Consider the following 111079-nt stretch of genomic DNA (forward strand, 5'->3'; position numbering starts at 1 on the left):
GAAGTACACTGGGATAAGTTTTTCTTGCTCAGAGATGTCCTTTATTATAAAGATTCAGTGATTATAAAGTATATGGCTGTCTTTGATTTTTTTTTTTTTCCCCTTTTTTCCTTTTTTTTTTTTTTTTTTTTTTTCCATCAGTCAAACTTCTCGTCAAACATCGAGTCTTGTACTCTGTACACAGGTTAGCACTGTAGCCTCGTACCAATATACCACTAAACAACTTATTTCCGAATAAACGTTGAGACGCTTTTGGGGTTTTTTTGTTTTGTTTTTGAGAATGATCTAGATTAATAAGACTGGCTGACCCAGCTAAGGTTGAAGTATACATCAGTATACATCAGTCTCACCATGTCGTGCTGTTACTATAGGTATGAACTATGCATTTATTAACAGTAATAAGTCCAATCTGACTACATCAAACTGTAAATTCATCATCTATGCCTCACCTTGCTATTGTTAGCATGTGACTTTGGAAAAACCAACCTTGGTAGTTGGAATGTGACATGTACAGAAACACGGTGACCTAAACTGCAACTTGTGATGCCAAGCACTAATTATCGAAGTTCATTTTAAGGATGGAAACGCTCGCACCTAGATCGACCCTGGGTTCACGCATCTGCCTTCAAGGGACTCTTCATTTTACATGCAAGAGGAAGATGTTGGCTGTATGAGACCAGTAAAGTATACTGGCAGCATGAATCAGCTTATGAATAAAGATCAAACTAATATGAATGTTAGACCCTAGCCTGATGGCAGCAGAGCTGCTGCGAAGCAACAGTCTGCACAAGACACAGCACTCTGTAGTTTGTATTATATGAATGTGAGCTGTTGCACTTCTGCACAATCAACACCAAATATGTGGAGTCATAGTGACAGGTGCGCCAACAGATCCATAAATACTAATGTCTCCATCCTTTGCATGCTCCATATTTTATACAGTGTTTTACAGGCGACCTCCATCAGCCCCCAACAGTTAAACAAGCTGTAACGTTTCTAATGAGACATTATTCCTGGAGATCAATGTGAGCACTCGGCAGGTAACTCCAATAGGATGGACAAAGTATAAACACATGAATGGAAATCCCGGCAACAGTCTGACATCCCTGTGTTGGTGGTGATGTGGTTCCTGGGCTGTTTTTGTAACAATGTGAAATTTGTGACTTAACCTGGACGTGAAATAAATGATAATTACACTGTGGGTGTGTCTAGTGTACTGCGCACCCACAGCTGTCCTGAAGTAGGCTTGACATATCAACACGAAGTAACTCCAAACCTTAGTAAGCTAACCTAAATCTAACAGTAGTTCTGTTGCCTAAACCTGACCAAACTGTAACAAGAATATTGAAAAACTAATATAGTGACTGCTGTGAGCTTTTCTGTTTGTTTTTATAAGAAACGTCCCCACTGTTGTCTTTTGGAACTGACCAGGACATTGGTCAGTTCTAATTATGCTCCTGGAACAACATCAGTTCTGTTTATTATGGGGCTGAAACGGCACCAATACAGCAGAAGATGTAACGTATCATCTTTAACATTTCAACGTTAAGGGTCAATTACTAGAACTGTTTGGTTTTTGGTATCTACGTTCAAGGTGAGCATCTTTCTCCACTTACATCAAAAACACTTTCTTTTCTTGGGAGAATGTTCAAAAAACTGAGTTTAAAAGCAAACTCTTTGGCAAGTTTCCTGTATGTTCAGTATGAGCAGAGGAAGAGTGATGGAGCCTGATATGCTTCATGATGGCAGGTAAGGAACACAGCCTCCATTTCACTCCAGTGGACTGAAGAATATGAACAAGTGTCAGGAGGAAAGAAGAGTTATTCATGTAGGGATCTTGAACTTTGATCGGATGAAGCTAAATTCTACGTTCACATTTCCATGACAACTTTGATACTTCCTGCCATGTGGCTTCTGAGTTGTTCACATCCAAGTATTGAAAGTGTGTGACCGACTCTTACCTGCTATTTCTCATGCAGCGGTGGGTGGGAATTTCCCCCAAGGACAGCTCGTGCAAAATAAGGGAGGAGCAAACTTAAAGTTTCCATGACAGCCTTCCATCTAAATCATTCCCCCGGTCCACTGTGTACTCTGCAGTCTGTATGCTTTTTAAAAACATGTCCTCTGGGAAAGCTTTACTGTCAATGAGGCTGTTTGACAGTGAAAGTGACCCAGAGGACACCGTGTCAGAGACAGGATTGTGTTGAGGACCCTGATTTTGAGGAATTCTCCATCTGATGTGAATGAGAGTGTTGACCCTCCTGTTGTCAGCAGACGAAATCCCCTCCAAAAATGGAAAAATAATATGATCCATTTCCCAACTCCAACAGCAGGGTACACTGAGTGCTGCTAACATTATCAAAATGCTTCCAGGCCCACCAGATACAGTCAGCCATTTTGAGGACATCAAGTCATCGTTTGAGCTCTTCATGACACCATCGATTGAAAATATTGTACTTTGAATGACAAATTTAGAGGAATGTGTGTGTATGGGAACAGTTGGAAAGATTTGGATGTGACTGATGAAAGCTTGCATTGGCGTGCTCATTTTGGCAAAAGGTGAAGCAACAGTAATGCCTGTAATATGCACGTTCACACAGGCTGGTGAAGCCGCTGGAATAATGTCTTATTTGGTGAGGAATTGCTCAAAAGAAAGGTTACCATGTTGGGGACGGTGAGAAAGAACGAGCCCGAGCTTCCTTCTGAACTTCTTGATCTCGGGAACAGGAAGGTAACATTTACAGTGTTTCTGTTCACTGAAAGAGCATCTCTAGTCTCTTATTGGCCCAATAAAGGTGAAAATGTCCTGCTGCCAGTGTTGGGAAGGTTATTTTGAAAATGTATTCCACTACAGATTACAGATTACATGCCCCAAAATGTATTCTGTAACGTATTCCGTTACGTTACTCAATGAGAGTAACGTATTCTGAATACTTTGGAATACTTAATATATTATCATGCTGTTTACAACTACATGAATGTACTATTGCTGTGATTTATTACTGTTACTGAAGGTCCGCGGCTCCGAACCGTAGTAAAGGGACCTCTGGCTAATACGTCGGGTTCGTGTCGGGCTGGTAGCCGAAAACTAGCTTTACTTTGTTGTCTGGGTCAACTTTGCTTGCCAGAGACAGAGAGAGGCGTTGAAAGGCTGCTCCAACGGAACTTATTGTTTCGGAGGAAAACACGAACACAGTGTACAGTTGAGTCTTAATAGCTTACTTACAGCTGGGCTCGTCAGGCACTCTTCTTGGCTGCTGTGGTTATTATTATATTTACATGCTTCCAGCTCCCGTTTTTGCTCCGTGACAGCTCGGACTTTTCTTTCTTTCTCCCTCCCTCGCTCACAGACACATAACGGGTATGGTAGTCCATTCTCCCTGCAGCACGGACTACACTGCCCATCAGGCTACATGCTTTAGGGCCATGCCTGTAGCATTCTGCCTTTTAGCTTTGCACAACAACAACAACAAAAAGGCGCTCTCTCACCCAGGAAACACACAGTCGCAGAGAGCATCACCCTGTAACCATGGCAACCGTAACGCTGCCGCCTGGAACAACAGAACGTAGCTGTCAAACAAACCCAAACAGTCCTGACCCGCGACAATATGAAACAGGGAAGTACCGCCGTGTAATCCATTTATTTCAACAAAGTAACTGTATTCTGAATACCACCTAAAGTCCACCGTTATTGGACTCATCTCGGACGGGAATGAGTCTGCCTACAGGAGGGAGGGTGGACGTCTGGTGTCCTGGTGCAGCCACAACAACCTGGTGCTGAACGCCCAGAAGACAGTGGAGATTATTGTGGACTTCAGGACACACAGCCCCACTCGCCCCCATCATCCTGACTGACACCCCCATCACCTTTGTGGACTCATTCTGCTTCCTGGGTACCACCATCACCCAGGACCTCGAGTGGGAAGCCACCATCACCTCCGTCATAAAGAAAGCCCAGCAGAGGATGTACTTCCTGAGGCAGCTGAAGAAATTCAACCTGCCAACACAGACGATGATGCAATTCTACACCGCAATCATCGAGTCCATCCTCACCTCCTCCATCACCGTGTGGTACGCTGGAGCCACTATCAGGGACAAACTGAGACTGCAGCGTGTTGTGCGCTCTGCTGAGAAGGTGATTGGCTGCGGACTTCCATCTCTGCAGGACCTGTACACCTCCAGGACACTGGGGCGTGCAGCTCGGATCACAGCTGACCCTTCTCACCCTGGACACAGTCTGTTTGACCTGCTCCCCTCAGGCAGGAGGCTCCGGTCCATTCGCACCAGAACCGCTCGCCATAACAACAGTTTCTTCCCCTCTGCTGTTGGACTCATGAACAATAACCACATGACTGTTCCCACCACTAACACATGACCCTACACTGTGTTCACTGCATCATTCCATGTTTGCACTGATCACCACCTGCACTCATGTATATATCTATCTACTTAGCACTTTTAAGTTTTATTTTTATGTTTATTTAAGCGTTATCTGACAGTATGTTTGCACTAAGTACCGCAGCAATTTCCTAATGTTGTAAACCTGCTCAACATTTGGCAATAAAAGTAATTATTGAAGTTAACTCAGAAAGATGAGTTGGAGAAAAAGAGTCTAAATGAATATCAGTGGTACTAAAAGTAGCTGCAGATAATGTTACATCTGTGGGATGATTATAAGTCATTTTTTTCCTCTAATGATAAAAATGTTATTAGTGAAGAAGTTCATGAAAACAACTCTACATAAGGTGCTGGGAATTATTGAGACAACAGAGAGGGACTGTCAACCTGGCTACAGTGCTGAAGAGAAACCTGGGGCCCTTCATCTTCACATTATTGATGTGAGTGTATCAAACATTAATGATATTGTGAAATTATTAAGGACTGGAGCAGATAATTTAGTCATGAGGAGGATTTGCCCTGGAAAGCTGATGAGACCTCATGTTGAGAGAAGAGGATCCATCAAGTTTGCTGCAGTGATTTGTGCTTTTGAGGAATTACATATCAATGACCAGTCCACACAGATACAAAAACTTTGATCAGACATAAGGTTTGTCCACAAAATCTTCTAAGATTCAAACCAGAATAAATGCAAGAATTATTTACACACAATATGCGCAGTTCAGCTCTCACGATCCTGTGTGCACTTTGCATTCAAACCTGACTAAATGTGTTCATGTTCACACTGTTTGACATCCTCTCATTATCTTTTGTTTCAAAAAGGTTAAAGCGTGTCCATGACACACACACACACCACACGTGGGCTGGGTCACTCTACCCTGAAGCCACAAAAGTTCCAGCAAAAAAAAAAGGCCCCGGTGAGAAGGTCCTGAGTGGTGCTGAGTTTATGAGATGTGATGACTATGGTGTGAGAGAAAAGGTTATGTCATCACCAAAACCAGTAAAGTCACGTCCATGTGGTCATTAATGTGTCGTCCAGAGGAATCAGAGGAGGAGTGTATTCAAAAAAACTCCAAAGTGTCTGACACAAACACTCCTCTTCCCTGGTATTCAAACCATTTTCTGGAGGCAAATATGAAGAATGGAGAAGACAGGGTACAATTAAAACTGGCTTGGGTTTTATGTCATACACTTTGTTACTTCCTCTACTTCCTGATAATGGACAACATTACTGACCACATGGACGTGAACACTACTGGTTTTGCTGCGAGAACATCTGTTCTAGCTTTTCACCATCAGTCACACCATCTCAAAACCTGTCAGCACCACAGCACCTTCAGGGGCACCTCTTTTTTAATGGAACTTTGTGGCTTCAGGGTAGTTGGACCCAGCCCACGTGTGGCATGTGTGTGTGTGATGGGGACGCAAACTCTACCTTTTGTGAAACAAAAAGATAATGTCACATCAGTCAAACACACAGAACATAAACATGTCCAGCAGTCAGGTTTGAATGCAGTACTTACATATGCGCATTGTGTGTAAATGCTGCTCACACATTTATTCTGCATTTGCACGGCTCATGAGATTCTTGGAAAATTTATGTCTGACAAACCTCTTTGTATCTGCCTGTGGTTTGTACCACTGGATGTAATTCTTTGTCTGTATGCACAAATCATGGCTGCAGCTGTTGATGGATCATATCGTCAATACATTGAGGTCTCACTTTTGAGGCAAATTTCCTCTGACAAGTTTCTGAATTATCTTGTTAATTTTTTACATCCTATAACAAATGATACTGTATGCACTCCTGTCAATAATGTGGAAGATGATGACGAGGGGCCAACGGGCTGTGACCTTGTCCAGGTTGTCCACCCCTCCCTTTGTCTCATTAACGTCCAGCACCATGTGTGAGTTGTTTTCATGTCTTCCTCACTAATAACATTTTTGTGCATTGTTAGAGCAAAAGGCAGTGTTATAATCATCCCAATAGATGTAACATTATCTGCAGCTACTTTTAGTACCAAAATATATTCATTTAGACTCTTTTTCTCCAACTCAAATTCAGAATCAACTTCAGATAATTACTTTTATTGCCAAATGTTGAGCAGGTTTACAACATTAGGAAATTGCTGCGGTACTTAGTGCAAACATACTGTCAGATAACGCTTAAATAAACATAAAAATAAAACTTAAAAGTGCTAAGTAGATAGATATATACATGAGTGCAGGTGGTGATCAGTGCAAACATGGAATGATGCAGTGAACACAGTGTAGGGTCATGTGTTAGTGGTGGGAACAGTCATGTGGTTATTGTTCATGAGTCCAACAGCAGAGGGGAAGAAACTGTTGTTATGGCGAGCGGTTCTGGTGCGAATGGACCGGAGCCTCCTGCCTGAGGGGAGCAGGTCAAACAGACTGTGTCCAGGGTGAGAAGGGTCAGCTGTGATCCGAGCTGCACGCCCCAGTGTCCTGGAGGTGTACAGGTCCTGCAGAGATGGAAGTCCGCAGCCAATCACCTTCTCAGCAGAGCGCACAACACGCTGCAGTCTCAGTTTGTCCCTGATAGTGGCTCCAGCGTACCACACGGTGATGGAGGAGGTGAGGATGGACTCGATGATTGCGGTGTAGAATTGCATCATCGTCTGTGTTGGCAGGTTGAATTTCTTCAGCTGCCTCAGGAAGTACATCCTCTGCTGGGCTTTCTTTATGACGGAGGTGATGGTGGCTTCCCACTCGAGGTCCTGGGTGATGGTGGTACCCAGGAAGCAGAATGAGTCCACAAAGGTGATGGGGGTGTCAGTCAGGATGATGGGGGCGAGTGGGGCTGTGTGTCCTGAAGTCCACAATAATCTCCACTGTCTTCTGGGCGTTCAGCACCAGGTTGTTGTGGCTGCACCAGGACACCAGACGTCCACCCTCCCTCCTGTAGGCAGACTCATCAACGTGTCTTTTAGACCCCATTCCTACAAAACTGCTCAAAGAAGTCCTGCCATTAATTAATGCTTCAATCTTAAATATGATCAACCTCTCTCTAATAATCGGCTATGTACCACAGCAACAGGCCTCATTCATCCAAGCAGTTACCAGCTAACACTCGCGCACATTCATACTCTGATGGACACATCGGAGAGAACCTGGGGTCAGTATTTTGTCCAAGGACGGAGCCAAAATTCCCTTTTAACAGGAAGAACCTCTGGCAGAAGCAGGCTTTGGGAGAAGCAGCCATCTGCACCTCCTCCACCTCCTCCCTGCTCTTATCGCTGTCCCAGGTGAGATCTGGACTGTTGTCTGCATAATTAATGATGTGAGTTGTACTAAACTTTGCATCAGCACCTCTGAGGAGAACTGGTGCTTGGTAGAGACGTGGTAGATGCGTTATTTCCCAGAACCTTGAACAATGCTAACCTCCGTGCCACCATGAACTAGTTTTTCACTCTGAGACAGGATTTTTCTAATTTTAGAGATATTGTGCAAAAAGAAATCAGTCCTACATACAGTGGGATGCAAAAGTTTGGGCAACCTTGTTAATAGTCATTATTTCCCTGTATAAATCGTTGGTTGTTACAATAAAAAATATCAGTTAAATACATCATACAGGAGACACACTCAGTGATATTTGAGAAGTGAAATGAAGTTTATTGGATTTACAGAAAGTGTGCAATAATTGTTTAAACAAAATCAGGCAGGTGCCTAAATTTGGGCACCACAAAAAAAGAAATGAAATCAATATTTAGTAGATCCGCCTTTTGCAGAAATTACAGCCTCTAAACGCTTCCTGTAGCTTCCAATGAGAGTCTGGATTGTGGCTGAAGGTATTTTGGACCATTCCTCTTTACAAAACATCTCTAGTTCATTCAGGTTTGATGGCCTCCGAGCATGGACAGCTCTCTTTAACTCACACCACAGATTCTCAATAATATTCAGGTCTGGGACTGAGATGGCCGTTCCAGAACGTTGTACTTGTTCCTCTGCATGAATGCCTTAGTGGATTTTGAGCAGTGTTTCGGGTCGTTGTCTTGTTGAAAGATCCAGCCCCGGTGCAGCTTCAGCTTTGTCACTGATTCCTGGACATTGGTCTCCAGAATCTGCTGATACTGAGTGGACTCCATGTGTCCCTCAACTTTGACAAGATTCCCAGTCCCTGCACTGGCCACACAGCCCCAGAGCATGATGGAACCACCACCATATGTTACTGTAGGTAGCAGGTGTTTTTCTTGGAATGCTGTGTTCTTTTTCCTGCATGCATAACGCCCCTTGTTATGACCAAATAACTCAGTTTTATTTCATCAGTCCACAGCACCTTATTCCAGAATGAAGCTGGCTTGTCCAAATGTGCTTTAGCAAACCTCAAGCAGCTCTGTTTGTGCTGTGGGCGGAGACAAGGCTTCCTCTGCATCACTCTCGCATACAGCATCTCCTTGTGTAAAGTGCACCGAATGGTTGAACGATGCACAGTGACTCAGTCTGCTGCAAGATGATGTTGTAGGTCTTTGGTGCTGGTCTGTGGGTTGACTCTGAATGTTCTCACCATTCGTCGCTTCTGTCTATCCCAGATTTTTCTTGGTCTGCCACTTCGAGCCTTAACTTGAACTGAGCCTGTGGTCTTCCATTGTCTCAATATGTTCCTAACTGTGGAAACAGACAGCTTAAATCTCTGAGACAGCTTCCTGTGTCCTTCCCCTAAACCATGATGGTGAACAGTCTTTGTCTTCAGGTCATTTGAGAGTTGTTTTGAGACCCCATGTTGCTACTCTTCAGAGGAAATTAAAAGAGGAGGGAAACTTACAATTGACCCCCTTAAATACTCTTTCTCATTATTGGATTCACCTGTGTATGTAGGTCAGGGGTCACTGAGCTTACCAAGCCAATTTGAGTTCCAATAATTAGTTCTAAAGGTTTTGGAATCAATAAAATGACAACAGTGCCCAAATTTATGCACCTGCCTGATTTTGTTTAAACAATTATTGCACACTTTCTGTAAATCCAATAAACTTCATTTCACTTCTCAAATATCACTGTGTGTGTCTCCTATATGATATATTTAACTGACATTTTTCATTGTAACAACCAACGATTTATACAGGAAAATAATGACTATTAACAAGGTTGCCCAAACTTTTGCCTCCCACTGTATGATGATGGATGGTCAGGTGTGTGTATTACAGTGGTGTGCTAAGATGAAAGTGGATTTAGTGGATTATTAGTGTTTGCTTTGCAAAGACAATGAGGAGCAAAAAAATGTGCAAAGCACAATTAAAAATACTTTTTCTGAAAACAAAATGTAAATGGGAGCCAGGATCTGTGTGCACACTCAGTGATAACAACAGTTCAAGTCCTCGGTTTAAACAGTCACCCTCACACCGTTTCCTCTGCTGTGCTCTTAGCTGTTTAATGACCATTCAGCCTGTAAACGATTTCATGGCCACGTTCAGTGCATTAAAATGTTTGTAGAGTTGCTGTAATTAATGGAGCCATGAAGTCTGCTCTGTACCAGAAAACCCTGAAGGATGATATTCAGTCATCTGTTCTTATCAATTCGTTTCAGAAAACTTTATAGATCCCTACGGGAAATGATCTATCAGACATATCAGCGAGTCACCTTTGAATGGCTCAAAAAGACTTTAATCCAGTTGAGGTCCTTTGACATAACTCAGTGAAGTAGAGTACACCAGAATTCCTCCACAGAGACGTGAAACAAATGCCTGATTTATATTCTTGCTGCTGAGATATCAGGATTAGAGGGCAATGACTTTTTCACAAGCAGGTTTGTCTAGTTTTTTTTTTTTTTAATAAATAAAAAGGAGAGAAGACAAAGAGACACGACCACCTCCAGTGTCAACATTACAGATGCATCTATAATAAATAATAATATGATAATTCTATAATAATTCTTAGACCTGCCCAGTAAAGTCATTGTACCGCCTCAGCTGACTTCTACTGATATACTTCAAACAATTTAGCGATGAGAAGTGTAAACAAAGTGTAAACACTCATTTTAAAAACTCAGAGCTTCTGCAGACGTCATGGTAACCAGTGACTGAGAAGGCCGCTGAGCAGACGGACGTGTGCAGCACATTTTTATGGAGAGAAATACGTCTCAGAAGGATTGCAGCTGCGTATGATCCACAAGAGCAAACTCACATATATGGCAAAGGGCTGGGGTTAAATATGAGTATACTTCCTCCCAGTGTATGTGACTGAGTCAGAGCAGTTGAAGCAATATTGAAATGTATTATCTTTATGTTGTATACCATTTTTTCTCTTCTTTTCTTTGCTAAATGAACTTTGTATATTGTTTACATGATTGAAATAAATTAACAAACACTTTAACAACATTAACAACATTTGACAGCCTATAAAACTATTTTACAAACGTATGCTGCTTCCCAGTTCCATTGTGAAACTGGGACATCTGGGCTTCCACTGTGTAGCTGTGGTTTTTCCCCACAAATAAAACAGACATTTCTTTTCATTTCACAATGTCTTTCCAAACGGACATTGTGATTCACCAATAACAGACACTACACAGCTGTTACGTGCTGCATGTACATGGATGTACATGGATCACCCTCTGGAGTATAAGTTACCTAATCTCTGTATATTTTTAATATATATTTAATCCAAGTGATGTGGAATAAAAGTTAATCGTACTGTTCTTTAATAACTGCAGGCTTACATTAATAATCCTGAACATGTTATTGCAGGTTCTCAGTAATCTGAACATCTCACTGTGTAGCTAATGTGTCGCGTCTCTAACTGGTCCGAGCTGTTCTGTTTATTAAAACAAAAAAAGAAATGTGTGCTACCAGCCCCACCCCCCCGGTAGCACCCCTGGACAGGAGTAATAGAATAGCCCCGTACTTCCTGTGGTGAAGAAATGTGAGTCTCCACTGTTCTGTGTACCTGCTCCACCACCAGGTGAATAATGTGTCACAGTTTGTGTGGATTTGACTGCTGCCAGATTCCCGTCTGGTTGATACCAACTCATATTCCTGGAATTTAAATAGTGCTTCCTGTTGTTGATCATTTTTAGCTTTATTACCATGTCTGTCATGTAGTCATATGTACAGTTAGTTACATATTGAACAGGTGATGTAAGTATATATACACTGCTACTCATATTTAGCACAGTTTTGAGGTACTGTACTTGTATTTCTTTAATTTATATTTTCTGTTATTGCTTTTTCTTCCCACTTATATGGAAATACGTTTCATTGTGCTACATTTAAAAAATCTTCTAGCTGACATCATTAACATGTACACTGTAAACCTATAAAAGACGATACATTGTGCCTCCATCTCTCTGTGTGTGAATGAGTTCTTTCCTGTGGCCACTCCCACAGTCCAAACACATGTAATTTAGGTCAGTTTGGTGTTTCTAAACTGGCCCTATGTGTAACTGAGACAGTTTTTTATCTTTCTGTGTTAGCACTGCAGTAGATCAGCAGCCTGTCGGGGGTTCATCCCGTCTCTCACCTCGCAGCAGCTGGGATAGGCTACAGGATCACTGATGTCTGTGACGTGCTAGCAGCTTTACACACGAGGCATTTTTAAACTTCCTGTATTTTGTGTCCTTTAATACCTGTTTAAGGAAGTAAGAAGCACAGTAGACATCAACAGTTGGAACATAGTCATGAGGATTTTTTCTTTATTGTTTCTGAACGGACGAACAGAGGAGACGTAGTCCAAAACAGCACAGATGGAATTATGACACAGAGACAAAAATGCTTCATATTTTGGATGGATCGAAATAGGAAATCCATTTAAATAAAATGTTAAAACCAGTAATCCTTCCATCTTCACTTAACTACGTGTGATACAGTAAATATTTCTATGTCACAATAAAATTACAGCTGCTCCTCACTTTGGTTTCTCTTGTGTTTAAAAAATAAATGAATTCAAAAGTCATTCAGTGCAAATAATATTATACACGTCATTTACAGTTAAAGGATAATGTACTGCACAAAGAATTGCTGATAAGCCCCACCCCCAAGAACAGTATTTCCAGGAATCCCCCTTTCTGATAGGTCAAGGGATTCCTGGGAAAACTGGACCCCAGGAGAGAGGAGAAGAGGAAGGTACAATTTGTTCTCAGCTTGTTTCCAATTTAGTTTGTCCTTGAAATGGGACAAACCAGCATTCTTATAACTGGAATAAATTCAATTTAATAGTCCAGTCACCTAAAATCCACAACCATGCCTGCAGCTGCCTCCTTTCACAAGATCCAGGATTTTTTCCTGTTCCAGCAGCAGGTCTGTGGAGACCTACTGCTGGACTACGTGTCCTGGTGGTGGATATGTTTAAATTGGTATTTGCGCCCTCCGTCCCGAGCTACAGTGCTTCATCTCAGACTACCAACTGACCAGAGATGCAGCACTGCACCATGGGCCGCAGGGATGGAAGTAAACTGGAGAAAAACAGAGGGAACCAGTTTAGATATGAATAAAAAGAGTGGACTTCAGAACACATCATAGAAAAGAAATCACACTTTCACGATGCGTGTGTGTGTGTGTGTGTGTGTGTGTGTGTGTGTGTGTGTGTGTGTGTGTGTGACTGGCATGAAGTGCAGAGTTCAAACATTTTTGCAGGAATAAGCAAACAAGAGATGATTTGATTTCTTAGTAGACGGCACCATCCCAGTGTCCACGTGAAAGACATCTGCAACATACACAAGTAGAAACAGAAAATGCATGCGCTCTACAACGGCCGCCGTCTGCCTCAGTGAGGAGGAAATCAACTGGCTGCTCTCAAACATCGACTCTGCTGTGGCCTGGTCCATGTTTGTCTGCGACACGGGAACATGTCGTTGCTGTTTGGGCCAGTCTTAGAAAGCTGTTCATCTCTCCCACAGTTTTCGGTTTGGATGAGCGCTAAAACTCTTCCGAAGGCTCGGGACGGACCAGCACATTACTCCGGATCCATCTGAGAAAACTACTAAGCAATAATTATTCATAGAATTCCTTTTTCCAAAAACTGAAAACAGACGCTCTGTGCTCCGAGCTGTTCATCCATCAAAGGAAGGTGCAGCAGACGGAGAGACTTAAGGCAATGGGAGAAGCAGAGGCCGGGTGTTTTCCAGAAATGTTCTGACTCTGCTCAGCTGGAAACTCCCAGTCTGACCATATAAGGCCCGGGCAAGTCTCTTATTTTGAGGATCATGGAAAATGGGATCACCGCTTTGGATAAACATTCCCTCTTCCAGTCTGCGATCGCTCCCACTGATAGTATGTGACCCCCACCACCCCCACTACCCACCCCCCAACCTTCACCCGCACCTCCTCCTTCGGCAGCAACATTCCCTTTTCTAGTCACACCAGCAAAAGACTCACTTAAAAGGCAGCAAAGAGAGGAGGTCTTTATCTCACTCAGTCCTGCTCCGTCTGCGTTTGGGCTCAGCACGACCATATTAAGAAGAAAACCCAGCTGTTTGCCTTTCTGCCTTTCTCACACACAGTGTCTGGCTGTGTGTGAGAAAAGGCCACAGTCCCAGAGTGGCTCATATCTGAAGATACGTTCTCCAGAAATGGATTCACATGAAAACAACGTTGCAAAGACATTTTTTCCACGCACAGTTTGTGTGCGCTCACATGATCTATGAAGTCTGCACAGCAGTTTGCCCACATGTCCTCGGGGTTTCTAATAGAAAACAAAACCTGTGCAGCTCCCATGATTCAAATATATTTTGGTGCACTTTGCATTTAAATGACAGAAAATAAAGTTTCTCCTAATAAACTAGAAATACTGAACATTTCCTCTTGTCAGGAGGAGCGATGGTTTTTGCCATTTATCAGATGCATATCTGCAGTTTGCTATTGCTAAAAAAAAGCCTAATAATATCTGAATGTAACAGCATGATGACGTTACTATAAACAACATCTTTAAATCAGCGACCCAGTCTAAACTAATCCATGACATGTTAATAAAGCCTGTGACGGTTTAGCTGCTGCGAGTGGGAATCTGTGTGTGTGAGCGCGCATGTGTGTGTTTAGACAGAGTGTGATAACAGTCAGAGCCGTGTCTTATGCTAAGACAAACATTGCCAAATATGGTCTTCTTTCTCTTTCCCTTGGCTCCCTAAATCACACACAGGAAGCCCCTCTCTCCATCTATCACATCCTTACTCAAATACCCTCTCTCTCTCTCTCACACTGACAAGTGACACCTATGTTTGTGGAATTCATCTTTTTTCAAATCAAAGCTCCAGGACAGCCTCATGTATCCAATAAAATGATAAACAAAGTCACACAGTCTGCAAAAAGCAGCAGGAGCCATAAAAGTCGACATAAAAGAACTTAAATCATCATTACTACCAAAAATGGCAATGTGCATGTGAGCACTGAGGCTCACTGGATCCTGATCAGCTGACTGCTCCAGTTAACACAGTGTGGCCTTAATTAGGGAAGAATTAGAAAGGAAAAAAGCACTGAAAGAGTCTAACAGGGAAAAGCAAACATACAAACTAATCATCTTTCTTCAGCCTTTGACCCTGAGAATGAAAACAGGCTCCAAACACTGGCACAGAACCTGAACGAGAAGAAACAACCACCAAAACCACTTTGGACAAATATCAGCTAAAAATACTGTAGGATGTTAAATACTGTGTGAATATCTACAAGTATTTTATCTAAACTGTTGTGTGGGATTTGCAGTCTGAGTTAAATGACCTCATCCGACTTTGAAATTCCTGTTTTGTGTGCAGGCAGAGATGTTACAGCAGCTGATGCAGTAAAAGTACCACAGATATCTGAGGTGTACACGCTGCGATGAGCTGAGAATGGTTTTTACAGGTTAGGATCAAAAGACTTAAAGTGGTCACAACCTGCAATTAATAAAGTCAGTCTGCAGCTGTCAGTGTAAATAAGCAGATGAATGGGTTTTATTCTAGCAATAGTTCTCCTCTATTATGGCTGAGAATTTATTAAAAAGCCACAATGGAGGATTTTCCAAAAGCATCACCTTATAATGAAAGCATAAAGTAACTCTGAAGACGAATAAAGAGTGAAAAGTATCAAAAGTACAAAGTGGTGCCTCACAAACCGTCTAATAATTATGGGATGTATTGCTGCGTGGTAAACAGGTAACAAATGCAGAAAAGCATCAAAATCTGTGTGAACAGACAGTCTTCCCACTCCCACACCAGCAGCATCACCACTAACCCCCTCGTCTTCCATGTGAAAACTGTCCTGGGAATCTCTGCTCTGTGGTCCCACAGGGAACTTGTGTAAGAGTCTGAGTGTGTATAGGGGGTTATGTGAATGTCCTCCTAAAGCATTACCCTTAAGAATTTTGACTCCTTGGTAAATAAATACAGCATTTCCTCCCTCTCTCTCTCTGTGTACACTTTCTCACGTCCATCACGGACCTCAAAGGGACGGCAGCATCGTTTCTGTGCGCTGGTCTCAGCGAGCCCACGGTGCTGCTGCTGTGATTGTGCTTTACAAAGAAAACCAAACTGAATTCCAGTCAAACAAAGTTAGTCACAACCTGCAATTAATAAAGTCAGTCTGCAGCTGTCAGTGTAAATAAGCAGATGAATGGATTTTATTCTAGCAATAGTTCTCCTCTATTATGGCTGAGAATTTATTAAAAAGCCACAATGGAGGATTTTCCAAACGCATCATCTTATAATGAAAGCATAAAGTAACTCTGAGTGAAAGTAAATAGAACTTCATTAAATTTATGAATTTTTCTATAATGGATTTAATGAAACGTGCTCTCGGTGTTAGATCCTCTTTAGTCGAGGTTGTTCTCGTTTGGACTGCGTCATAAACTTCATCAACAGCTAAACCGTGACTGGGAATATATCAGGAATGCTCTTACCCAGGATGTTTCTTCCACATATTCTCCTTTTCCATCTTTTCTCACTTACCATAAAAAAGCAGCATCCTGAGGAAAAAGGCAGAAATTAAGTGCTTTGCATTCATGGGTATTTTGTTCCAGTGACCTTTTCTTTCATCAAACTGCTTTGTACAGCTACGCCTTCATGGGGATCACGAGGTGTGAGCTTGAATAAATGAATGATCAGATGTGTGTCAGAAAAAGCCACGCAAACATCGATTAAGGTTAGAGAAATGTGGCCTGGGAAAGCAAACGCTGTGCTGAGCCATCAGACAGATTTCAGATGATATGACAAACGTCCTGTAAGAGGTTTCTGCTTGGTGGCCCCTAAAAATCACCTGACCTCAGCTTGTGTGGAATAACAGTGGAGGAGCATTCATTCACATCTAGGAACAGAAATGTGCAGGTACAGTTACTGTGTGTCCTCCTGTTACGATAGCAGATACAGGGCTGCTGTAACACTCAGTCTAATGTTGCTAAGTGGTAAGAATGCAACAGTGTAACAAATAACTTCCTAAAGGCTGCAAAGAAAAAATGTGTTGACTTTTTAAAACAGTACGGAGTGTAACAGAAGACTTTCAGGTGCATCGCTACAAGATTACAGGCAGTTAAACATCGCTGTGACACCAACATGTCCCAGATCACAGTCCTAATTACATCGCCAACATCATACCTTACTCTCTGCGGCAGGTCGGCGAGCTGCGGCACCTCTGGACTGATGAGAGGACTCCACTGCTTTTTATCTTCACTCACCGGTTGCTTAGTGTTGCCTGGTGAAATGAATTCACTGCCCTTTACCTTGGTTGTCTCTTAGAAGACTCTCTTCTTTGGTAGTCTGCTGGTGATGAGATCACAAACGTATCTGGCTTCCTTTAAAATTCCCTAAAGTTACGTTTTTTTCACATTAAGTGGGAGTTCATGGCACGATTGCTCATCAGAATAGGTCGCCCTCTCCTCCCGGCGTCTCGCTCTTATGAAGCTGAGACAGTCCACTGTTACCTTGTATGGTTGTAAGAGGATGGGCCACACACCAGGAAATGCCCCCTTAAGATATTACTGATTGGATAATATTAGAGGAACCAAGGATCCTCAGCTAGGACCTGAGGAGATGGAGAGACAGAAGATAGCAGAGAAGACAGTGAGAAACAAAGGAGTGGAATGGGAAGTGGGAAAAACGGTGAGAAAGGAGAAGGAAGCTGAGAAACCAATGCAACTGGAAGAGAGAAGGGGGGGTGAAGCCAAAGAGAGGAGGGAAAACTGGGAAGCGTAAAAGGAAAAGCAGGAAGAAAGAAAGTGAAGTGAGGTTAAAAGCAAGGAGTTCATCTCCTCACTGTTACAGCTGAGTGCAGGAGGCTGAGACAGGCTGACTAACAACACTGCACCTCCCCCAACCAGCTACAACCAGGTCTTTGGAAAGTAACACAGTGACTGTAATTTACCTTTAATTCAAGCAGTTTACAAAAGTATTAGCTGTTTGGGAATCTTTGGACAATTAACTGACAATTTTTTAATTTTTATAAAGCACCAAATCACAACAACAGTCATTCCAAAGTACTTTACACTGTAAGGTAAAGACGAGGGAGCACTTTGGAGACGGTGGGGAGCTTCAGGCTGCAGCAGTATGGATAATCTGAAGCAGACCACTTGCACCATATGTATGGATCAAACTGTATTTATTCATCTAAATGTAAAGTTTGAGGTTCTTAAAAACACTGTGAGCACATCGGACCTGATCTACCATTTCCTAAAAAACTGTTGCCACTCAGAAACTAATTCAAACATTTTCTCCACTTGTGTCAAAAAAAAAATTCTCCATTAATTTTTTGTAGTTTTTTGAGGGGGACAAAAGAAAAGTGATGTGAACCTTGAGGCAGTGTTTGTGTGGGCTGGAGCAGCTCACTGTGTGAATCAGCACATAATGTAACTGTGATAATGTGATTGAATATCAATAATTATTTATTATTAATGTATAATTATTTGATCCAAACTGCATACACACAGATCCGAGCCTTACACACATTTGGTTGAAGTGCCTGTGAGAGAGTGAAGGAAGATAAACCACTTCAGACCATCCTGCCTGTCTGTTCCTTTGCTTGTGTCTTAATAAGGTAATGTTTAAAGACGATTCACTGTTTAAAGCAGCTGACAAGACGAGCCTCACACACACACACACACACACACACACACACACACACACACACACACACACACACACACACACACACACACACACACACACACACACACACACACACACACACACACACACACACAGTGAGAGAGGGAATGAATTAAATAATTCTTTAAAGGTTCGACGATGACTTTCAGTATTTCACATGGGCTGTAAGTTTCTTATACATGAACATCGTATTCAATCATGGAGACAACAGGAAGTCTCACATTTTATACTACACATTTTAACAATGTTCACGCTTAAGAAGAAAGACGTGTTCTAATCTTCTGTCCACATGTGGTCAGTATTAGGTACCAGAGGACTGACCAGCTTCAAGGCATTTTTAAGGAATCTGATGTTGTAACTGTAGTTATTTTACAGTGACGGGCCGACACACTGATGGTAGGAAGATAAACCGTCACGTCCTGTGCGTCTGTGCGTAGAACAAAACTCACTGCTTAAAGGCAAACCCTCAGAGTGTACAGCTGGACTTCATTTCATACTTTGACCTTATAGACTTTGTACCAAGTGAAGGTTTTAGCAGAAGGATGAAACAAACTGCAAGTGTTTTAAGAAGTCAGTACGTTGAGAGAATTTTAAAGAGAGGAGACAAATTCAGTCCCTACGCAGTGATGTTGGCTGCACAGGCTGTACGAGCGAGCAGCCTGAGCTCCGGCTGACATTCTGAGATGTATAAAAACTCTGCCATCTTTCCTACTTTGCATATTTATACATATAAATATATTTGTGACTTTAAAAAAACCACAATCCTTGGTCTGCAGTTAAATAATAAAAAAAACAACACCCACTTCTGAACAGATAAACTGATTGTTTAACAGATCAAGTTAATTCAAACTGAAAAGAACAAGAAGCAACATCTCTGAATTGAACTATGAATGAGTCCAGCAGCGTTGTGTCCTGCGTGAATCAACACAGGAATGTGAAAAGAAATGAAGCATATATATGTAAACTTTGAACCACAGCATCTAAAATGCTTCAGAAATGAGATAAAATAGAATGAAGCAGGTTTCAGAAACAAAAACTATTCAACTCAATTATTCTACGATCTGGAAATGTTTTCATTTAAATGAGTATATCTACTAATATGTTTGTTTTTGAGACTTGTTGCATTGTCTAACGACTTTTGCTTCTTTTTTGCGTTATTGTCACATATAATTATTTACAATCAAATCTGTCTTTTCCAATCTAAAGTTTGTTATAGTGTGTGTTCAAACGTGAGACTTAGACATTTTCTACTGTAGCCGTCCCAAACTACAGGTCCTGACTGACTGATGGTGAGAACAGGCCTTCATCTTTAGCAGTTTTTAACATAGTCGTGTTCAAATATTGATTTCAATGCACTGAAAGTGAGTCAACAGAAAATTTAAAAATATATCTTGAAAAGTATTTGCTACACAAAGATAACATTTCACAGCACTCATACAGTGGCTTGCAAAAGTATTTGGCCCCCTTGAACTTTCCCACATTTTGTCACATTACAGCCACAAACATGAATCAATGTTATTGGAATTCCAGGTGAAAGACCAACACAAAGTGGTGTACACGTGAGAAGTGGAACGAAAATCATACATGATTCCAAACATTTATTACAAATAAATAACTGCAAAGTGGGGTGTGCGTAATTATTCAGCCCCCTGAGTCAATACTTTGTAGAACCACCTTTTGCTGCAGTTACAGCTGCCAGTCTTTTAGGGTATGTCTCTACCAGCTTTGCACATCTACAGACTGAAATCCTTGCCCATTCTTCTTTGCAAAACAGCTCCAGCTCAGTCAGGTTAGATGGACAGCGTTTGTGAACAGCAGTTTTCAGATCTTGCCACAGATTCTGGATTGGATTTAGATCTGGACTTTGACTGGGCCATTCTAACACATGGATATGTTTTGTTTTAAACCATTCCATTGTTGCCCTGGCTTTATGTTTAGGGTCGTTGTCCTGCTGGAAGGTGAACCTCCGCCCCAGTCTCAAGTCTTTTGCAGACTCCAAGAGGTTGTCTTCCAACATTGCCCTGTATTTGGCTCCATCCATCTTCCCATCAACTCTGACCAGCTTCCCTGTCCCTGCTGAAGAGAAGCACCCCCAGAGCATGATGCTGCCACCACCATATGTGACAGTGGGGATGGTGTGTTCAGAGTGATGTGCAGTGTTAGTTTTCCGCCACACATAGCGTTTTGCATTTTGGTCTCATCTGACCAGAGCACCTTCTTCCACATGTTTGCTGTGTCCCCACATGGCTTGTGGCAAACTGCAAACGGGACTTCTTATGGTTTTCTGTTAACAATGGCTTTCTTCTTGCCACTCTTCCATAAAGGCCAACTTTGTGCAGTGCACGACTAATAGTTGTCCTATGGACAGATTCCCCCACCTGAGCTGTAGATCTCTGCAGCTCGTCCAGAGTCACCATGGGCCTCTTGGCTGCATTTCTGATCAGCGCTCTCCTTGTTTGGCCTGTGAGTTTAGGTGGACGGCCTTGTCTTGGTAGGTTTACAGTTGTGCCATACTCCTTCCATTTCTGAATGATGGCTTGAACAGTGCTCTGTGGGATGTTCAAGGCTTTGTAGCCCAAGCCTGCTTTAAATTTCTCAATAACTTTATCCCTGACCTGTCTGGTGTCTAAATCCAATCCAGAATCTGTGGCAAGATCTGAAAACTGCTGTTCACAAACGCTGTCCATCTAATCTGACTGAGCTGGAGCTGTTTTGCAAAGAAGAATGGGCAAGGATTTCAGTCTGTAGATGTGCAAAGCTGGTAGAGACATACCCTAAAAGACTGGCAGCTGGAACTGCAGCAAAAGGTGGTTCTACAAAGTATTGACTCAGGGGGCTGAATAATTACGCACACCCCACTTTGCAGTTATTTATTTGTAAAAAATGTTTGGAATCATGTATGATTTTCGTTCCACTTCTCACGTGTACACCACTTTGTATTGGTCTTTCACCTGGAATTCCAATAACATTGATTCATGTTTGTGGCTGTAATGTGACAAAATGTGGAAAAGTTCAAGGGGGGCGAATACTTTTGCAAGCCACTGTATGAGTAACAGTCTGAGATGGGCTGTATTATAAATGCAGTGACTTTAGGGATGTGGGCTGTGTTCATGTAATGTAACATTTTCGTCAAAAATACCCCAAATTTGTTCACTACCTAAAATCTATTCTTAATGCAGGCCTCCTGTCCTTTGTAATTGTTACCCCTTTTTCTCTTGTTTTTCTCTTGAAAACGACGGCCCTAATTCAGCAAAATTCCCTGGAAATTTAAGGAAAATGACACCAAAGGGCTGTTTTATTTATAAACAAAGACTCTGTATCAGTTTTTCAATGGGTCAGAATTACAAAAGTCGTCCTTGTACCTGATAAAAGACAAATGAGGAGGAAACATGGATAGTGACAGATCCAGTGTAAGGTACAGCATGCAGCCATCACGGCCTGGCCTGACCTGGAGCGAGTGTCCCTGTGCTGCAGAATCAGAGTCAGGATCGACGCTGTTCAATGTCACAAGAAGCCGAGAGCAGCGGGAGGTTGTGCAGGCTTGATGGAGGTGGGAGACACAGTCCCTGTGTTTACACTGACTAAAAGCAGCAGAGGAGTCACATTCACTAGAAAGATGGAAGACTCAATCTTGCTGTACTCTGACTTGTCAAAGCAGGAAGAGATTAGATTAGCGGAGCCAGAAATGGGATGAAATATACAGGTATACCTGCCATGTCTCCACAGCTGCCAGAGCTCTGGTTTGTGTTACCCACTGGCTTTTCTGTAACTTTATAACTAGAAACACAGTAAATATGGATATTTCACCAAGAATCATGATTCTGCATTTCATAAATGTATTTTAGTGGTAACTTGATCAGTTTCAGAAAGAAGTCAAAGAGCAGCCAGTCGTTATAGATACACTTTAGATTCAGTCAGAGACAGACGCCCAACAGTTCTCAGAAGACTGAACACCACAGCTGGAAAACAGTGTTAATACGTAATGTGTCACCACTGAACAAGAGACTGAAACGACTTGGTCTCTGAAACTCGAGTAGAAACGTGACAGCTCTGCACCAAAGATGTGGCCAGACTTACACGTCAAACCAAACCGGCTTATTTTTAGGTAGATATCATCAGGGTGGTGCGGGAGGTGATTAGGGCAACTGGTTCAAAATAAGTAAAAATAAAAATCTAGGATACACTGTTTCCCAAGTCAGCTGAAAGACACATCTTGCCAACACGTTGGCGTCTCCCCAGATGACCCGGAGGAGGTGGCTGGAAGAGGGAGGTCCTGGTTTTCTGTTTAGACTACTGCTCCTGCAGCCCAACACTGGATAAGAAGCAGACCGTGGAAAGGTGGATGGACAATGAAACAAACTTGTTTGGTGGTTAAATTAGTAAGTTAGTTCAAAGTTCACATGCAGCAAAGATGAACTGAACACAAACAGTCTGTACAGCAGAGGACGAGGGGAAGATGACTCACTGAACCACATCAGCACAGGGAGACGATGCTCGTTGTTTTATGTTTGGGGTTTTTGCTGCTTTGCCTCATCACTCTCACTGAGTAGATGAAAGCAGAGGACGGGGCTCTTATTGGTAACAAATTAAGCACAGGGCTGTATGTCACAGACAAACAGAAACAAAGAGACAGCAGAAAGACCACAAACACACCAAGGATCTGTGGAGCAGAGTCACAGGCTAGGAAAACAGAAGCGGCCCTACCGTACGAGGCCAGACGACCTTAATCCTTTAACAAAGACTCAGCTGTGGAGTCTCTGGACTCCACAGCTGAGTCCACGTTCAGTCCACGTTCAGCATCCACAAAGCAAAAGAATTATGAATGAACGACTGTATCTGCTGGGCCTGAGAACATCCACTGTTGTGCTGATTTAAGCTGAGTGGCACATTTTTGTTACACAACTTTTCACAACTCTTTGTCTGTGCCGAGTCACGTGCCGCAGGAGGATGCTAGGAGAGTCTGGAGGTAGACGGGCTGCTGTGGTAAGCCCTCTGGTTCTGACTGCTCAAAACAGAAATGATCAGCTGCAACAGAGCTGTTAGCTCCGAGTGTACAATGTGAATACGTCAGGTCAACATTAAAATATAGATTACAGAGCTATATATCTATATTCTCACTCAATCACACGGGCTGAGCGAGAAGGCGATGTGATATTGTAGCTCGCTGACATAAGAGCTTTCAGTTCAAAAGGCCTCGCATGCAAAGATGACTGACGGTCAACCATTAATAGTTGTTTTAAATATCCTTCAGCAACAAACAGCTCTGTGTTCTGATGAAACAAACTCCTGACAAACACTCCAGCACCCAGAGCGACACTCAGGAACGGTTCCTAACTGCAGTGTGACAGAAAACTCCAGTCGTGCAGACAATGCTGTCAGCGAAGGCAGAAGGACTCACGCCTTTATTTGGAACAAAATCAACAATGTTATATGTTAGACCCTTTTTTATTTACTCTAAGAATTAATGAGCTACCATACGTTCAGATTTGCCTTAAGTGTATGATAAAAAAGAGAAAACCAGCACGAGATATCGATCTTATCAAATCCCCCAAATAAACTCAAGATTAAAGGTATGTTCTTGTATTTTTTCAAAGAATTGAAAAAGAGTCAGCCTTCACTGCGAGCCAAATGAAACATCATCATCACCCTCTCCCCACTGTGTCCACGTGACCATTTCGCTGTCCAGTTCCAGCTCATTAGCGCCCCCTTGTGAGCAGCCTTAGACTCTGGTATTCCTCCGTAACGCTACTGAAGAGTCATTAAATATTATGTGCATGTCAGTGCTGACCTGCAGCTTTCAACAGGTAACCAACTTTCTCATTTTTTAATAAAACCAAGTGTTTTCAGTCAGAAGCTCGAGTGTCAAGGCTGACATCCTTCTGGTTCACAGTCTTTGGTTTCTAGATGTAGTCGTCATCCACGGGTTCGCCTGGAGTATCACAGTGATGAAGGAAGAGGACCACTACTCTCTGAAACACTCCTCTTTTGCTCTGTCGGCGCTCCGAGATCTCTTCCCCAATGGTCTCCATGCAGATGTCAGCTGACAGCTGTCCTTTACGCCGTGGGGCGTAGATGGTGGCTAACACACAACGTGACACAGGAGAGAGAAAACAGTTTACGTACGTATGAGTTTGAGTACATAGAGCAGTCACATGGAGTAACGTCTGACAGACTGATGGAACAGAATAGCTTTTTATTGTCACTGTTACAAGAACAGTGAAAGGCAGTTTGGCATCTCTCCATGTGTGTGAAGTACACAATAGCGTAAGTATTTACACAATAACAGACAAATTTACATTTACACAAGAAAGATATGTACAAGTTATACATACGCCTGCAAACATACACGCACATACATACATATATGTATTGATGCACTCACTGCTTTCATCATCTTCAAAGTCATAGCGGGAATAGCCGTTAGGATCCGCTGCTCTCAGAGTCCTGAGCCAAGGGAAATCTGTTATCATGCTGTAGGGCGCACCATCCACCAATCCTGAGAAGTGACATCACATACAAAGAGTTGATGGTGAGAACGTACACTACCAGTCAAACGTTTTAGAACAGCCCAGTTTGTCCAGTTATTTATTGCAGTTCAAGTCGTTCAAGTCCAATGAACATGTTGAACTGCCAGAGGTTTAAACAAAGGTAAGGTTACCAAAACTGTAAAATAAAGTATATTTCACAATTACACAAAAAGGCCTTTTTCAGGGAACACAACATGGGTTAACAATTTAAAATCTGTTCTGCAGCAACGGAGGCTGATCAGCCTGTTGATCAACAGCTGGATTACTTCCCCCTCTGTCTGCATAAAGCAGCGTTGAACACACTGTGGTACCATACCCCCGTGAGCATCAGTTGAACAGTACTGTACTGCAGAAAGTAGAGTGTTGCTACAAACATGGCAAGAAAAAGGATATTAACAATGGAAGGGACACACACCATCATAACACTTATAAATGTAGGTCTGTCCACAGAGAAATTACAAAGAAAGTCACGGTGTCAGTGAGCACAGTTTCCTTCAGCATCAAAGGCTCAGAAACAAACAGGAAGAGGTCTGCAGACCCAAAGACACGACTGAACCAGAGGACAAGTTTCTGAGAGTTAACAGCTTGTGCGATCGGCGGCTCACAGGACAACAGCTTCAAGCAGCTTAATAGTGGTCGTAGCAAGTCTCAGTTTCAGCTGTGAAGAGAAGACTTCAAGCTGCAGGTTTGACAGGACGAGTTGCAGCAAGAAAGCCAGACGTCAGAATAAGACAAAGAGGTTTGTCTGGGTCATGAAACACCGACACTGGACTACTGAAGACTGGAAGAAGGTTTTATGGACTGATGGATCAAAATATGAACTCTTCGGTTCATCACAGGATCTCGGGACTATGCTTTCATTTTAGAATACAATGAGACATAAAACGTTTGAGCGGTACTGTAACTGTAGCGTAACTCCTTTAGAGGTAAGCCACAAAGTGGGCCTTGCTTCACTTCAGTGTAGTAAATAGGTCACTACTATCATTTCAAACTAGGAAGAAATGTTTCTACAGGGTGAATTTTATCAGTGTGGCTGAAAAAGTAGAGCATGCAGACAGCTAATCTGAAGATCCATGAATGATCAGCTGGGTGAGGCAGTGAAAGCCATCCATCAGACTGTGTGTGGGTGTCCGTGAGTGACACGTTCTCTATGCAAAAATAAAAACTGCTGTATCTGTAAGTGTGAGTGGCCAGTAACAACAGATACACTACAGACTCGCCATCACTTTTCTCACAGTTTACATGAACATATAAACAAGATCAGAGATGATAGAACAGTGATGCTTTTCTTAATGTTAGAGCAGTACACCACCAGCCTTTCCTCCCATCTTAGCCGCGCCCAGAGTGAAAGTACACAGATCTGAAACTCTCACATGAATGACAAATCCTTTCTTTCATAATGCCACTGACTAAAAACAAAATCTCGATTCCCAGAGGAGGGAGAATATAAGCAAGCACTTATAATAATTTTCCATGATGAAAAAAAAAAATTCAACAAGAAATCTGACGTGAACACGTTACCCTCCAGTGTGTAGATGTCTCGACCCCATGGGTATTTGGGAAACTTTTTCACATCCTCTTCTGTCCTGGTGGCTTCTGGGAAGAACTCGTACTTTATTAGCTCTCTGTTAGAGACAAACACACATATATGATGCATTTATAACTTACAAGACAATCCTCAAGGTCAAACTGAAACATGGCTTTATAAAGTGCAGTGACTCTGTAATCAGTACAACAGTATAACTCCCTTATTAATGACCACTGTTTCATTTTGGTTTCATTTTGCTCTTTCTTGTTTGAAACTTCCACTTATTTACCAACTTGCTCATTAACGACCAGTCATGCTTGTTTTAATCACGTAAACACAGTATAGGCCACAGCCATCTGTGGTGGGGATGTGGTCTGCAGCTCCACTGCAGAGTGGTGGTAGTGCAGTAGGGTTCGGGGGCAGTGCCAGGAGGCTGGCAGCACACGTGGGAATGATTTGTGATCATTTCCTGCTATTTCAGTAGCAGCTGGACCCGGAGGAGAGAGCTGCGGCAGGAACAAGTCCTGCACAGAGCAAACTTGGAAAAAAGTTTAAAATAAAACATAGATAACACTGCAACACTGTATGTCTTGGGCCTTCATCTTACAGTGGTGTCAGGCCTGCAACCAGTACAGCCAGTAGAGGTAGTGGCCACAGTGCTGGTGGATCTAACCACCATGCACCGGGAGCAGACAGTGGTGGATCCAAATCAGCTTCAGTGGCTACGAGACCAGGCCGAGTGCAAACCTGACATAGTGGCCGGGCCCTTGGAGCAGCCACAGCTGGTCGGGGCTCTACGTCAGCTGGCTGTGGAGAAGCTGCCATGACTGCCAGCCTCTAACTCGCTCGCCACCATCTCCCCACAGGTTCCACCAACTAAAGGCAATGTCCTAACTCGCAGGGAGCCTCACAAATACTGAAGCAGAAGTGCTGGAGGTGTGGGCGGCTGGGACACCAGCACCAAGAGCCTGCTGATGGAGGTGGGACAGGTGCTCCACCAGCCCTTCAACACCTTCCACAGTCCAGGAGGGACGTACTGCGTGCAGGTAAGGTGCCAAGAGGGTATATGGGGGATGGAATTGGGCTGCACGCAGACCCTGGTTCAGCCAGGGCCATTGGTGGAGGCAGAGCAGGTGGAGGTTAGGTGCGTGCATGGGGACATACACAAATATCCCATAGTGCCACTACAAATAAATACAAGGGCAAAACGCAGTAAAGGCTGCAGCTCACGCCTGAAGCATCTCTTAATTCCAGGGACAGACTGGGATTGACAGATGGGCTTTAAAAACCTTTAGTGGAAGCTTGTGGGGACGGGGCTCGTAGTGTCTGAGCTGTGCTCAGTGGTGACATGAGGTCGTGCGACGCTGGCTTTGGGGAGGAGGAGATGGGAGGGCCTTCTCATGAGGCCCCGTCACCTCCAGTGATTAGCCACTGTTCTAAAACCTCTGAAGCAGGCAGGGCTCATAGCCAACCTGAGGAAGTGTGCAGTTGGACAGATGGAGGTACAGTATGGGGTACCACTTGGAAGACGGGTAGGTGCGCCTGTATCCCAAGACCAAGAAAAGAGGTGAGGCAGTTCTTGGGGCTGGACAGTTATCACTGCAGATTCATGCTGAACTTGTGCATGGAGCAGTGCCAGGTAGCATTTGTGCAGGTAAAGAAGGGGGGAACCCCCGCTCCACACACATAACTTTTGACTCCTTTTCATTCATGCGGATGGACGCCTCGAACAGAGGGCTGAGGGACATTTTGTCCCAGCAGGCAAGAGGGCTAGACCGCCCCACCCTGTCGTCTACATCAGACAGTAACTGTCTGAGAAAGAGGCCAGATAGAGCACGTTGGAGAAGGAGTGTCTGGCAAACCGGCAGGCAGTCATCTCTCTCCGTTATTACCTCCTTGGATGCCCGTTCACCCTCTTTTCAGACCATGTCCCGCTACAGCCCCATGAAGGATCCCAGCATCCAGATCACCCGGATCATTATCCAGCTGCTACTGACTGCTCGTACCTACTTCATCTACCTTCTGTACAAGAACACTTTCAGTTTTCTGAAGTTTGGTAGATAAAAGTAGCAAATTCAGTGCACAACACAAACCTGTTCATATGACACGTGAATATAACAGATCACTGGCCCTATAAGCAAATGTATTACTGAAGTCCGAAGCAGTTGTTATGCTGACAAAACACTGCCCATCAAAGGCCCCACACACAGACACATCCACACCGACACATCCACACCCACGCACAGACACATCCACACCCACCACACCGACACATCCACACCCACGCACAGACACATCCACACCCACGCACAGACACATCCACACCCACGCACAGACACATCCACGCCGACACATCCACCCACACCCCCACGCACACAGACACATCCACACCCACGCACAGACACATCCACACCGACACATCCACCCACACCCCCACGCACACAGACACATCCACACCCACACGCACACAGACACATCCACACCCACACGCACACAGACACATCCACCCACACGCACAGACACATCCACCCACACGCACATACACATCCACCCGCACCCAGACACACCCACACCCACACCCAGACACACCCACGCACATCCACACCCACGCACAGACACATCCACATCCACCCACGCATCCACCCACACACAGACACATCCACCCACCCACCCACAGACACACCCACACACACATAGACACATCCACCCACACCCACACAGCAGCCCACTGCTGTCTTGTGTAATGTTGCAGTGACACTACTCACTGGCTGATGTTGGCTATGGTGTCCATCCAACTGCGAATGCGAACTTTGTTGCGTATATTTGGCGGGTTGCTGAATTCGTGCACTATAGCAATGTGATAAGGATACGGCCCCTGGAACAGCTGGCGCTCCAATGCTACTGAGTCAATCTGACAACACGAGACAGACAGAATTACACTGTTTCAAATAGATTTATTAGTATCTGGAAAATGAGGCAAATATTTGAACATCTTTGGGTTGTTTAAAGTTATCGTGATGTTTGCAGATAGAACATGTCTGAGTCTGATAGCTTCTCTTTTATGTACCCAGTATGTTCCAGTAGTTTTCAACAATCACAGTTATATCTGCTGTCCTATCAACAGCTCTACAGGCACAACAATGAAAGGTCTGAAGAGTTGGGTGTCAAACTTACAGCCCATGGGCCACATTCGGCCAGCAGAATTTGTAAAATTAGGAGGCGGCTAAAGTGATCCCCATTTTTATTTGGATCCATTTCCCATTGTGGAGGACAAAAGGTTTCAAACTTCTCCAGGCCTTACACCTCACCTGTGCTCTCCCTGGTAATAGTAGTAGTAGGCTTTATGAAAAAATGTAATATTAGATAACACATGTTGTCCAATATGGACCTTTCTTTTATTTTTGCATACATTTCTGGCTTTCTTCTATTCTATAAAATAAACTACATGCAAAGTGTCTGTGAATGGCAGAGACGTGTGCATGTAGCACAGAGCCATGGCTCAGGGTCTGAATGATCGCAGGCCTGCATGAAGAATTCTTAACTTGTTTGATCTGCTGCTCACCACAAACAAGTACAAGCAGAAATCTGACTGCATCTCTATAGTTTTCCTACAGATACAAACCTCCCTCGTGGCCTTTCATACGACACAAAGTAATTAAGCAATTAACAAGTTTCTGTTTTTCACTTTCCACTATAGAATATTTCTGCTTTTTTACGACTACAGTAAAAAAGTGGATCTTTTTCTGTAATTTTCCAGCTTTATTTTTTACAGTTAAAGAGTTTCTGTGTTTGTTGAAGCTTCTTCTAAGCTCAAAGTAAGCTGTATGTGGCTCGCCATGTAATGTGAGTTTGACACCCCAGCCATAGCAAAAATGCTTTTTGTTGCAGTATTGTGACATTACAACATAGATCTCTTTATACACCACCAGTCAAGATTTCTACTGACCAAAGGTCACCAACCTGATGCATAGGACGCATGTAGATTATGCGATTCCTCTCAGGGGGCATTCTCAGGATCTGATCCAGGACTTGTTCCATGTCTAGCTTCTTACACTGAGCGTAGTCAAATCTGTTTACTATGGGGGCACTTTCTACTCTCAGGTGCTTTAACACACGGCATCTGGTAGCTGTAGAGAGTGGAAACACACAAAGACGTCGACCTTCTTAATTATTCAAGACCTTCTAACTCAGCATAACAACCGAAGATATGTTGCAGGCACTTTGGGGCGTTTGAAACACGACCATTTGATTTTAAAAAAGTACAGAAGTTAGTAATGACTTCTTGTATTTGCACAATCTGTCAAAAACTTAAAACATTCATCTCAGAGTGCAGCTAAAAAACTAGTTGATGTTGACTTGTTGTTCCTAGAGTATTTAAAAGTAGAATGGGAGGCAGAGCCTTCAGTTTTCAGGCCCCTCTTCTGTGGAACCAGCTTCCAGTTTGGATTCGGGAGACAGACACTATCTCTACTTTCAAGATCAGGCTTCAAACTTTCCTTTTTGCTAAAGCATATAGTTAGGGCTGGACCAGGTGACCCTAAATCAGGGGTGGGCAATCTCAGTCCACGAGGGCCGGTGTCCCTGCTGGTTTTAGATCTCACCGTGGGTCAACACACCTGAATCACATGATTAGTTCGTTACCAGGCCTCTGGAGAACTTCAGGACATGTTGAGGAGCTAATTTAGCCATTTAAATCAGCTGTGTTGGTTTGAGGACACATCTAAAACCTGCAGGACACCGGCCCTCAAGGACTGAGATTGCCCACCCCTGCCCTAAATCCTCCACACAATCGGTCTAGGCTCCTGGGTGCTTCACAGTACACCCAGGAGCCTGGTACACCACTCTGGATTTAATCATGAGTTATTATTAATCTCTGGCTCTCTTCCACTGCATGTTTTATCCTGTCTTCCTTCTCTCTCTACTTGTGACTCATTTACAGATAAATTAGTGACCTGTGGGAAATTTCTCAAACACAGAATGTAGGAACCTCAGGAGATTCAAGCTCATGTACAGCACAAACACTCAGAAAAGTAGCAATATTAACATCTAATGCAGTTCATTTTAAATGTTAAAAAGTAATTAAAGACTACAAGCACTCTGATAGCACACAGCTTATGTACTTTTTTAGTATTTGGCAAAACAAAACATTAATGTAAGTTAATATAAGTTATCAAATATCAGTTACCGTGAATGAACATCATTTTGGGGCAGTCTTTAAGGACCAAATCAGTGATTCCACAGTTGGTCAGAGTGATTCCCACCAGGTTCTTGCTCTTCAGAGACAAAATCTATACAAGCAAAACCATCTCAGTACATCTCTGATAAAACATACTGTAGAACCATTTTACCAAACTTTAACCAAAAAGGAACCAAAGACAAATACATCTGTGTGCTTTTCTTTGGATTACAGAGTAAAGTGTGCTCCATCAGTCACTGTGTTTGTGTCTGAGTGCACATGTACCTGCACATGGTCGTCCTCAGTGACAGGGTCTGAAGTGCTGGTTGATTTGTCAGCCATTCGTTTCCTCCTCACTGCCATTCGAGGCCTGGCTCTGGAAAGATCTACACAAAATAACAGAGTCCAAGGTTAAATGTACCTGCCTGTTAAACAGGCTGAAAAGACACTCTGCTGTGAGACGGTGAACTAGTACTTCAGATCTGTGTCATTAACATGGCAGTGATTTCTCTTTTACTCGTCACAGTGTGGTGAAAAGTGTAAGTATCTGGTCAGATGGAAAAACTCCACAAACGTGGAAGAGTGGACTTGTACAACATGAAAAGGCTGGATGGTTACACACTCCTGCAATAAAGAGGATGGATGCTGTATCACAAGGAAGCCGATCAGTTTGTGTCCTCTGCACAGAGCATGTTCTGAGGGTGCAGCAGCTGTGGCAGCTCATCCTGAAACAACAACTGTAATTGCCACATTTTTACTTTTTCATCCAAGTAGATTTTCCACTTTTTTCTCAAAACAGTATTCAGACTTTTTTTTCTTGAAATGCTCAATAATATTTTTATTGCTAACGTGGCCGTAACACTCCTTTGTACCTCAGCCCCCAGCAGACAAACCTATGGCACCAATTTAAAAGAAGAAAACTTGCTCTGACCATGAGATCAACATCACTGAGATCTGAACTTATACAAAACACTACATTTGGTAAATCTGTTTCCTAGCAGAGCGGTGATGAGCTGCTCTGTAACAAAGAGGAAGCCCAGATGTCCCAGCTATACACAGGAACCTGAACACAGCTTCCATTTGTGGAGCTAAAGCATCAAAGTAAAACTTGTTTTAAAACCCCACATGGTCATGTGTGAGTCATGGACACCCGCTTAAGGTTTTGAAAGAGAGCAAGAGGGATGTCACATCTGTGCACGAGCACACATTTGTAAAAAAGAAAAGTAGCCGAGTCATGAAGCTGAACTTAATAGATTGTGTCTAAATAATCACCATTAATTCTGGTTTGAATGTAGAGATTTGTGGAAAACTAACAGTGGCTTGCAAAAGTATTCGCCCCCCTTGAACTTTTCCACATTTTGTCACATTACAGCCACAAACATGAATCAATGTTATTGGAATTCCAGGTGAAAGACCAACACAAAGTGGTGTACACGTGAGAAGTGGAACGAAAATCATACATGGTTCCAAACATTTATTACAAATAAATAACTGCAAAGTGGGGTGTGCGTAATTATTCAGCCCCCTGAGTCAATACTTTGTAGAACCACCTTTTGCTGCAGTTCCAGCTGCCAGTCTTTTAGGGTATGTCTCTACCAGCTTTGCACATCTACAGACTGAAATCCTTGCCCATTCTTCTTTGCAAAACAGCTCCAGCTCAGTCAGATTAGATGGACAGCGTTTGTGAACAGCAGTTTTCAGATCTTGCCACAGATTCTCGAATACTTTTGCAAGCCACTGTATGTCTGATCAAAGTTCTTTGTATCTGTGTGGACTGGAGCATAGATATGTAATTCCTCAAAAGCACAAATCACTGTAGAAACTTGTGGATCATATCGTACACATTCGTATCACTTTTGAGGCAAATTTCTCAGCATAGCTTCTGAATTATCTTGTTAATAATTTTACATCCTCATTAAGTTTGATACTGTAGCTCCTGTGAAAATAAGAACAACCCCAGGTTTCTCTTCAGCACTGTAGCCAGGCTGACAAACAGTCAGAGCTCTACTGAGCCAACAATCCCTTTAACGTTAACTAGTAATGACTTCATGAACTTCTTCACAAATAAAATTTTTATCATTAGAGAAAAAATTACCAATAATCATCCCACAGATGTAACATTATCTACAGCTACTTTTAGTACCATCAATGTTAAGTTAGACTCTTTTTCTCCAGTTGATCTTTCTGAGTTAACTTCAATAATTAATTCCTCCAAACCATCAACGTGTCTTTTAGACCCCATTCCTACAAAACTGCTCAAAGAAGTCCTGCCATTAATTAATGCTTCAATCTTAAATATGATCAACCTATCTCTAATAATCAGCTATGTTATACAACATGCACTTAACAGCTAACACTCACACACATTCATACTCTGATGGACACATTGGAGAGCAACTTGGGGTGAGTATCTGGCCCAAGGATATTTAGCACACAGACTGGGGGAGCCAGGGATCGAACCACCAACCTTCTGATCAGTAGATGACCTGCTCTACCGCCTGACCTACAGCCACCCCCAACTAAAGCAGAAAGATTCTCCTTCTCATCTGCACTCGTTTCATATTCTTTGCACATGTTCATCTACCTTTCACACAAACGCTGCCTGATGTCGGGATCAGGGTGGGGATGTTAACATGCGTGACAGGTTTTGCTCTGAGTGCGTGAACAAAAGGAAATAGCAACCAACAGTACATCACTGTTTAATAACAGTGATGTACTGAGCCTCATGTATACTAACATATATGCATGGATCCATGAATAAAAGAAAGAAAAGCTTTAAATTTCACTCCTGAGAAGCTGGAGAACGTATTCCTGTTGTTCCAGTCTTACCTGTCTCTGAGACTAACGACACAGAGGACGTGCGGGTGCAAGATCGGGTTAAGGGTCGCCTCGGAACAAAGTTCTCCTGCTGTGATCCTGAGGCCACAGCAGAGGAAGGCTGCCTCTTCCCCTGACCAGTCTGAGGTCCTGGTATCCTAGGATCATTATTTACAGCACCACCTCTGGGCTCCACACTGTCCACATTGGCAGGACCAGAACTCAGAGGGACAGAGGGTCGCTCTGCGCCCTCTCTGCCACTTCCTGCAGCTCTGTCAGTGGCTGTTCCATGGGTGGCATCCATCACCACCCTCCTACATCCACCCGCATGGCCCGATGTGGCTCCTGCAGGTCCAACTCTGACCAATGAGCCGGTCATTGTCCTTACTCCAGTCCTTGATGCTGGAGTATCCTCTGATGTCCCACTAGCTCCTGGCCTTGTCGTGGCCTCCGCAGCCTCAGTAGTAACTCCTTTACCGCTGCTCCTCCTGCTGCTCTCAGTAGCAGCCTTCATATCTGCCTTAATCTGTTCACTGGTCACCTGGCAGCTCTTCTCACAGCTGTTCTCTGCAGCATGAGCCTTTGGCTGATCAGAGACTGCCATGGATATAGCCACATTGTTGCCCCTCCTCAGCGGAGTCTTTCCTTTACCTGGAAACCAAACACACCATTTAAAAACCTTGACACCAGCAGCAAGTTTTTAAGCTGTCATAATTACAATCAGATTTTGTATATCGGACTGATACACGAAGAAAAGACGCTTGAATCAAAACACATCCTGAATTTCTGTCCACTATCTCACTATCCAATCATCAAGCACTTGCTTGTGCCTTCTGGTTGTGATCTATATCGTGCATCACCTTTTGTACATGAGGCCGGCTGCTCCAAACATGAAGGTGGCATTAACCTGGAAACAAGGCCTTCCTCTTCCTCGCTGTCTGAGTCCGAGATGACCTGTGAAGGTTTGGGTACGTTGGCACAAGCTGATCTGCACTGCTGGACTAAACCACTGGGACCTGGAATTAAAATGAAATATTGTAAAATGTATACAAGACATGTAATTTGTACTTAAATTTTTCCAAACACTGATTATCAGTGAAAGACCAACTTCAGACCTGCTTGTTCCTCATCAGGCGGCTGTGATGCTGTAGCCTGGTGACTGGGCCCCGGAGCCACGTCGCCTTCTTCAACCTCGGCTTCTTTCAGCTCGATCTGAGGCTCAACGTCCATGTTCTCCTCCTCAGAAAGTTAAAATTCATATCAAAACCCCAAACCTGACTCTATTAGCCCTATAATGGCCTTTGTATCCTATTTGACACGTGAGTTTCTGAGATCTCTGTCTCATCAACATGATCAATACTTGTCATTTCAAAATGTTATGGACGAAACTCTTTTTTGTCTAAAATGAAGATTGTTGTTAACAAAAATTTGCCAAAAACACCCAATGATAGAAAAAATATATAATAAATATATCATAGTCAACATGATATAGCAAAAACATTTTTGTTATCAGGGTTAATAAACATCTCAGTTATCTCTGGCTATTTTTTGAAGGGTTGGGTCTTACAGGGTTAAATACAGAATGAACATTTTTACCTCGTCTTCATCCTCTTCATCTTCTTCCTCCATTCCATTTACTTCTGCTGGTGCTGTAAAAACAAGCGCTAGTTCTTTAATTCAACATTACATCTATCATCTTCTCTGTCAGGGTATGAAGTAAAGTAAAATACTTTATATAACTGAAGTAGCTAAGGTTAAAGGTCGCACTATACCAGAACCACAGTAATAACCCAAAGGTTTAAAAAGATTTCCACGCTGACGCTGAGGAAGACAACAAGGGTGTATGACGTGCTCTGCCCTCTTAAACTACAGCTGCGTTGGAACAAAAAGAGTGAGGGATGAAAAATGCATGAGTGTCCCCCCAGCTCCAACTAAGTGACTGCAGACTGAGACTTTCACCCACAAGGGATCAGCGACGGAAACCAGACAGCATCTGTTTAAACAGACTGGTGTGGCCTGCCTGGTTCAGTACTTTTTTAGGTCATGGTGAGTATTGGTGTAACTTTTCTAATCATTTTTACACATGATAAACATGACTCTGTAAACACAGGAAAGGCATGTATGAATCACTCACAGCACTCCCTCGCTGAGAATTTCAACCACTTCTCTAGTCAGAGTTAAATTAATGCAACAAAGAATGATTCAGTCCAAAGCACTATCCCAGCACGGCAGGTTTAAAGGTTCTGACATTATACTTATCAGTATAAAGCACACAATCAAATTGTCACAGGATTCATATAAGGGCTTGCATTTGCTTCTAAACTCAGATCAAAACTGAGGTTATTGTACTCGGCCCTGAAAATCTTAGAAATATGGTATCTAAGCAGATTCTTACTCTGGATGGCATTACCTTGGCCTCCAGTAACACTGTGAGGAACCTTGGAGTCATTTTTGACCAGGACATGTCCTTCAACGCACATATTAAACAAATATATAAGACTGCTTTCTTCCATTTGCGCAACATCTCTAAAGTTAGAAATGAAACTATTGATTGAACAGCCATGAAACTTTTGATTGTAAGGTTCGATCCCTGTCTGCTCCAGTCTGCATGCTAAATATCCTTAAGCAGGATACCAACCCCAAGTTCCTCTCTGATTCATCCATCGACACATGAACGTGTTAGCTAGAAAGTACTTAAGCATAGAAAACAAAGTTTGTATGAATGGATGAAAAAGTCATGTTGTAGCGCATTAAGCGCTCAGGCAAGGAAGAAAAGCTCTGTATAAGAAGTACTCCTGTCTTCTCAACACACACACTTTCCTCATTTTAACATTTCGTCTTTATGCTTAATCACCCAAATCTGCTGCACGTCCTTTTCTCCTTTCTTAGTGTTCACCCTCACACACCACTAACTATACACCTTTTTCACCCCTTTTTCCTAGTGCTCATGTCTACTTTGGTCTTCTTAAACATCACACTTTTTCTTTGCAAATCTCTTCTTTTAAATACTTTCTTGTACTCTCTCATTCCATCATCCACCACCAAGTCTCCTTGTCCTCTTTCCTCTGCTCAGAGGAAACACCAAACACCTCCTTGACAGTTTCCTTTACCACTTCAGCTGTACATCCCCTGTCATCTGGGAACACTTCCCTACCACGCAGAGCCGTCTCAGCTTCTTCCTGAAATCTGTGCAACATTCTTCCTTTTCCAGCTTCCTTGCTTCTTTCTTTCACTCACTTCCTCTTCCCAATATCCAAAGTAATCCTCTAGACTACGACCCGATGGAGCCTAGCTGCATTCTCCCATGACACCACTGTGTACTCTCCAGTCTCGTTCAGGTTCCTCCATCTGCATAAGATATAATCTACCAATGCGCGTCTTCCTCTAGTCTTATGTTACTCAGTGTTCCTTCTCTTCTGAAGTATGTGTTCATAGCCATCCCCACCCAGCACATCTGTCCTTTAAAACTGCTCCAATCACGACTCTGTCGACTCTGGGAACACTCCACCGCTTCATCCAACTTACTCCAGAATTCCTCCTCATTTTCTAACCGACATCCAACTTGTGGGCCATCAGCATTATTAAAAACAGGATATGAAGTTTATTTTAATACAATTCTTGGTATTTAAAATTAAAGCCAGTGAGACTTGCCATTGTGTTGCTGCTGCTGCCGCCGCCGTTGGTTGTTTATGTTGTTGATGGGTGGAGGAGGCATGTTTGCCTCATTGTGGTGATGGTGGTCTTCATTGTCATTGTTTGAGTTCTGGTTGCTGACCAGTGCTGAGGAAACACCGATCCCAGTTCCTGCACTCAGACCCACCCTGGCACAGCCCTAACACACAGGTGCACACACACAAACACACACATGTACAACGAGCAATCAGCAACTTCTTCCTCTGCTCCAGTTTAATAGGCAATTATTGCTGGCAGCCCAAAATAAACTACAAACACGCATCACAGTGTTGGACAGTTAATCCATACATGCATTATGGGGTAACTTGATTACAAATTTAAACACACTAACATCAGTCCCTCTATAATCTTTTATTTTATTGTAGTTTTCCTAATTCATTTCAGTCAACTTTAATGTTTTTTTCATAACCATGGTAACTTGCCTGTAACAATATGACATTAATTGTTCAAAGTTTCTATTGTGTCCTGCTGTGAGTAAAGTATGGCTTTATGAAACATTTACATTCTGTTTTTATTCATATTTTTCATACTATCTTAACTGTTTCAGGAAGTACAAAAATGTTCTCACTGTGAGCTGACAGTCCTCGCCACTGCCTGTCACAAAACTTAGCAACTAATGTATTAGTTTTACAATACTTCACGTATATCCTAGTACACTGTCCTGAGTTAATGTTCTGCGACAGTCCTGACAGTAAATTCAGCAGATTTTTGGATTGAATGAACACTTTTGTAGTCAAACAGACCACAAAGATTTAACCATATCTTAGTCCATTCTACACATTTTTAAGCACTTTATCCAGTTAACCTAACAGAAGTATTTTCCACTGTGGGACTAAGGTGGAGTAACGCACACAGAAGCAGAAATGTAAACTCAACAGAGCCAGGGTTTGGAGTGGGAACGTTGTCGCTGTGAGGGTTAGCAACTAAATCACTGTGTGCACAGGACTAACACGTACAAATGAATCCAGCTACTCGGGTTCATTAAGAGCATGGCAGTCACACTGATGCACTGCATGAATGAACCAGTGCAGGATCCTTTGTAAAGAACCTGACACACTTGCCGTTCAGTTCTTTTGAAATCTGCTCCCTTTGAAGACGACGCATCTCGCACTGGGATGATTCGTTTCAAGAAAACGACCATAACAAACGTACCTTGGGTGGTTCTCGAAACATTTGGTCCAGACAGATAAACTCCAGACTGGGCAGCAACTCTACAAACTGGGAAAAAGACTCCAGTTTGATGGCGTGACAGCGAACCAGAGTGAGATCAACCAGACGACTCCATCTGGACTGATCTGCAGACACAAACAGGGACAACATGGTCCAAATGCATGATAACACTACACGTTTCCAATGACGTGAGAGGGAAAAAACACTGCAGCGTAATAAAGGCTGTATTTGTCTCTGGTGCTTTGTTATTATTCACCAAAACCAGAAACGTACCAGTAATCCAGTGGTGAGGGTTGTGGAGGTGAGGACAGTTGTAGATTAGCAGGTATTTAATATTGGTGAACACCTCATTCACCACCTTTATCCCAATATCAGTGATGATTCCCGGGTTCTCGATAACATCCGCCAGCCCGTATTTCACCAGCTCTGAATGGCTCATTTTACCTGAAGTTCAATAAAAACAGGAAAATGCCTCGTTTCCATCCATCAGTATACTAAACATATGTCTTTATTACAGAGTTACTATTCATTCTCCTCTTGGTTTAAGGCTTCGTCAGCTGTTTCTCGCCTGTTCATCAAAGCAAAAGATATCTGAGAGAAAGCACTAACACTGCAGCAGAAACTCATCCACATAACCCAGATGAAGAGTCTCAAACTGGGGAAACTCCAGTTCAGCCATCTTGAGAGCTGAGAAGACTCCATCTTTCGTCAGTGAAGGCTGGATACGCAGCTCGTGAAGCCTGATGAAAAATACAGAAATAAGTGAGAATTTCAGCAACACCTTCGTCTTCATGCAAACACCAAATAATCCAATCGTGTCAAATGTGTCACAAACCTGTTAATTTCACTCTCCTGGTGCAGATATTATTGTGTTATTTCTGGCGTCTTACTCTACCGTTTGTATTTTAACCACATCTGAACACTGAAACTATGAAAATATGGAGCAGAATGTCCTGATTCTGTAATCCCTCTCACATAGCACTGAGGAGTTAGTAAGCGGGTACCTGCGAGCAGCAGTTATGATGAGGTAGCCCAAGTCCACCTCCAGGGCATTCTTACAGGCTCCAAACGCAATGGTGTGGAGGTTCCGAAATCCTCCTGGATATGCCAAAAAACAAAATATTGCTACAATACAGAAGTGAAGTAGTATTTGAAGTCCCAAAGACAAAAGTAGGGACACGTCATTTAAATCCACAACACTACTCTTTAACAGCTCTGCCATAAACGAGTCAAAATACCTTAAAGACACTGTTTACTATAAAACACAGATGAACACAAGCTACATCAGGGGTCACGGTCACTTTACTGTTCAAGTAGTACAAAAAACAAACAAATATTTCTGAAAATGTTTTGTTTTTGTTTTAAATTTCAAATATTGTATAACAAGACATCTTTTTTTCCTCCCTCTTAACTGAAGCCTTTCATTGAACTACCAAATAAACACACTGTGTCTGTGCAGACACGTGGCAGCACTGCTGCTGTCACTGTGTTCGTATTGTACAAAATAAAACCGCAGACATTAGTTTGTCTGAGCTAACACAGCCTCAGCATGTTGGTACTCTCTGCTCATGTTGCATTCATATTCAATCATTTAAAGAACAACAAATCCAACAACAAAAGTCACCTCAGGGTCCAAACTGCGTTACATTTCTTCACGCCAATGTAGGGATGACGTGGGCTGCGGGTTTAAGCCTTTAAAGCCGAGCGTATCATATGTGATACATGTGTTTTTGTCAGTTTTTGAGACTTCTGCAGCATCAGTGTAACTTTTTTTCATATAAATTGCACGAGACATTTTTAATGACTCCATTGCAAAAATATAGCTTATGGAGCAAATGTGATGCAAATGAAAACTCATATATGCAGATTAAAATTTGACATATTTTTATATATATTTTGTCTAAAGGTTCAACAAACACTCCATCATCAAAAATTAAAGATTTCTGGTAGTAATGTCATGGCTCAGGTTTTAAAGGGTTAACGATTGTTTCCAGGTAATTTGATTCATTTCCATGTGACACTTCTTATGAACATTTAAATTCTAAAACATAGGCATTAAAAACAACAACAACAAAAGCAAAGCCATGCATGAATCAATCCTACAGAACAACAGTGTGATTTAAAGATGCATTAAAAGTGCAGCAGTGTCTACAAACAGCTGCTCACCTGATCTCCAGCTATCCTCCACGACGTGCTGGATCAGCCCTCCCAAGAAGGGAACTCGTACCAGCTCCAGCTGCTCGAGGTTCCGGGCTGAAGCCAAGCCAGTAATCAGGGGAACGTATTTGAGAGAGTTGGTCGGCCCTGCACAGTTGCGCATAACAAAGGTCCTTAGGCTCACACACAGAAAGTCCTTAAAAGGCTGTGGTTTGGTAAGGCGGACCCACTTCAGGTAAAGGTGCCGCAGCATGGACACACAGGGGATCTCGGGAACATTCACACCTGGGTTGGTAAATATAAACAGACAAAGCTGATTTTAGACCTTCTGTTCTTTTTAACAACCACAAATCTACACAACAGCAGACACTACGCTGACTTACATCCAGAATTGCTGAATTTTTTGGATAGTAGCTCTGATGTATTTAGACTAAGGTCTCTGTCATTATGTTGTACTCACCCACCAGATGGAGGGTCTGGATCTTGGCATTTATGGGGATGGTGAGTTTGTTCTCAGCGGGAATGGGAAAAGCCCCGTTACGGTTGCGGAACTTTCCGAGAATGTGAACCTGGGGCATATAGTTCCAAATGGCTTCCACCAGTTCCAGGTGGGAAGTCTCAACGCCCTGAAATGACATCAGCGAAGGTAACTACATACGTTACTCAACGATTACACCTTAAGGCCCTTTCAAATGGGACGCGGCGTGCACTAGCTACAGCAAAGGGCCTTTACACATATCATCAGTCTACCAGGTCAGAGAATGCAGCAACAAATAAAGAACATAAAATACATGTTAATTAAGTAGTATACACAGCACATCAGTCACATACTGTTTACTGACCAGCAGATTTGGGCAGGCTTGCAGAGCCTCCAGGACTCCTGGAATACTGAACGCCTCAAAACCACGGATTCGTCTCCTTTCCAGGTATCGTGGGTGGAGACCATACAGCTGCTCCAGATCTGGCATCTTCTTCAAAAGGAGCAAAAAGCTGCTATCTGTAAAGCCTAAACGATAAAGCACAACAAACATAAATAAATCCCTTTTTTTCAATGTTTCAAAAGCCCAGGGGCTGCAGCGTAAACTGGTTGCTATGGACGCATTTACAAACATATAAACAGAATTAAGGTGAAAAAAAATTAAGTAGTTAAAAATATTAGAAATATTAAAAATGAGCAAAGATATTTTTACTAATTTTTGTTTTAAAGTTGAAAGGCTTGAACATGCATCTCTATCCTGTTCTGTGTTTAAGGGTCTCCACGTGTTATTACACTGTCAGTGTATGACTTAGACACGTCCAGGATCTCCTGCTAACCAAAGCTCGTTGTGTTTTGGTTCCACAGTGTGAAAACCTATTAGGAAATCTGCTCTATCAGGTTAGACAGTTGGAGGTGAAATACACTCTGCATAAATATGACCTAAAACATCACCACATTTTCAAAATTATATATAAGATTAACTTAGTAGCTGCTCTAAGTTACTAACAGCAAAAATCTAAATTTACACAGCAAAACAGGAGTGAATGTAAAAGGAAACATGGGCCGTTTGTAACAGTAACATTATTTTGTAGAGTCACTATTATTAAGTAAAATTCTTAAAATTTCAAGATATAAAAATAAAAGATTTTTGCAGGCCAGTAAAAACAACCAAACTCTAAGCCTGACCTGGAGCTTAGGCTCGATACATTAATTATTAAAACTGACAACATCAGAATTCATATTTGGGAACGGCAATGCCAAAAAAAACAGTACCATAGCATGCTCTTTGTTGTATGTTGGTGAAAGGCAGACTGGTTCAGGGCTCGCAAAATCGCTAGCCCCAGGACGTCGGGCTACCAAAATCCATCTCAGCCCTGCCCGTCGGGCTATCATAGGAAGGGAAAATATGTGTCAGTGCTTTTGCATTCTTTCAGAAATGTAGCTGGGTAATTATGTTATTGGCATCGATGAGCCACTGTCATTATGTGACATATTGAAATCGCGTTTGAATTTGTGCTTGTTTTTTGCTTTCACTTTCACTTTGCGATCGTGCGAACTGTGTGTAGAGAGCGGCAGCACTGATGGGTGAGTGACGATTAATTGCGCACCAATTCCTCTGACGTCGTCTTATCACTCATTAGCTTACTATTCAAACGTGACAAGTGAAATCTCCCACAGCAAGCTTAAACACGTGAGAGGTTGATTGCGCAGAGAATCGCTGACCGTTATGTAAGTACCTGTGTAAAAGCAGCAGGATTTACGCTGGAATTTTAGTTCTGCTGAGCCAAATAAGACAGGTCAGGGTGAAGAAGGCACAGCCAAATAAAAGCCTACCACAAAACGGAAAAGTTATGACAAATCAGACTATGAGGCAAAAAGAAAGCTCAGCTTTTTTGGTTTCATGGACAAAAGAATTTATGTGGCTGGAATATGACGAGCTAAATAACCAGGGGTGCACATAAGTGGTCCACAGGTGCGCATTCGCTGTCAAAATAAAAGACGCGCACCAGATAAGAAGTTGCAACACGCGTTTGCGTACATAAGATTTTCTAGAGGAGGACAGACATTTGTTTAGAACTCTTAAAGATGTTGAAGAAGCTCCTTTAAGCAATTACTTTGGTGTTCCTCCACCTCCAAAGAAATCTCAGGAGTCCGAACCACAAAAGAAACGCGTATTCTCGGAAAAGTGATTGCAGGAGGTGAGCTGGCTTCAAACAAGTGATGAACGCACAGAGATGTGGTGCAAAATATACCGTGAAAATCCCACTCTAGCAGACAAAAACAGTGCCTTTTATATGTACGCAAACGCGTGTTCCAACTTCTCATCTGTGCACGTCTTTTATTTTGACAGCGAATGTGCACATGCGGACCACTTATGTGCACCCCTGTAAATAACATAATGTTCTGCCGGGTGTGTTGTTGCTTTTCCCTCGATTTCTGAGTCGACAAGCGCCTTTGTTACTGGGACCAGTAATTTTAAGAAAGACCCCCATTAGAACCCATGAGAAATGCAAGAAATGCATTATTGCTCAGTCTGCAATATCTTTCCCAGAACAAACAGCAATTGCAAAGAACATACTAAAAATAAACCTGAAAAATCTGTTTAGAACAGCCTACTATGTTGCAAAGAGTGAACCACCATTGGCCAAATTTAGCAGTCTTTGCAAACTTCCAAAAGCAAATGGCCTCGATCTTGGTGCCCCTTACCTCTTACCCTTGACTTCAGTGGAAATTTCAGATTCAGGATCTGACACAGACTGATTCATGTTCTACAGTTCTTACAAGTTCATAGAAATTTCTGTTCAATTAGAAACAAGCATTTGAGTTGATGATTGTAATTTTTATACAATGTTGTGATTTGTGTTTCAACAAATTTTTGATTAATGTTTTGTTTCCGTTACAATAAGTATAATATTGTAACGGAACAAAACAGGAAACAAAACATCAATCAAAAAGTTGCTCTATTTTTTTATTCGGGCTACTTAAATTTATTTTGGGCTACCAAAAACTAAAGAGTCCCTGCCCGAAGGGCTACCAGGGATTCTGAAATTTTGTGAGCCCTGGGGTTGTACTGTACCTGAAGGCATATACTCCCACCAGTGACCAGCACACAGGTCCACCACCTTGACCACTCGCAGGTACAGAGTTACTGCTTCTCGAAGCTTTCTAGATAAACATTCCATACACATGATATCCTTCATGGGCAGGTACCTACAAAAAAAACACAACAATGTTTAAAATCTCAGAAGCTTTTTACCCTGTAATGTAATAAAATTTCATTTTTTAAGAACCATGCCGCCATTTGAACATGTTGACCATATATATACACACACTGGGGCTACAATGATTCATCAAGTAATTCAAATAATTCAATTATAAAAAATTCTCAACACAAATTCTTTGCTTCGTTTAATGCACGGCTCTATCGTGCGACGATGGGTTAAACGATGTAAACGCGAGCATTTCAGCCACATCTGCGACTAAAAACAGACCTGCAAATGCATTTAGGAGCAGTGTGTGAATAAAAAAGTTTAACAACAGAAACACTGATAACAGAACAGCAGCAGTGATGATGACGCTGGCAGAGTTTAACGTGGAGTCTGTTTACACACCGCGGAGAGCAAAGAGGCGCAGCCCTTACCGACACGCTGAGCTCGGGTAGAGTGACAGAAAACAGCAGCCCTGTTCCTGTGATCACCATTAAAACTTTTACTGGGAAAAGCGAGCGGGAGTCCTTTATCAAAGCTTCTGATCAACAAACTTCGACATGAAGAAAAGTAAAGCGAACTTTGTAGCTTTTTCCAGCCACCGCTGTTTGTTTTACACAGCGAGAAATCTGCAGTAAGGCTCCAGAAGTACGAGCTATAATAAAATATGAGCCGTTAACTTAGTCTGAGACCGTGCTTCAATTATACAGCTTGACTTAGCCTAACGGCAGCCGTCCTATACTTTACATGGAAGCAATAGGTGTACCGTTCTGCCTATTTCCATCTACGCAACATTAACAGATTACGTCCTTCTCTTTCCACCCAGACTACGTCCATTCTTGTCCACAGTCTTGTTACCTCCCATACTGACTACTGCAATTGTCTTTTGCATGGTCTCCCCCAAAAATCCCTCCATCAGCTTCAACTGGTTCAGAACTCTGCTGCTCCCATTATCACCAGAACCCCCTCCTACCAGCACATCACCCCTGTTCTTCAGGAATTTCACTGGCTCCCAGTGAAATTCCGGATAATATACAAACCTCTGCTCACCTTCATAACCTTGCTCCTCCTTACCTGTCTGACCTGTTAAGCACCATCTCTTCTGCTTGCTGTGCCTTCCTTCCGCCTCAGCACCATGGGAAGCAGAGCTTATAGCTGCTCTGCTCCCAGGCTGTGGAACTCTCTACCCCCACATATAAGAAACACTGGTTCTCCCCCAGTTTAAATCTCAACTCAAAACCCATCTGTTCAAATCTGCATATTCACTGTGAACCCACTGTTTGTTCATTTTATCTTGTGCTTTTGTTTTATTGTTCTTCATTGTGTCATTGTTCTATTATGTGTTTTATCCTATTGTAAAGTGTCCTTGGGTGTCCTGAAAGGCACTTTATAAATACAATTTATTATTAGTAGTAGTAGACGGGGTGAATCTAAAGGGTGGGTATGGGGTGTACTACCCCATATTTATTTTGAAGCTTTATAATATATTCCTTCACTTTGAATCTGTAATATTTTTCAGATTCAAAGTAAAATAATATGAAATATTGTATAAATTAAACAGCATTAGTATTTGAAAACATAAACATAAAAGCTTTTTTCACAAGCCAATAACAATTTATACAGGCCAGTAAAACTCAGAGCCAATAGCCTGAGGATTGTTAGGCTGGACACATTATTATTAATATTAATTCATCTCTACACCATCATAACGTCTGTTATTGGCAGCACAAAAACATGCCTCCTATTAACGTCAGAAAGCCTTCCAAGAAGACAGAGTAAAGGTACATTTTTTTTAATGTTTAGATTGTGTATACATCTTATTTTATTTGACTTTGACTGCACTTGAGATTATTTATATATTTAAGAAATTTCAGCAAAACTTTAAGACACTGGAATCTCTAAAATAGAAACCAATGAGCAGTTCATTCTGAAAGACCTGTGTTTTTTCATTTTTTTACTACTATTATTATTATTATTATTACTAAAGATAAGTATTTCTTATCCGATTACTTAATTAATCTATGGAATAATCAATAGATTACTCGACTAAACTGACTGATAGCTGCAGCCCTACCTTATATTAACTGTGAAGCTCAGCCTGCAGTTTGAATTCAGTGTGGCACAAGGGCAGATTCAAACCCTGTGCAGTAATTTTACAGCATATGAATCTCTTGTTTAACCCAGTGAGCTATGCTGGCACCCCACCCTACGTATGACTCCTGTACATGTTTGCCCTTTATGCTCGGGCAGTTATACACCACCAGCACTAACGAGAACACTGATTTACTCTGTTGCAAACACAAGACAGCAGGAAACATGACAGACCACCTGTGATTCATGCTATACTTTTCTCTGTAGGTGGCATGCGTGGATGTGCATTGCTGTGCGCTGTTATGTAAATTCTCCACAGATGAGTCCTCATGGTCACAACATATGGGCATGCATGTAAACACTGACACCTTTGCACATATATTTGATGACAAAAGTCAAGGTGTAAAGACTACCCGCTGACTTGACCACTGCATGTTGTACTGACGTATACACACGTGTAAATGTAATTGTGATCCATCAGATTCTTCCATGTCTTAATGACACATATACAGCCTAACAGTGCTAAGTCTGCTAGCCTGTGTGTGCAAAGATGCATCAAGCCCAACACAACTTTGGTGTTCCATGAACAACCTTCCAATGATGGTATCAAATCTGAATCAAGCATGTGTTTAATTTCGTTCTGTTATTCACAATTTTGAGCTTCTGGTGAGCTCAAAATTGACATACAGTCACCATCATGGACAAAACGTTATCTTGTTTTCCAGTGGGTGTGTGGCAGTCAATACTGACTGGTATAATGGGCCAACATACTAGTCTCTACAACACATAGTAAATACGACAAATGAAAAGTGTAGCTTGAGGGCACCATACCTGAATATATGACAGAGGACTTCATGGGACAGCTCATTGATGTAGTCCTTGGGCTCACTGAGTCTTTGGACAAGATCGTCTCCACTGCTGCCCACCAAAGCGTGGAATTTATTAGACTTCTTCCTCGGACCCATTACTGCTATATCATATCCTCCCTCGTGAAGTCTGGAGCTTCTATATCCCGAGCAGGAACCTCAGTTCTGGACACATTATAAGGGAAGATGGGTAAACTGGAGTAAGAGACTCATACCACACGACCTACTTTGAGGACATTTTAAGCTAATACCAATTATGTTCGAGACCTGCTGCGTGTTTGAAGTGAGGATGTAACAACAAACCAATAATTATTGTGCACTCAGGGACGCTACGTCATCAACATGCACGAATATTCATGTTTGGTGGTAAACATAAGAAGGACAAATAGACCTTTTAATAAAAATAAAAGAACACATTATTTATTTTCTTCCATTTAAATGTGATGGCTACCACTCGGGTTGTTTTACGACTAGCAGGTTCGTTAAATTATACTTTAAAGTTAAAAGAAGCCTTCGTTTAAGCTAGCTTAGCAGATACCACAGCCGCTGCTAAGACCGTACACAACGGGTTCGCAGTCACAACCTGGCCCCTTTATCAAGGCCTGACGCGGTGGTTCTAACCTACCAGTATGTTTCTACTAAAGTCTCCGTGAAGCTTCTTCTCAGCCATTCTGTCTCCACAGAAAATGTACTAAACACAGCCAGAGAGACGTTAGCACAACCCGATGTTAGCTTGTTCTTCTTCTGAGTTTTTCGGCAGGCCATACGCATTAAACACGTGTTGCTGCCCCCTTTAGGTCAGTGCTGTGCAGAAACAATAAAGAATTGACGCTTTTCTCCAAAGTTTTCAGTTATTATTGACACTGACATAAGGTCTGCCTCTAACACAGCAGTCCATCGAAACATGCTTATCAGTTTTCTTTAATGTGGTGGAGAAATTTATACAACAGCATGAAAACAAAACACTTCATTACACATAAAACTGTAGTACTAGAAAACTGTGCATAAACTATGCGAAGTAAAAAATAAATGTTAAATGAATTAATATCGTAAAAGAAAAACGTAAGCCTGAACCGATGCTCTCTGTTGTTTATATCAGCAGCTTTGCTCGTTGCAATGTTCAATAAAAACTATTAGTAACTGAACAATTAGCAAGTACTCTATGTTTGATAAACCAAAATGATCAAACACCTTATTTAATACCGTGCTGCCTTCGTTACACCGTGTTTTTCTTTACTTTTCTTTCAGTAATCTTTCAGCTTCCTTTCCTTCAGGACTTTGTTATGTTTAAGGTTGACCTAATTTTGAATACTTTACATTCTCTTTCAGTATCATATTTTATAAATCATATGTTAGTGTGTGTACTGTGAGTTCAGAAACACAGACCTTGATTTGATTTAAATCAAATACTAAGTCAAATACTAATGAAAACTGAAGGTGTTGTTGGCAAAACAACTGGTTAAACATATCACATCTGGAAATTCTCAGAGATGAAAATCTGAAAATGCTGGCTGAGCCTGCACCTGGTCAGGTTGCTGTTTTATTGGATTGCACAACTGATTATGCTGTGAATGTTGTGATGGCAGCAGTGGCACCGAGGCTTAAAGTGGGATTTGTTAGGTGGAGGAACCTTCACAAGTGTAGCAGTACAACTAACCTGTATAACCCTGCCTCCTGGCACCATGTGCAAGGGTTTTCTCCAGGGCCAGAAAGCCCATTTCTAAAAACATCGATCAACTGAGTCCAAGCAGAGTGAGAAAAATATTTATTTCTTAATAAAAATGACTAAAGTTACCATTTGACCAGCAGGGGGCTTTGTGCGCACATGAAGCTGGAGAAATGAGCCTTTGTTTGAAGCAACTGAATGGAAAGCTTCAAGGCTTTATTAGGCTTCATCTGCTCATCATCAACGATTTTACATAGCACTGAAGCCCCGAAGCCTGCGTCAAGCAAAGGGGGCGTGGTTCACACCCTGGACAGGTCAGCAGCCCGAAACAGGGCTAACACAGAGACAGACAACCATTCACATTCACACCTATGGGCAATTTAGATTAGCCTATTAACCTAACACCGCTAACTGCATATGGACCTTAAACTGTGGGAGGAAGCGAGAGAACCCACGCAAACACGGGGAGAACATGCAAACTCCCCACAGGCCCCGGTCAGGTGGTGCAGTTAAACTCAGCACCTTGCTGTGAGACAAAAGGGCTAATCACTGCGCCACCGTGCTGCCCGGTCTGACTGATAACTGAACAAAAACACATACTTTAGATGTTAATTAGATTTTTTTCCCCCGAAACTCACAAAAGACAGCTGGTGTTTAGAAAACAGTTGAATATGTATAAAATAAAACAGATATCCTAATCATTTCTGGAGTCTTCCGTATCCACAAACAGCACCAACATGCTGGTTCAGAGGTTTCTGCTCTTGGTAAAATTCTGTCTTAGTTTTAATTTAAAAGTAACGTTTAAAACGAGTTAAACACATATGAACACCAGGAAATAAAGACAAATGAATAATTCAGTTTAACATGTGCTCCAGTGAGACAATCAGGTTCACTAAAACGATCCAGTAATGAAACTTAATGAATCTTAAAAATATGAAAGGTGTTTTTGCTCTACACCAGGGGTCCCCAATCCCAGTCCACGAGGGCCGGTGTCCCTGCAGGTTTGAGATGTGTCCTTGATCCATCACAGCTGATTTAAATGGATAAATTACCTTCTCAACATATCTTGAAGTTCTCCAGAGGCCTGGTAATGAACTAATCATGTGATTCAGGTGTGTTGACTCAGGGTGAGATCTAAAACCTGCAGGGACACCGGCCCTCGTGTACTGGGATTGGGGACCTCTGCTCTACACTTTACCTACAGTATACAGCACCTCCACCTGCTCTTGTGATTTGAAGGGATTTGTGGGATACCCGACTGCCTCAAGTCCACACCACCATCATATCAATCAATTCTGTCTTGACGTTCTGTGCTGGGGAACCAATCAGATGCTAGAGTCTGTTGACAGAGAAAATGCATACACAATACAAGCTGTGTCCCAATTTAGTGGCTGCATCCTTCAAAGGATGCACTTGAACACCGATGACGTCACAGTGAGACGGCGAAGGCTGTCCAGATTGAAGGCTCCTCCCTCCAAGTGCGGCCCACAGATGCCAGGGCTGCTCAGGTGTTCAGTGTACTGCTCAGGGACATACAGAGGGAGATGCTGGCTTACATTTGTGGGAGTCTGGGAGCTGCTGGCACCGTCTCAAAACCCCACCTGGGCAATCACGTGATCTGTGCGTCAAGCGATTCGTGCACACCCATTTATGTCAACGAGAAAATGATCCGAACATCCAATAATGGACTTCAGATTATTTGAAAATGCTCTTATAACCCAGAATCATGGGCAGCAGCAGTTGCTTCATTAAGACCACAGCTGATTCTCCTTAAGGCTGTATCAGCACCAACTGCAAAAAACGCACATGGAGGATATCAGTGAGCGTATCATTAGCCCCACCTGGCTGCTACTTACCTTTTTCATTCCTATGGGAGCAGTAAGCATGGAATTAGCTTTTGTCAAACAAATTTGAACCAGTGTAATATGTTGTGATGTTGTAGGGCAAGTTTGTTATTGCTGTCTTTATATATAAAATCAAACAGAGTCCAGCGTCTGCAAGTAACCAGCCATCCTCTTCAAATCAGTATGTGAGCAAAACGTTTCCAGTACGCAGCTTTGGGAACTGAGCAGATGACGCACGGAGACAGATTTCTAGGTCACAGATACGAGGCAGACTAGAGACAATGAACTGTCAGAGATCATGAACTGTTTCACAGCCATACAGCTGTTTGATAAGTCATTCTTAACCCTTGGAGAAACGAGGAGTCACACTCCCCATGACATAATAAAAGGGATAAGCACAAATGTTTCAAGGTTCCAGTAAAATTGTGCATTTTTATTGTAATTGGAAACCACGACGGTACATAGGAGAATGTAATCCAATCAAAAGAGCGGTGGTAACACGAGTTAATCAGCAGTAGTGTTCATCTCCAAACCAACTAACCTGCAGACAAAGTAATGAATGTACATATTTATTGATGCGGTGGTGTTTTTCTTCATTTGGTATAGAAATGAAGTGAGAGACAAGTCTGTTTGAACACACTTGTTGGTATGAGCTAGCCCATGTTCTGGCGGTTTCCATAACCTCTACGGTGAGTGTCTTTCCAGTCATCCCAGTTTCTGGCTTTTAGCAGAGATTCATCGTCATCGTTTTCAACCTTCTTCTCTTTTTCTTCTTCGTCCGTCTCGCTTGGATCCCCGTGATCCTCCGCAGTGGCCTTCCTGGGTACACCCTGGTCAGGCAGGACTCCGTGTTTCTTGTGCTGCTCATACCAGTCATCAACTGTCATGGTAGGAAGACTGGGATAACCGGCCCCGAACACCTTAGCCTGTGTGCAAAGTAAACACATGGATTTAAGGACATTAATCCATATCCAAGCAAATCGAAACAAATTCACTCAGAAAATAACTGATCCAATATGAACTTGAAGACATTCAAAAATGTACCTTCACATTTTTATGTTTTTGAGTGGCATGATGTTGAGGTACAAGGAGCAGAGTGACATTTGTTACATTGCTGATCCCTCATCACATTTCAAGTACAGCACTTGCATGAAAACTTCAGCTAATCAGCGTTTTCAAGCTATTCAGTTAAAGTCTGTTAAAAATTGCAACTCAATCAATTTTTCATCCTCTTCGAGTGTCAACGCTGTGTCCACTGAACTGGACTTCCTTCTGCCAGGTAGGAAGAGGAGAAGAGGACTACATCTGTGGACCGTTTCCCCTCAAACCACAGCAAGACCAGTAGCAGGTATTTAGCACCAGTATTATTTGATCATTTCTGATAATGTTAACGATTTCATTGAATTCAAAGTAAAAGACTGATCAGATTTTGTGGTTGAGCTGTTTGCTAAAACTGCTTGACCCATTTTTGGGTCTTTGCTCACAAAAATTGGTTACACCTGTGCAGGAGTGTTACAGCAGTAGGTTATTCTGGCCCATAAAACAGATCCATGAGGCCTGCTTTTCAGGCCTCTAAAGGATTACTTAGCAATTCACCAAGTGCCAAAGATCTTTAGAGTGTGGATGTTGATTGCAACCCAGGAAGAAACCTCCAGCAGAACCAGGCTCACAGAGTGCATCTATTATTCCACAGTATAGTGTTATGAGTGTTATAAGCGTTGCATTAACAATAGAACTTTACTGAATAGATGGAATATAGCAACAAAACGAGCCACTGTATTTGATCCAGGATTTTAACCAGTTATCTTTTAAAAACAGTCCCATTAGGCAGTCAAAGTCAACAGCTCTCTAGATTATTTCTACTCTTCATCTACCAGCCCTGGACATGTTGTCATCAACTTATGATAACATCTGTACCCAAAGCATTTAGTTTCTTAATGTCATTACATCTGAAGGTAAATATGGACAGAGAGGGCAACGCTGAGGAATTCCTACATTAACCTTAAAGCTAGGAGTGGTATACTGACACGACCGCTGACACTGCGACAGAAACCACAAATTAAGTTTCTGAATTTAAACCCAGAGTCACAGTAACAAAGAGATAAACTGATGCTCCATTGAGTCAAAGGCATATTAAAAATCCAGAAAGAAAAGGAATCCCTCTGTTAGGTTTCTTGATTCAGTGATATCCAGCAGCAGTCTGATGTCATTATGAATCTTCCTTTTAAGAAGCTCATGTGTTTCTGTAATGAGATTTAAATGACCTGTTTGAAGATGAGCAATAAGAAGGGGAGGACAAGTCTATAATATTTCTGAAAATTCTTGATGTAAAAGCTCTTTTATATCTTCCCAAAATGCCTGTAAAGGTCTTCTTAGGGCCATCAAACCCAGAGACGTCCAGTCACTGCATTAAGTTCTGCTGTTATCTGATTTTCACAAACATCTTTAAAACATCTACTTTGGAGATACGTTTGACTATGTTGTTACAACCTAAATGTAGTTTACAAACAACAATACAAGGACTGGTTACAGCCCAGAGCAGAGAGCTGCAGAGGGGAGAGTAAACCTCTCACATTTATACATCGATAAAGAAAGGAAACGAACACCACGACCCAAATAATGTCAACCACACAGAAATGGGCTGTAACACAACTGAGTTTCACATTCACACAGTACAGCTTACACACCAGCAGGTCATCAGGCCTATACGTGATAAACAAGGTGTCAGTCAGTAGGAACATCCTCAAACTGAAGGTTTGAGAAATATGTCAGGAAAGGAGGAAAGCAGTGGATCATTTCAAGACTGCGACATGACATAATATTAACAAACCACTGGACATGGGTGGGCGGGGCAGCAGCTTTCCACCTCACTAAGATGGTACGCCTGGCCAGGAGGGAACCAAAAGACAGCACCTGATGATTTGTCCCAGTAATACACTTATCATCCTCACCCACTGTACCAAAGAGAGCACGTAGAGGGTGAGCAGCCAGATTCAGACCAGTGTAGAAATAGCATCTTCTAAAGAGAATCTATAAGCTGTACAGGCAGCTGTTAAACTGACAGATTTCTCCAGAATTGAATTAATTGTCTGTAATTTCTACACTGTTAACTATCAGGGATTTGACATCTTATCTTCTTTTGTTACATTTAGCTTTAATAAAAGCTCCGTGTGCTTTCTGAATATATAATTCATCTAGTTTAAGTTAAAGCTTTGGAAGTAGGGTTAGATTTACAATATAGATTTAACTGTCTAATGAGGTTAGGTTACTTTCTTACTGAATGATATAGTGAATCAACATATTTCCAGAACTCCCATTTCTTTACTGGTATTGTTCTTTAGAGGTAATGGTCTCTGGGACTAGCAACTACATTTTTAACAGTAATTCGTATTTTTAAGCAGACTGGAATTAAATTTCCAATATTTGGTTGAATGTTTTTGGTTCAGTTTAGTCTGCTGACACTGTGATGAGTCAGTGGATCCACATATCAGAGCCGATTTCAGAGATTAACAACTATTATGCTTTTAGTGGTCAATTTCAGATTTCTGTTTTTTTAACTGTAGTTAAAAATCTTTGTCATTTAATCGTCTGTTCCTTCATGACTTTGTGTAGTATGAATGGCCATGAATGGGTTTTTTATCAGTAGGAAAAGCTGTAAAACTTCCTGCTTGTGCTTGTTTGTGGTGATCAGCGAGTCAGGAATTATAAATAACTTCAAGCACAAACTCAGACCTGTGAGACTCATTACGACACTCTGTGTAGTACATGCACACATTTCTGTCTCTGCCATTCAAAGACACTTCGTATCTACTTTATTTGATGTAATATTCAACACTGAACTGTAACTTTAGTCTTTTTCAAGGAAGCAAATTTTTATTCAGCGTTTTCGTAAAAGCCTTATTTGTATAGATTTACTACCACTGGGAGAACACAGGTGCGGTTTAAGGCCTGGACAAGTTTGAAACCTTTTTGTCCTCTGCAATGAAAAATGGCTCAAAAATAAAAACGGGGATCATTTCAGCCGGCTCCTAATGTTATAAATTCTGCACTCAGCTTTGCAGGATCACTGAAATGCAGCCAGGTGCTGCTCGTTTTACATTTTCACTTGTGTCTTCACTTTATCCGGACATCATTTTAATCCATTTCCCCGTCTCTCTGTCCACCTGGCCTGCACCACTATACTTGCTGTCTTCCCCCCCTTTCTTCTTTCACTAATGGTATCCTCACATCATCCCAGTCTTTGCATGTAATTGGCTGCATGGTGTGCCCATCAAAATAAAGAAGGATCCATGTCTGCATGGATCCTCAGCAGGGCTGAAGATTCAGTTCCCACATACTGACATTAATAACCTGTGAAATGATCCTGCCGGTCTGATATAACTGCACCGTGAGTTTGACACCCCTGATCCAAACAGAAGGCATAATTCAAACATTTACAGTAAAGCTTCAGATGCTACATAGAACATACAGATGAACTGTTATCGTAGTTTGATACCATGTTTAAATTAGGTAGCTTGCTGAATGCTGGTGGCAGCCTGTTGCTGTGATTCCTCCACAGAGCAGGGCTGAGGTGTATCAGACTGTCTTTATTTCAAGGATTTGTAACATTAGTGAAATTAAATACAGCACTCCCTCGTTTATCGCGGGAGTTATGTTCTAAAAATAACCCGCGATAAGTGAAATCCACGAAGTGGCCATCTTTATTTTTTACAGTTATTATAGATGTTTTAAAAACCCCTCACTACACACTTTATACACTTTTCTCAGACAGGCATGAACATCTTCACACTTTTCTCGCTTGTTTAAACACAAAGTTCAAACCTTTGTAGAAAAATATGTCCTGTATTACAGAATGAAACCAAAGTCACTCGCAGGTGATGACGTTTCATCGACTTTGTTGTTTGTTGGGGAGAAAATGTACAAACATACAGTTCAGCACTTCAGAGTCACACTGCTAGGATTGAAGATTTATGTAAATTTGACAAGCTGAACGCATTATGTACTGTACAGGAGACACGGCACGAGAGTGATTGACAATGGACTACAGCCAATCAGGACGCAGAACACAATACGCTGTAAAAAGAGAAAAAAAAAAAAGAACAAAGAAAAAAAACATGCAAAATCGCACAAAACAAAAGAAATCTGCGAAACAGCGAGGTCGCCAAAGGTGAACCGTGATATAGCGAGTATAGCTGTATTATATTAGTAAAACTGCATTAACATAAGTTCCACAGGCCAATAAAAATGAACATTCTGAACTTCTCTTTTGATTATTTATTATTGCTCATTAATAATGTTATCAGTGTAGTGGCTAGCAGATTGTAGTTAGCTGAAACAACAGTTAGTGCAGGAATGAAACATGAACAGGGTGCCGATGAAATATGGAGACGTGTCAAAGCGGATTACAGTCAAATGGAGTCGGGATGGGAACTGATAAGAATTTAGTGATTCCATTATCGATATTACTTATTGATTCTCATGGGGTTCTCACAAACACCATCACTAAGCAGCATATCAAAGACATTTGTGCAAATTCATTACATGTTGTGTGGTCAAATGTTTGTGCCTGCTGGAGCTTTGCTTTGATCAGTGTTGGGTCATTACTCAGAAAAAGTAACGTATTACACTGAAGACTTAAAACAGTATCAGACATGGACTCAACATCACTGAAGCTGTGTGACGCATCATCCTCACAGGCACGGGTCCTTTACCAAATATAGATGACTAACGAGCAGACCACTTTAGGAAATTACAATACAGGTTGATTAAGAGAGTCCAGGCTGCATGTGCAATCTTGTGGCTGCATGTCACTAAATCAGTACTACAACAAACCAGCTCACCTGTACAGCATCCTTGGTGAGGATGAAGGGTTTCATGGGGGGCCTGGATGGGTGACTTGGTTGCTTGGGAGGATTCTCCTTAAACATATCCATCTTTTTGAGTATCTCCACCTCTTGGTCAATGCTCTCTACTTCCTCCAAACACACAGTGACCCATCTTCGGACATTCAGAAGGTAAAAATCTCTGGTGACTTCATCATCAGCTTGTCCGCTCTCCACAGCTCTCCGAACATCAGACAGTTTGGCCTCAAGCTCCTTCTTCTGACGGTACCGCTCAATTTTAGCTTGTCTCTGTGCTGCCATAGCAACCAGGTTGGTTGGGCCGGGGAAAGACTGAAACAAAAAGCACACGTCACTGAGTCATTATTAACACATGCTCCAAATCACACTTATGTGAACTCTGTTATTTAGAAGCTTTCATGTAAATACACACACTCCTAAGAAACCATCACTTTCTGGTTGTGTGACTTAAATCTGTGGCACTTTGGACACACTTTTCTGTGACTCACTTATGTGACATAAATACCCAAATGTACAACCTTCATTAGCAGTGCAGTTAATAAAAAGAACCTGTTGTTATTACATTATATGAACACTGCAGCTTGTTCAAAGTAAATGTATTCAATGTGCTGTGTTAGTTCATACAGAAACAAACAAAGGCACAGGTGATTAGGGATGCACCAGTGCAGTCCATCAAAGAACGGTGGGATTCAAACTGAAAAAGAGTGATTAGACCAACAAGACAATTTATGGCTGATCCAATCAATTCAATTGTTGTTTACTTCAAAACTCATTGGTTGCTAACATGAAGTGAGCAGTAGCTCGAGGGATTTCACTCCAACAGCTTTTCTTTAATGTCAATTTTGTAGAAAAACTAAAAACAAAGAAACCTTTCCTCTCTCTCACCATAATGTTCAGTGTGGCTTGAAATGCAAATATAACTTGTAAACGTCAAAAATGTGTGCAAATTTTTCAAAGTTATATAAATCTATTTACATAAAAATACAGGCATTTTCTGTGTAACTATTTACAGAACAATCTGGTCCGTCTGTCTTCCACCTGGAGACAGTCTTTACACATTGAAATACACTACGGGTCAAAAGTTTTAGAACACCACAATTTTTGCAGTTTTCTATTGAGAATGATGCAGTTTAATGTCTCATTGCACGCTGAAATGAAACCATAGTACAAATAAGCAACTGGAGTTAAAAAAGAAATCATGGAATCAATTTATAGACAAAATGTATTCAAAACCTCTGACTCTTCAAAGTAGCCACCTTTGGCTGATATATACAGCTGAACACACCAGTGTTCAGCTGTATATATCAGCTGGAGTACCTGGAGAGGACCCACACAAACAAGGGGAGAACATGCAAACTCCACACAGGGAGGAGAGAACTCCTCAGAAGAAAACTGGCTTTGGTTGGCACAATCATAGAATGACGCACACAATGCCTTTGTCCTGTGGAAATCAGGCACAGGACTGGGAGTCCTCTAAAAGCTACCAATGAAGGATGTTCCTGGATTCGGGGCACATGCTGGTGACAACCTTGCCCCCCGTGCTCAGCAGCAGCTGCTGCCACTGATCCCTGGTTACATTAGTCTGTGGGCTGTGGGTCAGAGCGTAACCCACAGCCCACCAACAAAATGAGAACAAGGTGCGAACTGTGCGCCTACAGGAGAATGGCAACCAAAGGCTGTGGAAAGTGTGTCTGCTAGAACCAGTGTTTGCACATCCTGCTGCTCTCCAGGATGCACACACACAAACACACTGAAATACACATTGATATAGCATTTTTGTAAAATCAACCAATAAATGGCCATATTAAGCCACTAAAACACCAAGTGGGAGGGGTTTTTGGCATTCCTAAAAAGAAGTAACAATGCACAAAATAAAATTTAAAAAAAAAAATCATAGTTACTGGTACTGATCTGCAATGATGGTTGAAAAAAATATTAGGTTTCATCAATTATACGGTAAAACAAACTGCAACCATCTACCTTTTCCCCCTAAAAAGTAGGTGGCAGTATGTCATCTTACTGGCACTTAAAGGATTAAAAAAAAAATCTGAATTTGAATAAAACTTGGGTTTTCATAAAACAGCTGGTGCTAACTTGAAAAATCAAGTGATATTTTTTAATATATAATAATTTGTAGCATTCTGGGAATAGAAACAGGAGGTGGCCATCTTTGTTCACAAACATGTTCAGTGGGAGTTTTTCTGTCACACACAAAGTAATGATGCATAAAAGTCACTTAAACGTAATCACTGATATACATTCAGCTGCAGTGGTGGTTAAAAATAAATGAGGCTGTAATTATGTGATTAAAAAAATGCTTTTGCATTTCGAAATTATTAGGATGATGTGATCTAACTGGCACAGTGAGCGGGACTTTTTTCTCAGCCCACTACAGTGGTGCTGGTGTCAGTCATTATGCAAATGTCCTGTTTATAAGATTGGAAACCTGCAGTCAGCTGAGACTGAAGAAGTCACCTGGATGATGACGAAACGTTTCTCCCGCTGAAAACGTCCAGGTAACAGAATCCCAGCACAAAAATAACAAATGCTTAATAATCAGTTACTTATCCCAGAGAGTATTATTCATTCTACAAGAAAACCCACTAAGAATACAGGAATGTATTCATGTCAGGCTTATGTCAAGAACTGATGTTAGTGAGAAACAAACCCACGCACCTGAGTGGGTCAGTGTTGCCAACCCAAGCTGAAAATCGGGTTGTCCTAAAAGTCGCTAGAAGTGCTTGACGTCATCACCTAATTTGAACATTTGTCATGCTAATATAATTGCCGGAGGAGAGAAAATTAGCTCATTTAAAAACGTCCTAAATGCATTTAGAGTTTATTTGCTCTCTGTTAAATACTTTTTACATTAATGTTTAACCCTGTTTCCATCTTCCGGCAAAAGTGACCCTCCGGAGTCAGGTGTGTGTGTGTATATAAGTAGTTTTAAACCTTGTGATCCACCAGCATAAGTGGAGTAAAGAAGAACTGACTGTGTTACAGCACCCGCTGCTTGTTGAGAAAAAGCGATGTGACACCTTATACTTTTTCGCTAGGGGGTCATCTAAATATAGCGACAAAGTCGCTAAAACTGGAGTGGGTAGTCCATAACACAGCCGGAGGGTTAGCTCATTTGCTATTTATTTGCTCTCTGTTAGGTACCGTCTGGACCCTCCGTCACTACCCGTTTCAGTTTAAACTGTGACACCTTAATCTCCGTTTGTCCCGGGTGGTTTGTCCCGGGTGGTCTGCTTCATGGTGAGAGCTCCTAACAACGCGGGCAGCAGCAGGTACTTCAGGTCTACCGTGGCGATCTCCTCGAGCTCTTCGTTGCGACTAAACAAGTCGAGCTGAGCGACCATCCGGGAGGCTTCCTCTAACATTTGAACACCGCGCTTAACTTTCACCTGAATACTGTTTGAGCCCAGAGGCTCGTTTGTGCTGTCGACCTCCTCGAATATTTTCCAACCACGATCTAACAACTCTGATAATTTAAGAGGTTCTGCGTCCACATTTAATGGCTGTCTAACACTGTTGCTGTTCTCCGATTCCGCCATCTTGCAATGTTTTCCGGGTTCGTTCTTCTTCTTCTGTTTTTGAGGCTTAGTGTAGTTGAGTAAGTGTTACCGCCTCCTACAGGCAAACGTTAAAATAACACGTAAAACTTGATACACGAAATAAAAATATAGTCTCTCCTCTATTAATTGCGTATAATCTGACCCGTAGGGTGAAAAACGCTATTATAAAATATATTAATCCCATAATATTAATTAATTATTAATATGTCTTGTTTTTTTGCCTGTCCTGTTCAGCACTGTAGCAATTACTGTGTAAAGGCCAAGAAACGGATATTTTTCCCCAACTGGACTTTTTGTTATACTTTGTCCACTTAACTGTCATAGTTGATTAGATTTTTATTAAGACTGTTTATTATTTATTTTAACTAAAAAAAAAAGTACAGAACTGGAAACAGTAAATAATAAATGTTGAATGTTACTGAGGAGCATACAGTACTAATAATGTATGATATGTTTAGAGGGAGCAGCCAACCAAGATAGTGTGTTTGTGCATACCTGTGTGTATGTGCTTGTATTCATAAGGTTTCTCTGTGTAAGTGTCTAATAGTGTGTATGGGGAGGTACTTTATTAATATGATTATGAAAATATTAAAGTGTCACACTGACATCTGTTTTCTGAAGTGATATGTGGAATTATACAGTAAAAATACCAGAAACTTGGTCAAAATCATGTGTTATGTTCGACTGCAGCAGAAATGTGCCTCATATCTGAGAAACTAAACCAGTAACACTTTGAGACTGATTCAGGCACAGTCCTCTTTACAAAAAGAAAGTCTCAGCATATGGTTCATTGGGCTCTCCCTCCAGAACGAGTCCCCCCATGGCTTAGCCTTGAGAGTGCTTTGTGCTCACCACTCCCCCCAATGCACATTTTAACCACCAAGCTCTCACCAGATATACAAACCCATCCCATTCTTTCATTCCTGCAGACGACATGGAAGAAGGTGGCCGTGCTATTAAATTTTAACTCCCACCTCCATACTGAGGCCTCCATATGGCTCAATCCGAAACGCTGCATTAATAAGTCTCCGTTCTTCTGGAGGCTGTGGGTCCAGAGAGGGATACTTGTTCTTGGAGACCTGTATCAGGGGAGAATTCTCAAGTCCTTCAATGACCTTAAAGCGCAGTTTCAGTTGCCACAGAGTCAGTATTGCAGGTACCTGCAGCTCCGGCAGTTACTGCTCAAAACCTTTGGTTCTTCCTCCACGTCACCTCCAATCATCGAATATCTCAGCTACATCAAAAAACTCTTTGGTGGAGGTCGTGAAGCCTCTAATTATTACTCAATGCTTGTTAAGGGCACGAGTAACCACATGTGGTACCCGCCCTCCGATTAGCTTGGGAAGCTGACCTTGGTGTGGTTTTTACAGATCAGGAATGGACTACAATTTTGCAGAATAGTAAAAAGGTGTCCAGGGAACTTAGAACGAGACTAATCCAATTCAAATTATTACACCGAATTTACTGGTCGCCACACAGACTGTACAGGGCGAACCTCATACAGTCCCCTGAGTGTTGGAGATGTCAGACTGGGGTGGGCACACTGACCCATATGGTTTGGAGCTGTCCTAGAACCCAAATCTTTTGGACTGAGATACATGATTTTATCACATCAACTATACGATGGGATATTCCCTTTTCACCAAGACTATTCGTTTTGGGGGACCCATCACTCCTTAAACATGTTCCACTTAAGGCTGCTGAGTGGGTACAGACTGCACTGATGCTGGGCCGTAAACTCATCATCTCCCACTGGAAGCCCCCTTCCACCCCACCTGTCTCTGTATGGCATGTTCAACTAGGGAGACTCGCTGCACTAGAACAACTCTCATACAGACTTCTGAATAAAGCGGAGAGCTTCCACCAGAAGTGGGATCCATATCTGTTCAGAACAAAAGGATCAGACTAGAACTTAGAGTGAGATAGATATTGGAATTCTGACGAAGTATTCAGAGTGTGGCACGCAGCAAGACCCACGTAGTCAAGGCTGGCTATGGTTTTGGGTTTTTTTGTGTTGTTTTGTTTTTCCCCCTCAGTTTGGTTTTGTATTCTCTACTGTTCTGCTGATGTTTTGTTTCTCTTTAATGTGATGTGATCTGTATTTACAGTGGACTGTAGTGTTCTAAAATACAATAAAAAAAGAGTCTCAGTAAAGTCACTCTGCAGAGTCTGGTGGTGACACCACACACACACACACACACACACACACACACACACACACACACACACACACACAGATCCTCAGTTAAGACACTTTAATATCAGCAACAGTCAGCTCTGATCAAATATTCCCTCTTTGTTGAACTTGATAACGCAGCAACAACACACATTTAAAGCATAATACACACAATGCAACCTTCTCCCAGTCCTCATGTATACACACATAAAGACACATGAATCCCATCATGCTCTGCAAATAAGGCCCATTTGGAAAGAATTCCCAAATGTGAACAGTTAGCTTGACAACAAAGTATCAACATATTTTCATACAATCTGACATTTTTCATTTAAAAACAAAAGGGCTGTGATCACAGTAATAAGACACCAAAGATTACCTGATTATTGAATTTTACTGAACCATGTAATGAAAATAACTTCTGTTTCTACAGATCATATTTTACATGTGTGAGGGCCGTGATCCCGAAAACAGGTTTAGTGAAAACTCGGTTTGTTAACCCCAAACACAGGAAACACAGCTAACTTTAACAGTTCCTGGGGCAAATAGAGTGTAAATGTTAAATATCACATTTAAATTTAAATGTGGGTTTAAAATCAAGACTATGCTCTCTATTTACTGTTTGCCAAAGTGACTCCTGGTATCAGTATTTCTGAGCTCAGAGTTTATGGGGAAAGTTTAACAAGAACTACTTTCTCCAACACGATCTCTGTTCCTGTTAGCCTAACTGCAACAAAAGTGTACAAACTCAGTAAAAATCAAGCAGAGTATTACTAAAGGAGGGAAGTATTTGTATATAAAAAAGAAACGCGTAAGTGCACCAACAGATCCATATATGGGCTAAACTGATGTTTTAACAAAACCTTTTTAGTACAAATAGCACACAGAGTACTACTGCTGGATCCTAAGAGTCACAGCAACAACAGACTATAATGTCTGCTGAGGTCTTAGCAACAAGAACTAAACAGTCCTGACTCATGTCTGTACTTTAAGACAAAAACACAGCGGGAAATCTGCAGGTTAGAAATTAATCAAAAACAAACAATTTGGCCAAAGTTCGGACCAAGAAGACACCTTTTGGTACATGACTGTTCATGTTGCACAGCAGCGATCAGAGCTCTGTCGTTGGTAAAGGAACCACTTGTGATTTTGTAAAAGGCACCGTATGTATATGATGTACTGACTTTTATTAAACAGATCAGAGGACAAACCATGGCTTGGCAAACAGTTTTTCATCAAAGATGCTGTGGACAGCACCCTGCAGAACGGCTGACCTCTGACCTATACTTGCTTTGACTCTGGAGGAGCTGATCAGCACTAAGTCATCAGGAAGCTGCAACAGAGATGAGACAACTTTCAGTCAATACGATACAAAGCAGCATCTGAGCCAGTCACAGTGGATTAAACAGGAGAATCCAATATTAACGTGTTCGCACCTGTATGGATATCCATGGTACTTGGCTCGGAAGATCGACAGCAACCAACTGAAGAACAGCATAACTAGACCAATACCTGCAACACACATAACTGACACGCAGGGTTCTGCTATTATACCTCGTTATGCATGATGCAGACAAGTATACAAAGTCAGGGATGATGATTCACTGACTGGAATATCAGGTTTAGACAAGGTTAGGTTAGACACTTCTATCAAAAGTTATTATCTGGAAACTCTGGAGTGTTTTCTATATTCGTATAAGTACACAGATGCTCTAAGGTCAGAAGAACTTGGTAAACAGGATCATACACAGGAATGCACGTACAATTTAGATATTCTTATTGCTCTGTTGGAAAATGATCTTAGAAAACCTGAAGACACGAAGTGATCTGTGTGTGTGTGTGTGTGTGTGTGTATACACGTACTCTTTCTCTTTCCAATATCCATGTCTGAAGTAGCAGCTTCACACAGTAGAACTATTCCCATGGTAACAGCCGCATCTGACAGCTGGGTCAAGGGTTGAACAACGAGTTTATAGCATCCATCTACTCACAGCTAAGCTTTTACCTTATTGGTAACGAGGCCACCATTCACCCCAGAAATAAACACAGACAATGGGTACAAGAACCAAGACTGTGCCAGCATTTACAGAAGAATCTGGGAAACAGGAGTGTAAACAGCTTTGGAAACCTGAGCAGGTACAAAGGCCTGAGTCACTCAGACAGGGCCCAGCTGTGCTCTGTGTCAAAGTACCAGACTGGTACCTCCGGGAGAAAAATGTAATTAATTAAAAAATATATATACTCAGATATGAATCAATATTAAAATGTAACGGATTCATTTAATTTAAACTAATGTGCTGCATTCTGGCTTCCTGCAGGTGACAACCTCACACAGCACTGCTGCACACAGACAGAGCTCGTCCCTGAAAAAGCTTCTGCACACAGTGGCCCAAAATGACCAAGTGAAGAAAGTCTGCTGGAAATTCTTGCAAATGTATGCAAAATTAAAAACTCCAAACTATCACATGTAGATAAATATTTATTTGCCATGAAAGTCAAAGTTAAGCAGCTGTGTCCTGTTTCTGCTGCTTTACTATGTGACTGAGGTCCACCTGTGGTAAACTCAGCTGAGTGGATGTGATTAGGTAAGGCATACACTCGTCTCTGTGAGGTCCAAAAGCTGAGAGCTTGGTTTGTGCTCTGACATGCACCATCGAGTCCACGGAGTTGTCTGTAGACCAGGGGTGGGCAATTCCAGGCCCCGAGGGCCGGTGTCCCTGCAGGTTTTAGATGTGTCCTTGAACAACACAGCTGATTTAAATGGCTAAATTACCTCCTCAACGTTATCCAGAGGCCTGGTAATGAACCAATCATGTGATTCAGGTGTGTTGACCCAAGGTGAGATCTAAAACCTGCAGGATACCGGCCCTCGGGGCCTGGAATTGCCCACCCCTGCTGTAGACAGTAGTGAGACTTAGCTCTGGGTTAGTGTACAGAAAAACTTCTACAGCACTGAAGGTCTTAATGAGTGAGGTTTTCCCCATCATCAGTAAATGGAAGAATTTGGAACCACAAGGACTCTTCCCACAGCTGGCTGACTGATCGGGACAGAAGGGCCTTAGTAGCGACACCCCTGGGTAAAAGGCACAAGACAGCCCGTCAGGAGTTTGACCAAAGCCACCGGAAGGACTCTCAGACCAGGAACATACTTCTCTGATTAAACAGAGACTGAACTCCTGGCCTGAATCCCAAAGGTCATGTCTGGAGAAAAACGGGCACCACCTGGACGGTGCTATCCCTACAATGAAGCCTGGTGGTGGCAGCATCACAGTGTGAGGATAAACTTTGACAACAGAAACTGGGAGACTAGTCAGGGTCGAGGAAAGATGTATCCACAGACACGATGATGATAGCCACCTCCAGAGCACTCTGGACCTCAGACTGGGGGTAGGCTGAGCTTCCAATAGAACAAGGAGTGGGTGCAGGACCACTCTGTAAAATATTCTTGAGTGGCAGAGCAGGAGCCAAGATTTGAACGTGGCTGAATCCCTCTGGAGAGCTTTGAAAATGGCTGTGCACCAACACTTCAAATCTGATGGTGCTCGAGAGGTTTTGAAAGAAGAATGCTAAGAAGAAAGAGCTGCTAGCAAACTTTCATTTTTTCTGTGTGTAAAATTTTGAGGCAAAAAGTTTCTGTATTGGATTTTGGAATAACACAGGTGGTGCTCACACAGTTTGATGTGCTCAGAATCTAATTCAGAATAATATCGCACATAAAACTGAGAAAAATGAAAAAACTACAAAGGTGCTTTGTGTCACAGCTACACTGTGGACCGTGAACAGTGGAGACAGGCGTGCTGATCACAGCCTACTATTCTGTCAAACATGGATAAGTTAGACAACTAAAAGACATGGTTGAAATTCCCTGTGTCCCACTGGAAGGAGGCCCCGGGGCAGACCCAGGACATGCCCGAGAGATTATCTCTGACCTGGGAACACCTCGGCGTGTCCCTGGATAAGCTGCGGTGGCTGTGGAGAGGGAGGTCTTGGACTCGCAGCTTAGGCTGCTGCCTGCGCGATCTGGCCTCGCACAAGTGGCAGAAAACAGAATTTTTTAAAAAATGGTCCAATATGTTAAAAAGAAGATCATCTGTTTAGTAAATGGTTAAATGGTGCAGAGGGAAGCCATTATTATCCATGGAGGTTTGTTGAGCTGAAAGAGAAATGTGTGTGTTTAGTGGACACTGGCTATACAAGTGTTAATCTGCAGAAAGCTGAAGGATACTGAAGAGGAGGACGATGTGTGTCTCCGCCACGAACTGTGCCTGACTGCTGCCGTGGATGTAACTCTGAAAACACACAGTCACATCTCTCACTTTTCAAATCAATATATTTTCTTAGACTGGTCAAAATACAGTTATGGTCAAAAGACTACATACACTTAATGTGGCCATGAGTGTCATGGTAACCTCCTTTTACCAGCACACATCTTTAATAACCCATCACTGCTCTTTAACGAATATGAATTTATTTTGCATTTTCTCCACACAGGCTCACATCTTTTAATCTTTTAACACTGTTTCATTTCTCATTAGTGATCATTATTCACTACAACTTTATACTTCCTTTATTTTTATTGACTAGTACATATACGTGTATATATACACACGTACGTATGTACATACATACATACATACATACACATATGTGTGTGTGTGTGTGTGGCCATGTGTGGAATAAAGAAACTCCAAAATAAATTCAGCTCGACTCATTAAAGATGTGTGTCGTCCAATCATTCAGCATGGTAACATGCATTACATTCATGGTCATGATGATGTCATCTTCTGACCTCTTCAGTCAGCTTACAGTGGCACACGTCAGTTAAGCACGTTGTTAAATAGTTGTAGTAACTCTGTTGGAGCCAACATGTTACATTAGTGACATGAATGAACTGTATGTGTCTTACAACTTGTCCTGTGCTGGGGTTTTTGTGAGCATAAGGTGGTCCTCTGATGTGGTTCCACATCTGCCCTGAAGTCATGATCAGGACAAAGCACTGAAACACAAATAAAATGTGTAAAACACAAAGACGTATGAGCTGTTGGGTGTTTTATGTGAACAAAAACATCTAACTTGACTGTAAGAGTTTCACTTGTTCACACATTTTATCACAAAAAAACAAAACAAAGGAAACAGCTCTTCGGTTGTTTCCACCGTCTCCAGATTATTCCAGGCGAGTGTTATGATCACTATATATCAAATGTACAGATTTAACTGACAGCTGGTCCTTCCCAGCTCATCTGATTTACTGTACCAGTTACACTGAATCACATGCATCTATAGTACTGTGCAAAAGTCTTGAGCGCCGCCATTTCTTTATCTTTTGCTAACAAAACCAGAATATTGAATATTGAAATTGAATTGTAAACACAAGGTCATGCAGTATATAGTACATTTACACAAGTCTGTAGCATTCTAACGAGTCTGAAAGCCAATATTTTGTACAACCACCTTTATTTTTAAACGCAGTGTGATCTCTTTGTGTGATTTCTTTGCGTAATCTTCAGGACACATCAAGCCCTTCTTGGTACGTTAGCTGCATGTTGTTCAGTTCTCTGTCATGAAAATCATCTAATCTGTTACAATTTTAATGATACCCAGTGCTTTTTGCCCTTTTTATTGGAAAACTGGAGACTGTTTGCTTAATGTTATCAAACTTTTTACTCACATGTTGCTCCTAAATACGTTTGTATTACAGGTCTGTGTTTAGTCACACATGTCAGTGAAGCACACATGCTGTGTGTTAAACAAGGAACTGTTTGAATTACTCGATGAATTGTTGAAGCTCCATCTCTTTCTTTAACATTTCTAGACTCTTTATGTTGTTGTGACTTGCATGTTTGCATTTCTTGTTGGACATGAAACACTAAATGTATAAACTTGCACCATGGAGGCCTGCTCTTAAAAACAGACAGATTTAACCGTCTGAAGCTGGATTTAAGTGCTTAAAGTTTTAAAACTTGTCTAACGCCATCGTCTGGGGTGGTTGGTTGCTAAGCGACCTACATTAGTTTATGTTAGCTAAGTAGTAACAGAACCAATAAGTCAGTGGATTATAAGGAGAGTAAAATTAAAAATCTGTTTAAGGGGGTCGAGTTTGTGCTGTCACTGGCTGCAACAATGAGTTTTATGTTAAAACCAAGGACACACTGTCCATGTTCACACTGCAGAGGCACACAATCAGCTGTCAGAGCAGATCACAAAATGCAATCAACACTACTGAATGCAATCATACAGTCTCTCTTTTCCCACCTAAAACTAAACAGTTCACAGTTACAGGCACTACATGCACATCACACCACAAACATAACATGTTTCTTATTGAAACACAGTCATGTTTTCCCCACATCAACCTTTTTATCCTGCACGCGTGCTGATTGGATTCCTGTTCGTGCTTCACTAAGAAACACGTTTGTGACTTGATTAGCATGTAGAGCGAGTTATGTTGTGAAACAAACCGGTGCCTGCTCCTATCTCATTTTAATGAAGGAATTCTACGTATATGAGAATGCATTAATTACACACTGATCGATGTGTACTTTAACATTTACAATATTATTTTGTTCTACGAAATTAGAAAAAGATGCTGACATATCTAAGTGTTTGGCTAATAGCTCTTTGGGAGTCATCTTTTGGGGGAAATGTATGTATTTAGTAGGGGCGATCGTGGTTCAAGAGTTGGCAGTTCGTCTTGTAATCGGAAGGTTGCTGGTTCGAGGCCGGCTCGGACAGTCTCAGTCGTTGTGTCTTTGGGCAAGACACTTCACCTACCGCCTACTGGTGATGGCCAGAGGGGCCGATGGTGCGATATGGCAGCCTCGCTTCTGTCAGTCTGCCCCAGGGCAGCTGTGGCTACAACTGTAGCTGCCTCCACCAGTGTGTGAATGTGAGAGTGAATGAATAGTGGAATTGTAAAAGCGCTTTGAGGGTCTCGAGAAGCGCTATATAAATGCAATCCATTATTATTATTGCAACAGGCTGGTAGCAGCGAAGTGCTGGGATTATTGGATCATTCGTCTGTGTAGACACAACAGAGGTTAATCTTTTGAGCTAGATGCCCATTTTTTATACATAAGCCGGTGTTAAGTGCCTCAACAAGTCCTCTGAAAACTGTCAGGTACAAGTACTGAACCAAAAATGATTGAAAAAGCCGCCAGTGTCTAAAGAAACCCTGAAACAAAAAAGACAGCTCGGAGAACTGAAAGCCACTTTAAAACAATTAAAAGAAAGTCTGGCTTTATGGAAGCAAAACAAAGTCAAGACTTCTGCACACTAATGTAGAAAACAGTTCTTACAGTAACTGTGGAGAAAAGCGCCCACAGGGGAACTACACCTGCTACAGCAGATCTGCTTTGTTTTTGTCTAGTTTGTAGGGTGACTTGTATTGAGCCACAGATAATGTGCACACCCATGTATACTGTCACATTTCACAACACTATAAGGCTATCTGACATGCTTTTGGACACGGTGTGGAGATGGACGACAGAAGATTTTGATCTTCTTTTTTTTTTTACTTGGATCACCAGAGAAAAAACAAATAAGCTTGGCTGAACACTAAGCATTTAAGCATGTATGTGTATATGATGGTAGTTTTTACCAGTGCGGAGAAGGCCCAGACATTTGTGTTAAAGAGAAACTCTAAATTGTGTCTTCGTAGATATGCAAGTCCACCAATCACAGCCAGAAGGAATCCCAGCAGGAGAGGCCCTGCATAGTTGGGAGGACGAATGACACGGATCTGAAACACACAAACATGAGAGTAGACTTCAGAGGCTCTCACCATGCCCGTGTTTGATTGTGTTCGTTTGTTTTAATTAGAAGTCTGAATTTATTTTATTGCAAACATCTTCACTGATCTCATTGAAACGTTTGACACTTACTTGTACATCAGTTCTGTCTGCCACCCATCTAGCCAGCTGCTCAGCCGCGAAGCCTCGGACCTGGAGCTCATATGTATCAGACCTTCGAGGTTTTCCTTTGGATGGGAAATGGAGGAATGTTGGGGCAGAATTCATATTCAGCTGAAAATACAGAGACAATCAGAAGATTAGATATGTGTAGTGATGGGATTTAACAAGTTAGACTCCTCTGGGATGTCTGATTAAATGTAATCAAATATGTTCTAATATTTATCATCTTTTACTTTGGACTACAGACAAAGGTACAGAGCGAACATGCAAACACAACAGGGAAACAGCCCAGGGGTTGAACACTGCACACATTTTTAGGTCAACTAAATTTGTTTAAACAAATGTATTGTACAAAACAAAAGTGTGATAATATTAAAATAACAGAAGCAGTCTGTGGTCTAACAATTCATTTTAATAAAAAGGTGCTCCAGTACAGCTATTGTTGAATGATTTTATGAAGAAAAAACATGTTTTCATTAAACCAAATGAGTGCCAGCATTAAATTATAATAAAATTACGAAGTCTCTCTAAGATTACTTCATTATATATACAGAAGTTGGCCTGACAGATGTTTTTAAATGCATGAAAACAGAATAAAATGTCTCACCATCTGAAATACATCTGATCCTTCATCAAAGTCAACAGACGCAAAAAAGACTTTATTGGTAAAGGCAGAAGAAAAACGCCAGGAGTTAGCCAACACCTGGAACTCTTCGTCAGCTTGCCTGAAAAGGAAACATGTTTTAAAGTCACAAATCCAAGCTGGAATAAAAGCAGTGCATGCTCTTCCTGTTGCTACTTGTTACCTGCACACTCCACATTGTCTCTGTGGCTGCAGTGCTGTAAACATGATGACCACTGAGTAGTTTCTAGGGGGAGCCTTGACAAAACGACGAAACTTATCTCCATTCATTTTGATGACTGACCGTTTGGAGGCCCACTCCATCATCTGCGTCACCTTCTCTGACAGCAGAGTCTACACACACACAAAGACACCAACAACTGCTAAAGCTCCAGTAGCAAAAACAAACGTCTTTCTATTGTCTATGCATTTTATTTTCGTTCAGTTAAACGCGCCCTTGTGGCGTTAGAATAAAGGTAATTAATGTTTAATTCATTTCCGGTTCAATAACGCCCAGTCAAGTTTACAACCAGTAGTTGGGTTAGTCGGAGCTAACAACTGTGATCAAACTAATGCTGTCTGATGAAATTAGCATGTTATTTAAGCTACTGCTGTAACTGCTAAAACTACTTTAGATAATGAGTAACTGGGCTCTTTCTAGCAGCTGTTAGCTTAAGCTAGCTACCAAGAATGATGCGGAAACAGACGACGTGCAACTTTGACGAAGTTGGAAAAACTCCCTCCAAAGTTTAACAACTTTCTTGGCTATACACCACTGAAGACATCACCTCTTTCTTCTTCTGCGCCTCAGCGGGTTCATAGAAGAAGACAGCGAGAAGAAGCAGCGAAGTCAAAACTTTTCCTAACATTCTGCTGCACTATCCACACTACTACCAAACACACGCGCGCGCGCTCGCGAACACGCGATAATATCCTGTCAGCTTTCCATTGGTCACATCTCAGCCAATCACACAGAGAGCAGTCCTTCCTTCTGGTTTCTCTCTTCTTCGTTTCAAAACCGTTTTGAAACAAGCTGCACATTGCCGCCACCTACAGCTGTGCTGCAGAGCGAAGTACCTGGAGTAAGGATACCTCAAAACAGCATTCCTACGTACGAATTTCTCCGTACTTCTGATGTAATCCACTGACGAGTTTAGTGTGCTGTTACCTAATCAATAATAGGGAATAGGAAATATTCTGCAAACGTTCGCTAGCTAGCCGACTTTGTAGACGTGACGCAATGTGTGTACAAAAGTTAGGATACGGTTGCCTTTGGTAAAGACTGCAGTTCGTGGGACAATCCACAACCTTCCCCATAACTTCAGTTTCACCGCTCGGCTTAACTCTATCGCCGGTGCGTATACTCACGACACCGCGTCCCGTTTTCCTGTCACCGCCACAGTTTTCGGCAGCGGTTCCAGCTGTCGCAGCTCCCGGAAAGTTAAGCCTAACAACATCATTATTAGAGGTTCATGCGTCATGTCCCCTTCAAGCGATAAATAATATACAGATCAAAAAAGAGGTGAAGTATCTGGGTATTGTAATTTGTAAGGATAAGACATCAACAGAAAATAAGAATATCTGTACCAATATAGAAAAGTGTAAGTCAATTTTGAACAGGTGGCTGCAAAGGGACATAACTCTGTTTGAGAGAATCTTGCTAACCAAAATGGACAGTCTATCCAGACTAATCTATCCAGCCTTTTCTCTGCCCATATCTCCAAAACTGATTAAATCTATAAATAATCTTAATTTTAGATTCATATGGAGGAACAAATGTCATTATATAAAGAAAAATGATATGATTAAGAATTATGAAGAGGGTGGGGCTAATGCCATTGACTTTGATGTTATGAATGGTGTACTAAAATTGAAATGGTTAAGATCTTTCATTAGGAACAAAAATTCCTTTTGGAACATTATTCCCAATTTGATTTTTGGCAAAATGGGTGGAATAGACTTTTTGTTACGCTGTGACTTTGATTGCAGTTCGTTACCTGTTAAACTCTCAGCTTTCCATCAGCAGGCCCTTCTGTACTGGAAATTAATCTATAAACATAACTTTACTCCTCACAATACCCCTATATGGAACAACAGGTATATCCGTTTGTGTAGGAAATCTGTGTACATGGATGAATGGAGATCTAAAGGGATTTGGGCTGTAGCTCATTTTATGGATGAGAATGGGGTCTTATTAAAACATGAGACGTTTTGTGAGAAATTTGATGTAAGATGTACTGCTAAGAGATATAAATCCTTAATAAAAGCCATCCCAGTCCCTTTGAGATCAATGATAAAAGAAGATATTGTGCACTCTAAAATTTCTCCTGGACTGAGGCAGCTCTGCATAGCTGGAGTTGAATTTGATGACAGCAGGTTTACAAACAAGGTGATCAGGAATATTTTGATAAATGAAATTTGCCCTAATCCGGTTAAAAGAAATTATATCCTTAAAGAATTTGAGTCCATGGAGGTTAAGGCGATAAGAAAAAGTATATTTCACTTCCTCTTTCCCTAAAGTAAAAGAGGTTCACTTTAAAATCATTAATGAGGTTTATCCAACCAATGGATTCTTAAGACGGAAATTTAACTTAGATGTGAACGCCTGCACATTTTGTGAAAATGATATTGAAAGTCTGAATCACTTGTTTTTCTACTGTGAGTCAGTGCACTCCTTCTGGACTGACATGTGGAGCTGGCTACAGTCCAGGAGAATTCAGTTACCACATTTGACGATGACAGTAATAAAATTTGGAATACTTGCTGAGAATGCAGATTTTGACTTGTTGATTAGGACGTTTTTGTTAATGGGAAAATTTTTTATTCATAAATGTAGATATTTTAAAGCTAAACCATGTATAAACAGATGGCTGAATGACTTTAAACTCTGGGCTAAATCGCTAAAACTTGTGAATAATAAGAAAGCTCATAAGCTTGTTGTTTTATTTAACGAGTTTGATCTATGTTAAAAAAAAAAAAAAAGAAGAAACCTCCCTATGTTATAATCATGACGGCCCTTTTTTGCTCATGGTATTTTTTGCCTTTGGTTCAAATCCTTCATTGATTGTTCTCTCTTTTTGTAGCTTTGGGTTTATTGTTTTTTTTTGTTTTTTGTTTTTTTTTTTGTTTTTTTTCTTGCTATATTGCTCAACCGAGGATGTTACATATTGAGATTAAGGATTGTGCCTTGTATGTTATACTATCTGTAAATAAAGTTCTTAAAAAAAAAAGAAGGTTCATGCGTCATAAAATATAGTGTCACACAACTCTGAATATTATACAAACAGTTTTCAGCATTTAACCAATTATTTTCTCGTCTTATTTTTGTGTTTTATTGCGGCAGCAATAAAGATGTCTGTTACCTACACTCTGACCAACAATTAGTTGACATTAAACTGCCTAAATCAATCGTTTTTAGTCAAGGTGAAACTATATTTTTAATTTATATTAACATAGAATCTTAAATTATGCATTAGATAAATCAAGTTTACAATAGTACTCTTTACTCAAAATCATTAGTAAAATAATTCTATAAAACTTAAACATAATTTTTATCAATACTTAAAATAATCTTTTGTACAACTGTCTTTTCTTGTACTTTAATTGTACTATTTTTATTTGTTACTATTGTATTAAAATACTCTTAAACCAACCATTCAAAACGAAAAGAAAAGACAGTGACAGTATATCCAGGGAGGATCCACCCTGGCACGCAAACATGCAAACCCCACACAGAAAGGCCCAGGTGTGTGAAAGGTGTGAAAGTGTTTGCTCCATTCCTGATTGGTTTTGTATTTGTAAACACAAAATGCAAGTGAGAGTCATAATCTAGTGATGGGTAAAGCGAGGCCTTGTTAAACATTTAAAACATTTGTGTCACAATTGTATCGATTCTTCGAAACAACATCTCCACAGTGACACCTGCTCGCCAATGTTCCCTCTAATGTTTCATGTGTCTGAGCGAACACACAAACTCCCTGAGCATCCCTTGGACCACTGTGAGCGACATCAGACGTGTGCACTGTGGTCACGCCAGCATCTAATCCATCCAAGTTACATGGTTTATTAAAATAATCAAATTGCAACATTACATTTATTTTAGACTACTTTTAATTAACTGCTTTAGCCCACTTACAATGAAAATGTAAAAAATCCTGTTCATGACCTGTGTAGTATGTTAACACTATTGGAAGTAAAAATAACTTGAACTCCAATTTTGAAAACACAACTTTCTTTTTTTTTTTCCATAAAGCTCTGACTTGTATTATGAGTCTGTGGTCTGGGAGAGAGTCTGTAACTCTGTCTGCAAAATACAGCATATAATGACCAATGTTGGGCAATTAATTATATAGTTACTACTTCAAAAAAGTAACTCAGTTTGGCAAACAACAAAGTTTTTTGCAGCTATTTATTTTTTTAATGCAGCCAAGGCGTTTTTAAATAAACATTTCAAACTATTTACAGAACAATCAGCTGTTCTGCATCAAATCTGATGCCACACAAATTATTTGTGCCGCTCCAAAAAATAATTTCTGTCCATCCATCCATCCATCCATCCATCCATCCATCCATCCATCCATCCATCCATCTTCATCCGCTTTATCCGAGGCCGGGTCACGGGGGCAGCAGCCTAAGCAGAGAAGCCCAGACCTCCCTCTCCCCAGCCACCTCCTCCAGCTTATCCGGGGAACACCAAAGCGTTCCCAGGCCAGCCGAGAGATATAATCTCTCCAGCGTGTCCTGGGTCTGCCCTGGGCCTCCTCCCGGTGGGACATGCCCGAACACCTCACCCAGGAGGTGCCCAGGAGGCATCCTTGTCAGATGCCCGAACCACCTCAACTGGCTCCTTTCGATGTGGAGGAGCCATGGCTCTACTCTGAGCCCCTCCCGGATGGCCGAACTTCTCACCCTATCTCTAAGGGAGAGGCCAGCCACCCTTCGGAGGAAGCTCATTTCTGCCGCTTGTATCCGCGATCTCGTTCTTTCGGTCACTACCCACAGCTCGTGGCCATAGGTGAGGTAGGGACGTGGATCGACCGGTAAATTGAGAGCTTCGCTTTTACACTCAGCTCCCTCTTCACCACGACGGACCGGTGCAGCGTCCGCATCACTGCAGCCGCAGCACCAATCCGTCTGTCGATCTCTGGCTCCCTTCTCCCATCACTCGCGAACAAGACCCGAGATACTTGAACTCCTCCACTTGGGGCAGGAACTCATCCCCGACCCGGAGTGGGCACTCCACCCTTTTCCGGCTGAGAACCATGGCCTCAGATTTGGAGGTGCTGATCCTCATTCCCGCTGCTTCACACTCGGCTGCGAACCGTTCCAGTGCGAGCTGGAGGCCTTCACCTGATGAAGCCAACAGAACCACATTATCCATAAAAAGCAGAGATGAGATTCTGAGGCCACCGGCGAAAGCCCTCCGCCACTTGGCTGCACCTAGAAATCCTGTCCATAAAATTATGAACAGAACCGGTGACAAAGGGCAGCCCTGGCGGAGCCCATCACCCACCGAAGCGAGTCCGACTTATTGCCGGCAATGCGAACCAAACTCTTGCAACGGTTGTATAGGGATCGAATGGCCCGTAGCAATGGGCCAGACACCCCATACTCCCGCAACACCTCCCACAGGACACCCCGAGGGACACGGTCGAATGCCTTCTCCAAGTCCACAAAACACATGTAGACTGGTTGGGCAAACTCCCATGCACCCTCAAGTATCCTTGAGAGGATAAAGAGCTGGTCCAGTGTTCCGCGACCAGGGCGAAAACCGCATTGTTCCTCCTGTATCCGAGGTTCGACTAGCGGATCGAACTCTCCTTTCCAGCACCCTGGCATAGACTTTCCCAGGAGGCTGAGGAGTGTGATCCCCTGTGGTTGGAACAAACCCTCCGGTCCCCCTCTTAAAGATGGGGACCACCACCCCGGTCTGCCAGTCCAGGGTACTGCCCTGATCTCCACGCAACATTGTAGGGCGTGTCAACCAGGACAGCCCTACAACATCCAGAGCCTTCAGGAACTCGGGCGGACCTCATCAACACCAGGGCTCTGCCACCAAGGAGTTGTTTAACTGCCTCAGTGACCTCGCCCCTGGAAATTGGCGGGTCATTCCCTCATCCCCAGACTCTGCTTCCTCCTCGGAAGACGTGTCAGTGGGATTAAGGAGGTCCTCAGTATTCCTTCCACCGCCTGACAATTTTCTCAGTCGGCGTCAGCAGCGCTCCGCCAGCACTATACACAGTGCAGGTAGAGCACCGCTTTCCCCTCCCGAGACGCCTGACGGTTTGCCAGAATCTCTTCGAGGCAGTCCGAAAGTCTTTTTCCATGGCCTCTCCGAACTCCTCCCACACCCGAGTTTTTGCTTCAGCCACTGCCCGAGCCGCATTCCGCTTGGCCTGTCGATACCTGTCGGCTGCTTCCGGAGTCCCACAGGCTAACCAAGCCCGATAGGGACTCCTTCTTCAGCCTGGTGGCTCCCTTCACCTCTGGTGTCCACCATTTGGTTCGGGGGTTACCACCACGGCAGGCACCAACCACCTTGCGGCCGCAGCTCACTGCAGCAGCTTCTGCAATGGAGACGCTGAACATGGTCCATTCGGACTCAATGTCCCTAGTCTCCCTCGGAATGCTGTTGAAGCTCTGCCGGAGGTGTGCGTTGAAGATCTCACGGACTGGGGCCTCTGCTAGACGTTCCCAGCACACCCTCACTACACGTTTAGGTGCACCGGGTCTGTCCAGCGTCCTCCCCGCCACCTGATCCAACTCACCACCAGGTGGTGATCAGTTGACAGCTCAGCCCCTCTCTTTACCCAAGTGTCCAGAACATATGGTCGCAGGTCTGGTGATACGATTACAAAATCGATCATCGACCTGCGGCCTAGAGCATCCTGGTGCCACGTGCACTTATGGACACTCTTATGTTCGAACAAGGTGTTCGTTATGGCCAAACTGTGATTTGCACAGAAGTCCAATAACAAAACACCACTCGGTTCAGATCAGGGAGGCCGTTCCTCCCAATCACGCCCCTCCAGGTCTCGCTGTTGTTATCCACGTGAGCATTGAAGTCTCCCAGCAGGACAACAGAGTCTCCAGATGGGGCACCTTCCAGCACCCCCAGGGACTCTAAGAAGGCTGGGTACTCTGAACTGCCACTCGGCGCATAAGCGCAGATGACAGTCAGGACCCGTTCCCGACCCTAAGGCGCAGGGAACAAACCCTCTCATCCACCGGAAAAACCCCAACGTACCAGCAGCAAGCCGAGGGATATTAGAATACCCACCCCAGCCCGCCGCCTCTCACCAGGGGCAACTCCAGACTGAGACAGAGTCCAGCCCCTCTCCAGGAGACTGGTTCCAGAGCCCAAGCCATGTGTAGAGGTGAGCCCGACTATATCTAGCCGGTACCTCTCAACCTCACGCACTAACTCAGGCTCCTTCCCCACCAGAGAGGTGACATTCCATGTCCCTATTGCCAGTCTTGGCAGCCGGGATCAGTCCGCCAGGGCCTACGCTCCTGGCCGCCGCCCAGCACACAATGCACCCGAACCCTATGGCGCCTCCTGCGGGTGGTGGGCCTGCGGGAGGATGGGCCCATGCCTCCTCTTCGGGCTGTGCCCGGCCGGGCCCCATGGACTAAGGCCCGGCACCAGACGCCGCTCGGGCACCCTCCCGGGCCTGGCTCCAGGGCGGGGCCCCGTAACCCTATCCCGGGCAGGGTAAACTGTTCCCTCGATATTCTCTTCATAAGGGTCTTCTGAATCGCTCTTTGTCTGGACCCTCACCCAGGACCAATTTGCCATGGGAGACCCTACCAGGGGGCAAAAGCCCCCAGACAACATAGCCCCTGGGATCCCTGGGACACACAAACCCCTCCACCACGATAAGGTAGCGATTCACGGAGAGGAATCGCTCGAATCGCTCGAATTTCTGTCCACTATGAGATAAAGGAGAACAACAGCCTGATACCTGCAGGCCTGACAACAGGAGATGTATCACTGCTGTAACACCTGTAACATTCAGCAGCCGCCTCATTGTTCTGACACACACAGCAAAACTATTGACTACACTACACACTAACTACACACTAACTACACACTAACTACACAAGATTTGCGCTAAACGTCTCAAATCTCTCACATCTCAGAACACCGCCACCTCCTAAAACTTCCCCGTTTCTTAACAACTAGATGCCACGTTGCCATATCATTTTTGATTGGTCGACATGGTGCTTTTTTCGACCAATAGGAAAGGGTGGGAGGGGTTTGTTTAGTTTTTGCTCACAGGCTTTCGAGCGTTTTTCCTTATAAAACGCCGTTTTACGTTTCTTCCCGCAGTAAATATAAACAACGACAGTATTCAGGAAGAAAACCAAACATTGCAGATATTTTTATCATAACTCTGGTTTTACGTGGCCGATCAACACAATTTAAAAACTGGTATAAAGTCCACACTTTCTCCGTCAGTTGTTCCGTCTGTCCTGCTCACATCTCCAATGGTTGGACACGTTGTCATTAACGTGGCTTCAGTGCACATCAGCCAGGCCGCTTTGCTAGCATGATTGGCGAATGTGAATATACGAATGTGAATCGCATCATTGGCTGGACTATAGGATAAGGTGGCATCGTTCTAATCCCATACAGGAGCAGCCAGTCACTCACTGACTAACACTGCAAAACAGAATTGTCAAAGTTTTAATTTTAATTTCAATTCAGGTTAGATTTTTTTTGTGCGCAACGCAGATTTTCTGTGCGCAATTGCGCACGTGCGCAGTTTAGAGGGAACATTGCTGCTCGCCAATTTGGCTATTGCCACATGTCGATAATGCTATTCTGCGAAAAAATGAGGCAGACAACAAAGCAACTTATAATACCAGACTGTCAGTAATGGTGATCAGTACATCTGTTGGCTAAATCCTTGTACAAACAATGCAAGAAAAATATTGAGACTGTTAAAGACAGCAGGCTCTGATTGTCATAAACAGTGTGCTTCAACAAACTGATCCCTCTGTTTACATTCGTGTTGCTGAGCAACCGCTGGACCATGAAGAAGCTCCTTTATCCTCCCGTGGATGTTTTATCTTGTAACACCGGCAGGATGTTAGAGTGAGGATGTGATGCAGCAAATAACATTTTTTGTTGAAAGTAGACAACATTTTTTTACAAATGTGTGTATAAGAAATAGCAGAGGTGGTATCAAAAATATAATTCAGTAATTACAAATGATTCTGCTTCATTAAAAAAAGGAATCCTGGTACCTCGCAGGTACGCCACCTGTCCCAGCTGGTGTGAAGCACACCAAAACCTTGTTCAGTCGTAGCCATGTGATCTGGATGTTTTAAACCACGCTTCTGACCAGTGTTTCGAAGCAACCGTGCTTCAGAAGCAGTGTCGAAACGTCTGTTCCCATCCCTAACATTATCCACAAATGGTAGAAACATAGAACAGTGGTGAACCTTCACAGGAGTGGCCGGCAGACCAAAATTACCCAAGAGAAGACTAATCCAAGAGGTCAACCCAGAACAACATGTAAAGAACTGCAGGCCTCAGTTAAGGTCAGAGTTAAGGTCAGAGTTCATGGGTGGAAATGGCTCGCATGGCAGAGTTCCAAGATGAAAAGCACAAAAGAAATAAAGATTTTCTCGGTTTTGCCAGAACACATCTTGATGATCCCCAAGAATGACAAATGCACAACATTTGTCCAGAAGTATAATTAGATATGGGGCAAGCACAGAAGCAGCCAAGATCAGGTCAGCTGACAGTCTGCTTAGATTCTTTATATTCTCTATGTCTTTTTATTCAGATATGGAAACAAGTGTTTTCAATGCTTTGAGGGAAATCATGTATATTTAAGCTTTCTGAAGGTTAAAAACTGCCCTGTGTATGCTATTTTATGTGAGTTCTTCAATCCTTTAATCTCTGCAGTGGAGGTTAGGGTTATATTGATATCAACATCAGCACAAGTACCAGTTACAGTAGCTACTTTTGTCAGATGTACAGCAGGTTCAAAAGTACCAGAGACCATTAACATTATTTCCTGCATGATGTAAAATAACAAGCATCTGTTCTAATGTCATTGGTGTAAAAGAGGAATGTGGGAGCTGCAGGCTAGTTTATCAAATCTGCAAAGTTTTGGGGGTCAAACAAGAAACAAAATCAATATGGTGACTGCAAAGGCATGAGGTTGTGAATATTAAAAAATGTAAGTCTCGTTAAGTCTTTTAGGGCATGTTGCTACCACCTTGGAAAGTGTAGACACTGTAATTTTTGTACAAAATAGCTCTTTCTGTGTTGGGGTGATGGATTGAACAGTGCTCTGTGAGATGTTTTCATAACCTGACCCTGCTTTAAACTTCTCCACATTTTCATCCCCGACATCTCAGATGGGTTCCTTGGTCTTAAAAGTTCTGTTTGATAGTCTCGGGTGCTTGGTATCGAGTATTACTTCTCCTGTCTCATCAGACTTGTTCCCTTCTGTTTTCCTTGGTGTCCTATAGTGGTTAGGGCAATCGTGGCAATCGTGGCTCAAGAGTTCGCAGTTTGTCTTGTAATCGGAAGGCCGATTGAAACACATGCTGGGCCTCTCTGGTGCTGTACACAACTGGTTCACTTCCTATCTCTCAGACAGAACTTTTATGGTGTGTATGGATACATGCTCCTCTAAGATCCATAAAATGACATGTGGTGTGCCTCAAGGGTCGGTTTTAGGCCCTGTACTTTTTAATTTGTATATGCTCCCTCTTGGCGGTGTCATCAGGAGGCATGGAGTGAATTTCCACAGTTACGCTGATGACACTCAGCTGTACATCTCCGTGTCTCCTGACGACACCAGACCAATGGATGCCCTTTTTAACTGTATTCTAGATATAAAATCTTGGATGGCAGAAAACTTTTTACAGCTTAACCAGGACAAAACTGAAGTTTTAATCATCGGTCCTGAGGCTCAGAGAGAGAAACTCCTGTCTAAATTACAGGCATTTTCACTATGTCCTTCGCTACAAGTGAAAAACCAGGGTGTTATTTTTGACTCTGAGCTTGGTTTTATCCCACATATTAAACACGTAACCAAAATTGGATTTTATCATCTAAAAAATATAGCCAGAGTCCGCCCTATTCTCTCTCGGGCCAACACGGAGATGCTGATGCATGCTTTTATTACCAGTCGCATTGATTATTGTAATGCCCTGCTCTCTGGTCTCCCCAAAAAGAATATTTCACCCTTACAACTTTTACAAAACTCTGCAGCTCATGTGCTGACGAAGACCAGAGGGTGGGCCCACATTACACCGGTGTTAGAATTACTGCATTGGCTCCCCGTGTGTTTCAGGATCGATTTTAAAGTTCTTTTATTGGTTTTTAAATGTCTTAATGGTCTTGGGCCGCCTTATCTTTCAGATCTGCTTTTACCGTATGAACCCTCGCGGACCCTGAGGTCCTCTGGTACTGGCCTTTTGATTGTCCCTAAAGTCAGGACACATACTCACGGAGAGGCAGCTTTTCAGTGGTTCGGTCCTCGACTGTGGAACAGCCTGCCGGAGGAGCTCAGGGCCACAGAGAACGTTCATGTTTTTAAGAACAGGCTCAAGACCCACCTTTTTAATTTAGCTTTTAACTAACGCTTATTTATTTTATGCTTATTTATTCTATCCTGTTATTCTATTTATATTAATTTACTTTTATCTAATATTTATTGATTTTATTCTTATTCATTTTTTATCTTCTTACTCTGTTTATACTTATATTTATATTGTATCCCATTCTTATTTATTTTATCTCTTTATCCTGTATATATTCTTATTAGGTCATATCTCCAGTGTTTCCTCGGAGGGGGCTCTCTGCACCGGGGCTGTGATCGACCGTGGCTGCTGGGGCTCTGTGGGTCCTCTCAGCCTGGCTGGGGGGCTTCTTTGCCTCCCTCCTGCTGCGTGCCCAGCCTGGAGGCTGCGGTCTGTGATCGGCTCCCGGTGCAGACAGCTCCCTGTGATAGTGTTTCCTCACTTGGCTCATGTGTGCCCAGCCCAATTTTACTCCTTAAGTGTGCGTGTGTGTATGTGTGGGGGGGGGATGTGTGTATTCATGATCGTTTATGTTAATGAGAGTGTGGGGAGTGAGTGGGAGGGTGGGGTGGGGTGGGCTGCTTTTAACCATGTAAAGCACTTTGTGCTACATTTTTTTTTGTATGAAAAGTGCTTTATAAATAAAGATTGATTGATTGATTGATTGATTGATGGCGCGTTATGGCAGCCTCGCTTCTGTCAGTCTGTCCCAGGGCAGCTGTGGCTACAACTGTAGCTGCCTCCACCAATGTGTGAATGTGAGAGTGAATGAATAGTGGAATTGTAAAACACTTTGAGGGTCTCAAAAAGCGCTATATAAATGCAATCCATTATTATTATTATTGTCAGTATTTATCCCTGTGTGTTCTCCATTCAGTTGTCTTCCTCTTTTATTGTGGTAGCCATTGCTTCCTGTCACTCGTGTCGTTTACTTTCTTTGCCTCGACATGTCCATCATTTCCAGCCGTGTGTCCCACCTGTCTCTCCTCCTGTTTCCAGTGTTTATTTATTGTCACGTGTTAAGTGAAAAGTAATATTAGTGAACTTAGGAACGACTGGAATGAGCAAAATAAATGGATCTTCAATAAGAGAAAGGAATGTTATAATAAGGAATATTTTAATGGATTTTTGATCAGAATGGTAGAATTTAATTTCATTGCAGCTTTTTCTAAATTTTTGTTTATTACATTAACCTTGTTGAATTTGCGCAGAACTGTTCACTACTTTCTAAGGTGATTTTTAAATCATTTTTGAATGTGATGTATTCACTGTACTCTTCATACATATTATATTCAATTAACCAGGATGAATTAGAGCATAACTGTACTTTAACATCAACGGAATATTGCAGTGGATTGAGATGAAACTTGACACACTTAGAGCAGGTGAGCCAGAGCAGGGGTATGTACGTGACCATTAACGATCAGTTAGTTTCACCTGTGTTTTTGTTACCAGCTGCAAAAAGTTTAGCTGGTTTTGTTTTAACCACACACACACACACACACACACACACACACTTCTGCAACCACATGCAAGTTAACTACTGTAATTAACTACACCAAATAACCATTGAGAGATGAATAATGTTAAACTTTTAATTACAATGCAATATTTGCCAGGGAAACCTTGCATCCATCCATGAGGATGCACGTACCATCCACCCACAGACTGTTGCAGACCTATAGCGCCCACCGTGGTGCAGCAGCTTAAACTAGCAGGACAATAAATGTTGTTTGATGGGAAAAACTGCTCAGGTCGAAGCACTGAGCATGTTCACACATCCCAACCCCACGGAGCATTGACAGGATGCACCGCAGCAAGTGGGAACGTCAGAATGTTTTGGAGCAAAATAGGAAAAAAATATTAGGCAGATGGTTTGGGTTCAGTTGATCAGGGCACATTTGTGGTAACATATTTATATCATACAAAACAGAATAGTTTTGAAGACGGGCAGTCTAAAAACTCACAGATAATGCAGCTGTTGTGGTCCCATAACAATGGGGTCTCGTCTTGCTCTTATCTGGTAAAAGCTGAATCTGTCCTGGGTGCGACTGTGCACAGCTGGTACTGCTTACTCTGATCATAGTCGCAGCCACCAGGTTAGTGGTGTTGCTTGAGTGTTCTTCGAGTGGATGTAAGATGGTGCTGATCACCCACACAGTTTACTCCAAAGATGATTCGTCTCTGAAGCATGCGGTGACCCTTATTTCAGCTCTCGCACATATGAACCCCAATTTTGTGACATTTGCTTTGATTTAGTCTTTAGAGACCACAAAGAATTCAGCATCACAAAGAAAATCAAGTTAAACAATAGTGACGAAGTCTATAACTGGTCACACTTTACTGTTACTCTGAATCAGCTTACAAACACCAACGCCTCATTTTCTGGTGACCAGTGAGGTTTTCAAAGTGCTCCACCAACACAGTCCAGTCAGAGTCAGTCCTGTCGCCCTGCATGCAGATCACAGTTTCACTGTGTGAGACCTGTGACCATAATCTGAGTTGATGACTTCTCAGGTGAAATATTGCTACAGACAGGAAACAAAGTTTATTCTGAATAATTCCAGATGTTTCTTGGGAAAAACTGTCAGAGTTATAGGAAAGTGCTTCTCAGCAATTATATCCAATTAATTTATTTGAATTATACTGCTCTCCTATGGTGACCAATGTGCATTGAGACAAAGCCATTTCATTTCATACAGTTCAGAACAAAATGCAAACAAAAAGCAAAAGCCTTCTTTGCTGCAGGTGCAGATGGTCATGACACAGGATGAAGCACAGAGTCTACATAGATTTTTGTACAAATGTCTTCTGATGCATTCAGCTTATCGTCCTGAAAGAAATCCAACTGGTAGCGTTATGGGGCGATTACATTTTCTCTCAGACTGACAACATCCAAACTTTAAGAATGACAAAGGCAAAATTAAAAATGTTTTCACTGCACTACATTGTTTATTGTGGCTACACATATGGTTACTGTGAGAGTCGACGTCCTGTCTAGATAAGAAGCATTAACTGGGCTTTGATAGCTGTCATCACGGCAGCTCATCAACAGGAATGGAAGCAAAGATTACTAATGGCTCATAATAACGCCGCCCTAATCACGCTTACTGACCACGTTTCCTTCTTAATTATTCTTGATGGTAAGAGAGTCTGAAGAGACACACGAAGAGGAGAAACTGTCACCATCGACTCATCAGTCCTGCACTGTGTTGTCAGTAGAACTACTCTGAGCAGCCCTCTGCTGTTTCTTTTTGTAGCTGGGCCAGCGACATACTGGACAGCAGTGTCTGCCCGCTGCCAACCATACCACAATGCACTGCTGGTGGAAGGCGTGGCCACAGGGGAGACCCATCAGTACCTCCTCGCTCACAAAGGTCTCCAGACAAACCACACATTCTGAACACTGAAGCATGTCACAGGGCCACATTGACCAATCACAGTGTTGATGGTTAGAAACACAGTCAGATACGACGCAGTTATCCTTCACCGCCCTGTCAGCTGACAGCGAGCTTCCATTCCGGGATGATACAACAGCACACGCACACTGACAGCCGCCGCTGGCATCCACGTCGCTGCACGCAGGAAGCTGTGAGTTGAAGTTCACACTACACAGTGATCTCTTGTGGCTGCTGCTACCATGTGGAGGTTCCTTCCTCTCTTTGTCTGAATGTTGACTACGTGTTTCTTCATCCGCCTTTTCAGAAGAGGCCTCCAACCTGGACTGACCAACTGCTCTGAGCCTCCAGGTTGGCAGTGTTTTGATGTAATCCATGTTTACTAATGGACGAAGCCACAGATCAGGAAAAGCCAAATGCTCAAATAAGAAGTTAGGATCATCTTCCCACTCTGAGTGGTCAGACGGAAACTGCTGTAGTGATGCAATTGGATGGAGCAGGTAGGAAGTGTACCAGTCCCACAGACTGGCCAGCCACTCCAGGTTTGTACGGCTGTCTTCTTGGCTCCTGGTACCACAGCGCCGTTTCTTCTCAAAGTAGTCGACTAGCAGGCCGTGGGCTAGATAGGTAGACAGGAAGAGAGCTGGGTGGGATGAGTAGAAGGTCCAGTCAGCTCTCACTAGGCTGGCTAGTGTAGTGGTGTCAGCATAACGCAGCAGCTTCAGACTGTAGCCATGCAGAATGTCCAGATAGGGCAGCTGAAGGAGAGCCTGGAGAGAGTGAGCAGGCAGTGATTAGTAGACAATTATTAACAATTTTACTCAGTAAAAACAGAACGTACAGTCTGGGGCTACTTTGTTACATCTGATATGAATGCAGTAAAGTGCTACACACAGCCCTGGTTAATGTGGAGTAACTGCACTATACTTGATTCACTGCCATGAAGGCTAACGATGGCAAATGTTCCGTGATGTCCTGGTGGGTGTAGACATTCGAACAAAACTGGGCATCGTGCAGGCCTGCAGGCACATCCAGTCCTTTGGTTGGAACGACAGGTAAAGGTACGGTTCATCCACCAACATTCTCCAGGAAACTCCCACAGTGGATGGCTGTTTTTTGTGATTTTGTGGAACGTCGTAATTTCGTCGCTTTTAATTTGAAAGTCCCTCCTATTTTTGAAATTTATGTAAGTAATATGTGTGCAAATGAATGCAGCTTAACTGCAAATGCACAGGAACAGATGTTTTAGAGATTTAAGTTGGCTAACCATTAAAAGATGTCGCCTCATTTTTAGAAACAAACAGGTCCCTCTGATGGTTTCATCAGTGAGTGAAAACTCACGTCATCATTATGCCCCTGAAGTGTATTTAGTCCAGACACAGCACATTATATTGTAGTACAATAATCCAAACCTTTATAAATCTATTTATAAAAAAGAAAATCAGAAAAGAAAGTTTATAAACATATTAGTGTAACATTTTCCACTAAAATGGAAACACTACTATGTTTATAAACTGTTACCATAAAGCACATCCTCCAAACACACACACCCATATTTTGTTTACAAACTCCATTTAGTAAACAATTAAGCAAATACAAGTAAACGGCAATAAATTACAGCTGTTTCTATGCGTTTGGGTCTTTCGTCCACACGTAAACGGCGTTGCGATTCACCGTCAAAAACCTGTCCACGGTGTCCAAGCGCTCTTTTTTCTGCAATGGCTCTGCGCCCCCCCTAGGGGGCGGGCCCCACACTTTGGGAACCTCTGCCATAAAGTATGAAATAAGAGCCCTCCTCCTGCGGACACGAAGCACGCTCCCTGTGCCCGTCCAAATATTCATTTCAGTCAGTATTAAAATGGATTTTCAGTATTTTTCTATTAATGACTTTTAATAAATGTTCAATAAATCACAGAAGATTTGCCTTAATTCTAGATAACTGCTAAAAATCACTTTTTTAAAATTATGTTAATAAATCGTTATTGTTTAGCTCTCGTTTAGTCTTTTTTTCTTTACTGCAGCAAATGAAAGGTACAGTTTGAAAGTAAAATGCTTAACACAAGAAAAGCGTCAGGTGTGAGGACTGAGTGGTGCAGATGATTCCCTACCAGAACTGGCAGCCAGGAAACCAGCAGTATGGAGTTGTAGGTCCCAAGTGTTCGGATCAGAACTACAAATCGTTTCACTGTTGCTCCCTGTGCATTAGAGTGAAAGCATGTTAACAATTCATATCAGAATTTCAGAACAGCACTACATGACCTGGAAGCTAGAAGACCAAAGACAATGCAACAAAACCCAAACCCAAAGAAAGTTCCATCAGGTTTGGAGATGTTGCAGTAAGACCTAAAGAGAGCTGTTCAATCAGGAGATCTTATAGTGATGTACAGATCTGTAACAGGACTGAAGATGCACCAGACAAGTGGCCAGGGATCGGCCAATCAGCATCACGTATAACCGACTACAAGCTGGTCCTTTGCATGCACGTACATGGACAACATGCATGCTTACTAACAGCTAAAATACTCCAGGTAAAGACAGGCGCATGGCAGTTTTTCAGATAATTCCCTGTGCATCTCAGTAGTACTAGAAAACTTTATTTTTATTTGTTTCAATGAGAGAAGAACTGTAACTTAATGCAATGTGGGGAAAATTGTAAAGCTGAATAATTTCTTCTATTATGAAAATAAAATTGTGGATTGAAGAAAAGTTGATTATGTATGCTGTCTGAAATAATTTGTAGGAAGAAAATCAGACTTGACAATAATAATAACAATAATATTGGCAGGAAGAAGAAAGAAAATCTACCAAGAAAATGACAACTGATGCATTTCTGGGAGAAACTTCTCGTTCCTGTGCAAGTCTATTAAGCAGCACAGACAGCATGTGTAGTTAGGCTGTGCTTGCCTATAAATGCAATGTAACTGTATAGTATCAAAGCTGTCAGATAAATGTAGCACACTAACAGTAAACTTCGAGTCGAGTAGAACATAGTAAATATAAAGTAAAAAAACCAAAGTAGAGAGTAGATGCTTTTTGCCCCCTTTCACCTCTACACCTAAAGCTGGGCAGACACTGTGCGATTTTTTCAGTCGCGTTATTCAGCTTCAGCTCAAACTGTACGATTGACTGGCAGGGGCTAGAAGTCCGTAGGTCACGATGCAGGTCTCACACTATACGGCCCGATGCTCTGATGCGACCTGAGTGCTCACACTGTGCGTCCATAACATGAAGGTTATAACAGAAAATCTGTCGCTCGCTCTCCCTCTCTGTCTCTCACTCACACAGACACCACCACCATCAACTTTATGAAAAACATTGATCAGGCAGCTGTGATTGAGCAGCGGTGTAAATCCAACTATTTTCACGATTGTTGTGGTCGTGATAATTTTGTGAGGCCACATCGAAAAGGCTCAGATGAGCTTTCCAAAGTTCTACAAGTGCCTCCATCGCTTGTGTCCAGATCACACGCCGCACTGCTGTGCTGCTCCATCTTTTTCACCGACGTTTATGTGTTTGCGTGTGCGCAGTGAGAGCGGCTGCGGTGACATCCTCACGACGGTCGGGAGGATTTCAAACCAAGCGATTGACGATCGGGAGCTGGTCGTGAGGTGTTAATCGCTTCTCGTTACCCCACATATACTACACGATGCACGATGAAGGCCAAAATCAGGCCGATCACCAAAACGGTCGCACGACTCAAAAATCGGCTCAAAATGGGCCAAAAATCACACAGTGTAAGCCCAGCATAAGGAAACCTGAAACAGTGACCTGTGTAATGAAGAGGTCCATCCAGGCCAGCAAGTTGATGAGGACCAAACTGAAGACAAACAGATCGTTGACCTCTGGTTGGACCGACCGCAGGAAAGTATCCATGGCAGCGAGGGACAGGAACTCCCCGGTGCTTTGGGGACGGTTGTAGGACAGACAGGTAACGAAACACAGACTGCAGTTTAATTTCTTTATATAAAAAAATGTGTTTTTAAAAAAATCAGACATTTTCATTAACAGTCATCACCTGTTGCCGTAGTGATATATGCCCTCAGGCATCTTAAGGATGTAGGCGGGGCTGCGTGTTACACCAATCTCTGATAGGCTGCTATAGTTACCCCAACGACGCACGTCCACAAAGATGAACTCAATCCTGCCAGTGAACTTAACAGACAGCGAGGAGAAAAAGGCTGGCGGCTGGGACAGGCGGGCAAACAGAAACATTTTCAGTGGATGAGCTGGGTCAGAACGCCACTCCTCCACCAGCTGCTCAGAATGATGCAGGGTTTTGATTCGATGAGCCACATGTGAGGTCATCCAGCGGAAGATCTGCTCAGTTTCAATCCGAATCCCCTTGTACTCTTTAAGCATGACTTTGCCCTTTGATGCTGAAGTCTGGGGAACCGACATGATCAGGGTGGAGCGCTGCCAGCCACGCTTGATGCATGACCTAGCAGACAGAAGACATAACCAACAGTAATCCACGTAAAGATAGCACGACAGCACGTCAAATCTACATGCAGTTCCATCTGTCCCACTGGAACCGCTCAGGTTTATAGCCCCATATAAAGCCACTACTGCTCCATGACATACCAGTGCTATTACACAGTAGGTTGTAGTTTGATAAAGACAGTTGTGCTGCTGTGTGGCAGAGGGTGTGTGTCTGAACATGTAGTGGACTGCATCCATCCCTGTAGTCAGAGTGGGTTTGCCAACAGCACATGTCACACATCACAAAACTGCTTGTAACAGTCTGTCCCAAGCTTGTTAACGAAGCAAATGCAAAGACCATGACAGCAACATTTCATCTCTGAGCGGTTCTTCTGACAGCAAAGAACTTCAGCTGTCCAATCAGACCCTGTCTTACAAACTAGGAAATATTGATCATGTCCTGGTTTGTGCAAAAAAAGGATGAAGTGGCTTTGAGAGGTCAATGAAACTAAAACAGCTCTTCATGTCAGGTGGTTCCACATAAAAACGAATCCTCCTCGTGACCAGGCACAGTGAATCTTTGCTGTTGGATAACATCTCCAACTGAAGGTGAGCAAACACTGCTGATTTCACGGTGTTGCCACGTCTGCTGGGAGGAAACCAGATTCCCAGCACACAATCATTCCAACATATTACAATCAGTCTGAATCCATCTGTGCCAATGAGCACAACTACTCTGCGACATGTCCTCCTGCAGTGCAGGACTCACATCAACTGGTTGTCAACATGTGAACATCTGATTGTATTCCACAGCTGCTGAGCGCCTGTTGCAGTCAAACCGCCGTCCTGTGGAGGAATTTCTGTTTCAGATGTGTGAGGTTCTGCCTGGACTCTGAAAGTTAGTAGTTTATATGAATAATTATATAAATTTGTATTTGTTTAACGTGAATTTTTGTAAACCTGCATCAACAGAGTAACAGTTTTTATTTATTTTAGGCAGTCATTGTATTATCTCAAACAGATAAAAACACTGTCTCAGCCTCCTGGTAGATACACCTGAGGCATCAACTTCTACATCCATTGTTGCCTCGTTCTCAAGTTATCGCATTCACAACACTTTCAGAAAACCTAAGTGCCCTGAGGCAACTGTTGTTGTGACGTGGTAAATGGACTGATTCTTATATAGCGCTTTTATACTCTCCCGGAGGACTCTATACAACATGCCACATTCACCCATTCACACAAGCACTGTCTTCTAAGTTTCTTAGTGCTTCCTAACTACCATTCACACATTGATACTCCAATGGATGCATCCGAGAGCAACTTGGGGTTAGTATCTTGCCCAAGGATACTTGACATGCAGACTGGAGGAGCCAGGAACCACTAACCTTACGATCAGTAGATGACCTGCTCTACCTCCTGAGCTACAGCCACCCCACCACGTGGCACTATAAGAATAAAAATGAATGAAACTAAACTGACCTCTGACCTTGAGGTTGAGGTCACTGAAATTCAAACTCTGTGATTTTCAACACCCTGTCTTATCGCCATATTGTCACTATTGTGGCATGGTAGTTGCTTTGAAGATGGTCACTGACTGCAAGTGGTCCCAGGCCTGGTCGCAGACTTGGTCCCAGACTTCGTCACAGACTCGGCCCCCATCTTCAAAGCAACCACTTCAAAGACTGCAGGATCACTGCACAGGGTCGCGGTGCAGCCGTCCACCATGTTTTTTCCTAGTGTGACTGTCAGATTGTATAATTGTTGTTCAACTTCAGTAGTGTCTCTTTCTGTGGAGTAAGAGCGTATCACCTGTAGTCATTGGAGCAGTTGAAGGTTCCAGTTCTGATACCAAACTGGGACACCTTCTGTACCATCTTCCCCCAGTTGGACTGACTGAGCAGAGCTTCCCGGTCCTGAGCAATGACCTGCCGTTACACACAGGGACACAATAAGGTCACATTGGTAGTGCAAAGGTTGTCATGGACATAAAACTGCTGAACAATCAGCTTTTAATATGATTTGCAGATTAAACCCGCTTTGTTACAAAAGGCTTCCATGTTCCAGTGAGACTGTCACTGTGGGCGAACCAACGTCGTGCACGCTTCTTTTGACTTTTTGCACCAGCTTTGTTGTGACAGTGCAGCCATTTTCCATGCATTTATTTTGATTTAAGCCACAGCTGCCCTAAATTCCCAGTATGGGTAATTACTAAAATAGTTTACACCAGCAAGCACAAGTTCAGTTCTATAATTACAATATTTTTAATGCTAAAATATTATTATTGTTATTGCTAAAATTTCAAACTTGCCATTTTACCAAAAAAGCAGCAGAAAAATAGTAAACCACATTATTTTTGATTAACATACCAAATAATACTTGTTTACTTGAATTTCCTAAAGAAATTAATTTTAGTGCAGGGATGTGAACGTTTACATCCACCAGCAGCACACTTTGATGAATGTTAACTACACATTTAAACCCTGAGATATGTTAATACAGGAAACAAAAGGTGCAATTTCAAAAATACATCAAAGTTCGTCTGCATAATAACTTCTACTCTTTGGGCTTAAACTGGTCGCTCTGGTAAGTCATTGACTGTTAATGGAAGTATTTCAAAACTGCAGACAGGTTGTAAAAAACGGAAATTTACTAGAATTAAGAAGTTTTACTGCTATTTAAATGTTTATCTTTCACTTAATTAGTTCGGTACAGAATAAACTTTTTCCCCTTTTAAAAACTTTGTTTTATTGTTGAGACTCTGTTTTAGTGGCAGATTTCTCTTGAACTTCTCAGAGCAGTGTAGCGTGCATGCAGCTTTACTTTGGATGCACAAACTTTTATTCAGTTTGTTAGCTGACTAATATACACTCAGACTGACTGCAAACATATATTTTTGCTTTAAAACAAGTTTTTGCCAGATTTTGAAAACATTTTGTGGCGGGGGGCGTGGTCTCTGGCTCCGCTGCAGTGGAGGGGTGGTGCAGCGGGTAATCATATTTTGTATCACCTAATATTTTGATTCATTTCATTTTTCATTCTGATAGACCTATTGAGTAAATATTAAATACATTTGATTATTTTCAAATTAATACATTTCCTGGGTCATTATTTTGAGACAACTGGACAACAGGTGAAGTACTGGAGCCTAGAACTGGAGGACTGCCCAGAGGCGGAGATCAGAGTTATTGAAATAATTGTTGACCAATCGAATAATGAAAGAAAAACTGGCAGATTAGTCGACTACCAAAATAATCTCCAGCTGCTGCTTGTTTGTGGATCTTTCCTTTCAATCTTGTCTTCAGTAACTCAACATTATTCTTCATCAGGGTGACTGACTTGTCCATTGAAGAACATTTCTTTGCCTGCAGAAAGTCTTGGGTTGCTTTTGCAGTACACTTTGGGTTATGAAGCTCTGACTAAAGAATAATTACGGTATGCTATGTGGAAGTCACCTCCTCCCAGGTCCTGTGGCAGCAAAAGAAGATTTCTTTGATGTTTCCCACTTGTGAGTAACTATAACTACACCAACTACAGCCTGAGTCCTTCCATAGCTGGATCAATATTAGAACAGGTCACCCAGATCAGACTACTGCTGTCACCATAAATCAGCACCTTTCATGGTCTCAGCATAAAGACTCTGTTATTAAGAACATGGGGCAGGGCGTCGCTGTGGCTAGGAAATGATCTTTCTACATCACTTCTTCAGTCATGAAACATGTTATTAATGCACTAGTATTATTGTTCAATCATCTGGTCAGCAGCTTATGAGACAGATCTCCACATTAGTGTTAAGATGTTCATGTTCATGACCAGCATCGATCAAATGCAGAATAAACTTTTGTGGCTTCCAGCAGAAGCTAAATTACACTATGGCTTACTTTTACTTCCAGATAAAATACACAATTATGCTACACGACTTTTAACAAACTGCAACGTAGTAACTCCTCGAGCCAAAAGTCAGTCTTGAAAAACTCTGTTGTATTCAGAGCATCTTTAAAGTGGAATAAACAGCCTTACATAATGATAGAACTAGCTGCTATTTAAAAAAATTAAAAGCCTCTTCAGTTTTTAATTATTGTAAACATAAGAGGCCAATGTTGTGACCTGATTTTGATTCTGTGTATTGTGCCTCAGTGTTATTGATATTTACATGCTTATATTTTTACAATTGTAAAGTCTCACTGTGGATGTAAGAGCTAAATCATGAGGATATTTTTGCATCTACTTTATTGTGTAATGTTTTATTAGCTTATACTTGATGGCTCGGGCCCCTGGAAGACTAGCAACCACTACTGTGGAAGCTAATGGTGTTCCTTATATATAAATAGATAAATGAACCCTTTCTAATAGGCAGCAACAGTTAATTCTTTACTAATGCATTTCCTCCTTTACGTTAATACCCCTGAAAGCTCCAGACCGACAAACTACCCATATGTTTGCTTTAATAGAGGTGGTCACACTTTCTAAAGACTAATTCATCAAATGCATTTGAGTAGCAACACCTGGCTGCTGCTGCTTGTAAGTTTCTTTTTTTCCCAACCAAGTTAGACATGAGATTAAGAACATAATGGGATGGATGGACACTTAATCATACACCACTAACAGGCTTTAACAGAGAATGTGCTTTTACCTGAACTAACCAGATCCCATCTTTAGTGTCCTCTACTAATTCATAGAAGTGCATCTCTCCACTGAAGTGTGTGGTGCTGGAGCCGTCGGCCTCTGTCTGCTCCTGCTTCTTTATGGCAGAGTACAGCTCCCCCTGTGTCAGCTCTCCTGTGAAAAGGACAAAGTGTAGCAGGTTTTAAAGAGCACTGATACTTGAAATCCATGCAGCAGTGGTCTAAGTACAGGCAGAGACTATATACACACATACTGTGCAAAGTTCCTGAACCACCACGTTTGTTTTTGTTTTACATCCAAGGCCAGGACAGTTAAAGTGGTCTTGAGTACAGACATTTTTCACTCTTCAGTCCAGTTTTTGTACGTAACCATTTTCAAAGGAAGTTGGGTTTTTCTCCTTTGTTAAGCCACTTAACGCTGACCAACGAATCAAACAAACATAAATAAGGGACCTAAATCAAAGGATGAACCGGTGTTGAGCCAATCATATAACGAAATGAACAGCATCTATAGATTTGTCCCTCTCATATTATTTACAAAAATAAAAAAACAAACCCTAATTCTTCATCCTGCGTCTTTATTCTTCAAGCTTTGTCAGAAGAGGAGCTTGTCCTGTGCGGATCTTTGCTGTTCCTAGGACTGTGCTCTTGATCTCTCATGTCATTCCTGGGATCTGCTGGAGCCACCTGCCCAGGTATGGAGAACACTGCCGAGTGCTCCGATTACCACGGAGGTCACTCACTGTTGCCTTCAGCTTCCACGTCTTTCTTGTACTGATGCCAGAGGCTTCAAACAAGTATATTATTCCAGCAGGGCATCTGACAGCCGGCAGGTGTTGATTGGTTGGATCTTGTTCTTCCCGTTCAGCTGACTCCTCAGGACTCGTCTCTGCAGGTATTTGGTGGTTGCAGCTTTCCTAACAGCCTCTTCATGGTTCCCATTTGACTGTGGGACTCCAAGTATTATAGCTACATTCTCTGCCTGCAATGTGCAATCCCCTCAGTTCTGATGACCTTTCCCCTATATGTTACCATCCTCCTACACGTCTCCAGTCCAAATGACAGGCCAGTGTTATTGCTGTTATTGATCTTAGTGGATCAGTGAGCTGATCTCTCATTCACTCCTAGCATACAGCTCGATGTCATCCAGTTTATTCTCCTGGACTCTATATCTCTGGTATACTGGACTCTTCAGGTGGTTAGCAGTTTCCAAAGCCTCAGACATGGGCACACTTTTCTTCATCACATCTTTCTCCGGTTCTGATAGTTGGCTACCTGACATCCTGGCTTCCCCTCGTCATAGTGTTTGTGCTACCAATGACTGATTGAATTTTATAAAACTGGAAAAGGGATACCAAAATCTATCCAAGGGACTGTATCAGCAGTGTTCCAACTAAGACCTGAAAAATGAAGGATTCAGTTGAAACCAAAACAAAAATTACAGCCACAACTTCCAGAAAAATTGTTTAGGATGCAAAGAAAACGCCACAAATAACTTCAGCTGGCAAACGGGCAGGACTCGAAGAAAAAACGTCATTTGGGTAGTTTCTGTTTTTATGATTTTAAAAGAGCAAACACATCAAATTGTTACCAAATGTCAGGAACCACCTATCCAGGCCACACCAGCAAAGAAAATCAACTATAGCTACAGGCATGGAAAGTCATCACCAACTGAAACCAATCAATTAGAAAACTGCCCCTTAGTGCAAACTCATATTAGCTGGTTCAGTCCTAATTGATGGCCAATCAGAACCTGTTTCCATACCAAGATGTCCAAGAAACATCTATGACAGGTCAGATCAATGAGCGCTCGCTGGACATTCACAACCTTATTGGTGGAAAACATAATAACTGAATTGGTTACAGAAACATTTCAAAACTAATTAATTTCTCATTATTACACATAATTCATGCTCATCTACGGTTTGATTCTTCGCACGTGTGGATGAGTTACGACGGACAATAGCACCTTCACAAATATAGTTACTTAGAAAACTGGTGACATGTTCGATACTTGTTCACGCACACGTGCACGCACACACACTTCCATGTATTGTGAGGTGTTTCAGTGTCTTCACATCACTGGCATTTATCTCCTCCTGCGGGCAGCTTATTATCCCAGCAGGGTATCTGATGGCTGATGGGAAATATGTACTGATGAGCTGAATTTTATGCCTTTCAGCACCTGTCCCATCTACTTGACATATCTGACTATGGTTGACCTTTGTGTGTCTTCTTCATGGTTCTCATTGGCCCATGGGATACTCAGGCCCTGGTAGCGGTCCTCTATGCTATTCTGCCTTCGTGCAACTCCATCTCTTTAGTCTGGATTACTTTCCCTCTCTTTGCAAACATTTGGCCACACTTATCCAGTTTGAATGACATCCCGGGATCTTTGCTGTAGATCCTGGTGATGCTGACCGGTGAGTCGATATCTCGCTCACTCCTGGCATACGCATTGATGCCATCCATGTAGTGCAGGTGGCTGATGGTCACTCAGCAGCTGAATCTGCATCTGTGTCCACTCTGAGCTGACTGAATGGTCGAGGCTTATGCAGAACAGGAGTGGGGACAATGCATCACAGCTGATGGTAATCTGTGGGGTTTTCTTGGAGTTGGCCTTCAGTGTTGTTGTCCACAGTCCCCCTGACTTCCTCATGAATGTTTTTAGCACATTATTACCCTTGTTTAATGCCAGGCTCTCGAGTATCCATGTGTGGGGCATTAAATTCTTGTAGTCAATCCAGAAAGTGCTCAGGTTGGTTGACCCTGTCTTAAGAGCCCCTGTCTATCAACCCTGAGCTGATGCTTTGGCCTGTGGTGCCATTTACAATGTCTTTCAGAGCCGTTTTAATGTATTGACTCGTCTGCCTACCCAGCTTGGTTGTTACAGTGCCTGAGAAAAGCTTCCATGTTGTGGAGAAGCAATCGGTCAGTAGTTTGATGGTGTCGTAGCCTTGTGAGGACCCTTCACGGGGAGCCCTGCCCTTTCTATCAGAACCTGACCGTTCGCTTCTTTGCTAACAGTTTCAAAGTCCTGAACTTGAGGAACACACGCACGCACACACACACACACACACACACACACACACACGCACACACACACAAATAGAAAATAACTACAAAGCAGACATTTTTGGAGATTCAACTGAGAAACAATTGTTATGCTTTCAGATTTTAGTCGTGTTCACATAAAATAAGAGAGCAGCTCGTGCACATGAACCTACTAATGATGAAGACTGTGTGTGATGCCTTCGGCTTTACCTGATTTCTCTACCAGCTCGCTCACATCCTTCTTCTCGACCAGCCCGGAGTATCCCAGCCCTCGGCATTCCAGGATGGTCTTTAACTTCTTGTAACTGAGAGTAACGGGATCGACAAGCTGCGTGGCGAACATACCAGTCTCATACCAAACTACTGCCTCAAAAATCCTCGCCAACGTAAACAACACTATGAAATATAAGAGCAAGAAGAACAGTTTCAACCACATCTTACGGCTGAGCGAAAGCGCAAAGAGAAGGTCTGTGAGAGGCTGTGATCAGCAGACAGGCTTACACAGACGTCCCACACATCTACAGCACACACTGCCAGACAAACGTCTCTAATTACAGCTGGGAAGATCTCCCCTCACTTGTTTCTCCAACTGTTTACCGTGCTAACGGTGACAGCTCGGTACTTAGCTTAGCATCGCAGGTAGGCCTCTGATGTAACAAACTAAGCGTCTTTAGCTCTTCGTCGCCACTGCAGCAGCTTCCACTGACAGTCAGCCCCGTATGAGCCTGCTTACTAACACGGTCCTTCACATTCTCTGTGTTAGAAATCGCCAATAATGACGGCTGTGGTCGTTATTGTTTCTGTCTCCGATCAGCTGGTGTACACGGAGAAGATGGCGTCATATCCTGTTCCACTTGACGCTTGTAATACCCCCCTTCTCCACACACACACACACACACACACACACACACACACACAAAACTGAAAATATTCAGTTTTTTCATTTGAGATCATTGTTCCCTCTAATGTTTCATGTGTCTGAGCGAACACACAAACTCCCTGAGCGTCCCTTGGACCACTGTGAGCGACATCAGACGTGTGCACTGTGGTCACGCCAGCATCTAATCCATCCAAGTTACATGGTTTATTAAAATAATCAAACTACAGCATTTACATTTATGTTAGACTACTTTTAATTAACTGCTTTAGCCCACTTACAATGAAAATGTAAAATAAATCCTGTTCATGACCTGTGTAGCATGTTAACACTATTGGAAGTAAAAATAACTTGAACTCCAATTTCAAAAACACAACTTTTTTTCCCCATAAAGCTCTGACTTGTATTATGAGTCTGTGGTCTGGGAGAGAGTCTGTAACTCTGTCTGCAAAATACAGCATATAATGACCAATGTTGGGTAATTAATTATATAGTTACTACTTCAAAAAAAGTAACTCAGTTTGGCAAACAACAAAGTTTTTTGCAGCTATTTATTTTTTAATGCAGCCAACGTGTTTTTTAAATAAACATTTCAAACTATTTACAGAACAATCAGCTGTTCTGCATCAAATCTGATGCCACACAAATTATTTGTGCCGCTCCAAAAAAATCATTTCTGTCCACTATGAGATAAAGGAGAACAACAGCCTGATACCTGCAGGCCTGACAACAGGAGATGTATCACTGCTGTAACACCTGTAACATTCAGCAGCCGCCTCATTGTTCTGACACACACAACAAAACTATTGACTACACTACACACTAACTACACACTAACTACACACTAACTACACACTAACTACACAAGATTTGCGCTAAACGTCTCAAATCTCTCACATCTCAGAACACCGCCGTCACTCCTAAAACTTCCCCGTTTCTTAACAACTAGATGCCACGTTGCCATATCATTTTTGATTGGTCGACATGGTGCTTTTTTCGACCAATAGGAAAGGGAGGGAGGGGTTTGTTTAGTTTTTGCTCACAGGCTTTCGAGCGTTTTCCTTATAAAACGCCGTTTTTACCGTTTCTTCCGGCAGTAAATATAAACAACGACAGTATTCAGGAAGAAAACCAAACATTGCAGATATTTTTATCATAACTCTGGTTTTACGGCCGATCAACACAATTTAAAAACTGGTATAAAGTCCACACTTTCTCCGTCAGTTGTTCCGTCTGTCCTGCTCACATCTCCAATGGTTGGACACGTTGTCATTAACGTGGCTTCACTGCACATCAGCCACGCCGCTTTGCTAAAACACCGGTGTCGGCACATAAGGACGCTGTCATAGCCTGTCAACGACGTTGATTGGCTGCGTATATACGAATGTGAATCGCATCATTGGCTGGACGGCATCGTTCTAATCCCACACAGGAGCAGCCAGTCACTTACTGACTAACACTGCAAAACAGAATTGTTAAAGTTTTAATTTTAATTTCAATTCAGGTTAGATTTTTTTTGTGCGCAACGCAGATTTTCTGTGCGCAGAGACCGTGCCAGCAGTGCGCAATTGCGCACGTGCGCAGCTTAGAGGGAACATTGTTTGAGATGCTTGAGTTTAGACATTTAAAATACATAATTCCACCGATTTAAAGACTATGAGCTATTAATATTCATTCAGATGTGCTCTAGCTCTAAATTTTCTTTCGCCATTAGACAGTTTGTCTTATGTACATTTTCAAGCTGTTCAGCTAGTTTCAAAGTTCTTCTGTGTGAATTTCAGTTCTGCGCTTTGGCTGTCAGGTGAATGTTTCGGTGTATTTCAGCCCATTTAACATGTTTTTCACCAAAGATTTCAGCAATTATAAAAATTCAACTCAAACTATTCAGCTATTTGCATTCACACTGCATTTTCTACAGGAAATGCATTTTATATACCGTTTCAGTTACTGTTGTTCATATGTTAACAGAATAAGTTCAAATTGTATTAAAAATACAGTGTGTGAATGTGTGTGTGAATGGGTGGACGACTGGTTGTGTAAAGTGCTTTGGGGTCCTTAGGGACTAGAATATAATACAAATACAGGCCATTTACCATTTTAAAAATAATACCATCAATATGCTATGTTACTGGACTACACCTACTAGACTTGTGGAAGTATTTTGAGAACCATAAGAGACTCTTACAAATGTTTGAAAGAAAAAAAATCTTTAATATAGCTGGAGACTGATGTAGAAATATGAATGAGTTTATAAAGTTTGATTTCTGTCATGGTGTGTTGTGATGGGCAGGTAGTAGGACCCAAACACAGGACTCTTACATGGAAGAAAACTTAAATCGGCAGCTTTTATTGCTGGAAACTCAAGTGGATTCAAGAAACTAAAAACTAAGAAACAAGAACTAGGAAAACAAATCAGGAACTATGAATAAGAATTAAATAAAGAACACGAAGGGAAAAAAACACCCAGCCCACTGAAAACTAAAGAAACCCCCAAAACATGAACAACAATCATCAAGGAACATATTTACATATTTACAGTTACTGGAACACCTATACTGGGTCGCAGACCCAGTACGGTGACAATTTCAGCTTCAATGTCAGTCGGTGTCTTGTGGTCTGCAACAACAGCAGAACAGACTTCTCAGTCTTTTGAAGAAGCCCTTTTTCTTCTTGTTGTTGTTGATCTGAAGGTCTTTGCACTTCATATTGGTTTCAGGTTCAGGAAAAGGTTCCTCACAGGGAACATCAGGCTCTGGAACACTTTCTGACAGAGCTCCTTCGATCTTAAGGTCTTCAGCCCTCAGACTGGATGCCCTATCAGCAAGAAGTTCCTCACAGAGAACGTCAGGCAGTGGAGCACTTTCTGAAAAAGATCCTTCGGCTGGTGGAACATTTGCCATTGAAAGACCATCAGAGGAGTGTTCTCCATTTGTGTTCTTCACATCAGGAAGACTTGAAGGGGGCTCAAAGATTTTAGATATCCGGATCATTGCTACATCAGCAAAGGTCTTCAGCAACACTGGTGCAAAGTTTGCAACTTTGATAGACAGAATTTCTTGAGGAAATTTCTGCCTAATCTCCGTCAGGATGCTGTCGACCATATTGTCTCGGATGGAGCGGGTGAAGATGGCCTCTGTTTCCGCCGTGAGACTCTTGGAGACACGATCTAAAGTGGCCTTGGTGACACTCGTGGAGAGGATACTTAGACTCTGGGAGGCCATGTTTAGGAGGGGACGAGGAGGCAACTCCCAGAAGCCCTGGAGAACGCGGGGAACTACCTCAATCACTACCTCCTGCGCGGTGAGCAATTTGATGTTATGCTGTTCCTGCTGCTTCTCTTTTAGGATTTCAACGTAATCCTTCACCACGCTGAGGAGTTTAGGTGCTCTGTAGAGAAACATTATAAGAATTATCTTTTAAACATATTCAAAGCATCACTTAAATATTGAAACACTGTAGCTGGACTGTTAACCCTATAATGCCCTTTGTATCATACATGAGTTTCTGAGACCTCTGTCTCATCAACGTGATCAATACTTGCCATAATTTCTTAATGTTATGGACAAAACTCTTTTTTTTGTCTAAAATTAACATTGTTGTTAACATAAAGTTGCCAAAAACACCCAATGTATCAAATGTGATACAAAAAATATAATAAATACATAATAAAAGTAAATCATACACAACATGACATAGCAAAGAACAAATTTGTGGCTTTTGTTTAAAGGGTTAATAAACATCTCAGTTCCAAAAATCAGAATTTTCTGGCTATTTTTTGATGGGTTGGGTCTAGAGATGGACCGATCCGATATTACGTATTGGTATCGGTCTGATACTGACGTAAATTACTGGATCGGATATCGGAGAGAAATAAAAAATGTAATCCGATCCATTAAATATCAAAAAAGCACCTCACAAAACTTGCGACACGGCGTAACTCGGCTCATAACCGGAGCAGTATGCATCACCTGACAGAGCAGCTGTGTGTATTTGTAGCCTCGCTAGCAAACCAGCATTTCATCTCCGAGGAAGTTATCCCAGAGAGAAGTAAAGCAAGTGTGTAAGTTCATCTCTGAATGTTTGTAAAGCATTCCCGTTAAGCTTAACAACCGATATATGGAGCGACTGCCTCTCTCTCTCTCTCTCTCCTGCTGCTACTTCAATCATGAAACTGATCAATGATCAGCTGATCAGCTTTTCTGTCGCGAGTCCGTCTCTCTTCTTTGTTTTTGGCCCACTTTGCACCAGAAAGAGGAAACCAGCGGCTGAACAACAGCAGCACGTTTAAGCTTGATAAGCTGTTGTTAGAATGTATTTAATATTACTTTCTACACCAGGATCCTTTTCTACGTAGCTGACGGCTGGTAACTGTGCAGGGGCGGATCTAGCAAAGTTTAGCCAGGGGGCCGATAGGGGCATGAACAGGGAAAAGGGGCACAAAGACATACTTTTCTTTCTTATTCTCATTTAAAATGTCTAGCTTTTAATAAATAATTATCTGAATCTTACACCCAAAGTTTTAATCTGATGTAAAATGTATAGAAGTCCATTACTGTATATAGTAACTGTTAAGTCTAATATACCCTAGTAAGCTATAGTACTTTTTCCTTTGGGAAGGTACCACCATCTGTGCAGTCTGCAATTCTGTTGAAGAAAGATGTTGAATCTATTTAATTATTCTTGAAAAAGAATTTACTTCTGTGCACTTTTTTTCCCACACTGCATCAAATTAAAGTTGATTACGTCAATTAAGCATCATGAGGTGGAGGGTGGGGGTGGTTCCCTATTTTCTTTTGCTGGGAGTTTGCAACCCTATTAGTTAGGTTGCTTAATATTTCTGCTAAATACTCTTTAAAATACCAGAATAGGGAGGATGGAGCAGGTTTAAGTTTATTAGATTGATCAGTGTTGCTGAACTATGAAATATTTTGGGCGCAGTGTATTTTTTACATACAGGTATAACAGAATAGCTTTAGTGTTGTTGTTTATTTAAACTTGAGTATGAACTTATACAAAAAGCAGCAAGATATTAAAAAAACAGTTTTATTGATTACAAAATACACTATATCGGATTCATATCGGTATCTGCAGATATCCAAATTTATGATATCGGTATCGGACATAAAAAAGTGGTATCGTGCCATCTCTAGTTGGGTCTGACAGGGTTAATAACTGTATATTACATGTGACTGACTGAAATTTAGGAGGCATGGCCTCTAGGAACTGGAGAAGCATCCTGGCTTGAAATTCAACATCCCTCATTTTATTGATGACATTCACTGCCCATACCTGAAACAGAAAACACATTTACAGTGCAGTTATGTTTAAAGGTTTTGTGAACATAATGAAAAAAAGACATTTCCAAGTTACTACAAGTCTTGTGAGTTTTGTAGTCTTACCAGCCTTAGAAGAGGTTTGGCTTCCTCTTCTTCAAAATCCTCTAATTTAAACTCCCACAGCCTTCAAAAGAAAGCAAAGCAGAGGTTTTCTCTCAGCATTTACACGTCATCACAAACAGACTTTCAGTGTGACAGTAACTCACTGCTCTCTGAGTGTCTCCCTGCTCTTCTCCACCAAAAGATCTCTCAGATCTTCAGCAGTGAGGTTAGGTGGAATTAGATCTTCCTGCTGAAGTCTGAGAAACTCCGTCATAATTGCAGTCTAAAAGTAAAAGGAGACATTTAATCACCACCACGCTCAGGTCCTCAGAAATTACCTGATATTTTCTGTCAGCTTTGGTTTGCATGAATCTGGGTCTAACCTGAGTCCTGTAGCCCGGAAGATGCCAGCAGATCTTTACAACTGTTTCATAAATCGGTGTGTTGAACAACACCTGTCAAAGAAATAGCAATTTAGTCATTGTTACTTAAAATGATTCTCAGTTTGTCAACTTTTAAAACTACATCAAATTCTTCATATTATTGAAATGCAGTAGAAACAAAAACGGTCACATACCCTGATAGGTTTCTAGATTCCCTGACTTGATTCCATTTAGATGTTTTCAAATCACAGTCAGGAAGAAAAACTTTAACTGCTCTCCAACGATGGCGTACGGGGGGATCTCGACCTGAAAACGCTCTCAGCTCGGTGGGCTTGTCGCACAGATGAGCTCCTTTGACAGTCTGATGTTTATTTATGAATGCAGAATTTCTTGAACAGTCACCATGGAAACTTGATGCAGCTTCATGTTATTAAATTAAAAGTAAACACTGTGTATTTTGCACTACATTACACTAAACTTATTTATCATATAAGTAAATAAAATGTGGGTTAGGTCACACCTGTGAAAAGAGCCACACAAACCGACGAATCAGAAAAGACAAAGTCAACCTCCAGCATGCCTTTATGTGCCTGCTTATCTCCATTTTGGGTACCCTAGTGGGTTCAGTATTATACTTTTGTTCATCCTGGTCTGAATCTGGTCAGAAGAACTGACTTCACTTTTGAAAATTCAGTACTTATAAAAGGTAACCCCAAACAGTCTACAACGGTTGTTTCTGTCCACCAAAGCAAATTTGATTGAAGTGGTTTTTGTAACTTCACTTCTCCAAAAAGCAAATAAAGAGATTAACCCGAGATTTACTGAACGATCGTCAGAATTACCAGAGCTAACGTAGATCGGTTTATGCTCTTGAATTAGGAGGGATAAGAAAAGTGACTGCACTGACTGCAGTCTGCAATCTACTGACATCCAGTGGAGAGATTTATACACGTGATAACTTTAATGATACTTGAAAATAGGCCAGGATCTGCACTGCTTCAGCCTGAGCCTGTTCAGTCAGCACAAACAGTCTGTGTAATGTGAGAATAATAATAAATATGACTTTTCCTTCCTCTTCCATAAAAAGGATGTCTCACGTGCTGTTCCATACTTACCTTTTTAGAGACTTTTATGTTGTTTGGCAGGATAATGGCATCACATTGAATTTTAGGTGTTCAAAATACACACTGACTGATTTTCATGTCAACAACTAAATAAATATTCTGATGAAGAGCCATTAAAGGAGGTTTTTGGAGAAACTCTCAGCAGTATTGTGGACATGAAATAGTTGGTAGACATGTTATTAACCCTATGAGAAAAATCTTTGGTTCTATTCAGGTGCACAGACATATTTAGGCTACAGCTACAGGAAACAGTTTTATTCAAATACAATTTGTTGTCAAAATGTTACAGTTGTTATGATCCAAGGTTGTCAGTGTTTGTTTTATGTGTGACTCCTCCCACCAGAGGATGGCTGTGGGTTTTTTCCCTTTCTCTCTTAGGAGGTGGACACCTGGGCGTGCCTGCTGAGTAGCTGGGTGGAGTCTCTTCCTGTCCTGGGATTGGATATTGGTTGATCACCTCCAGTACTTAAGGACCGGATGACAGCCACCTGGTCCCCTCTCTCTACTAGCCTCCACCATCCAACAAATAGCATGTGTTTTTGATTTGTTATTTTGATAGAGTGTCTGTGCCCAGTGATTTGCAAGTATAACTGTGTGTGTGTGTGTGTGTGTGTGTCTGGTGTTAGTAGCTTAATTTTGTAAATAGCTGTAAATAGATTTGTAAAGTAGCAATTGTGTATTTTGTTCACTTTGTATATATATCCTTCACTGCAGCAGCCTAGTAGGCGTGAGAAGCCATTTTTGTTGATTAAGTTTTCTCCTGTTTTTCATTTAGGAAGTCAGGTAAGTGAGTTGTCTTTTGGTTGGTTTTTCATTTGTGTAGGAAAGCGTAGGGACCATTAGGGAGTTTTGTTTGTTATTTTTGGCACTGCTCACTGCTGAAGCAAATAAATGGCTGCTTAGCACTTTAAAAGATACTATTGTTTGTGTTCTTGCTTTGGTGGAGCAGGAGTGGGCCAATTTCTTGTTGCGTTCAATACACGCCTAGACAAAGAACGTAACACAGTGCTGATCACGACTGCCTTTTTACAACTTACCCATTATAAAGTGACTGCAAGTATTGTGGAACCGATTCATAGCGTTTGATTGCTTGTGTGCCGAAATGTATTAAACACGAAACCAGGAGCTGCAGAAACCCAGTAATGCTGAAGGCATGTGCGTGTATTATTTGTTTTTAAAGCTCTCTGTGGTTTGGCTCCAGGTTACATTTCAGATCTTCTTAGCCTGCCCACTTGAACTCTGCACTCCTCCAGTCAGATGCTGTTATTAGTTCCATGCTCCCAGTTCAAATCTAGAGGTGACAGGGCTTTCTCCAAGCTCTGGAACAGTCTTCCCCCTTTCATAAAGTCCTCTTCATCCTTGGAAGTCTTCAGATCCAATCTGAAGCCCTTCCTATTTTCCAAGGATCTCTCTGACACCTCTTTTATTGTGTTTCAACTATTCTGCTTTTTTATCTCATTGGATGATGTTTGCATGTGTAGACACGTATACGTGTATATGTTTGTGCATATTTGCATGTACACATATTTTTTTTTACAAACGTATACGGATGTCTCAATGTTTCTATAATGTTTTCATCTTATCTATTTTAATTCTTTTTATCATTTTATCACTTTGTTCAGCACTTTGGCCGACACTTGATGTCTTTTAAATGTGCTATATAAATAAAGATGACGACTTATATTTGCATCCGTCTGTCAGAGAGAGAGTGTGTGTGTGTGTGTGTGTGTGTGTGTGTGTGTGTGTGTGTGTGTGTGTGTGTGTGTGTGTGTGTGTGTGTGTGTGTGTGTGTGTGTGTGTGTGTGTGTGTTTTTACCTTTAATTTAGGACACACACACGCACACACACAAAACAGTACACCTCTCTGAACAGTGTCTGGGAGGCTGTGGTTGCTGCTGCACGCAATGTTGATGGTGAACAGATCAAAACACTGACAGAATCCATGGATGGCAGGCTTTTGAGTGTCCTTGCAAAGAAAGGTGGCTATATTGGTCGCTGATTTGTTTTTGTTTTGTTTTTGAATGTCAGAAATGTATATTTGTGAATGTGGAGATGTTATATTGGTTTCACTGGTAAAAATAAATAATTGAAATGGGTATATATTTGTTTTTGTTAAGTTGCCTAATAATTATGCACAGTAATAGTCACCTGCACACACAGATATCCCCTAAAATAGCTCAAACTAAAAACAAACTAAAAACTACTTCCAAAAACATTCAGCTTTGATATTAATGAGTTTTTTGGGTTCATTGAGAACATGGTTGTTGTTCAATAATAAAATTATTCCTCAAAAATACAACTTGCCTAATAATTCTGCACTCCCTGTATTGATGTTTTTGATGGCCTGATGGGGCGTGTATTCCTGTGCAGTGTCATCCTGTTAAAAACAATAAATGAATGTAAGAAATGTGCATACACGCCTGCCCAGAGTACTGCAGTTGGTTGTAAATGAATTCAACCAAGACTGCAGGTCAGAGTAGGCTTTGTGACGAGCGTGTCCCTTTGTCTCTTCAGATGTCTCTCACTTACATGAAAACTGTGTCTGCTGCCAAGCACTAACGTCTTTATAGTTCAGGCCGAGCTCAAAGTAAAAGTCTATGACGCTCTCACATTGGGTGTGTGTCCTCCATCGCTGTGGTTGTTGCCAAAGTGTCAGTACTGACCTGCAGGTGCATGGACTTCAAACCTTTGCGGGATCTCACAAAAGTACATCTTAATTTGTTTTCTTCAATGTCACATGCAGGGCTCTGTAGATTTCCTTTCACTGATAACAAAGGGCAGACAGTTAGAAGCTAGGAGGCATTTCGACCATACACTGCAAGGAGGAACCCCCGTAGATGGATCTAGTAGAAGTGGGCAGATCGAACCAAATATCACTAGCAACACAACACTTGGATCGAGTGCTGTCGAGTGCTGTTTCTCTCCTCCAGGTTCAGTATGCAGCCCAGTGAACTGTGTAAAATAACGTCTATTTGTGTGTGTGTGTGTGTGTTTGAAATTAAAAAAATATACATCCATTATGGAAAATGTCTCAATCGGCACATTTCATACATTGTGCTTTGCAGACAGGCACACGTACCTTTCAGGTCTACAAAAAGTTTAAAATGAAAAGCTGACAGGTGTGTTTTTATGAACTCATTATTGCAGAATCACAGTGATTTAGTGGTCATTAAAAATGTCTGCAGAAGTTGCAAACTTGTGATTCATATCATAAGTTATGATACACTGCTCTTCCTTACCTAAGCTGCTTTTATAGATTAAAAGTATCAGCAATACAGCATACATTTACTTGGTATCACATCTATACCAAAATCTGCAGTACTGCCCATCACGAAGATCACAGTGGACAGATTCTGTGTCTCGGCTATGCTGGGAACGTCTCGGTGTTTCCCGGGATCAGCTGTTGCAGATTGTTGGTGCATGGAGGGCTGGGGTCTACGCTTCTGCCCCACGGATTAGTGGAAGAAAAATGGATGGACAGACAGCTGATGGATGGACAGCTAGAACCTAACGGAGACCACGTAGGTAGTCGGAGGCTGTAAGACAGCGGCTCTCTGGAGAAATCTGATATCTCAGGATTCAACCAGAGAAGCTTCATTATAAACAAGTCTGTGGTTTATAACTGAAATCTATGATACACATAAACACCCATCCATGCACTTAAGTAGAGACAATTTGTGAGTGTTCCAAGTATTCACTCCAGTGATGACATGTGAAAAAGAAAGTGCACACACAGTGTTCGGGCGTTATCAGTGACCGCCATAAGATTATTATTGCCAAGCAAAGATCAGCAGCTCGAGCAGGCTGAACAAATCCTTTAACGCTGATCCGGGCTCCACAGCTCGTGGATTTGGATTTTACTTTTGCAAGTATAGAAATGAGAAATCTAAGAAACAAAACAACTGAAGTCATATATGAAACACAACACAGTTAACATGTGAAGCACTTAAAAGGAAACACAATACAAATAAAACACTTCCAGTGAGGTGTGGCGATTTAAACATTGCCTGTACTGTTCAGCAGTCGTAATGGCATCAAGAATATCTGCACATAGTTCATAATTACAATTAGAAGTAACATTTTTTTCACTAACCTCAATGGTCTTCCTCAAAGTCATACTCAATATAGAGCGACATCACTATTTTAACACCAATGCTCTGATGTAGTCGGTCCAAATGCAGGATGATGGGTCACCAACCCTCCTGCTCCAACATGGTAGGAAAATTATACGGTAGAAAATGTTTATACTTACAACAATGTGAAACTTCTGCTTTTATATATATTTTTAAAATGGTCCCTCCACCCACTTTGTCCTTTTTCAGACATTGAAATCAGAGGAAATGTTCAAAAAATGTGCTGATTTCAAAGCAAATGATCCCGATCTTTGTTTTCATAGCTCAGGTTGGTCTGAGACATCATTCAGTTTCAGTCTGTGCCTCTAAGGAGCATTCTGTCAGTGTCCTGTTCATTGTCCAGTTCTGTCATAATGC

General features: G+C 42.1%; 4 protein-coding genes across 5 annotated transcripts; all 4 read right to left on the reverse strand.

The window, feature by feature from the left end:
* Positions 1 to 21673: 21673 nt before the first annotated feature.
* fbxo38 (F-box protein 38) lies at positions 21674 to 48899 on the reverse strand. 2 transcript variants are annotated; one of them, XM_039622190.1, is made up of 22 exons: positions 48750 to 48899; positions 48090 to 48289; positions 45038 to 45171; positions 42326 to 42489; positions 41944 to 42109; positions 41493 to 41768; positions 40331 to 40424; positions 39936 to 40066; positions 39600 to 39770; positions 39309 to 39451; positions 38115 to 38295; positions 36060 to 36112; positions 35579 to 35699; positions 35324 to 35479; positions 34476 to 35114; positions 31932 to 32032; positions 31656 to 31758; positions 30431 to 30597; positions 29236 to 29381; positions 26464 to 26567; positions 24798 to 24911; positions 21674 to 24494 (listed from the first exon to the last, which is right to left on the reverse strand). In XM_039622190.1, exons 2-22 carry the CDS (start codon positions 48221 to 48223, stop codon positions 24316 to 24318), a joined length of 3477 nt encoding a protein of 1158 aa, XP_039478124.1. In that variant the 5' UTR covers positions 48224 to 48289; positions 48750 to 48899; the 3' UTR covers positions 21674 to 24315. The 2 variants fall into 2 exon arrangements, with proteins under 2 accessions (XP_039478124.1, XP_031614790.2); XM_031758930.2 differs by having other exon boundaries at positions 35579 to 35702.
* A 3139-nt stretch (positions 48900 to 52038) lies between these two features.
* igbp1 (immunoglobulin (CD79A) binding protein 1) lies at positions 52039 to 61089 on the reverse strand. Its single transcript, XM_039615945.1, has 3 exons — positions 60708 to 61089; positions 57475 to 57807; positions 52039 to 52560 (listed from the first exon to the last, which is right to left on the reverse strand). Exons 1-3 carry the CDS (start codon positions 61050 to 61052, stop codon positions 52288 to 52290), a joined length of 951 nt encoding a protein of 316 aa, XP_039471879.1. The 5' UTR covers positions 61053 to 61089; the 3' UTR covers positions 52039 to 52287.
* A 2224-nt stretch (positions 61090 to 63313) lies between these two features.
* LOC116335284 (magnesium transporter protein 1-like) lies at positions 63314 to 72727 on the reverse strand. The gene is made up of 10 exons (XM_031758938.2): positions 72570 to 72727; positions 71966 to 72135; positions 71767 to 71884; positions 71130 to 71270; positions 70847 to 70987; positions 68156 to 68245; positions 67475 to 67538; positions 65113 to 65187; positions 64686 to 64776; positions 63314 to 64582 (listed from the first exon to the last, which is right to left on the reverse strand). The coding sequence occupies exons 1-10, from the start codon at positions 72648 to 72650 to the stop codon at positions 64567 to 64569; spliced, it is 987 nt and encodes a 328-aa protein (XP_031614798.1). The 5' UTR covers positions 72651 to 72727; the 3' UTR covers positions 63314 to 64566.
* A 12185-nt stretch (positions 72728 to 84912) lies between these two features.
* Positions 84913 to 99682, reverse strand: rnf103 (ring finger protein 103). Its single transcript, XM_031758925.2, has 7 exons — positions 99038 to 99682; positions 95782 to 95927; positions 92961 to 93076; positions 90745 to 91167; positions 90498 to 90630; positions 88838 to 88924; positions 84913 to 87499 (listed from the first exon to the last, which is right to left on the reverse strand). The coding sequence occupies exons 1-7, from the start codon at positions 99261 to 99263 to the stop codon at positions 86528 to 86530; spliced, it is 2103 nt and encodes a 700-aa protein (XP_031614785.1). The 5' UTR covers positions 99264 to 99682; the 3' UTR covers positions 84913 to 86527.
* Positions 99683 to 111079: the final 11397 nt, after the last annotated feature.

This window comes from Oreochromis aureus, linkage group 2, assembly GCF_013358895.1.
Source record: "Oreochromis aureus strain Israel breed Guangdong linkage group 2, ZZ_aureus, whole genome shotgun sequence".
NCBI lineage: Eukaryota > Metazoa > Chordata > Actinopteri > Cichliformes > Cichlidae > Oreochromis > Oreochromis aureus.

Coding starts and splice junctions, on each gene's coding strand:
- fbxo38 (XM_031758930.2), bottom strand. CDS start 48,223: ATGGGTCCGAGGAAGAAGTCTAATAAATTCCACGCTTTGGTGGGCAGC. Junction 35,703..36,059: donor ATGAAGAGGATGAAGACGAG/GTAAAAATGTTC, acceptor TAACTTTCTGAG/GAGGAGAACATGGACGTTGA. Junction 30,598..31,655: donor CAAAATGATGTTCATTCACG/GTAACTGATATT, acceptor CACTCTCTACAG/CTACCAGATGCCGTGTGTTA.
- igbp1 (XM_039615945.1), bottom strand. CDS start 61,052: ATGGCGGAATCGGAGAACAGCAACAGTGTTAGACAGCCATTAAATGTG. Junction 57,808..60,707: donor CACCCGGGACAAACGGAGAT/TAAGGTGTCACA, acceptor TTTTTGTTTCAG/TCTTTCCCCGGCCCAACCAA. Junction 52,561..57,474: donor TCACCAAGGATGCTGTACAG/GTGAGCTGGTTT, acceptor CTTTGCACACAG/GCTAAGGTGTTCGGGGCCGG.
- LOC116335284 (XM_031758938.2), bottom strand. CDS start 72,650: ATGTTAGGAAAAGTTTTGACTTCGCTGCTTCTTCTCGCTGTCTTCTTC. Junction 71,885..71,965: donor AGACAATGTGGAGTGTGCAG/GTAACAAGTAGC, acceptor TTTCCTTTTCAG/GCAAGCTGACGAAGAGTTCC. Junction 70,988..71,129: donor CAGACAGAACTGATGTACAA/GTAAGTGTCAAA, acceptor TGTGTGTTTCAG/ATCCGTGTCATTCGTCCTCC.
- rnf103 (XM_031758925.2), bottom strand. CDS start 99,263: ATGTGGTTGAAACTGTTCTTCTTGCTCTTATATTTCATAGTGTTGTTT. Junction 88,925..90,497: donor TGGACCTCTTCATTACACAG/GTCACTGTTTCA, acceptor TCTAATGCACAG/GGAGCAACAGTGAAACGATT. Junction 87,500..88,837: donor TTTCCTGGCTGCCAGTTCTG/GTAGGGAATCAT, acceptor CACTCTCTCCAG/GCTCTCCTTCAGCTGCCCTA.